Raw genomic sequence first — 144,179 nt, 5'->3', positions numbered from 1 at the left:
GTAGTTTCACGTACTTGTGTCTATTTTGTAAATCATTTATAAAACCTGCATGTATTCTCATCCCAAAAATATTAGATTTTAAAAGTGGGACTATAACTCACTTTCACAGATTTTTACTTCGTCGGAAAGTAAGACTTGGCCACTGGTCGATTCACGAACCTATAACAAATATGTACATATATATCAAAGTATATTCAAAATATATTTACAACACTTTTAATACATTTTGATGTTTTAAGTTTATTAAGTCAGCTGTCCTCGTTAGTAACCTACAACTAGTTGTCCAACGTTAGATGTACAGAAAAAAATTGATATATATTATCTTGAATCAATCCACGACCCAGTGTATACACGTCTCAAGCTAGATCACAACTCAAAGTATATATATTTTTTGAAATCAACCTCAACCCTGTATAACTAACTCCCACATTACTGCATATAGAGTATCTATGATTGTTCCAAATAATATATACACATGGGTCGATATGATATGTCAAAACATTTACATACGTGTCTATGGTATCCCAAGATTACATAATATATTAGAATACATGTATAATACAATATAAGTTAGCTAGGATATGATTAATATAGATTTGTTACCAATTTTCACGTTGCTACAACAAGAAAAATTATCCAATCTTGTTTTACCCATAACTTCTTCATTTTAAATCCGTTTTGAGTGAATCAAATTGCTATGGTTTCATATTGAACTCTATTTTATGAATCTAAACAGAAAAAGTATAGGTTTATAGTCAGAAATATAAGTTACAAGTCGTTTTTGTAAAGGTAGTCATTTCAATCGAAAGAACGACGTCTAGATGACCATTTTAGAAAACATACTTCCACTTTGAGTTTAACCATGATTTTTGGATATAGTTTCATGTTCATAAGAAAAATCATTTTCCCATAAGAAAAACTTTTAAATCAAAGTTTATCATAGTTTTTAATTAACTAACCCAAAACAGCCCGCGGTGTTACTACGACGGCGTATGTCCGGTTTTACAGTGTTCTTCGTGTTTCCAGGTTTTAAATCATTAAGTTAGCATATAATATAGATATAGAACATGTGTTTAGTTGATTTTAAAAGTCAAGTTAGAAGGATTAACTTTTGTTTGCGAACAAGTTTAGAATTAACTAAACTATGTTCTAGTGATTACAAGTTTAAACCTTCGAATAAGATAGCTTTATATGTATGAATCGAATGATGTTATGAACATCATTACTACCTAAAGTTTTCTGGATAAAGCTACTGGAAATGAGAAAAATGGATCTAGCTTCAAAGGATCCTTGGATGGCTTGAAAGTTCTTGAAGCAGAATCATGACACGAAAACAAGTTCAAGTAAGATTTCCACTCGAAATAAGATTGTTATAGTTATAGAAATTGAATCAAAGTTTGAATATGAGTATTACCTTGCATTAGAAAGATATCTTACTGTAAATAATAAAGATTTCTTGAGGTTGGATGATCACTCTACAAGATTGGAAGTAAGCTAGCAAACTTGGAAGTATTCTTGATTTTATGAAACTAGAACTTGTAGAATTTATGAAGAACACTTAGAACTTGAAGATAGAACTTTAGAGAGATTAATTAGATGAATAAAATTGAAGAATGAAAGTGTTTGTAAGTGTTTTTGGTCGTTGGTATATGGATTAGATATAAAGGATGTGTAATTTTGTTTACATGTAAATAAGTCATGAATGATTACTCATATTTTTGTAATTTTATGAGATATTTCATGCTAGTTGTCAAATGATGGTTCCCACATGTGTTAGGTGACTCACATGGGCTACTAAGAGCTGATCATTGGAGTGTATATACCAATAGTACATACATCTAAAATCTGTGTATTGTACGACTACGAATACGGGTGCATACGAGTAGAATTGTTGATGAAACTGAACGAGGATGTAATTGTAAGCATTTTTGTTAAGTAGAAGTATTTTGATAAGTGTCTTGAAGTCTTTCAAAAGTGTATGAATACATATTAAATCACTACATGTATATACATTTTAACTGAGTCGTTAAGTCATCGTTAGTCGTTACATGTAAGTGTTGTTTTGAAACCTTTAGGTTAACGATCTTGTTAAATGTTGTTAACCCATTGTTTATTAAATCAAATGAGATGTTAAATTATTACATTATCATGATATCATGATGTATTAATATATCTTAATATGATATATATACATTAAATGTCGTTACAACGATAATCGTTACATATATGTCTCGTTTCAAAATCATTAAGTTAGTAGTCTTGTTTTTACATATGTAGTTCATTGTTAATATAATTAATGATATGTTTACTTATCATAATATCATGTTAACTATATATATATATATACATATATATGTCATCATATAGTTTTTACAAGTTTTAACGTTCGTGAATCGCCGGTCAACTTGGGTGGTCAATTGCCTATATGAAACCTATTTCAATTAATCAAGTCTTAACAAGTTTGATTGCTTAACATGTTAGAAACATTTAATTATGTAAATATCAATTTCATTTAATATATAAAAACATGGAAAAGTTCGGGTCACTACAGTACCTACCCGTTAAATAAATTTCGTCCCGAAATTTTAAGCTGTTGAAAGTGTTGACGAATCTTCTGGAAATAGATGCGGGTATTTCTTCTTCATCTGATCATCATGCTCCCAGGTGAACTCGGGTCCCCTACGAGCATTCCATCGAACCTTAACAATCGGTATCTTGTTTTGTTTAAGTCTCTTAACCTCACGATCCATTATTTCGACGGGTTCTTCAATGAATTGAAGTTTTTCATTGATTTGGATTTCATCCAACGGAATAGTGAGATCTTCTTTAGCAAAACATTTCTTCAAATTCGAGACGTGGAAAGTGTTATGTACATTCGCAAGTTGTTGAGGTAACTCAAGTCGGTAAGCTACTGGTCTGACACGATCAATAATCTTGAATGGTCCAATATACCTTGGATTTAATTTCCCTCGTTTACCAAATCGAACAACACCTTTCCGAGGTGCAACCTTAAGTATGACCATCTCTCCAATTTCAAATTCTATGTCTTTTCTTTTAATGTCGGCGTAGCTCTTTTGTCGACTTTGGGCGGTTTTCAACCGTTGTTGAATTTGGATGATCTTCTCGGTAGTTTCTTGTATTATCTCCGGACCCGTAATCTGTCTATCCCCCACTTCACTCCAACAAATCGGAGACCTGCACTTTCTACCATAAAGTGCTTCAAACGGTGCCATCTCAATGCTTGAATGATAGCTGTTGTTGTAGGAAAATTCTGCTAACGGTAGATGTCGATCCCAACTGTTTCCAAAATCAATAACACATGCTCGTAGCATGTCTTCAAGCGTTTGTATCATCCTTTCGCTCTGCCCATCAGTTTATGGATGATAGGCAGTACTCATGTCTAGACGAGTTCTTAAAGCTTGCTGTAATGTCTGCCAGAATCTTGAAATAAATCTGCCATCCCTATCAGAGATAATAGAGATTGGTATTCCATGTCTGGAGACAACCTCCTTCAAATACAATCGCGCCAACTTCTCCATTTTTTCATCTTCTCTCATTGGCAGGAAGTGTGCTGACTTGGTGAGACGATCAACTATTACCCAAATAGTATCATAATCACTTGCAGTCCTTGACAATTTAGTAATGAAATCCATGGTAATGTTTTCCCATTTCCATTCCGAGATTTCAGGTTGTTGTAGTAGACCTGATGGTTTCTGATGTTCAGCTTTGACCTTAGAACACGTCAAACATTCTCCTACATATTTAGCAATATCGGCTTTCATACCTGGCCACTAAAAATGTTTCTTAAGATCCTTGTACATCTTCCCCGTTCCAGGATGTATTGAGTATCTGGTTTTATGAGCTTCTCTAAGTACCATTTCTCTCATATCTCCAAATTTTGGTACCCAAATTCTTTCAGCCCTATACCGGGTTCCGTCTTCCCGAATATTAAGATGCTTCTCCGATCCTTTGGGTATTTCATCCTTTAAATTTCCCTCTTTTAAAACTCCTTGTTGCGCCTCTTTTATTTGAGTAGTAAGGTTAGTGTGAATCATTATATTCATAGATTTTACTAGAATGGGTTGAAATGTCCCGTTCTTATTGATTAAAAACGTTCCATATTAATTGATTTCGTTGCGAGGTTTTGACCTCTATATGAGACGTTTTTCAAAGACTGCATTCATTTTTAAACAAACCATAACCTTTATTTCATCAATAAAGGTTTAAAAAGCTTTACGTAGATTATCAAATAATGATAATCTAAAATATCCTGTTTACACACGACCATTACATAAGGGTTTACAATACAAATATGTTACAACAAAATAAGTTTCTTGAATGCAGTTTTTACACCATATCATACAAGCATGGACTCCAAATCTTGTCCTTATTTAAGTATGCGACAGCGGAAGCTCTTAATAATCACCTGAGAATAAACATGCTTAAAACGTCAACAAAAATGTTGGTGAGTTATAGGTTTAACCTATATATATCAAATCGTAACAATAGACCACAAGATTTCATATTTCAATACACATCCCATACATAGAGATAAAAATCATTCATATGGTGAACACCTGGTAACCGACAATAACAAGATGCATATATAAGAATATCCCCATCATTCCGGGACACCCTTCGGATATGATATAAATTTCGAAATACTAAAGCATCCGGTACTTTGGATGGGGTTTGTTAGGCCCAATAGATCTATCTTTAGGATTCGCGTCAATTAGGGTGTCTGTTCCCTAATTCTTAGATTACCAGACTTAATAAAAAGGGGCATATTCGATTTCGATAATTCAACCATAGAATGTAGTTTCACATACTTGTGTCTATTTTGTAAATCATTTATAAAACCTGCATGTATTCTCATCCCAAAAATATTAGATTTTAAAAGTGGGACTATAACTCACTTTCACAGATTTTTACTTCGTCGGGAAGTAAGACTTGGCCACTGGTTGATTCACGAACCTATAACAATATATACATATATATCAAAGTATGTTCAAAATATATTTACAACACTTTTAATATATTTTGATGTTTTAAGTTTATTAAGTCAGCTGTCATCGTTAGTAACCTACAACTAGTTGTCCACAGTTAGATGTACAGAAATAAATCGATAAATATTATCTTGAATCAATCCACGACCCAGTGTATACGTATCTCAGTATTGATCACAACTCAAACTATATATATTTTGGAATCAACCTCAACCCTGTATAGCTAACTCCAACATTCACATATAGAGTGTCTATGGTTGTTCCGAAATATATATATAGATGTGTCGACATGATAGGTCGAAACATTGTATACGTGTCTATGGTATCTCAAGATTACATAATATATAATACAAGTTGATTAAGTTATGGTTGGAATAGATTTGTTACCAATTTTCACGTAGCTAAAATGAGAAAAATTATCCAATCTTGTTTTACCCATAACTTCTTCATTTTAAATCCGTTTTTAGTGAATCAAATTGCTATGGTTTCATATTAAACTCTATTTTATGAATCTAAACAAAAAAAGTATAGGTTTCTAGTCGGAAAAATAAGTTACAAGTCGTTTTTGTAAAGGTAGTCATTTCAGTCGAAAGAACGACGTCTAGATGACCATTTTAGAAAACATACTTCCACTTTGAGTTTAACCATAATTTTTGGATATAGTTTCATGTTCATAATAAAAATCATTTTCTCATAATAACAACTTTTAAATCAAAGTTTATCATAGTTTTTAATTAACTAACCCAAAACAGCCCGCGGTGTTACTACGACGGCGTAAATCCGGTTTTACGGTGTTTTTCGTGTTTCCAGGTTTTAAATCATTAAGTTAGCATATCATATAGATATAGAACATGTGTTTAGTTGATTTTAAAAGTTAAGTTAGAAGGATTAACTTTTGTTTGCGAACAAGTTTAGAATTAACTAAACTATGTTCTAGTGATTACAAGTTTAAACCTTCGAATAAGATAGCTTTATATGTATGAATCGAATGATGTTATGAACATCATTACTACCTTAAGTTCCTTGGATGAACCTACTGGAAAAGAGAAAAATGGATCTAGCTTCAATGGATCCTTGGATGGCTCAAAGTTCTTGAAGCAAAATCATGACACGAAAACAAGTTCAAGTAAGATCATCACTTGAAATAAGATTGTTATAGTTATAGAAATTGAACCAAAGTTTGAATATGATTATTACCTTGTATTAGAATGATAACCTACTGTAAGAAACAAAGATTTCTTGAGGTTGGATGATCACCTTACAAGATTGGAAGTGAGCTAGCAAACTTGAAAGTATTCTTGATTTTATGAAACTAGAACTTTTGGAATTTATGAAGAACACTTAGAACTTGAAGATAGAACTTGAGAGAATTCAATTAGATGAAGAAAATTGAAGAATGAAAGTGTTTGTAGGTGTTTTTGGTCGTTGGTGTATGGATTAGATATAAAGGATATGTAATTTTGTTTTCATGTAAATAAGTCATGAATGATTACTCATATTTTTGTAATCTTATGAGATATTTCATGCTAGTTGCCAAATGATGGTTCCCACATGTATTAGGTGACTCACATGGGCTGCTAAGAGCTGATCATTGGAGTGTATATACCAATAGTACATACATCTAAAAGCTGTGTATTGTACGAGTACGAATACGGGTGCATACGAGTAGAATTGTTGATGAAACTGAACGAGAATGTAATTGTAAGCATTTTTGTTAAGTAGAAGTATTTTGATAAGTGTATTGAAGTCTTTCAAAAGTGTATAAATACATATTAAAACACTACATGTATATACATTTTAACTGAGTCGTTAAGTCATCGTTAGTCGTTACATGTAAGTGTTGTTTTGAAACCTTTAGGTTAACGATCTTGTTAAATGTTGTTAACCCAATGTTTATAATAACAAAAGAGATTTTAAATTATTATATTATCATGATATTATGATGTACGAATATCTCTTAATATGATATATATACATTAAATGTCGTTACAACGATAAACGTTACATATATGTCTCGTTTCAAAATCATTAAGTTAGTAGTCTTGTTTTTACATATGTAGTTCATTGTTAATATAATTAATGATATGTTTACTTATCATAATATCATGTTAACTATATATATAACCATATATATGTCATCATATAGTTTTTTTACAAGTTTTAACGTTCGTGAATCACCGGTCAACTTGGGTGGTCAATTGTCTATATGAAACCTATTTCAATTAATCAAGTCTTAACAAGTTTGATTGCTTAACATGTTGGAAACATTTAATCATGTAAACATCAATCTCAATTAATATATATAAACATGGAAAAGTTCGGGTCACTACAGTACCTACCCGTTAAATAAATTTCGTCCCGAAATTTTAAGCTGTTGAAGGTGTTGACGAATCTTCTGGAAATAGATGCGGGTATTTCTTCTTCATCTGATCTTCACGCTCCCAGGTGAACTCGGGTCCTCTACGAGCATTCCATCGAACCTTAACAATTGGTATCTTGTTTTGCTTAAGTCTTTTAACCTCACGATCCATTATTTCGACGGGTTCTTCGATGAATTGGAGTTTTTCGTTGATTTGGATTTCATCTAACGGAATAGTGAGATCTTCTTTAGCAAAACATTTCTTCAACTTCGAGACGTGGAAAGTATTATGTACAGCCGCGAGTTGTTGAGGTAACTCAAGTCGGTAAGCTACTGGTCCGACACGATCAATAATCTTGAATGGTCCAATATACCTTGGATTTAATTTCCCTCGTTTACCAAATCGAACAACGCCTTTCTAAGGTGAAACTTTAAGCATGACCATCTCTCCAATTTCAAATTCTATATCTTTTCTTTTAATGTCAGCGTAGCTCTTTTGTCGACTTTGGGCGGTTTTCAACCGTTGTTGAATTTGGATGATCTTCTCGGTAGTTTCTTGTATAATCTCCGGACCCGTAATCTGTCTATCCCCCACTTCACTCCAACAAATCGGAGACCTGCACTTTCTACCATAAAGTGCTTCAAACGGCGCCATCTCAATGCTTGAATGGTAGCTGTTGTTGTAGGAAAATTCTGCTAACGGTAGATGTCGATCCCAACTGTTTCCGAAATCAATAACACATGCTCGTAGCATGTCTTCAAGCATTTGTATCGTCCTTTCGCTCTGCCCATCAGTTTGTGGATGATAGGCAGTACTCATGTCTAGACGAGTTCCTAATGCTTGCTGTAATGTCTGCCAGAATCTTGAAATAAATCTGCCATCCCTATCAGAGATAATAGAGATTGGTATTCCATGACTGGAGATGACTTCCTTCAAATACAGTCATGCTAACTTCTCCATCTTGTCATCTTCTCTTATTGGCAAGAAGTGTGCTGATTTGGTGAGACGGTCAACTATTGCCCAAATAGTATCAAAACCACTTGCAGTCCTTGGCAATTTAGTGATGAAATCCATGGTAATGTTTTCCCATTTCCATTCCGGGATTTCGGGTTGTTGAAGTAGACCTGATGGTTTCTGATGCTCAGCTTTGACCTTAGAACACGTCAAACATTCTCCTACGTATTTAGCAACATCGGCTTTCATACCCGGCCACCAAAAATGTTTCTTGAGATCCTTGTACATCTTCCCCGTTCCAGGATGTATTGAGTATCTGGTTTTATGAGCTTCTCTAAGTACCATTTCTCTCATATCTCCAAATTTTGGTACCCAAATCCTTTCAGCCCTATACCGGGTTCCGTCTTCCCGAATATTAAGATGCTTCTCCGATCCTTTGGGTATTTCATCCTTTAAATTTCCCTCTTTTAAAACTCCTTGTTGCGCCTCCTTTATTTGAGTAGTAATGTTATTATGAATCATTATATTCATAGATTTTACTCGAATGGGTTCTCTATCCTTCCTACTCAAGGCATCGGCTACCACATTTGCCTTCCCCGGGTGGTAACGAATCTCAAAATCGTAATCATTCAATAATTCAATCCACCTACGCTGCCTCATATTCAGTTGTTTCTGATTAAATATGTGTTGAAGACTTTTGTGGTCGGTATATATAATACTTTTGACCCCATATAAGTAGTGCCTCCAAGTCTTTAATGCAAAAACAACCGCGCCTAATTCCAAATCATGCGTCGTATAATTTTGTTCGTGAATCTTCAATTGTCTAGACGCATAAGCAATCACCTTCGTTCGTTGCATTAATACACAACCGAGACCTTGCTTTGATGCGTCACAATAAATCACAAAATCATCATTCCCTTCAGGCAATGACAATATAGGTGCCGTAGTTAGCTTTTTCTTCAATAACTGAAATGCTTTCTCTTGTTCATCATTCCATTCAAATTTCTTCCCTTTATGCGTTAATGCAGTCAAGGGTTTTGCTATTCTGGAAAAGTCTTGGATGAACCTTCTGTAGTAACCAGCTAGTCCTAAAAACTGGCGTATGTGTTTCGGAGTTTTCGGGGTTTCCCACTTTTCAACAGTTTCTATCTTTGCCGGATCCACCTTAATACCTTCTTTGTTCACTATGTGACCGAGGAATTGAACTTCTTCCAACCAAAATGCACACTTTGAAAACTTAGCGTACAATTCTTCCTTCCTCAATACTTCTAACACCTTTCTCAAATGTTCACCGTGTTCTTGGTCATTCTTTGAGTAAATAAGTATGTCATCAATGAAAACAATGACAAACTTGTCAAGGTATGGTCCACACACTCAGTTCATAAGGTCCATGAACACAGCTGGTGCATTAGTTAAACCAAACGGCATGACCATAAACTCGTAATGACCGTAACGTGTTCTGAAAGCAGTCTTTGGAATATCATCTTCTTTCACCCGCATTTGATGATACCCGGAACGTAAGTCAATCTTTGAATAAACAGACGAGCCTTGTAGTTGATCAAATAAGTCGTCGATTCTCGGTAGTGGGTAGCGGTTCTTGATGGTAAGTTTGTTCAACTCTCGGTAGTCGATACACAACCTGAATGTACCATCTTTCTTCTTGACAAACAAAACAGGAGCTCCCCACGGTGATGTACTTGGTCGAATGAAACCACGCTCTAAAAGTTCTTGTAATTGGCTTTGCAGTTCTTTCATCTCGCTGGGTGCGAGTCTGTAAGGAGCACGAGCTATTGGTGCAGCTCCTGGTACAAGATCTATTTGAAATTCAACGGATCGATGTGGAGGTAATCCCGGTAATTCTTTCGGAAATACATCGGGAAATTCTTTTGCAATGGGAACATCATTGATGCTCTTTTCTTCAGTTTGTACTTTCTCGACGTGTGCTAGAACAGCATAGCAACCTTTTCTTATTAGTTTTTGTGCCTTCAAATTACTAATAAGATGTAGCTTCGTGTTGCCCTTTTCTCCGTACACCATTAAGGGTTTTCCTTTTTCTCGTATAATGCGAATTGCATTTTTGTAACAAACGATCTCCGCTTTCACTTCTTTCAACCAGTCCATACCGATTATCACATCAAAACTCCCTAACTCTACTGGTATCAAATCAATCTTAAATGTTTCGCTAACCAGTTTAATTTCTCGATTCCGACATATATTATCTGCTGAAATTAATTTACCATTTGCTAATTCGAGTAAAAATTTACTATCCAAAGGCGTCAATGGACAACTTAATTTAGCACAAAAATCTCTACTCATATAGCTTCTATCCGCACCCGAATCAAATAAAACGTAAGCAGATTTATTGTCAATAAGAAACGTACCCGTAACAAGCTCCGGGTCTTCCTGTGCCTCTACCGCATTAATATTGAAAACTCTTCCACGGCCTTGTCCATTCGTGTTCTCCTGGTTCGGGCAATTTCTAATAATGTGGCCTGGTTTTCCACATTTATAACAAACTACATTGGCATAACTTGCTCCGACACTACTTGCTCCACCATTACTCGTTCCGACACCATTTGTTCCTTTCGTTCTATTAACCCCTGGTCCGTAGACCTCACACTTCGCCGCGCTATGACCATTTCTTTTACACTTGTTGCAAAATTTGGTGCAGAACCCCGAGTGATTCTTTTCACACCTTTGGCATAGCTGCTTCTGATTGTTGTTGTTGTTGCGGTTATTATTGTTGTTGGGATGATTGTTGTAGTTGCTGTTGTTGTTGTTGTTGTTGTTGTTGTTGGGCCGTTTGTTGTAGTTGCGATTGATGTTGCGATTGTTGGGATAATTGTTGCGATTATTGTTGTAATTGCTGTTGTTGTTGTATTGGTGATTCTTATCACCGTTTTCCTCCCACTTTCTTTTGACTTGCTTCACATTGGCCTCTTCAGCAGTCTGTTCTTTAATTCTTTCTTCAATCTGGTTCACTAGTTTGTGAGCCATTCTACATGCCTGTTGTATGGAGGCGGGCTCGTGTGAACTTATATCTTCTTGGATTCTTTCCGGTAATCCTTTCACAAACGCGTCGATCTTCTCTTCCTCATCTTCGAATGCTCCCGGACACAATAGGCACAATTCTGTGAATCGTCTTTCGTACGTGGTAATATCAAATCCTTGGGTTCGTAACCCTCTAAGTTCTGTCTTGAGCTTATTGACCTCGGTTCTGGGACGGTACTTCTCGTTCATCAAGTGCTTGAATGCTGACCACGGTAGTGCGTACGCATCATCTTGTCCTACTTGCTCTAGATAGGTATTCCACCATGTTAACGCAGAACCTGTGAAGGTATGCGTAGCGTACTTCATTTTGTCCTCTTCAGTACACTTACTTATGGCAAACACCGATTCAACCTTCTCGGTCCACCGTTTCAATCCGATCGGTCCTTCGGTTCCATCAAATTCCAAAGGTTTGCAGGCAGTGAATTCTTTGTAGGTGCATCCTACACGATTTCCTGTACTGCTAGATCCAAGGTTATTGTTGGTATGTAGCGCAGCCTGTACTGCGGCTATGTTTGAAGCTAGAAAAGTACGGAATTCCTCTTCATTCATATTCACGGTGTGTCGAGTAGTCGGTGCCATTTCCTTCAAAATAGTTAAATGGAACAAGTTAATCATACAGAATATTAAGAGTAGTTAATAGTATTTCGTAGCATAATATGAACTCATTTATAAAAGCTTTTTCTTCATATTAGCGTTTTATAAGTTTAAATTCGGGTAGTACCTACCCGTTAAGTTCATACTTAGTAGCTAATATACAATTCAACTACTACAATTCTATATGAAAAACTGATTATAATAATATTTCGCGTTCAAACTTTTATACAATATTTTACAAACTTACAATACCGCTTATTTTACATAAAGCATGAAATATAGCACACAATAACTTTGATACAAGATAGTTGTGAAGACAATTCTAGCTAGTACACAAGTCGTTCAGCAAAGGCAATAAAGACACGTAATTCATACGTCCAGAAACAAGTCATGCATTCTGGTTTTACTAGGACTACTTCCCATCCTTGGTCTTGTGCAACATAACCGTTATGGCCGTTGATAAGACAGCGTGTTGTAACGTCATCAAAGGGACGAGGGTTACGTAATGTCCAACAGTCCCGTAATAATCTAAAAACCTCATTTCTTACCCCAATTACCGACTCCGTCACTTGTGGAAACGTTTTGTTTAATAGTTGTAGCCCGATGTTCTTGTTCTCACTTTGGTGAGAAGCGAACATTACTAATCCGTAAGCATAACATGCTTCTTTATGTTGCATGTTAGCCGCTTTTTCTAAATCACGAAGTCCAATATTCGGATATATTGAGTCAAAATAATTTCTTAACCCGTTGCGTAAAATAGCATTTGGGTTCCCCGCAATATATGCGTCAAAGTAAACACATCGTAACTTATGGGTTTCCCAATGTGATATCCCCCATCTTTCAAACGAAAGTCTCTTATAAACCAAGACATTCTTGGAACGTTCTTCGAATGTCTTACAAACTGATCTCGCCTTAAATAGTTGTGCCGAAGAATTCTGGCCGACTCTAGACAAGATTTCATCAATCATGTCTCCGGGTAGGTCTCTTAAAATATTGGGTTGTCTATCCATTTTGTGTTTTTAAACTGTAAAATAGACAAGAGTTAGATTCATAAAAAAAAATACTTATTAATACAAGCAATTTTTACATATATCATAAAGCATAAGAACACTATATTCCATATATTACACCACACGAATACAACTATCTTATTCCGACTCGCTCGTTTCTTCTTCTTCGGTTTTGGTTCGTTTTGCCAAGTTTCTAGGGATATATGATGTTCCCCTAATACGAGCCGTCGTTGTCCACATTGGTTTAGAAAAACCTGGTGGTTTAGAGGTTCCCGGGTCATTGTTACAACTTAAGGACTTCGGGGGTTGACGATACATATAAAGTTCATCGGGGTTGGAATTAGATTTCTCTATTTTTATGCCCTTTCCCTTATTATTTTCTTTTGCCTTTTTAAATTCAGTTGGGGTAATTTCTATAACATCATCGGAATTCTCGTCGGAATCCGATTCATCGGAGAATTGGTAATCCTCCCAATATTTTGCTTCCTTGGCGGAAACACCATTGACCATAATTAACTTTGGTCGGTTGGTTGAGGATTTTCTTTTACTTAACCGTTTTATTATTTCCCCCACCGGTTCTATTTCTTCATCCGGTTCCGATTCTTCTTCCGGTTCCGATTCTTCTTCCGGTTCCTCTTCGGGAACTTGTGAATCAGTCCACAAATCATTCCAATTTACATTTGACTCTTCATTATTATTAGGTGAGTCAATGGGACTTGTTCTAGAGGTAGACATCTATCACATAATATCAAACACGTTAAGAGATTAATATATCACATAATATTCATATGTTAAAAATATATAGTTTCCAACAAAAATGTTAAGCAATCATTTTTAAAGAAAACACGGTCGAAGTCCAGACTCACTAATGCATCCTAACAAACTCGATAAGACACACTAATGCAAATTTTCTGGTTCTCTAAGACCAACGCTCTGATACCAACTGAAATGTCCCGTTCTTATTGATTAAAAACGTTCCATATTAATTGATTTCGTTGCGAGGTTTTGACCTCTATATGAGACGTTTTTCAAAGACTGCATTCATTTTTAAACAAACCATAACCTTTATTTCATCAATAAAGGTTTAAAAAGCTTTACGTAGATTATCAAATAATGATAATCTAAAATATCCTGTTTACACACGACCATTACATAAGGGTTTACAATACAAATATGTTACAACAAAATAAGTTTCTTGAATGCAGTTTTTACACCATATCATACAAGCATGGACTCCAAATCTTGTCCTTATTTAAGTATGCGACAGCGGAAGCTCTTAATAATCACCTGAGAATAAACATGCTTAAAACGTCAACAAAAATGTTGGTGAGTTATAGGTTTAACCTATATATATCAAATCGTAACAATAGACCACAAGATTTCATATTTCAATACACATCCCATACATAGAGATAAAAATCATTCATATGGTGAACACCTGGTAACCGACAATAACAAGATGCATATATAAGAATATCCCCATCATTCCGGGACACCCTTCGGATATGATATAAATTTCGAAATACTAAAGCATCCGGTACTTTGGATGGGGTTTGTTAGGCCCAATAGATCTATCTTTAGGATTCGCGTCAATTAGGGTGTCTGTTCCCTAATTCTTAGATTACCAGACTTAATAAAAAGGGGCATATTCGATTTCGATAATTCAACCATAGAATGTAGTTTCACATACTTGTGTCTATTTTGTAAATCATTTATAAAACCTGCATGTATTCTCATCCCAAAAATATTAGATTTTAAAAGTGGGACTATAACTCACTTTCACAGATTTTTACTTCGTCGGGAAGTAAGACTTGGCCACTGGTTGATTCACGAACCTATAACAATATATACATATATATCAAAGTATGTTCAAAATATATTTACAACACTTTTAATATATTTTGATGTTTTAAGTTTATTAAGTCAGCTGTCATCGTTAGTAACCTACAACTAGTTGTCCACAGTTAGATGTACAGAAATAAATCGATAAATATTATCTTGAATCAATCCACGACCCAGTGTATACGTATCTCAGTATTGATCACAACTCAAACTATATATATTTTGGAATCAACCTCAACCCTGTATAGCTAACTCCAACATTCACATATAGAGTGTCTATGGTTGTTCCGAAATATATATATAGATGTGTCGACATGATAGGTCGAAACATTGTATACGTGTCTATGGTATCTCAAGATTACATAATATATAATACAAGTTGATTAAGTTATGGTTGGAATAGATTTGTTACCAATTTTCACGTAGCTAAAATGAGAAAAATTATCCAATCTTGTTTTACCCATAACTTCTTCATTTTAAATCCGTTTTTAGTGAATCAAATTGCTATGGTTTCATATTGAACTCTATTTTATGAATCTAAACAAAAAAAGTATAGGTTTCTAGTCGGAAAAATAAGTTACAAGTCGTTTTTGTAAAGGTAGTCATTTCAGTCGAAAGAACGACGTCTAGATGACCATTTTAGAAAACATACTTCCACTTTGAGTTTAACCATAATTTTTGGATATAGTTTCATGTTCATAATAAAAATCATTTTCTCAGAATAACAACTTTTAAATCAAAGTTTATCATAGTTTTTAATTAACTAACCCAAAACAGCCCGCGGTGTTACTACGACGGCGTAAATCCGGTTTTACGGTGTTTTTCGTGTTTCCAGGTTTTAAATCATTAAGTTAGCATATCATATAGATATAGAACATGTGTTTAGTTGATTTTAAAAGTTAAGTTAGAAGGATTAACTTTTGTTTGCGAACAAGTTTAGAATTAACTAAACTATGTTCTAGTGATTACAAGTTTAAACCTTCGAATAAGATAGCTTTATATGTATGAATCGAATGATGTTATGAACATCATTACTACCTTAAGTTCCTTGGATGAACCTACTGGAAAAGAGAAAAATGGATCTAGCTTCAATGGATCCTTGGATGGCTCAAAGTTCTTGAAGCAAAATCATGACACGAAAACAAGTTCAAGTAAGATCATCACTTGAAATAAGATTGTTATAGTTATAGAAATTGAACCAAAGTTTGAATATGATTATTACCTTGTATTAGAATGATAACCTACTGTAAGAAACAAAGATTTCTTGAGGTTGGATGATCACCTTACAAGATTGGAAGTGAGCTAGCAAACTTGAAAGTATTCTTGATTTTATGAAACTAGAACTTTTGGAATTTATGAAGAACACTTAGAACTTGAAGATAGAACTTGAGAGAATTCAATTAGATGAAGAAAATTGAAGAATGAAAGTGTTTGTAGGTGTTTTTGGTCGTTGGTGTATGGATTAGATATAAAGGATATGTAATTTTGTTTTCATGTAAATAAGTCATGAATGATTACTCATATTTTTGTAATCTTATGAGATATTTCATGCTAGTTGCCAAATGATGGTTCCCACATGTGTTAGGTGACTCACATGGGCTGCTAAGAGCTGATCATTGGAGTGTATATACCAATAGTACATACATCTAAAAGCTGTGTATTGTACGAGTACGAATACGGGTGCATACGAGTAGAATTGTTGATGAAACTGAACGAGAATGTAATTGTAAGCATTTTTGTTAAGTAGAAGTATTTTGATAAGTGTATTGAAGTCTTTCAAAAGTGTATAAATACATATTAAAACACTACATGTATATACATTTTAACTGAGTCGTTAAGTCATCGTTAGTCGTTACATGTAAGTGTTGTTTTGAAACCTTTAGGTTAACGATCTTGTTAAATGTTGTTAACCCAATGTTTATAATAACAAAAGAGATTTTAAATTATTATATTATCATGATATTATGATGTACGAATATCTCTTAATATGATATATATACATTAAATGTCGTTACAACGATAAACGTTACATATATGTCTCGTTTCAAAATCATTAAGTTAGTAGTCTTGTTTTTACATATGTAGTTCATTGTTAATATAATTAATGATATGTTTACTTATCATAATATCATGTTAACTATATATATAACCATATATATGTCATCATATAGTTTTTTTACAAGTTTTAACGTTCGTGAATCACCGGTCAACTTGGGTGGTCAATTGTCTATATGAAACCTATTTCAATTAATCAAGTCTTAACAAGTTTGATTGCTTAACATGTTGGAAACATTTAATCATGTAAACATCAATCTCAATTAATATATATAAACATGGAAAAGTTCGGGTCACTACATGGGTTCTCTGTCCTTTCTGCTCAAGGCATCGGCTACCACATTTGCCTTCCCCGGGTGGTAACGAATCTCAAAGTCGTAATCATTCAACAATTTAATCCACCTACGCTGCCTCATATTCAGTTGTTTCTGATTAAATATGTGTTGAAGACTTTTGTGGTCGGTATATATAATACTTTTGACCCCATATAAGTAGTGTCTCCAAGTCTTTAATGCAAAAACAACCGCGCCTAATTCCAAATCATGCGTCGTATAATTTTGCTCGTGAATCTTCAATTGTCTAGACGCATAAGCAATCACCTTCGTCCGTTGCATTAATACACAACCGAGACCTTGCTTTGATGATTCACAATAAATCACAAAATCATCATTCCCTTCAGGCAATGACAATATAGGTGCCGTAGTTAGCTTTTTCTTCAATAATTGAAACGCCTTCTCTTGTTCATCCTTCCATTCAAATTTCTTCCCTTTATGTGTTAATGCAGTCAAGGGTTTTGCTATTTTGGAGAAATCTTGGATGAATCTTCTGTAGTAACCAGCCAATCCTAAAAATTGACGTATATGCTTCGAAGTTTTTGGGGTTTCCCACTTTTCAACAGTTTCGATTTTTGTCGGGTCCACCTGGATACCTTCTTTGTTCACTATGTGACCGAGGAATTGAACTTCTTCCAACCAAAATGCACACTTTGAAAACTTAGCGTACAATTTTTCTTTCCTCAATACTTCTAGCACTTTTCTCAAATGTTCTTCGTGCTCTTGATCATTCTTTGAGTAAATAAGTATGTCATCGATGAAAACAATGACAAACTTGTCAAGATATGGCCCACACACTCAGTTCAAAAGGTCCATGAACACAGCTGGTGCATTAGTCAATCCAAACGGCATAACCATAAACTCGTAATGACCATAACGCATCCTAAAAGCAGTTTTTGGAATATCATCCTCCTTTACTCGCATTTGATGATATCCAGAACGTAAATCGATCTTCGAATAAACCGACGAGCCTTGTAGTTGATCAAATAAGTCGTCAATTCTCGGCAGTGGATAACGGTTTTTGATGGTAAGTTTGTTAAACTCTCTGTAGTCATTACACAACCTAAATGTACCATCCTTCTTCTTGACAAACAAAACAGGAGCTCCCCATGGTGATGTGCTTGGTCGAATGAAACCACGTTCTAATAGTTCTTGCAGTTGGCTTTGCAGGTCTTTCATCTCGCTGGGTGTGAGTCTATAAGGAGCACGAGCTATTGGTGCAGCTCCTGGTACAAGATCTATTTGAAATTCAACAGATCGATGTGGAGGTAGTCCCGGTAATTCTTTCGGAAATACATCGGGAAATTCTTTTGCGACGGGAACATCATTGATGCTCTTTTCTTCAGCTTGAACTTTCTCTACGTGTGTTAGAACAGCATAGCAACCTTTTCTTATTAGTTTTTGTGCCTTCAAATTATGTAACATCCCAACCCGTTAACCAACCAAAAACGCGGAATAAAAAAAAAATTTAAAACTGACTGGGCTGACCAGATGGGGTGCGCGGCGCGCACACACACCTGTGCGAGGCGCGCACAGGGCCTGGCAGCCCGCTGTCTGGATTTTCCAACTCACGCGAAAAGATCTTCGACTTCCCGACACATTTAGACCAAATGCTTTTCACAACATAATACAATAGTTAAAATTAACACGTTCCATTAATAAAAAGGGTTTTACGACACCGAGCCCACATATGTCCAAATTACCCTTTAAGTACATAATACTAGTTTCGACCACACGACTTTTAATACAAAATAAAGCTGAGCATGGCGATTGGGGATACGCTACCCAATCCTAAACAATCCAAAAGCAAGCCTTCTAAAGCAACTACGCGAGTCCACTAGTCTCACGCTTACCCGAGCCACCACGTCCATGCAATATATAAAAATGTAAACAACGAGAGGGTAAGCTAACGCTTAGTGAGTGAAAATATACTACATACATATATATGCATAAAATGGACACGCCACAAAATATCAAATACCGCATACCGGAGCATCCAAGCATAAAGACAAGCTAATCTAAGCATACCGTACGATCACTAAGCAACAAGCTAAATATGCATCAACAAACATAAGTTCACCAACGACGATGCGAACAACGCCAAGAAGCTACACCCGGAGGGTTAGCTACATCACGACAATACAACAATATATATATATATATAACAATATATAAACGAATAAGGTTAACCCCTTAACCCATTACCGAATACCAAACACCACAATGAAGATTGGCCGAACTACACGAGCCTTAGTAATCCGAAACCACACGAGACTACTATCTTTAACAAGACAACATCGAGGTTGGCCGAACTACACGAGCCTTAGTAATCCGAACTACACGAGATCACTACCTAAATAAGATGACCAAACTACACATGTCATCGTGAACCCGAAACCACACGCGATTCACTTTCAACATCAAAACCCTTCGCCATTGGGGTTATATCATCCACATCACAACCACGTGTGATAGTGTACACACAAAACGTGTACCTCGCCAAAGGTGGTCAAACAAAACGCACAACCGTGCCAATTGGATCTAAACGCAAGTCCATCAAATCCACCTATATGTGAAGTGAGCTCTATAACCGAGAACCACTTCACCCGACCCGCACCCATCCTACACATACATATGCACATAGGATATTAACACTCACCTTGTCGCCTTGATGAATGCAACCGAGTAATTCCGCAACACGTCAATGGAAAGTACCTAATCCATTATCACAAATACAATAACACACTTAGAGTGGATTTACAAACCAACTCAATTCGACACTTAGTGCAAATTCGACCAATTGCACTTGCAAACACCAAACGCGTCCAAACTAACCACTAATCACTAATCACAAGTGAAAATGGTCCTAATAAGCCAAATGAACCCAAACTTAAGTGTTTAACACTTATCAATCTCAAAATCACCCAAAACCCCTAATTTTGACTCAATTCCAAAATTAGTCTTTCAAACACACCAAAAAGGGTTCCAATACTTCCATAATCACTAAACCTAGTGATTAAACCCAATTACAAGTCATAAACAAGACCAATTTGTTCACCAACCCAAAATCCACCAACAATAACAATAAACCCGATTACTAGCATCAACAAACTCACTTCAAGAGTTTTAAATGGGTTTCTTAACAATTTAAGTTCAAACCTTAACTTTGAATATCAAATCAAATAATGAAATTCGGAGTTAGAACTTACCACAACAACCAAAACGTAGCTAGGAACGAGGTGAACAACTTTAACACTTGATCTTTTGATCAAACCAAGCTTCTTCTTCACCAAAACCCCAATTCCCTCTCTAGAACTCTCTCTCTCTAGATATTTGAGAGTGATTGTGGATGTGAAATATGATCCAAAAGTGAATCCAAACCAGCTGATATGGCCTGAGATCCGGCCTCATGTGAAAAGACCAAAATGCCCTTCATTAAACTCAAAATAGAAAAAGACAGGATTCTGTCGCTGGGCTAGTGCGCGGCGCGCTCACCCAAGGGTGCGCGGCGCGCACATTGGTCTGGGCAGAATCTGAGCCTTTTGATTTATACCACGCTTCACCCATTATACGCACATCATTTATACTCTAAGTATACTAAATATTAGGGTCTTACAACTCTCCCCCACTTAGAATCGCTCACGTCCTCGTGATCCTTGTCACTTAACCAAACGGACCACACTCCCCGGTCCTCAGGCATAAGTCCCAATCCGACTTTCCTAAGCAATTCTTCCCAATGAATCACCTTTAACAACTACACCGTCACCCGTGATTTATCAAATCCACAATCCGAGCACTAAAACCATGCTCATTCCCTAACATCGGGAAAACTCAACCAATCTCGTACCGAGATATCAATCCCTTAGCGTACCCTTACCGAGTACAACGCTAAAAGCAACCAAGTCTCAATCTATGGTCAACAACCCGAAGCGATGAAGACTGATCCAAACGAATCCTTACGGATAACACCAATCACTAATCATCCCTTGTAGTGCGCAATACGACCAATACGCAACCACCGTAACATCATAAACAAACGGCTAAAACCGATAGCGCCCAAAACGACTATGGCAACGCTAATCCAAAGGTGTACAAAATTGACTATCGTCACACCCGTAACAACATGTGAGCGAAACACGGCTATCGCATCACTAATCCCACAACATGGTCCTCACGACCCCACCATCGTTGTATAAAACAACCGATAGATCAAACAACACGGTCCTTACGACCCCACCATTGGTGTATAAACAACCAATAGATCAAACAACATGAAGGCTGGCCGAAAACACACGCGCCTTAGTGAATCCGAACTACACGCGACTCACTACCTTCACCACAACAACAATCGGGATTGGCCGAACTACACGCGCCTTAGTGAATCCGAACTACACGAGAGTCACTATCCCAAAGGAATGATCGAACTACACGAGTCATTTGTGAATCCGAACTACATGAGACTCACTCCTCAATACAATGACCGAAACCACACGAGTCATTTGTGAATCCGAACTACACGTGATCCACCTCCAAAACTCAACACAGGAATGGTACTCGCATTTCCCACCGGTACTCGCATTTCCCGATAATATTATACCATGCCGATATAACACTACTCCCATCACACACGCTCTTTGGCCTCCATCACGACGAGTAGTGTAACATCGCGCACTGCTACACCATAGTGCATCCTAACGGAATACACTAACCATCAACACACGCTCTTTTGGCCTCGATCAACGAGTAGTGCAACATCGCGCACTGCTACACTATAGTGAATCCTAACGGATACCACTAACCATCACCATACGTACGCGTACACAACACCAACACAAACGAGCAAGAACCGCCCATATCGCACATAGGCACAAAACAACAATTCCCCAAGAGAGAACCCGACACGCACATCCTTTAACCGAGGGATTTCACCTTGCTCGTCAAACATGTCCATCATCCCTCAACGAGATTTACTACATTACCACCTCGGTGATATTTCAAATCCAAAATCATAAGTACAACTTAACCGAAATTGTACTCTGCCACAAGTCGACCAAAACTAGGTCCCGACACAAATTCCGGACCTACTAAAAGTGTCATCAGAAATCTCACACTAAAACCTCCTCGTGCGGGATTGTAACTCCCCCACTTGGAACTACGTTCCATAACCGCATCCTGTACAACCGTACCATGCTACCAAAGGTAGACTTTACCAATAATTGGGTTCACACGACCCATCACCATATCTTGCTCCAACCTTGAGCACACGAAGAATTTCAACCAATCCTTCAACACTTCGAACGAAAAGTGTACCCCAATTACACGAGCTCTACTCTCGCAATCATCCCATTCCTATGGCTTGTCAAATTTCACCCGGTCACTCATGTACCTAAGGGTTTCACTTCGGTACCCTAAGTACCAAGTAACCGCAACACAATCGGAGTCGAACACCACGCTAGTAGGTATAAAAATAAATATAAAAAAAGGCACCTAATGTCACGTCATGTAGACTCCATTACCAACATACATCGAGATCCAAAACACTCGATCTCAAGGGTTTCAATCCACCCGACGAACCTCATGGTTCATCAACTTCAACACGAGAGCGAACATGCTCTAACATCCGAACACCAAAGCCCATTTCCATGGTTTGGTAGAAACATTTCCCGAATACTAAGGAATGCATGGTTGCACCAAGTCTTACGCCCTTCGCCCGACAATCAAATGTCACCATAGGGTACTTCCATTAGGAACGTCACCCATAACAACAATATGCACAACACAAGTCATTTAACAACTCAAACTCATCGGCACAAAATAAATAATCAAAGGACGTATCTATTAAAACGAAACGTACCTTAACGTCTCCTTGTTGCACCCGTCCCTGCCAACTTGGGACATTCCGACTTACGATGTCCTTCTTCTTGGCAATTGAAGCACACCATGCCATCACCCTTTGGTACCGAACATTCCCAAGACTTGTGACCCCTCACGCCACAATTGTAACACCTAGATGCACTAGCATCCGATATACCCGTCTGTGCACCACCCGTGTTCACGCTCGGACCCTTAGTCCTCTTACTCGGAGCACCATACGAAACAACCCTTCTTTCACTTGAAGGTTCACTCTTCTTGGATCGTGAATACGACTCAAAACCTCTAGCCAAGGCGAATAATTCCGCAAACGATTTCGCTTAACCCAAGCTAATTTTACTCTTCAAGTCATCATTCAAGGTCTGATAGAAATCTTGCATCAACAAATGATCATTCCCCAAATACTCCGGGCAAAAACGAGCCTTCGCCATAAAGGTCGTCTTGAGAGTATTCGAATCCATAGAACCCTGATGCAAATTTCGCAACTCATTACGCATTTCTGACAAATCGGCTGAAGTTCGGAACTCCTCGAAGAATTCCTTCTTAAACTCGTCCCATGATAACGCCATAAACAGTTCACCACCGACAAGATCAATCTTACCATCCAACCAATCCTTTGCCCTACCCCACAACAAACTCGTAGCGAGTCTCGTCTTTTTCTCGGGAGGGCAATCAATAGTACGAAAACACCCTTCGACATCCGAGATCCAAGTTGTGCTTATCAAAGGATCCGGTTCCCCGTCATACATTGGGGGTTTAGTCCTCATGAAGCTCTTAAGACAACGCTCCATTTCACTACTACCCCGAAATTCGGAATACTTTCTATCCATTTCTTCTCGAAACGCACTCATTTGCTCCACAACGGCGGCCGCAACTCTAGCGTTAAACTCCACGTCGTTCGTCTCAATCCTGTTTCCCGTCGCCATTCTAAGGAATGCAAAAGCGATTAGATCACGAACGTATAAAGTTATACACACAACACCGCCCCATCTTGCTAAACACTCGTCGTACATCGCTTGTTAGACACGATTTGCACCCGTAATAAGGTTTGCAAGTCCTTATTACGCACATACGCCGCATCAACTCGTTAGTACAACGACCGCCTCGCTCGATGATAGAAACAACACAAACAAAATTCTACGCGATATAAACACACGCGAGAATTACACCATAACACAAATAATATATTAATAATATCCGCATTACTAATATAAACGTTAGTCCACCTACAAGCAAGGCACTAACCATAACCCATTCCGACCCGTAATCCTACAAGTCCCGCAACAAATTAAGCACACACAAAAGTCTAAGTCTAGGCACCTATCTCAAGTCACCTAAATCCCTTAGACCATGCTCTGATACCACTTGTAACATCCCAACCCGTTAACCAACCAAAAACGCGGAATAAAAAAAATTTAAAACTAACTGGGCTGACCAGATGGGGTGCGCGGCGCACACACACACCTGTGCGCGGCTCGCACAGGTCCTGGCAGCCCGCTGTCCGGATTTTCCAACTCACGCGAAAAGATCTTCGACTTCCCGACACATTTAGACCAAATGCTTTTCACAACATAATACAATAGTTAAAATTAACACGTTCCATTAATAAAAAGGGTTTTACGACACCGGGCCCACATATGCCCAAATTATCCTTTAAGTACATAATACTAGTTTCGACCACACGACTTTTAATACAAAATAAAGCTGAGCATGGCGATTGGGGATACGCTACTCAATCCTAAACAATCCAAAAGCAAGCCTTCTAAAGCAACTACGCGAGTCCACTAGTCTCACGCTTACCCGAGCCACCACGTCCATGCAATCTATAAAAATGTAAACAACGAGAGGGTAAGCTAACGCTTAGTGAGTGAAAATATACTACATACATATATATGCATAAAATGGACACGCCACAAAATATCAAATACCGCATACCGGAGCATCCAAGCATAAAGGCAAGCTAATCTAAGCATACCATACGATCACTAAGCAACAAGCTAAATATGCATCAACAAACATAAGTTCACCAACGACGATGCGAACAACGCCAAGAAGCTACACCCGGAGGGTTAGCTACATCACGACAATACAACAATATATATATAACAATATATAAACGAATAAGGTTAACCCCTTAACCCATTACCGAATACCAAACACCACAATGAAGATTGGCCGAACTACACGAGCCTTAGTAATCTGAAACCACACGAGACTACTATTTTTAACAAGACAACATCGAGGTTGGCCGAACTACACGAGCCTTAGTAATCCGAACTACACGAGATCACTACCTCAATAAGATGACCGAACTACACATGTCATCGTGAACCCGAAACCACACGCGATTCACTTTCAACATCAAAACCCTTCGCCATTGGGGTTATATCATCCACATTACAACCACGTGTGATAGTGTACACACAAAACGTGTACCTCGCCAAAGGTGGTCAACCAAAACGCACAACCGTGCCAATTGGATCTAAACGCAAGTCCATCAAATCCACCTATATGTGAAGTGAGCTCTATAACCGAGAACCACTTCACTCGACCCGCACCCATCCTACACATACATATGCACATAGGATATTAACACTCACCTTGTCGCCTTGATGAATGCAAACGAGTAATTTCGCAACATGTCAATGGAAAGTACCTAATCCATTATCACAAATACAATAACACACTTAGAGTGGATTTACAAACCAACTCAATTCGACACTTAGTGCAAATTCGACCAATTGCACTTACAAACACCAAACGCGTCCAAACTAACCACTAATCACTAATAACAAGTGAAAATGGTCCTAATAAGCCAAATGAACCCAAACTTAAGTGTTTAACACTTATCAATCTCAAAATCACCCAAAAACCCTAATTTTGACTCAATTCCAAAATTAGTCTTTCAAACACACCAAAAAGGGTTCCAATACTTCCATAATCACTAAACCTAGTGATTAAACCCAATTACAAGTCATAAACAAGACCAATTTGTTCACCAACCCAAAATCCACCAACAATAACAATAAACCCGATTACTAGCATCAACAAACTCACTTCAAGAGTTTTAAATAGGTTTCTTAACAATTTAAGTTCAAACCCTAACTTTGAATATCAAATCAAATAATGAAATTTGGAGTTAGAACTTACCACAACAACCAAAACGTAGCTAGGAACGAGGTGAACAACTTTAACACTTGAGCTTTTAATCAAACCAAGCTTCTTCTTCACCAAAACCCCAATTCCCTCTCTAGAACTCTCTCTCTCTAGATATTTGAGAGTGTTTGTGGATGTGAAATATGATCCAAAAGTGAATCCAAACCAGCTGATATGGCCTGAGATCCGGCCTCATGTGAAAAGACCAAAATGCCCTTCATTAAACTCAAAATAAAAAAAGACAGGATTCTGTCGCTAGGCTAGTACGCGGCGCGCTCACCCAAGGGTGCGCGGCGCGCACACTGGTCTGGGCAAAATCTGAGCCTTTTGATTTATACCACGCTTCACCCATTATACGCACATCATTTATACTCTAAGTATACTAAATATTAGGGTCTTACAAATTACTAATAAGATGTAGCTTCGTGTTGCCCTTTTCTCCGTACACCATTAAGGGTTCTCTTTCTTCTCGTACAATGCGAATTGCATTTTTATAACATACGATCTCTGCTTTCACCTTCTTCAGCCAGTCCATGCCAACTATTACATCAAAACTCCCTAACTCTACTGGTATCAAATCAATCTTAAATATTTCGCTACCCAGTTTAATTTCTCGATTCCGGCATATATAATCTGCTGAAATTAATTTACCGTTTACTAATTTGAGTCAAAATTTACTATCCAACGGCGTCAATGGACAACTTAATTTAGCACAAAAATCTCTACTCATATAGCTTCTATCCGCACCCGAATCAAATAAAACGTAAGCAGATTTATTGTCATTTAGAAACGTACCCGTAACAAGCTCCGGGTCTTCCTGTGCCTCTGCCGCATTAATATTGAAAACTCTTCCACGGCCTTGTCCATTCGTGTTCTCCTAGTTCGGGCAATTTCTAATAATGTGGCCCGGTTTTCCACATTTATAACAAACTCATTGGCATAACTTGCTCCGACACTACTTGCTCCGCCATTACTGGTTCCGACACCATTTGTTCCTTTCGTTCTGTTAACCCCTGGTCCGTAGACCTCACACTTCGCCGCGCTATGACCATTTCTTTTACACTTGTTGCAAAATTTGGTGCAGAACCCCGAGTGATACTTTTCACACCTTTGGCATAGCTGCTTCTAATTGTTGTTGTTGTTACGGTTGTTATTGTTGTTGGGATGATTGTTGTAGTTGCTGTTGTTGTTGTTATTGTTGTTGTTGTTGTTGGACCGTTTGTTGTAGTTGCGATTGATGTTGCGATTGTTGGGATAGTTGTTGTGATTATTGTTGTAATTATTGTTGTTGTTGTTGTATTGGTGATTCTTATCACCGTTTTCCTCCCACTTTCTTTTGACTTGTTTCACATTGGCCTCTTCAGCCGCCTGTTCTTTAATTCTTTCCTCAATCTGGTTCACTAGTTTGTGAGCCATTCTACATGCCTGTTGTATGGAGGCGGGCTCGTGTGAACTTATATCTTCTTGGATTCTTTCCGGTAATCCTTTCACAAACGCGTCGATCTTCTCTTCCTCATCTTCGAACGCTCTCGGACACAATAGGCACAATTCTGTGAATCGTCTTTCGTACGTGGTAATATCAAATCCTTGGGTTCGTAACCCTCTAAGTTCTATCTTGAGCTTATTGACCTCGGTTCTGGGACGGTACTTCTCGTTCATCAAGTGCTTGATTGCTGACCACGGTAGTGCGTAAGCATCATCTTGTCCCACTTGCTCTAGATAGGTATTCCACCATGTTAATGCAGTACCTATGAAGGTATGCGTAGCGTACTTCACTTTGTCCTCTTCAGTACACTTACTTATGGCAAACACCGATTCAACCTTCTCGGTCCACCGTTTAAATCCGATCGGTCCTTCGGTTCCATCAAATTCCAAAGGTTTGCAGGCAGTGAATTCTTTGTAGGTGCATCCTACACGATTTCTTGCGCCGTTAGCTGCATTGCTAGATTCGGAGTTATTGTTGGTATGTAGCGCAGCCTGTACTGCGGCTATGTTTGAAGCAAGAAAGGCACGAAATTTCTCTTCGCTCATATTCAAGGTGTGTCGAGTAGTCGGTGCCATTTCCTTCAAAATAGTCAAATGAAACGAGTTAATCATATAGAATATCAAGAGTAGTCAATAGTATTTCGTAGCGTAATATGAACTTATTTATAAAAGCTCTTTCTTCATATTAGCATTTTATACTCTTTAATTCGGGTAGTACCTACCCGTTAAGTTCATACTTAGTAGCTAACATGCCATTTCAACTACTACAATTCTATATGAAAAACTAATCACAAAAAAAAAAATCATATTCAAACCTTTATACAATAACTTGCAAACTTACAATACCGCTTTTTTTTACATATAGCATGAAATATAGCACATAAAACTTTGATACAAAGCAGTTGCGAAGATAATTCTAGTTAATAAATAAGGCGTTCAGCAAAGGCAATAAAGACACGTAATTCATACGTCCAGAAACAAGTCATGCATTCTGGTTTTACTAATACCACTTCCCATCCTTGGTTTTGTGGAACATAACCGTTGTGACCGATAGTAAGACAATGTGTTGTAACGTCGTCAAAAGGATGAAGGTTACGTAATGACCAACAGTCTCGTAATAACCTAAAAACCTCATTTCTTACCCCAGTTACCGACTCCGTCACTTGTGGGAAAGTTTTGTTTAATAGTTGTAGCCCGATGTTCTTGTTCTCACTTTGGTGAGAAGCGAACATTACTAACCCGTAAGCATAACATGCTTCTTTATGTTGCATGTTAGCCGCTTTTTTCTAAATCACGAAGTCCTATATTCAGATATATTGAGTCAAAATAATTTCTTAACCCGTTGCGTAAAATAGCATTTGGGTTCCCCGCAATATATGCATCAAAGTAAACATATCGTAACTTATGGATTTCCCAATGTGATATCCCCCATCTTTTGAACGAAAGCCTTTTATAAATCAAGGCATTCTTGGAACGTTCTTCGAATGTCTTACAAACTGATCTCGCCTTAAATAGTTGTGCCGAGGAATTCTGACCGACTCTAGACAAGATTTCATCAATCATGTCTCTGGGTAGGTCTCTTAAAATATTGGGTTGTCTATCCATTTTGTGTTTTTATACTGTAAAATAGACAAGAGTTAGATTTATAAAAAAATACTTATTAATACAAGCAATTTTTACATATATCATAAAGCATAAGCACACTATATTACATATATTACACCACACGAATACAACTATCTTATTCTGACTCGCTCGTTTCTTCTTCTTCGGTTTTGGTTCGTTTTGCCAAGTTTCTAGGGATATATGATGTTCCCCTAATACGAGCCGTCGTTTTCCACATTGGTTTAGAAAAACCTGGTGGTTTAGAGGTTCCCGGGTTATTGTCACAACTTAAGAAATACGGGTGTTGACGATACATATAGAGTTCATCGGGTTTGGAATCAAATTTCTCTATTTTTATGCCCTTTCCCTTATTGTTCTCTTTTGCCTTATTAAATTGTGTTGGGGTAATTTCTATAACATCATCGGAATCCTTGTCGGGATCTGATTCATCGGAGAATTGGTAATCCTCCCAATACTTTGCTTCCTTGGCGGAAACACCATTGACCATAATTAACTTTGGTCGGTTGGTTGAGGATTTTCTTCTACTTAACCGTTTTATTATTTCCCCCACTGGTTCTATTTCTTCTTCCGGTTCCGATTCTTTTTCCGGTTCCGATTCTTTTTCCGGTTCCGATTCTTCTTCCGGTTCCGACTCTTCTTCCGGTTCCTCTTCGGGAACTTGTGAATCAGTCCACAAATCATTCCAATTTACATTTGACTCTTCATTATTATTAGGTGAGTCAATGGGACTTGTTCTATAGGTAGACATCTATCATATAATATCAAACACGTTAAGAGATTAATATATCACATAATATTCACATGTTAAAAATATATAGTTTCCAACAAAAATGTTAAGTAATCATTTTTAAAGAAAACACGGTCGAAGTCCAGACTCACTAATGCATCCTAACAAACTCGATAAGACACACTAATGCAAATTTTCTAATTCTCTAAGACCAACGCTCTGATACCAACTGAAATGTCCCGTTCATATTGATTATAAACGTTCCATATTAATTGATTTCATTGCGAGGTTTTGACCTCTATATGAGACATTTTTCAAAGACTGCATTCATTTTTAAAACAACCATAACCTTTATTTTATCAATAAAGGTTTCAAAAGCATTACGTAGATTATCAAATAATGATAATCTAAAATATACTGTTTACACACGATCATTACATAATGGTTTACAATAGAAATATATTACATCGACATATGTTTCTTGAATGCAGTTTTTACACAATATCATACAAACATGGACTCCAAATCTTGTCCTTATTTTAGTATACAATAGCGGAAGCTCTTAGTATTCACCTGAGAATAAACATGCTTTAAACGTCAACAAAAATGTTGGTGAGTTATAGGTTTAACGTATATATATCAAATCGTAACAATGGACCACAAGATTTCATATTTCAATATACATCCCATACATAGAGATAAAAATCATTCATATGGTGAACACCTGGTAACCGACATTAACAAGATGCATATATAAGAATATCCCCATCATTTCGGGATCCTCCTTCGGACTTGATATAAATTTCGAAGTACTAAAGCATCCGGTACTTTGGATGGGGTTTGTTAGGCCCAATAGATCTATCTTTAGGATTCGCATCAATTAGGGTGTCTGTTCCCTAATTCTTAGATTACCAGACTTAATAAAAAGGGGCATATTCGATTTCGATAATTCAACCATAGAATGTAGTTTCACGTACTTGTGTCTATTTTGTAAATTATTTATAAAACCTACATGTATTCTCATCTCAAAAATATTAGATTTTAAAAGTGGGACTATAACTCACTTTCACAGATTTTTACTTCGTCGGGAAGTAAGACTTGGCCACTGGTCGATTCACGAACCTATAACAAATATGTACATATATATTAAAGTATATTCAAAATATATTTACAACACTTTTAATACATTTTGATGTTTTAAGTTTATTAAGTCAGCTGTCCTCGTTAGTAACCTACAACTAGTTGTCCAACGTTAGATGTACAGAAAAAAACTGATATATATATTATCATGAATCAATCCACGACCCAGTGTATACACGTCTCAGGCTAAATCACAACTCAAAGTATATATATTTTTTGGAATCAACCTCAACCCTGTATAGTTAACTCCCACATTACTGCATATAGAGTGTCTATGGTTGTTCCAAATAATATATACACATGGGTCGATATGATATGTCAAAACATTTGCATACGTGTCTATGGTATCCCAAGATTACATAATATATTAGAATACATGTATAATACAATATAAGTTAGCTAGGATATGATTAATATAGATTTGTTACCAATTTTCACGTTGCTACAACAAGAAAAGTTATACAATCTTGTTTTACCCATAACTTCTTCATTTTAAATCCGTTTTGAGTGAATCAAATTGCTATGGTTTCATATTGAACTCTATTTTATGAATCTAAACAGAAAAAGTCTAGGTTTATAGTTGAAAATATAAGTTACAAGTCATTTTTGTAAAGGTAGTCATTTCAGTCGAAAGAACGACGTCTAGATGACCATTTTAGAAAACATACTTCCACTTTGAGTTTAACCATGATTTTTGGATATAATTTCATGTTCATAAGAAAAATCATTTTCCCAGAAGAACAACTTTTAAATCAAAGTTTATCATAGTTTTTAATTAACTAACCCAAAACAGCCCGCGGTGTTACTACGACGGCGTATGTCCGGTTTTACATTGTTCTTCGTGTTTCCAGGTTTTAAATCATTAAGTTAGCATATCATATAGATATAGAACATGTGTTTAGTTGATTTAAAAGTCAAGTTAGAAGGATTAACTTTTATTTGCGAACAAGTTTAGAATTAACTAAACTATGTTCTAGTGATTACAAGTTTAAACCTTCGAATAAGATAGCTTTATATGTATGAATTGAATGATGTTATGAACATCATTACTACCTCAAGTTTTCTGGATAAAGCTACTGGAAATGAGAAAAATAGATCTAGCTTCAAAGAATCCTTGGATGGCTTGAAAGTTCTTGAAGCAGAATCATGACTCGAAAACAAGTTCAAGTAAGATTTCCACTCGAAATAAGATTGTTATAGTTATAGAAATTGAATCAAAGTTTGAATATGAGTATTACCTTGTATTAGAAAGATATCTTACTGTAAATAATAAAGATTTCTTGAGGTTGGATGATCACTCTACAAGATTGGAAGTAAGCTAGCAAACTTGGAAGTATTCTTGATTTTATGAAACTAGAACTTGTAGAATTTATGAAGAACACTTAGAACTTGAAGATAGAACTTGAGAGAGATTAATTAGATGAAGAAAATTGAAGAATGAAAGTATTTATAGGTGTTTTTGGTCGTTGGTATATGGATTAGATATAAAGGATGTGTAATTTTATTTACATGTAAATAAGTCATGAATGATTACTCATATTTTTGTAATTTTATGAGATATTTCATGCTAGTTGCCAAATGATGGTTCCCACATGTGTTAGGTGACTCACATGGGCTGCTAAGAGCTGATCATTGGAGTGTATATACCAATAGTACATACATCTAAAAGCTGTGTATTGTACGAGTACGAATACGGGTGCATACGAGTAGAATTGTTGATGAAACTGAACGAGGATGTAATTGTAAGCATTTTCGTTAAGTAGAAGTATTTTTATAAGTGTCTTGAAGTCTTTCAAAAGTGTATGAATACATATTAAAACACTACATGTATATACATTTTAACTGAGTCGTTAAGTCATCGTTAGTCGTTACATGTAAGTGTTGTTTTGAAACCTTTAGGTTAACGATCTTGTTAAATGTTGTTAACCCATTGTTTATTAAATCAAATGAGATGTTAAATTATTACATTATCATGATATCATGATGTATTAATATATCTTAATATGATATATATACATTAAATGTCGTTACAACGATAATCGTTACATATATGTCTCATTTCAAAATCATTAAGTTAGTAGTCTTGTTTTTACATATGTAGTTCATTGTTAATATACTTAATGATATGTTTACTTATCATAATATCATGTTAACTATATATATATCCATATATATGTCATCATATAGTTTTTACAAGTTTTAACGTTCGTGAATCGCCGGTCAACTTGGGTGGTCAATTGTCTATATGAAACCTATTTCAATTAATCAAGTCTTAACAAGTTTGATTGCTTAACATGTTGGAAACATTTAATCATGTAAATATCAATTTCATTTAATATATAAAAACATGGAAAAGTTCGGGTCACTACACGATGCCATAGCGGATTTGCAATATTGGTGTTGTTGCACTCTTTTGTAATCGCTTAGCACTGTCTTGACGAAACGGAACCTATGTCCTCCCCGCGTTGTGCGTTAATACATGTTCGGTACTTGAAAGCGTTACATCAAAGCTAACTTAAGACCCAGAGGTACCTCCATGACGGATGGCACCACTATCAACAAACTTGTCACGTCCTGGAGGGTTCCCCAAACATACCATTTTCTTCACTTAGATGTTGGTTCTGTTGACACTCAATATGTTAGGAGAATTTCACAAGTGTATTTATAGCAAGTCATGCTTTCATCTTAGGAGTTCAAGAGTGCCCAGACTTTTCCTCAAAGGAAATGATTAGAAATTTAGAATTAATGAATTATTACAACTCAATAAAATTGAAGAGCACACCACAACTTGTGTTCCACATTGGAATTTCCTGAAGCACTAGGAAAAATGCTTAGATCATCCCTGAATAAAATTGATTAGCCGTTAAAGAATACATGCAAGTGGTCACCAAGTAATTTGGACAATTATTTTGGTGACAACCATTAAAAGTAAACGGTTACCTGAGTTAACTCACATATGTCGGTTACGAAACTAACAGTTAAAACCAACAATTGTGAAACTAACGGTTACGATAAATTAAATGTAACCGACAAGAAATATTACAGTTGCCCATCACTTAATCAAGTGACTGGCAATTGCCTGATCAATCAATAACAAGAACTTAATAATTAATACTAAGGATTATGAATAATGAGGCAAACCATACGTATCATATGATCCGTCATGCTTGAATAATATGAACAACTCATGTATTTCCGAGAGAAGACACCATGTAATTAAGCCTTTCAAGATGCCTCATATCTCATCCACTTCCCTTTTCAGAATTTCAGTTGATGGTGAGAACTGATCAATCCACCTACTATTACTCAAGCTACTATGCTCAATTAGAAAAGGTTGATATGGTAGTAATTAAGTCACATAAACACTTATCATATATCATGGAACAGTTCAATGAATATATTTGTAACAAAAACAGTTATCGATGAGTATTTTGACGGTTACATAACAAAACCGACGGTTACATGAGAAAATTGACGGTTATAAAATCAACTAGTATGCTACCTTCGGTCACTGTACCAAATTGAAACCTATCATAATTGCATTTAGTTAAAATCACTTGGAAGATATGTACATCTTTATCGAACATACTGTCGTAAACTCCGATTTTAACAATTTATTGGAAATTAATGCCCAAGTGCATGAGTGGATGTATTAATTAACCCAATTAGGTATATTCAAGCAATAACACTGAACATGGATGAAAACGTGATTTCACCACATGTTTGGTGTAAAATCAGCCAATTCAGTAAAATAAATGAGAACTTACAGACACGAGTCGGTCCAGACTCGTTATCTAATTCCCGGTAAGAACGTGAGACTTGTTGTTGCGTTTCCACGGATGGCGCCAAATGATCAAGCCAAAACTGACATGAGTGCATTGTGAAGACCCGTCCTAATCCATCCGGATGAAGTCAATATCGATTATAAACGATTCCCAACAGTTGATTACATCGCAAGGTACTTGACCTCTATATGATACATTTTACAAACATTGCATTCGTTTTTAAAAGACAAACTTTCATTTACATCGACAGTTGACAGACATGCATACCATTTCCTAATATATCCAAATATAATTGTCTTAATAATAATCTTGATGAATTCAACGACTCGAATGCAACATCTTTTGAAATATATCATTAATGACTCCAAGTAATATCTCTAATATGAGCAAATTCACAGCGGAAGATTTCTTTCGTACCTGAGAATAAACATGCTTTAAAGTGTCAACCAAAAGGTTGGTGAGTTCATTAGTTTAACATAAATAATCATTTCATAATTTTAATAGACCACAAGATTTCATATTTCCATTTCTCATAAACATACGTCCCATGCATAGAGACAAAAATATCATTCATATGGATTGAACACCTGGTAACCGACCTTAACAAGATGCATATAGAATATCCCCATCATTCCGGGATCCTCCTTCGGACATGATATAAATTTTGAAGTACTAAAGCATCCGATACTTTGGATGGGGCTTGTTGGGCCCGATTGATCTATCTTTAGGATTCGCATCAATTAGGGTGTCTGTTCCCTAATTCTTAGATTACCAGACTTAATAAAAAGGGGCATATTCGACTTCGATAATTCAACCATAGAATGTAGTTTCGATTACTTGTGTCTATATCGTAAAACATTTATAAAAGCAGCGCATGTATTCTCAGTCCCAAAAATATATATAAAAAGGGAGTAATGAAACTCACCTAATGTATTTTGTAGTAAAAATACATATGACGACATTAAACAACTGAACAATGTAGGGTTGGCCTCGGATTCACGAACCTATATCATTTGTATATATATTAATACATATAATAGAAATCGAATAAACATTTTCATTATATTTTAATTTATATATTGTATAGTTAATTTGTGTATATATAGTTATATGAAGTTTTATTATAATTATAGTATATGTAAAAAGTATATTTATGCATAAAATATTTATCTACTTGAAAAGATAGTTTTTGATAAAAATAATGATTTACTAATAATAATAATAATAACAATCTTTTTATTATTAATGTTAGTATTTAAAATGATACTACATAATGATATTACTAGTAAGGATAATAATGTTAGTAATAAAAATATTAAATAATAAAAATCCTAATTGTAGTTGTAACTATAATACTTATATTAATAATTACAATAATAATAACTCTTAATGTGATTAATAATAATAATACTTCTAACATTTTAGGAATAACAACAATTATCATAATAACAATAACAGCAACAACTAATAATAATAATAATAATAATAATAATAATAATAATAATAATAATAATAATAATAATAATAATAATTAACAAAAATGAGGAAACTACCTATTCTTGAGTTAAGAAAAAAAAAACAAACTGCTGCCCCTGCTGGGTTTCGAACCAGGAACCTCTCGTTTTTCGCCCAACACCCTTAACCGTTCTTCTATATCTTTATTTCTGTTTAAATATCGCAGACTCTTATATATACACGATCCATATCTATCTGTTTCTTTAATATAGCCCATCTCATCTTCGGCCCAATAAACAATTGAATTTCAGCCCACGGAAAGGAGAAAGAATCCACGGCTCATGTACAGCACCCTTAGCCCAACAAACATAATAATATCTAGTACTTTAAGAGAAGTATATGCGTGTGTGTCCTCTGGCTCCACCGAAACATTTAAGAATAACATTAATTCACCACATTGCAAGTGGTTATCACCTTTTTTTTATATACACTTGTCGGTTAAAGGAAGATAAAAGGAAAGAAAGAAAAGAAAAAAAATGCAACACCTTTGTCTTTATTATCCTATTCCATCATCATCATCTTACGTTCTTGGCAGTTAAAATGATGGTTCGAAAAGAAGCTGAAAACCGTAGGTGTACGTGGGGATGTTGCTGCAAAACGGAAATAGAATATAGCTACAGCAGTAGCAGTGACTTTGTGATGGTGATGGTCGATGGTTTACAAGGAAGAAGAAGAAGAACATGGAAAGAGAGAGAGAGAGGAGAGAGATAGGATTATGATGGTTTGGCGATGCTGCAAAACAGAATTAAAAAGAGGCGGTGGTGGTTTGAATATGGCAGTGGTGGTGGTGATTCACGATTGAAAACAGAAAAAAAAATATATAGGTTCGATTTTGTGGTGGTTGTTTGTTTTGTTGGTTTGGGTTCGAAATTGACCGGAAAACAGCAACTATATTATCATACTTCTTATCGTTGTAGTAACAAAGAACGAGTAGCAAGTTTTTATGGTGGCCGGGTCTGGCTAAACCGAAAGGTAACAGGAAACAGTAATCCAGCATGGCATCGTGGGGTGTTTGTTAAGGTGTTTGTGGGTTTCATCGAACAAAATAGGAAAGAAACAAACGGTTGCAGGTTGTTTGTTTTGGGTTTTTAAATGGAACAAGATCGTGACCGTGGTGTGTGTTTGTAACAACGAAGGTGAAGATTAGTAGGATGGTAGTGAGTTTAGATGATTGGGAGGCCGTAGGTGGTGACAGCAGTGGTGTACTACGGTGGTCTTGGTGGGTTGAGTAATCAATAAGAAGTGAAGGAGAAGAGAAAAGTTATATGTTATATCTATATCATATATCTCCTATTGCATATATTTTAGTTGGATGGAGAGATTGAAAAAGGATACACAGTCTTCAATAATTAATCACGGGTGTACATATATGTAGCTAGAGAGATAGATGGCTAAAATTTTTTAATTGACAAGGACGATGGATAGTTAAATGATTTACTCATTAAACTGAATAATTCGATTGCTTTATTTAAATTGGAAGTTGACGAGAAAATTCACTCAGATAAGAAATAAAGAAGAAAATAGGATTTGGACTCTTAACAGATTTTGTTTGGTAATGATAAAAAGGAATCGACAAATTGATCTAGTAGACAAGAAACAAAGGAAAATGGTAAAGTTTGATGTGGAAAGGAACTGAATTCGTTCCTTGCATTATTATTTATCCTATATTATTAATTGATAAATATAAATATAAATATATAATAAAAATAAAAATACTAATAATAATATATAAAGGTATTAAAAATAATGATATCAAAATTTTTAAATAAAAAGATAGTTTTTAGTTATTCATAATAATAATAATAATCATGATAATAATTAAAATTATGATTTTATTACTAATTATGATATTAATATTGATAACAATAGTATTAGTAATTATATATATCAAATTTCATATTTACTCTAACGATTAGGTTGTATTTTATTACATCAAATTAATATATATATATATATATATATATATATATATATATATATATATATATATATATATATATATATATACATATTTAATAATAATAGTTGTTCGTGAATCGTCGAGAATAGTCGAAGGGTAATTGATTATATGAATATAGATTTCAAAACTTTCGAGACTCAACATTACAGATTTTGCTTATCGTGTCGAAACCATATAAAAATAAAGTTTAACTTTGGTCAGAAATTCCCGGGTTATCACATGCATCTTGTGGGGGAATCGCCTCTTTACACTCCGGGTGGCCGTGTTAACCCGTCGAGATAGTTCTCATCGAGGGTGATAAAGAGGGCGGTTTGGTGGTGGTAGACTTTTGCCGAGCCTCCATGAATATTGATGAGAGGAGAAGAGTGTAGTGACCCGAACTTTTCCATGTTTATATATATTAATTGAGATTGATATTTACATGATTAAATGTTTCCAACATGTTAAGCAATAAAACTTGTTAAGACTTGATTAATTGAAATATGTTTCATATAGACAATTGACCACCCAAGTTGACCGGTGATTCACGAACGTTAAAACTTGTAAAAACTATATGATGACATATATATGAATATATATATAGTTAACATGATATTATGATAAGTAAACATATCATTAAGTATATTAACAATGAACTACATATGTAAAAACAAGACTACTAACTTAATGATTTTTAAACGAGACATATATGTAACGATTATCGTTGTAAAGACATTTAATGTATATATATCATATTAAGAGATATTCATACATGATAATATCATGATAATATAATAATTTAAAATCTCATTTGATATTATAAACATTGGGTTAACAACATTTAACAAGATCGTTAACCTAAAGGTTTCAAAACAACACTTACATGTAACGACTAACGATGACTTAACGACTCAGTTAAAATGTATATACATGTAGTGTTTTAATATGTATTTATACACTTTTGAAAGACTTCAATACACTTATCAAAATACTTCTACTTAACAAAAATTCTTACAATTACATCCTCGTTCAGTTTCATCAACAATTCTACTCGTATGCACCCGTATTCGTACTCGTACAATACACAGCTTTTAGATGTATGTACTATTGGTATATACACTCCAATGATCAGCTCTTAGCAGCCCATGTGAGTCACCTAACACATGTGGGAACCATCATTTGGCAACTAGCATGAAATATCTCATAAAATTACAAAAATATGAGTAATCATTCATGACTTATTTACATGAAAACAAAATTACATATCCTTTATATCTAATCCATACACCAACGACCAAAAACACCTACAAACACTTTCATTCTTCAATTTTCTTCATCTAATTGATCTCTCTCAAGTTCTATCTTCAAGTTCTAAGTGTTCTTCATAAATTCTACAAGTTCTAGTTACATAAAATCAAGAATACTTTCAAGTTTGCTAGCTCACTTCCAATCTTGTAAGGTGATCATCCAACCTCAAGAAATCTTTGTTTCTTACAGTAGGTTATCATTCTAATACAAGGTAATAATCATATTCAAACTTTGGTTCAATTTCTATAAGTATAACAATCTTATTTCAAGTGATGATCTTACTTGAACTTGTTTTCGTGTCATGATTCTGCTTCAAGAACTTCGAGCCATCCATGAATCCGTTGAAGCTAGATCCATTTTTCTCTTTTCCAGTAGGTTTATCCAAGGAACTTAAGGTAGTAATGATGTTCATAACATCATTCGATTCATACATATAAAGCTATCTTATTCGAAGGTTTAAACTTGTAATCACTAGAACATAGTTTAGTTAATTCTAAACTTGTTCGCAAACAAAAGTTAATCCTTCTAACTTGACTTTTAAAATCAACTAAACACATGTTCTATATCTATATGATATGCTAACTTAATGATTTAAAACCTGGAAACACGAAAAACACTGTAAAACCGAATTTACGCCGTCATAGTAACCCCGCGGGCTGTTTTGGGTTAGTTAATTAAAAACTATGATAAACTTTGATTTAAAAGTTGTTCTTCTGGGAAAATTATTTTTCTTATGAACATGAAACTATATCCAAAAATCATGGTTAAACTCAAAGTGTAAGTATGTTTTCTAAAATGGTCATCTAGACGTCGTTCTTTCGACTAAAATGACTACCTTTACAAAAACGACTTGTAACTTATATTTCCGATTATAAACTTATACTTTTTCTGTTTAGATTCATAAAATAGAGTTCAATATGAAACCATAGAAATTTGATTCACTCAAAACGGATTTAAAATGAAGAAGTTATGGGTAAAACAAGATTGGATAATTTTTCTCATTTTAGCTACGTGAAAATTGGTAACAAATCTATTCCAACCATAACTTAATCAACTTGTATTGTATATTATGTAATCTTGAGATACCATAGACACGTATACAATGTTTCGACCTATCATGTCGACACATTTATATATATTTCGGAACAACTATAGACACTCTATATGTGAATGTTGGAGTTAGCTATACAGGGTTGAGGTTGATTCCAAAATATATATAGTTTGAGTTGTGATCAATACTGAGATATGTATACACTGGGTCGTGGATTGATTCAAGATAATATATATCGATTTATTTCTGTACATCTGACTGTGGACAACTAGTTGTAGGTTACTAACGAGGACAACTGACTTAATAAACTTAAAACATCAAAATGTATTAAAAGTGTTGTAAATATATTTTGAACATACTTTGATATATATGTACATATTTGTTATAGGTTTGTGAATCGACCAGTGGCCAAGTCTTACTTCCCGACGAAGTAAAAATCTGTGAAAGTGAGTTATAGTCCCACTTTTAAAATCTAATATTTTTGGGATGAGAATACATGCAGGTTTTATAAATGATTTACAAAATAGACACAAGTACGTGAAACTACATTCTATGGTTGAATTATCGAAATCGAATATGCCCCTTTTTATTAAGTCTGGTAATCTAAGAATTAGGGAACAGACACCCTAATTGACGCGAATCCTAAAGATAGATCTATTGGGCCTAACAAACCCCATCCAAAGTACCGGATGCTTTAGTACTTCGAAATTTATATCATATCCGAAGGGTGTCCCGGAATGATGGGGATATTCTTATATATGCATCTTGTTAATGTCGATTACCAGGTGTTCACCATATGAATAATTTTTATCTCTATGTATGGAATGTATATTGAAATATGAAATCTTGTGGTCTATTGTTACGATTTGATATATATAGGTTAAACCTATAACTCACCAACATTTTTGTTGACGTTTTAAGCATGTTTATTCTCAGGTGATTATTAAGAGCTTCCGCTGTCGCATACTTAAATAAGGACGAGATTTGGAGTCCATGCTTGTATGATATTGTGTAAAAACTGCATTCAAGAAACTTATTTTGTTGTAACATATTTGTATTGTAAACCATTATGTAATGGTCGTGTGTAAACAGGATATTTTAGATTATCATTATTTGATAATCTACGTAAAGCTTTTTAAACCTTTATTGATGAAATAAAGGTTATGGTTTGTTTTAAAATGAATGCAGTCTTTGAAAAACGTCTCATATAGAGGTCAAAACTTCGCAACGAAATCAATTAATATGGAACGTTTTTAATCAATAAGAACGGGACATTTCAAAGAGGTTCTCAATCTCATGTTGTATCTTGTGTATTTGTGTAGAATGAGTAGAATGCCTCCTGGAAAACCTCATAGTCTTTATTATATAGCAAGGAGTGGGCCAAGCCCACTAAAGATGGTCAACTAAAAGGAGCCCACTAATAAGTAGTCAAGTAATAAATAGTAGGCCAAGGATAGTCCTAGACTAAATAATATGGAAGCCCATCAAGGGTGACCCATTAACATAGCGAGTTAAATTGGCCCGTGAGTATTTATGATACACACGTCATTACAATACAAATATGTTAAAAGTTAAATAATAATCATTAATATAGAATATGTTTTAATTTATATGAAAAAAATAATTTTACTTAATTTTATACGACTTAAGCGCATAATTATATAATCAATTCTATTATTTCACTCACCATCAAAAAATATACCATGAACAAATTTGAACTTGCTCCTCTTGTTTGAATATTGAATACCATTTCAACAACAGATAAAATTAAATTTGTTATTTCCCTATCCATATTTGTACTTTGTGAAATTGATAAAAATACATTTATTTGGAAATTCAAAAATCTTTATAACAAAATTTACTTATTTTAAATACGTTTTTACACCACGTGTTTGCACGAACTCACCAAAAAATGTGTGTACTCGTTGTAACCCATGTTTTTGTAACCCATGTTTTTGAGTGTGTGCCCAATATTTTTCTTTCGTAACCGGGAATTGAGTTCACACGAGTTCGCACATCAATTGTGCAACTCGAGTTAATGCGAACACATGAGTTAAGTGATGGCTGATTCTATCGGTGCGTACCCGTACATTGAGTTTGCACGAGTGCTCACAAGATTTGCGCGAGTTTATGAAGCGCGTGACATATATAAATATTGGCAACAATAATTTTAAAAAGTGTATTTTGCTATAAATTCTTTTGAAAAAATTATATCAACATCAACTTTTCTTGTAATTAGCGAATATTGGGTTCTTAGTGGAATGTTAAAATAAACAGGTAGCCCACTCTATAAAGAATGATGTTATTCTCATTTAAAGGCCCAATACTTCATTTTAAATTAAATTAAATTTATTTTATTACGGAACTAAACTGAAATACATTTTTACAAAAATTGCGAAAATAAGCCGCCCACTTTAGATCTCAATTTAGGGTTTTACTCTACTGACGCTTCCTTTCTTCTTCTAGGTAAACTCAATCTCTAAACTATTTCGTTATTTGTTGATATCTGTAGTTTAATTTTGTTTACTTGTGATTATTTCGGTTTTTATCAATGATTTTTTTAATGCTAAAAGCTCCTCTTTTCTAATATATAGATGAACAGATACGGTTTAATATTTATATTTTGTTAAAATGTGAATCTTGCAATGGGACGGTGTTATTCTACTTGTAAGAAGTGAATTCAATAGTTACCAGATTTCTTTCTTAAACAAAAATATTGTCTGTATTAATCCTGTTTTATATATAATTTGATATTACTATCGAATTTTTTTGCACATATTACCGATAAAAATTTATTGCTCCATGTTCTTGGTTGGTAGTACTTCGTAATCACAGTTTATACCTCTTAAGACATCCTGATTTGAATGCATATTGAGTTATTTTTTTTATTGGTTAACAACAATGCTATTTCAAAAATAACAAGCCCTAACTCTGACCATGTGAATTTAATTCTTGTTATTTAAACAATCAAACAAATAATTTATAGTTTTGAAAGTTACGTTATGTTGTAGTTCTAATCTTCTATATTCACAGCTGACTAAATTTATTCGAGTGAAGATGAGGTATATTAAGATTCATAGAGCAAACCTTCAATGGCGTCTTATTCAACATCATCCAACCACAATTGCTATAGATATGACGTGTTTGTGAGCTTTAAAAACAGGTAAATAAGATAATTTCTCATGTTGTTTAGTTTATTGTTAAACATAACGTTTTCATGATGATTAGTTTTGTCAAATATTACATTTACATGATAACGAAGTGGAAGTTTCATTTTAGTTTAGATGAAGAGCTACATACATATTCTAATTGTGTGTATAACTTGTTTAGTGACCATTGGATGTTGTTCATATTACCTTTGGAACTGTAATTGATTGATTTAGTTTTAACAGTATAAAGTTAGTTAAATTTCAAATTTTAACATGTTGATATTGCATATTTTGTTTATAGGATACTTGATGATATTCCTTGGATTTCAATTGAGGTAAATTGTATAACTTTATATACGTAAATTATCTAACCTTGCTTGTTCATCTTTCACTTATGTTGCATATGCTTTACTATTGTCTATATGTACCTACATACTATAGGTGTAGATGTGTAGTTTTGGGTCAAGATGTTTAGTTATTAGGTTAACTTATAAAGTTCAACTAGATCATTAAATACTGCATACTTATAAAGTGCAAAAAATATGGCATAAGAAGTTGAAACATATTCAACTAAACGAGGATTTTAAGTGGACATCCCAAACCAAATACATCGCATCTAAAATTACTAGAACCATTGCTATACTATTAGAATCAAATACATTATACATTATAAAACTAATAATGCATCTAAAATTTCGTTCTATTCTTGGCAGTTGACTTTTAGAAGTCAACTTTTCTTCTTGTATGTCCATTTACAGCAACTTGATTCCACCATTACATCTTTAAAGCTCACATTCCTTACTTCCAATCTGATTGATATTCAGTCTTCAAAACCATTGACTTTATTCATATCTCATTGTTCTCTCTTGCAACATGTTTGACTTTCCAATGTGGTCTTCATATTATACATCAAGTTCTTCCTTCCAGCCCAATACATAACATACAAAGACAAATTCACCAAAACTACAATTCCAAAATTGATAGCATGTTTTGTAGATTCTTGACCCACAATTTTATTATGTAACCTATATCGAACAAACACAGAATGACTAAAAACTAATATCATGTTGACAACAATTCCAGCTAGCAAACCACCAATACGTTAGCTAAAACGATAACTTGGCCCGCCGATCAGAACCACAAAAAAGCAGGTAGTGGTAAATATGACCCAATTTCGATGTAACAAACCAATACAACATGAACCACCACCTACTGTTGTTAACGTAAGAAAATGAATGAAAGTTGTGATTCTGACCCAAAGCACCAACTTGATTTGTCCAATATCAGCCCACTTAATAGCATTAATAGCTTTTACAATAGTTTTTCACCATTAATTTTTACCATCACAATAATAGCATTTACAATAATCTCTATGACCCATGATCACACTAATAGCATTTACAATAGTTTTTCACCATTAATTTTTACCATCACAATACCATTAAACCATTGCAACCTATTACAATCTAAACCAAGAAACCGAAGAATTCCACAGGACAATAAACGAGTAAGCTCTACTAATTATGATGATCCGTCTTTTTAACATGTTAAGTTACTCTCGATGCTTATGGTTTCAATATATTCAATTATTATGCTACAATGTTTGCTTATGTGCACTTGTATCTACACGATTATTATGCTATAATATTTGCAGAATCACTATGAATGAAAGTTTAAACTGCGGCTAATAAGTTTATTTGTTAATACCTTCATTACCTACTTTTATATCTTGTTGATTGTTCTGATCACTATCGGGTTGGGTAAATTGATTATATATATATATATATATATATATATATATATATATATATATATATATATATATATATATATATATATATATATATATATATATAGGGGAAGGATCCAGCACTAAGTAGCTTTTTTAGGATAAGGGGATAAGTGATTTTGTGATTTTTATATCTTTACTTCTACAGCTCCGATTTAAAAAAAAAAATTGTTGGTATCTATTTTCATCGTGTAGATTCAGAAAAAAAAATAATTTTTTTAACTAGATCGTTAAGATGCATCTCATGCATGTTAACTCCTTTTCATGCATCAGATGTATGTTAACGAAAAAAGCAGAAAAATGACTTTTGATTAATGAAAAACAGTGTTTAGGGTTTAGTAATTTGGGTTTAGAAATTAGGGTTTAGAACGAGTTTTTAATACGAACGGTTTAGGTTTTAGTGTTTAGGGTTTTGTGTAAATTCTAAAAAAAACTCAAAAAAACCTCAAAACACGTTAACATACATCACATGCATTTTAAGCTCCTGTTGAAAAAAAAAAAAGAATTTTTTTTATGAATCTACACAATGTCAGTTAATCAAGGAAAATTTTTATGGATTTCCAGACGATTTATCTCTAGATGGTCTATTGTGGATCATCCAATACCTGAGTGAACTAAATAGCACATGCAAAGAGTCCCGAACGTATCTTTGTGCAATTGCTCTGATTTCAGAGTCTGTTCGCAATGAATGGTTTGAAAGCTCATTTCGGATGGTCTTTAAACAAGGTCACCGTTTCTTCTTTCGGCCTCAATAATGGATGGGCGATATTTATGGTTTATGGAATGACATCACACCCTTGAGCAATGATTATAATGCAAGACCTTATAAGGGGAGAAAAAAGAATGCAAACGACTTCATTTGTAAGTATATTAAAACCAAAGAGGTAAAAGATTCAAGCGTTTTTAAACCCGGTTCTGATGAATGCTACAAAGAATTCCGCTCTTTTTATTCTTTAAACGTACCTTGTAATTAATGAGAACTTGAAAAAGAAGACCAAAATGGATCAGTGATTATAATGGAATGATATCACAACCTGGAGCAATGATTATAATGCAAGACCTTATAAGAAGAGAAAAAGGAATGCAAACGACTTCATTTGTAAGTACATTACTAGAGAGGAAAAAGATTCAAGTGTTTTTAAACCCGGTTCTGATGAATGCTACAAAGAATTCTGCTCTTTTTATTCTTTAAACGTACATTGTAATGAGAACTTGAAAAAGAAGCTCAAAATGGATCAGAGGTTGATTAAGAAATTTGGACATTGTTAGTGTAGGCATATCCAAATATGTTTAGTTTAAGTTTACTATATTAAATTGTTATGATAGCTTATGGATATTAATTAGTATTTCTCTACTGCTTATATTCTGACTTTTTTTTATCATTTAAACAATCTTCAAGAGAAACCGATATCCACTCAACCACCTCATAGCCCACAATGCACAAAATTACAAGGTTAGTACGCTCATCACACACTACTATCTGTCAATACTACACTTGCATAAATATAATGTAATCTTAAAAACTTAAACCTAGAATGAACATTATTTACAACGGATGCAGACTTCACATGCCCAGACACAATAACTAAGTGAAAACAAAAAGAAACTGGCATTATTCAGTGTGCAGCCAATGTAACAAGAAAGTACCATCAGTTGGAGACAAAATGGAATGCACCACCTATTTAACTTTAACTGGATTCGGACAAAAAAACCGGATTTTTTTGTCTGGATTTTCCCGAACCGGATCCGGTTCCGGTTCTTGGCGTCGGATTTTTTTCGGAACCGGTTCTTTTTAGGATCTCGATCGGGTTTTTTCGTATTTTTTTGGACTAGGATACGATTTTGCCAATTATATTTTTACCGGTTCGATTTTTTTTAACGTTTGAACAACAATAATATAATCGATATAAAGAAAAGTTATAATGCTTAACACAATAGATAATATAAATAACAATATTCGAACAATACAATTATAAAAATAACACTTTTATTCGAACAATACAATAATAAAAATAACTACACTTTTATTCGAACAATACAATTATAATTAATACATTTCGAGCTTCGGCATGACCATCACCTAATAATGTATTAAGACTAAAGTATATCGAGCTTCGGCATTGCCATCACCCGTTATACTTTAGTCGTCAAATGACCCAAATGTGTTATCTTGTTGAGCACGTTGAGGACCGTGCCTTCGATCATAGTCTTCAAAATCGGGGTCATCAACTAGAGAAAGGTAAGCTTGTTGGTAACGTGATACATTTATTTCGGTTTGGTCTATATCAAACGGTTCATAGTCACCTTCATCCACTTCGTTTAGTTCATTGTCGGAATTCTCTTCGGTTGATGTAGGTGATAATCCTGCTACATTTTCTTCATACTCTATACATTCTTTAATGTCATTATATAACGGACCTTCTAATGAAGTTTGATCTTGTATCCTATCTACCCCATCCAAATAATCTTTCAAACATACACATACTTTCACGGCTTGGGGGGTAAGTATTGACATTCTTTCCGATATAATTCGACCACTCAAAGAAAAGGCCGATTCGGAAGCTACGGTTGAAGCTTGAACGGTAAATAAGTCACGAGCCATAATGCTTAATATTGAATATGTGTCTTGTTTTGTTCCCCACCATTATAAAATGTCAAGGTTGTTAAATTGTTCTTCACTCATGTTTAGTGCAAAGTTTCCCATCTTATAATTTCCCAACTCGCTTGTGGGTGCCGATGTTCGTGCACGTTTGGAAGCGTCTTCATGTACTAAGTTAAAAAGACTTATTTTGAGGTCTCGGCCCCTTCGAGAAGATGATCCGGGTTGGTAAACAATTGGGTTTGATTGTCGGCCATATTTTGTTGCATAAATACCAAACATATTCTCAAAAACTTCATTAAATTCGTGTACTTAGTTATTTAGATAGTTCGGTTGGTCATCTAAAATACCATACGCACAATCAAAGTTGGTATATATTGTTGTCATCAATCGTTCGACCCCATTAAAATTTAATCGTGGGTCAAGTGCGGCCGCACATAAAAATACCTTCGATATCTCTCCAAAATATTTTTTTGGTTTTTTTTTATATGAAAAATCGCTTGTCTAAAAATAACATTATTTGAGTTCGCAAATTCGCATATTTTTTCCGTCATTATATAAAATTGTTCTAAAACTAGTACGCTAGTTGGGTAATAAACACCCGATAACATTGTCGATGCCTCTTTAAAAACTTGTAAAAAACTTGTTAATGATTCCAAGCCATCCCATTCGTCGTCACTATATGGTTCGGAAAATCCATTTCTAAGTAATCTTCTATTATAAACGATTAACGTTTTTTTTTTACGTAAAATATTTTCGAACATTAAACAAGTAGAATTCCATCTTGTATTATTATCAAAATAAGGACCTAACCAAGTGTCATGACAATCTTTAAGAAAAGCCTTATAGTTATGATGTTGTGCGTTGCTCGTACGATAAATCGTTACTAATAATCTTCTAAATTTATCTTTTAATGTAGCACAAAAAGCTAAACAATCTTGAACTCCCAAGTTTATAATATGAGCAACACAACGTGTATGAATAAATGCACCATTTAAAATCGGTTTAAGTGCAATTTTTAACTCACCCATGGCCGCATCGTTATTAGACGCATTATCTAACGAAATTGTAAAAACTTTATCGATTAAATTATATTTTTCTAAAGTGTCTTGTAAAACTGTTTTTATATTATTACCGTTATGTGGATAACCAAATATTTTAAAATCGATAACACGTTTCATTAAAAGTCACAAATCGGGATGAAACCAATGAGCAGTAACGGCTAAATAAGAATTTTCCGTTCCATGTGGTGCGCTCCAAATATCACAAGTTATAGAAACTCTATGTTTATATGTTTGAAAACCTTCAATTTTTTCAGTTTTAGCTTTTTTCATAATTTAAAGGCGTCACGTCTTAAGGTAGAACGACTTACATTGCTATATCGCGGTTGTAGTCGATTCCGAATTAGCTCCGTAAGCCTTGGATTGTCGAAGTGGTTGAAAGAAGCGCTTGTTGAATGACAAACCTTGACAAATCTTGCCGAAGAGCTTCGGCATCGTATTCAAAAATCGAACCATCGGCTCGAAGTGTTTGTTGTCTCGGGTCTTGCCTTGCATTACAACTTTTGTCAAGATGTTTTCTTAACGTTGTATTACCCGAAACACCCATGAACTTCATACATTGTGTACAACGAGCTTTTTCTACACCATCCTTCATTACACACAACTCGAATTTGGACCAAATGTCACCTTTTCGCTTTGTTTCTTTTTTGTAATTAATATCGGCCGTAGTGTAAGTAGAGATTAAAGAGTAATTTGAGAGTAAGTAGAGATTAAAGAGTAATTATAGTGTGATTAGATGGTATTTAAAGATGTAGAAAGAAATTTGAGAGTGTATGTTGGTGCATTTTCAACCAAAACATTATCATGTATTTAGAATTGATTTTGTGGGGTTAAAATGGTAAAAAAAAAAAAACTCAAAAAACCGAAGAAAACCTCTAGAAACTGCAAAAAAAGGTCAAATTTTTTGAAAAATCGGATCGGATCCGGATCCGGATCGGATCGGATCAAATCCGGTATTTATCCGGAAAAAATCCGATTTTCTTGAAATCCTGGATCCGGTTGGAACCGGATCGGATCTCGGATCCGGATCCGGATTTGATTGTGTCCTGTTCTATTCGTTTCCAGTTCTGGAACGGTTCATCGGATCAGATCTGGATTCGGTTTTTTTGCCCATCTCTAGTCACAGCTTGTGATATTGTTGGGTGGTTGTTCATTTTGGTTTTGTTTGTGATTAGACTTTGTATTGATAACGACTTACATATAAATTGTTGAACAGCTCCGTTTGAACTTTGCCAAGAAAAGTCACGCCACTTCATTGAGAGTTGCAAAAGAAAGAACTACTTCACGTATAAGTGGTTAGGATTAATATCCTTGTTTGTAGTTTATGTTTCATTTTTCTTGACTTGTAATATTGTTTTTTTTAATGTGATTAGAAATTAGGATAATATACATCGAATTAGATTCTAGGTTCTGGTTGGTTGCATCAGATGTGTCCCGCATTTTATATGAAGAATATCATAATGGTACCTTGCAAATTCCTTTTCTAGTCGCTTCTCTATTTGATCTTAGATGTAGAAGTTGTATTGTAAGGATCAATCCTACACATGATGATGTGGACTATGCGCGTACGATTCTGTCTGCTAGAGTACAAACTCCGGGTCTACCACCCGGCTCTCGTTTTTTTTTTTGCAGAACCTCGCCACTAGTAGATTTGCTGATGATGTCGAAGAAGAACGTCTAGGTCGGTAAATGAAATTCTTCTAGAAAAACACCATCGTTGGTGACGAACAAAAGTGAATCTAAAACAACACAGGCGTTGGTACCGAACCAGAGTGCATCTAAAATAAACATGGAATCAACAAAAAAAGAGAAAAAGAAGTCGTGGATGATCCGGTGTCGATGTCTCTGCCCAAATGGGGCGCAAGTTCAATGGTCAAAAATTGGGTTCTCTCGTTTCATCCAATTATCAAAAAGTTGTTCCACATCCAAATTATATACGTTCCCGTCTAGTCCCTCATTTGATTCAGACGCATTTGATGTAGTGACCCGAACTTTTCCATGTTTATATATATTAATTGAGATTGATATTTACATGATTAAATGTTTCCAACATGTTAAGCAATCAAACTTGTTAAGACTTGATTAATTGAAATATGTTTCATATAGACAATTGACCACCCAAGTTGACCGGTGATTCACGAACGTTAAAACTTGTAAAAACTATACGACGCCATATATATGGTTATATATATAGTTAACATGTTTCTATTATAAGTATGTATCTCATTAGGTATTTTAACAATGAGTTATATACATAAAAATGAGACTATTAATTTAAGAAACTCGAAAATGATATATATAACGATTATCGTTATAACAACTTCTTACTAGGTACATATGAATCATATTAAGATATTGATACACTTGGTTAATTATGTTAAATGATAAGTAAATATATTATTAAGTGTATTAACAATGAAATACATATGTAAAAATAAGACTACTAACTTAATGATTTCGAAACGAGACATATATGTAACGATTATCGTTGTAACGACATTTAACTGTATATACATTATACTAAGATATATTATATATCATAATATCATGATAATATAATAATTTAACATCTCATTTGTTATAATAAACAATGGGTTAACAACATTCAACAAGATCGTTAACCTAAAGGTTTCAAAACAACATTTACATGTAACGACTAACGATGACTTAACGACTCAGTTAAAATGTATATACATGTAGTGTTTTAATATGTATTCATACACTTTTGAAAGACTTCAAGACACTTATCAAAATACTTCTACTTAACAAAAATGCTTACAATTACATCCTCGTTCAGTTTCATCAACAATTCTACTCGTATGCACCCGTATTCGTACTCGTACAATACACAGCTTTTAGATGTATGTACTATTGATATATACACTCCAATGATCAGCTCTTAGCAGCCCATGTGAGTCACCTAACACATGTGGGAACCATCATTTGGCAACTAGCATGAAATATCTCATAAAATTACAAAAATATGAGTAATCATTCATGACTTATTTACATGAAAACAAAATTACATATCCTTTATATCTAATCCATACACCAACGACCAAAAACACCTACAAACACTTTCATTCTTCAATTTTCTTCATCTAATTGATCTCTCTCAAGTTCTATCTTCAAGTTCTAAGTGTTCTTCATAAATTCCAAAAGTTCTAGTTTCATAAAATCAAGAATACTTTCAAGTTTGCTAGCTCACTTCCAATCTTGTAAGGTGATCATCCAACCTCAAGAAATCTTTGTTTCTTACAGTAGGTTATCATTCTAATACAAGGTAATAATCATATTCAAACTTTGGTTCAATTTCTATAACTATAACAATCTTATTTCAAGTGATGATCTTACTTGAACTTGTTTTCGTGTCATGATTCTGCTTCAAGAACTTCGAGCCATCCAAGGATCCATTGAAGCTAGATCCATTTTTCTCTTTTCCAGTAGGTTTATTCAAGGAACTTAAGGTAGTAATGATGTTCATAACATCATTCGATTCATACATATAAAGCTATCTTATTCGAAGGTTTAAACTCGTAATCACTAGAACATAGTTTAGTTAATTCTAAACTTGTTCGCAAACAAAAGTTAATCCTTCTAAATTGACTTTTAAAATCAACTAAACACATGTTCTATATCTATATGATATGCTAACTTAATGATTTAAAACTTGGAAACACGAAAAACACCGTAAAACCGGATTTACGCCGTCGTAGTAACACCGCGGGCTGTTTTGGGTTAGTTAATTAAAAACTATGATAAACTTTGATTTAAAAGTTGTTATTCTGAGAAAATGATTTTTATTATGAACATGAAACTATATCCAAAAATTATGGTTAAACTCAAAGTGGAAGTATGTTTTTTAAAATGGTCATCTAGACGTCGTTCTTTCGACTGAAATGACTACCTTTACAAAAAACGACTTGTAACTTATTTTTCCGACTATAAACCTATACTTTTTCTGTTTAGATTCATAAAATAGAGTTCAATATGAAACCATAGCAATTTGATTCACTCAAAACAGATTTAAAATGAAGAAGTTATGGGTAAAACAAGATTGGATAATTTTTCTCATTTTAGCTACGTGAAAATTGGTAACAAATCTATTCCAACCATAACTTAATCAACTTGTATTGTATATTATGTAATCTTGAGATACCATAGACACGTATACAATGTTTCGACCTATCATGTCGACACATCTATATATATTTCAGAACAACCATAGACACTCTATATGTGAATGTTGGAGTTAGCTATACAGGGTTGAGGTTGATTCCAAAATATATATAGTTTGAGTTGTGATCAATACTGAGATACGTATACACTGGGTCGTGGATTGATTCAAGATAATATTTATCGATTTATTTCTGTACATCTAACTGTGGACAACTAGTTGTAGGTTACTAACTAGGACAGCTGACTTAATAAACTTAAAACATCAAAATATATTAAAAGTGTTGTAAATATATTTTAAACATACTTTGATATATATGTATATATTGTTATAGGTTCGTGAATCAACCAGTGGCCAAGTCTTACTTCCCGACGAAGTAAAAATCTGTGAAAGTGAGTTATAGTCCCACTTTTAAAATCTAATATTTTTGGGATGAGAATACATGCAGGTTTATAAATGATTTACAAAATAGACACAAGTACGTGAAACTACATTCTATGGTTGAATTATCGAAATCGAATATGCCCCTTTTTATTAAGTCTGGTAATCTAAGAATTAGGGAACAGACACCCTAATTGACGCGAATCCTAAAGATAGATCTATTGGGCCTAACAAACCCCATCCAAAGTACCGGATGCTTTAGTACTTCGAAATTTATATCATATCCGAAGGGTGTCCCGGAATGATGGGGATATTCCTATATATGCATCTTGTTAATGTCGGTTACCAGGTGTTCACCATATGAATGATTTTTATCTCTATGTATGGGATGTGTATTGAAATATGAAATCTTGTGGTCTATTGTTACGATTTGATATATATAGGTTAAACCTATAACTCACCAACATTTTTGTTGACGTTTTAAGCATGTTTATTCTCAGGTGATTATTAAGAGCTTCCGCTGTCGCATACTTAAATAAGGACGAGATTTGGAGTCCATGCTTGTATGATATTGTGTAAAAACTGCATTCAAGAAAATTAATTTGTTGTAACATATTTGTATTGTAAACCATTATGTAATGGTCGTGTGTAAACAGGATATTTTAGATTATCATTATTTGATCATCTACGTAAAGCTTTTTAAACCTTTATTGATGAAATAAAGGTTATGGTTTCTTTAAAAATGAATGCAGTCTTTGAAAAACGTCTCATATAGAGGTCAAAACCTCGCAACGAAATCAATTAATATGGAACGTTTTTAATCAATAAGAACGGGACATTTCAGTTGGTATCAGAGCGTTGGTCTTAGAGAACCAGAATTTTGCATTAGTGTGTCTTATCGAGTTTGTTAGGATGCATTAGTGAGTCTGGACTTCGACCGTGTTTACTTGAAAAATGATTGCTTAACAAATTTTGTTGGAAACTATATATTTTTAACATGTGAATATTATGTGATATATTAATCTCTTAACGTGTTTGATATTATGTGATAGATGTCTACCTCTAGAACAAGTCCCATTGACTCACCTAATAATAATGAAGAGTCAAATGTAAATTGGAATGATTCGTGGACTGATTCACAAGTTCCCGAAGAGGAACCGGAAGAAGAGTCGGAACCGGAAGAAGAATCGAAACCGGAAGAAGAATCGGAACCGGAATAAGAAATAGAACCGGTGGGGGAAATAATAAAACGGTTAAGTAAAAGAGAATCCTCAACTAACCGACCAAGGTTAATTATGGTCAATGGTGTTTCCGCCAAGGAAGCAAAATATTGGGAGGATTACCAATTCTCCGATGAATCGGATTCCGACGAGAATTCCGATGATGTTATAGAAATTACCCCAACTGAATTTAAAAAGGCAAAAGAAAATAATAAGGGAAAGGGCATAAAAATAGAGAAATCTAATTCCAACCCCGATGAACTTTATATGTATCGTCAACCCCCGAAGTCCTTAAGTTGTAACAATGACCCGGGAACCTCTAAACCACCAGGTTTTTCTAAACCAATGTGGACAACGACGGCTCGTATTAGGGGAACATCATATATCCCTAGAAACTTGGCAAAATGAACCAAAACCGAACAAGAAGAAATGAGCGAGTCGGAATAAGATAGTTGTATTCGTGTGGTGTAATATATGTAATATAGTGTGCTTATGCTTTATGATATATGTAAAAAAAATTGCTTGTATTAATAAGTATTTTTTTTATGAATCTAACTCTTGTCTATTTTACAGTATAAAAACACAAAATGGATAGACAACCCAATATTTTAAGAGACCTACCCGGAGACATGATTGATGAAATCTTGTCTAGAGTCGGTCAGAATTCCTCGGCACAACTATTTAAGGCGAGATCAGTTTGTAAGACATTCGAAGAACGTTCCAAGAATGCCTTGGTTTATAAAAGGCTTTCGTTCGAAAGATGGGGGATATCACATTGGGAAATCCATAAGTTACGATGTGTTTACTTTGACGCATATATTGCGGGGAACCCAAATGCTATTTTACGCAACGGGTTAAGAAATTATTTTGACTCAGTATATCCGAATATAGGACTTCGTGATTTAGAAAAAGTGGCTAACATGCAACATAAAGAAGCATGTTATGCTTACGGGTTAGTAATGTTCGCTTCTCACCAAAGTGAGAACAAGAACATCGGGCTACAACTATTAAACAAAATGTTCCCACAAGTGACGGAGTCGGTAATTGGGGTAAGAAATGAGGTTTTTAGATTGTTACGGGACTGTTGGACATTACGTAACCCTCGTCCCTTTGACGACGTTACAACACGCTGTCTTATCAACGGCCATAACGGTTATGTTCCACAAGACCAAGGATGGGAAGTAGTTCTAGTAAAACCAGAATGCATGACTTGTTTCTGGACGTATGAATTACGTGTCTTTATTGCCTTTGCTGAACGACTTGTGTACTAACTAGAATTATCTTCACAACTATCTTGTATCAAAGTTATTGTGTGCTATATTTCATGCTTTATGTAAAATAAGCGGTATTGTAAGTTTGTAAAATATTGTATAAAAGTTTGAACGCGAAATATTATTACAATCAGTTTTTCATATAGAATTGTAGTAGTTGAATTGTATATTAGCTACTAAGTATGAACTTAACGGGTAGGTACTACCCGAATTTAAACTTATAAAACGCTAATATGAAGAAAAAGCTTTTATAAATGAGTTCATATTATGCTACGAAATACTATTAACTACTCTTAATATTCTGTATGATTAACTTGTTCCATTTGACTATTTTGAAGGAAATGGCACCAACTACTCGACACACCGTGAATATGAATGAAGAGGAATTCCGTACTTTTCTAGCTTCAAACATAGCCGCAGTACAGGCTGCGCTACATACCAACAATAACCTTGGATCTGGCAGTACAGGAAATCGTGTAGGATGCACCTACAAAGAATTCACTGCCTGCAAACCTTTGGAATTTGATGGAACTGAAGGACCGATCGGATTGAAACGGTGGACCGAGAAGGTCGAATCGGTGTTTGCCATAAGTAAGTGTACTGAAGAGGACAAAGTGAAGTACGCTACGCATACCTTCACAGGTTCTGCGTTAACATGGTGGAATACCTATCTAGAGCAAGTGGGACAAGATGATGCGTACGCACTACCGTGGTCAGCATTCAAGCACTTGATGAACGAGAAGTACCGTCCCAGAACCGAGGTCAATAAGCTCAAGACAGAACTTAGAGGGTTACGAACCCAAGGATTTGATATTACCACGTACGAAAGACGATTCACAGAATTGTGCCTATTGTGTCCGGGAGCATTCGAAGATGAGGAAGAGAAGATCGACGCGTTTGTGAAAGGATTACCGGAAAGAATCCAAGAAGATATAAGTTCACACGAGCCCGCCTCCATACAACAGGCATGTAGAATGGCTCACAAACTAGTGAACCAGATTGAAGAAAGAATTAAAGAACAGACTGCTGAAGAGGCCAATGTAGTTTGTTATAAATGTGGAAAACCGGGCCACATTATTAGAAATTGCCCGAACCAGGAGAACACGAATGGACAAGGCCGCGGAAGAGTTTTCAATATTAATGCGGCAGAGGCACAGGAAGACCCGGAGCTTGTTACGGGTACGTTTCTTATTGACAATAAATCTGCTTACGTTTTATTTGATTCTGGTGCGGATAGAAGCTATATGAGTAGAGATTTTTGTGCTAAATTAAGTTGTCCATTGACGCCTTTGGATAGTAAATTTTTACTCGAATTAGCAAATGGTAAATTAATTTCAGCAGATAATATATGTCGGAATCGAGAAATTAAACTGGTTAGCGAAACATTTAAGATTGATTTGATACCAGTAGAGTTAGGGAGTTTTGATGTGATAATCGGTATGGACTGGTTGAAAGAAGTGAAAGCAGAGATCGTTTGTTACAAAAATGCAATTCGCATTATACGAGAAAAAGGAAAACCCTTAATGGTGTACGGAGAAAAGGGCAACACGAAGCTACATCTTATTAGTAATTTGAAGGCACAAAAACTAATAAGAAAAGGTTGCTATGTTGTTCTAGCACACGTCGAGAAAGTACAAACTGAAGAAAAGAGCATCAATGATGTTCCCATTGCAAAAGAATTTCCCGATGTATTTCCGAAAGAATTACCAGGATTACCCCCACAGCGATCCGTTGAATTTCAAATAGATCTTGTACCAGGAGCTGCACCAATAGCTCGTGCTCCTTACAGACTCGCACCCAGCGAGATGAAAGAACTGCAAAGCCAATTACAAGAACTTTTAGAGCATGGTTTCATTCGACCAAGCACATCACCGTGGGGAGCTCCTGTTTTGTTTGTCAAGAAGAAAGATGGTACATTCAGGTTGTGTATCGACTACTGAGAGTTGAACAAACTTACCATCAAGAACCGCTACCCACTACCGAGAATCGACGACTTATTTGATCAACTACAAGGCTCGTCTATTTATTCAAAGATTGACTTACGTTCTGGGTATCATCAAATGCGGGTGAAAGAAGATGATATTCCAAAGACTGCTTTCAGAACACGTTACGGTCATTACGAGTTTATGGTCATGCCGTTTGGTTTAACTAATGCACCAGCTGTGTTCATGGACCTTATGAACCGAGTGTGTGGACCATACCTTGACAAGTTTGTCATTGTTTTCATTGATGACATACTTATTTACTCAAAGAATGACCAAGAACACGGTGAACATTTGAGAAAGGTGTTATAGGTATTGAGGAAGGAAGAATTGTACGCTAAGTTTTCAAAGTGTGCATTTTGGTTGGAAGAAGTTCAATTCCTCGATCACATAGTGAACAAAGAAGGTATTAAGGTGGATCCGGCAAAGATAGAAACTGTTGAAAAGTGGGAAACCCCGAAAACTCCGAAACACATACGCCAGTTTTTAGGACTAGCTGGTTACTACAGAAGGTTCATCCAAGACTTTTCCAAAATAGCAAAACCCTTGACTGCATTAACGCATAAAGGGAAGAAATTTGAATGGAATGATGAACAAGAGAAAGCGTTTCAGTTATTGAAGAAAAAGCTAACTACGGCACCTATATTGTCATTGCCTGAAGGGAATGATGATTTTGTGATTTATTGTGACGCATCAAAGCAAGGTCTCGGTTGTGTATTAATGCAACGAACGAAGGTGATTACTTATGCGTCTAGACAATTGAAGATTCACGAACAAAATTATACGACGCATGATTTGGAATTAGGCGCGGTTGTTTTTGCATTAAAGACTTGGTGGCACTACTTATATGGGGTCAAAAGTATTATATATACCGACCACAAAAGTCTTCAACACATATTTAATCAGAAACAACTGAATATGAGGCAGCGTAGGTGGATTGAATTATTGAATGATTACGACTTTGAGATTCGTTACCACCCGGGGAAGGCAAATGTGGTAGCTGATGCCTTGAGCAGGAAGGACAGAGAACCCATTCGAGTAAAATCTATGAATATAATGATTCATAATAACCTTACTACTCAAATAAAGGAGGCGCAACAAGGAGTTTTAAAAGAGGGAAATTTAAGGGATTAAATACCCAAAGGATCGGAGCAGCATCTTAATATTCGGGAAGACGGAACCCGGTATAGGGCTGAAAGGATTTGGGTACCAAAATTTGGAGATATGAGAGAAATGGTACTTAGAGAATCTCATAAAACCAGATACTCAATACATCCTGGAACGGGGAAGATGTACAAGGATCTCAAGAAACATTTTTGGTGGCCGGGTATGAAAGCCGATGTTGCTAAATACGTAGGAGAATGTTTGACGTGTTCTAAGGTCAAAGATGAGCATCAGAAACCATCAGGTCTACTTCAACAACCTGAAATCTCGGAATGGAAATGGGAAAACATTACCATGGATTTCATCACTAAATTGCCAAGGACTGCAAGTGGTTTTGATACTATTTGGGTAATAGTTGATCGTCTCACCAAATCAGCACACTTCCTGCCAATAAGAGAAGATGACAAGATGGAGAAGTTAGCACGACTGTATTTGAAGGAAGTCGTCTCCAGACATGGAATACCAATCTCTATTAGCTCTGATAGGGATGGCAGATTTATTTCAAGATTCTGGTAGACATTACAGCAAGCATTAGGAACTCGTCTAGACATGAGTACTGCCTATCATCCACAAACTGATGGGCAGAGCGAAAGGACGATACAAACGCTTGAAGACATGCTACGAGCATGTGTTATTGATTTCAGAAACAGTTGGGATCGACATCTACCGTTAGCAGAATTTTCCTACAACAACAGCTACCATTCAAGCATTGAGATGGCGCCGTTTGAAGCACTTTATGGTAGAAAGTGCAGGACTCCGATTTGTTGGAGTGAAGTGGGGGATAGACAGATTACGGGTCCAGAGATTATACAAGAAACTACCGAGAAGATCATCCAAATTCAACAACGGTTGAAAACCGCCCAAAGTCGACAAAAGAGCTACGCTGACATTAAAAGAAAAGATATAGAATTTGAAATTGGAGAGATGGTCATGCTTAAAGTTGCACCTTGGAAAGGCGTTGTTCGATTTGGTAAACGAGGGAAATTAAATCCAAGGTATATTGGACCATTCAAGATTATTGATCGTGTCGGACCAGTAGCTTACCGACTTGAGTTACCTCAACAACTCGCGGCTGTACATAACACTTTCCACGTCTCGAATTTAAAGAAATGTTTTGCTAAAGAAGATCTCACTATTCCGTTAGATGAAATCCAAATCAACGAAAAACTTCAATTCATCGAAGAACCCGTCGAAATAATGGATCGTGAGGTTAAAAGACTTAAGCAAAACAAGATACCAATTGTTAAGGTTCGATGGAATGCTCGTAGAGGACCCGAGTTCACCTGGGAGCGTGAAGATCAGATGAAGAAGAAATACCCACATCTATTTCCAGAAGATTCGTCAACACCTTCAACAGCTTAAAATTTCGGGACGAAATTTATTTAACGGGTAGGTACTGTAGTGACCCGAACTTTTCCATGTTTATATATATTAATTGAGATTGATATTTACATGATTAAATGTTTCCAACATGTTAAGCAAGCAAACTTGTTAAGACTTGATTAATTGAAATATGTTTCATATAGACAATTGACCACCCAAGTTGACCGGTGATTCACGAACGTTAAAACTTGTAAAAACTATACGATAACATATATATGGTTATATATATAGTTAACATGTTTCTATTATAAGTATGTATCTCATTAGGTATTTTAACAATGAGTTATATACATAAAAATGAGACTATTAATTTAAGAAACTCGAAAACGATATATATAACGATTATCGTTATAACAACGTCTTACTAGGTACATATGAATCATATTAAGATATTGATACACTTGGTTAATTATGTTAAATGATAAGTAAATATATTATTAAGTGTATTAACAATGAAATACATATGTAAAAATAAGACTACTAACTTAATGATTTCGAAACGAGACATATATGTAACGATTATCGTTGTAACGACATTTAACTGTATATACATCATACTAAGATATATTATATATCATAATATCATGATAATATAATAATTTAACATCTCATTTGTTATAATAAACAATGGGTTAACAACATTCAACAAGATCGTTAACCTAAAGGTTTCAAAACAACATTTACATGTAACGACTAACGATGACTTAACGACTCAGTTAAAATGTATATACATGTAGTGTTTTAATATGTATTCATACACTTTTGAAAGACTTCAAGACACTTATCAAAATACTTCTACTTAACAAAAATGCTTACAATTACATCCTCGTTCAGTTTCATCAACAATTCTACTCGTATGCACCCGTATTCGTACTCGTACAATACACAGCTTTTAGATGTATGTACTATTGATATATACACTCCAATGATCAGCTCTTAGCAGCCCATGTGAGTCACCTAACACATGTGGGAACCATCATTTGGCAACTAGCATGAAATATCTCATAAAATTACAAAAATATGAGTAATCATTCATGACTTATTTACATGAAAACAAAATTACATATCCTTTATATCTAATCCATACACCAACGACCAAAAACACCTACAAACACTTTCATTCTTCAATTTTCTTCATCTAATTGATCTCTCTCAAGTTCTATCTTCAAGTTCTAAGTGTTCTTCATAAATTCCAAAAGTTCTAGTTTCATAAAATCAAGAATACATTCAAGTTTGCTAGCTCACTTCCAATCTTGTAAGGTGATCATCCAACCTCAAGAAATCTTTGTTTCTTACAGTAGGTTATCATTCTAATACAAGGTAATAATCATATTCAAACTTTGGTTCAATTTCTATAACTATAACAATCTTATTTCAAGTGATGATCTTACTTGAACTTGTTTTCGTGTCATGATTCTGCTTCAAGAACTTCGAGCCATCCAAGGATCCATTGAAGCTGGATCCATTTTTTTATTTTCCAGTAGGTTTATTCAAGGAACTTAAGGTAGTAATGATGTTCATAACATCATTCGATTCATACATATAAAGCTATCTTATTCGAAGGTTTAAACTCGTAATCACTAGAACATAGTTTAGTTAATTCTAAACTTGTTCGCAAACAAAAGTTAATCCTTCTAACTTGACTTTTAAAATCAACTAAACACATGTTCTATATCTATATGATATGCTAACTTAATGATTTAAAACCTGGAAACACGAAAAACACCGTAAAACCGGATTTACGCCGTCGTAGTAACACCGCGGGCTGTTTTGGGTTAGTTAATTAAAAACTATGATAAACTTTGATTTAAAAGTTGTTATTCTGAGAAAATGATTTTTATTATGAACATGAAACTATATCCAAAAATTATGGTTAAACTCAAAGTGGAAGTATGTTTTCTAAAATGGTCATCTAGACGTCATTCTTTCGACTGAAATGACTACCTTTACAAAAAAAGACTTGTAACTTATTTTTCCGACTATAAACCTATACTTTTTCTGTTTAGATTCATAAAATAGAGTTCAATATGAAACCATAGCAATTTGATTCACTCAAAACGGATTTAAAATGAAGAAGTTATGGGTAACACAAGATTGGATAATTTTTCTCATTTTAGCTACGTGAAAATTGGTAACAAATCTATTCCAACCATAACTTAATCAACTTGTATTGTATATTATGTAATCTTGAGATACCATAGACACGTATACAATGTTTCGACCTATCATGTCGACACATCTATATATATTTCGGAACAACCATAGACACTCTATATGTGAATGTTGGAGTTAGCTATACAGGGTTGAGGTTGATTCCAAAATATATATAGTTTGAGTTGTGATCAATACTGAGATACGTATACACTGGGTCGTGGATTGATTCAAGATAATATTTATCGATTTATTTCTGTACATCTAACTGTGGACAACTATTTGTAGGTTACTAACTAGGACAGCTGACTTAATAAACTTAAAACATCAAAATATATTAAAAGTGTTGTAAATATATTTTAAACATACTTTGATATATATGTATATATTGTTATAGGTTCGTGAATCAACCAGTGGCCAAGTCTTACTTCCCGACGAAGTAAAAATCTGTGAAAGTGAGTTATAGTCCCACTTTTAAAATCTAATATTTTTGGGATGAGAATACATGCAGGTTTATAAATGATTTACAAAATAGACACAAGTACGTGAAACTACATTCTATGGTTGAATTATCGAAATCGAATATGCCCCTTTTTATTAAGTCTGGTAATCTAAGAATTAGGGAACAGACACCCTAATTGACGCGAATCCTAAAGATAGATCTATTGGGCCTAACAAACCCCATCCAAAGTACCGGATGCTTTAGTACTTCGAAATTTATATCATATCCGAAGGGTGTCCCGGAATGATGGGGATATTCCTATATATGCATCTTGTTAATGTCGGTTACCAGGTGTTCACCATATGAATGATTTTTATCTCTATGTATGGGATGTGTATTGAAATATGAAATCTTGTGGTCTATTGTTACGATTTGATATATATAGGTTAAACCTATAACTCACCAACATTTTTGTTGACGTTTTAAGCATGTTTATTCTCAGGTGATTATTAAGAGCTTCTGCTGTCGCATACTTAAATAAGGACGAGATTTGGAGTCCATGCTTGTATGATATTGTGTAAAAACTGCATTCAAGAAAATTAATTTGTTGTAACATATTTGTATTGTAAACCATTATGTAATGGTCGTGTGTAAACAGGATATTTTAGATTATCATTATTTGATAATCTACGTAAAGCTTTTTAAACCTTTATTGATGAAATAAAGGTTATGGTTTCTTTAAAAATGAATGCAGTCTTTGAAAAACGTCTCATATAGAGGTCAAAACCTCGCAACGAAATCAATTAATATGGAACGTTTTTAATCAATAAGAACGGGACATTTCAGTTGGTATCAGAGCGTTGGTCTTAGAGAACCAGAATTTTGCATTAGTGTGTCTTATCGAGTTTGTTAGGATGCATTAGTGAGTCTGGACTTCGACCGTGTTTACTTGAAAAATGATTGCTTAACAAATTTTGTTGGAAACTATATATTTTTAACATGTGAATATTATGTGATATATTAATCTCTTAACGTGTTTGATATTATGTGATAGATGTCTACCTCTAGAACAAGTCCCATTGACTCACCTAATAATAATGAAGAGTCAAATGTAAATTGGAATGATTCGTGGACTGATTCACAAGTTCCCGAAGAGGAACCGGAAGAAGAGTCGGAACCGGAAGAAGAATCGGAACCGGAAGAAGAATCGGAACCGGAAGAAGAAATAGAACCGGTGGGGGAAATAATAAAACGGTTAAGTAAAAGAGAATCCTCAACCAATCGACCAAGGTTAATTATGGTCAATGGTGTTTCCGCCAAGGAAGCAAAATATTGGGAGGATTACCAATTCTCCGATGAATCGAATTCTGACGAGAATTCCGATGATGTTATAGAAATTACCCCAACTGAATTTAAAAAGGCAAAAGAAAATAATAAGGGAAAGGGCATAAAAATAGAGAAATCTAATTCCAACCCCGATGAACTTTATATGTATCGTCAACCCCCGAAGTCCTTAAGTTGTAACAATGACCCGGCAACCTCTAAACCACCAGGTTTTTCTAAACCAATGTGGACAACGACGGCTCGTATTAGGGGAACATCATATATCCCTAGAAACTTGGCAAAACGAACCAAAACCGAACAAGAAGAAATGAGCGAGTCGGAATAAGATAGTTGTATTCGTGTGGTGTAATATATGTAATATAGTGTGCTTATGCTTTATGATAAAGGTGTCAGACCACGTTGAACATCGCGACGCGACGAAGGAGGCTGTGGCGCGGTAATTAACTGGAATCCGGATCAGAAGTCCGATTAAAAATGATCCCAGACCTAGGCAAATGTCGCGGCGCGACACTTAAGGCCGCGGCGCGGTGATACGGGCAAACTGGTACCAGATTCTTGTAATTTTAAATAAGGTTCAGGGCAATTTGGTCATTTCGCGTTTGAGCCAGATTTGAGGTTTTAACCTCATCCACTCATTTCATTTTCCTAATTTTCTTTTCCTTTTCTTTTCATTTTTCTCTCAAAACTCAAACACCCAATTGAATTCAAAGGGATTTTTGGAAAGGAAGAAGCGGGATTTGATCTTTGGCGTAGTTGACAAGTTTGTTCTCCTCGTTCTTAGCTACACGGTGATACTAGTGGTAAGCTCTAACTCTGAATTTCGTTTTTGTGTTCATCATTCAAATTTGGGGCTTTTGATTGTATGATTCATAGATGGAACCCATTTAGTTGTTAATTGAAGATTAACACCAAGATTCGTTTTTATATGTGTTAAGGGCGGGTTTTGGGTTGGTTAATGATTTAACCATGTTTAAGACTTGAGAAAGGTGTAGATGTTTTGGAGACTTCTAGGGTTCTTGTGGTTAACTAATTTTGAATAGAGTCAAAATTAGGGTTTGTTGATGGTTATGACCCGAATGTCGATTCGTTGAGGTTTATAAACTTAAAATGGATTAAGTTGAGGTATGAAATCGAGTTAAATATGTTTTGGTGTTAAAACTTGTAAATGGTGAGATTTTGACTTAGTGGGTCAAAATTAGGGTTATGGGCGATTTTGAGAACAATAAGTGTTTAACACTTGTGTTCGGGTTTAATTGGCATATTAGGACCATTTGCACTCGTGATAGTGATTATTGGTTAGTTTGGGCGCGTTCGGTGTTTGGAAGTGCATTTGGGTCGAAATTGCACTAAGAGTAAATTGGGTTGGTTTGTAAGTCAACCCTAATTGTGTATTGTTGTATTTGTGATAATGGAATAGGTACTTTCCATTGACGAGTCGCGGATTACTTGGAAGCTTTCATCAAGGCGACAAGGTGAGTGTTAATATCCTATGTGCATATGTATGTGTAGGATGGGTGCGGGTCGGGTGAAGTGGTTCTCAGATATAGAGCTCACTTCACATATAGGTGGATTTGATGGACTTGTGTATAGGTCCAAATTGGCACGGTTGTGCATTTTGGTTGACCACCTTGACGAGGTGCACATTTTGTGTGTACGTTATCACATGGGCGTGTGATGTGGATTATATAACCCCAATGACGAAGGGTTAATATTGTGAGTGGAATGGTTATTGCATTGTAAGCGTAAGCAATTATGTTATTCGAGTTATATGTATATATATATATATTTTGTTTACGTATAACGTTGTTTTGTCGTGATATAGCTAACCTTCCGGGTGTAGTTTATTGGCATTGTTCACATCGTTGTTGGTGAACTTATATTGTGTTGATGTATCTTTAGCTCGTTGCTTAGTGATCTTACGGTATGCTTAGACTAGCTTGCCTTTATGCTTGGATGCTCCGGTATGCGGTATTTGGATATTTGTGTGGCGTGTCCATTTTATGCATATATATGTATGTAGTATATTCTCACTCACTAAGCGTTAGCTTACCCTCTCGTTGTTGATATTTTTATAGGTTCGTATGCTTGGCGGCTCGGGTAAGCTTGGGGATTAGAGATCTTGGCTAGGTTGCTTAGAAGATCTTGCTTTTGTACTCGATTAGGATTTGGGTAGCGTAGTCCCAAATCACCATGCTCGGTTTTGTGTAAACGTAACTAGTCGGGTCATAATGATTATAACCGGTTTATGATTTAACTACGTATTATTGTATTGAGAAGTTTAAATTATTAATGTATGCTTTAAGCTCGTTGAACTTACTTTGGTAACAAATATGTTTTCGTAAATGGGTAATGGGACCTAAAGTATTATTTAACGTATATTAAAAGAAAAAATTTTATAGGCCGGTTTAATACGGGTTGGGTTGTTTCAAGTGGTATCAGAGCATGGTCTAAGAGATTTAGGTGACTTGAGATATGTGCCTAGACTTAGACTTTTGTGTATGCTTATTTGCTGCGGGATTTGTAGGATTACGGGTCGGAATAGGTTATAGCTAGTGCTTTCTTTGTAGGTGGACTAACATTATATTAGTAATGCGGATATTATTAATATATTATGTGTGTTGTCATAATAATTCTCTCGTGTGTTTATATCGCGTAGAATTTTGTTTGTGTTTGTTTATATCATCGAGCGAGGCGGTCGTTGTACTAACAAGTTGATACGGCGTGTGTGCGTAATAAGGACTTGCAAACCTTATTACGGGTGCAAATCGTGTCTAACAAGTGATGTACGATAAGTGTTTAGCAAGATGGGGCGGTGTTGTGCGTGTGGTTTATACGTTCGTAATCTAATCGTTTGCATTCCTTAGAATGAAAACGGAAGATGGATGCGGAACGAGTGAGCCTATTCATGAAGAGAAGGATGAGTTAACGTTAAAGATTGAGGCCGTGTTTGAACAATATGTCTCAGTTTTCACCGGCAAAGTTAGGGAAGTAACCAAGGAGTTGGTCGAGGGACAAATGACGGAAATGGTCCGAGACCAAGTGACTAAAGTTGTAAAGGAAGAGTTTGAAAAGAGGTTTCCCAAACCTCGAGGTAGTGATGATGAAGATGTACTTGCAAGGTTAGGATTACATGGTGCTCATGGTAAGAGGGCACGAAGTACGCCTGAAGGCGTCGGGAATGTGAAGAAGAAGAGTAAGAAGGGTTACAAGCTTACGTACTTTAAGTGTGGGGAACGGGGTCATTTGACACAAGATTGAACGGTGGTGCCTTTAGGCTCAATCAGGTGTTTCATTTGCCGGTTGGAGGGACACCGGAAGTCAGAGTGTTCCGAATCGCATGACGATCGGGTTAGGAGGTTAGAGCGCGAATACATGATGGGAAGTGGAGCACGGAAGCCCAATAGCGCTACATCAGGTACTTTTAGTACGAAATTATATGTTGTTCGTTTGTAATAACATGCGGTATGTGCGTAAGTCTTAGCTAAACTTTATTCTCCGTTGGAGATAATTCGTAGCGAGCGGGCGGTTTATGTTTATGGTTCCGGTTTGCTCTCAGTAGAGTGTATAAGTGGTGTGTGGTGCCTTGACCCTATGGTGCGAATCCTTGCGTGCTTAGGCATTTTGGTTGGTACCGGGTCGTTAAGCTCGTTCGAGTGAGACCCTTAAGGTCTCAATTGTGTTGTGCATGTTATTGATATGGGTGACGTTCCTAATGGAAGTACCCTATAGTGACGTTGGATTGTCGGGCGAAGGGCGTAAGACTTGGTGCAACCGAGCATCCCTTAGTATTTGGGAAATGTTTCTACCAAACCATGGAAATGGGTTTTGGTGTTCGGTCGTTAAGCGCGTGTTCGCTTTCGCGTTGAAGTTGATGAACCATGAGGTTCGTCGAGTGGATTGAAATTCTTGAAATCGAGTGTTGATCTCGATGTATGTTGGTAAAGGAGTCTACGTGACGCGACATTAGGTGCCTTTTTATACCTACTAGCGTGGTGTTCGACTCCGATTGTGTTGTGGTTACATTGTACTTAGGGTACCGAAGTGAAACCCTTAGGTACATGAGCGATCGGGTGAAATTCGATAAGCTAAAGCAATTGGATGATTGCGAGTGTGTAGTTCGTGTAATTTGTGGTACACTTTTTGTTCGAAGTGTTTAAGGATAGGTTAAGATCCTTGGTATGCTCAAAGTTGAAGCAAGACGTGGTGATGGGCCGTGTGAACCCAATTATTGGTAAAGTCTACCTTCGGTAGCATTGTGCGGGTGTACGAGATGCGGTTATGGAACGTAGTTCCAAGTGGGGGCGTTACACTCTAGCACGAGGAGGTTTTAGTGTGAGATTTCGGACAATGCTTTTGGTAGATCCGAAATTTATGTCAGGACCTAGATTTGGTCGATTTGTGGTAGGGTACAATTTCGGTTAAATTGTACTTATGATTTTGGACTTGAAATATCACCAAGGTAGTAATGTGGTAAATCTCGTTTAGAAATAATGGACGGGTATGGTGAGCAAGGTGAAATCCCTCGGTTAAGGGATGTGCGTATCGGATCCTCTTTTAGAGAATTATTGTTTTGTGCCTATGTTTGATATAGGCGGTTCTTGCTCAATTGTGTGAATGGTTAGTGGTATCCGTTAGGATTCACTATGGCGTAGCAGAGCGCGATGTTACGCTACTCGTTGTTCGAGGCCAAAAGGGATCGTTGACTGGTGGAGCATGACCTTCGGGGTCCTCTGACTTCATCATGAGATCATTGATTGGTGAAGCATGACCTTCGGGGTCCGCTGACTTCATCATGGGATCGTGGATTGGTGGAGCATGACCTTCGGGGTCCTCTGACTTCATCATGAGATCATTGATTGGTGAAGCATGACCTTCGGGGTCCGCTGAGTTCATCATGGGATCGTGGATTGGTGGAGCATGACCTTCGGGGTCCTCTGACTTCATCATGAGATCATTGATTGGTGAAGCATGACCTTCGGGGTCCGCTGACTTCATTATGGGATGGTAGATTGGTGGAGCATGACCTTCGGGGTCCTCTGACTTCATCATGAGATCATTGATTGGTGAAGCATGACCTTCGGGGTCCGCTAACTTCATCATGGGATCGTGGATTGGTGGAGCATGACCTTCGGGGTCCTCTGACTTCATCATGAGATCATTGATTGGTGAAGCATGACCTTCGGGGTCCGCTGACTTCATCATGGGATCGTGGATTTGTGGAGCATGACCTTCGGGGTTCTCTGACTTCATCATGAGATCATTGATTAGTGAAGCATGACCTTCGGGGTCCGCTGACTTCATCATGGGATCGTTGATTGGTGGAGCATGACCTTCGGGGTCCGCTGACTTCATCATGAGATCGTTGATTGGTGAAGCATGACCTTCGGGGTCCGCTGACTTCATCATGGATGTAGTGTTATATCGGTGAAGCATGACCGTTGACGGGGTCCGCTGACTTCATCCGGTGTTGAGATTTGGGAAGTGGGTCGCGTGTAGTTTTCTGCCAGCCTTCATGTTGTTGGATGTGTGATCTATTGGTTGTTTTATACGCCAATGGTAGGGTCGTAAGGACCACGTTGTGTGAACTAACGGTGGTTTTATACGCCGATGGAGGGGTCGTGGGGACCATGTCGTGGGATTAGTGAGGCGATAGCCGTGTTTCGCTCGCATGTTGTTACGGGTGTAACAATAGTCGATTTTTGTGCACCTTGGGTTTAGCGTTGCGATAGTCATTTTGGAAGCTATCGGTCTTAGCCGTTGCTTATGATGTTATGATAGTGGCGTATTGGTTGTATTGCGCACTACAAGGGATGTTTGGTGGTAAGTGTTTTCCGTAAGGGTTCACTTTCATTCGGTCTTCATCGGTTTGATGGTTGACTTCATCTTGGTTTACGGTTGTTACTAGCAATGTACTTGTTCTGGTACGCTAGAAGTTGATATCTCGGTACGAGATTGTTTGGGTTTTTCCCGATATGAGGGATTGAGCGAGTTTAGTGCTCGGATTTGTGGTTTTGATAAATCGCGGGTGATGATTTAGTTGTCAAAAGCGATTCATTGGGAAGAATTGCTTAGGAAAGTCGGTTTGAAACGCATGTTCGAAGACCATTGAGTGTGGGTCCGTTTGGGTTCGTGACTAGGACCACGAGGACGTGATTGAATCTAAGTGGGGGAGAGTTGTAACACCCCGTTTTTCCCCGTATATGATTTATAGGTGTATTGTGTATGTACGATAGGCGTATGAAGGGTTCGGGACATGTTTGGGCGTTGAGGTCTTGTATGCAAGGAAAGGTGTCAGACCACGTTGAACGTCGCGGCGCGACGAAGGAGGCCGCGGCGCGGCAATTAACTGGAATCCAGATCAGAAGTCCGATTAAAAATGATCCCAGACCTAGGCAAATGTCGCGGCGCGACACTTAAGGCCGCGGCGCGGCGATACGGGCAAACTGGTACCAGATTCTTGTAATTTTAAATAAGGTTCAAGGGCAATTTGGTCATTTCGCGTTTGAGCCAGATTTGAGGTTTTAACCTCATCCACTCATTTCATTTTCCTAATTTCCTTTTCCTTTTCTTTTCATTTTTCTCTCAAAACTCAAACACCCAATTGAATTCAAAGGGATTTTTGGAAAGGAAGAAGCGGGATTTGATCTTTGACGTAGTTGACAAGTTTGTTCTCCTCGTTCTTAGCTACACGGTGATACTAGTGGTAAGCTCTAACTCTGAATTTCGTTTTTGTGTTCATCATTCAAATTTGGGGCTTTTGATTGTATGATTCATAGATGGAACCCATTTAGTTGTTAATTGAAGATTAACATCAAGATTCGGGTTTATATATGTTAAGGGCGGGTTTTGGGTTGGTTAATGATTTAACCATGTTTAAGACTTGAGAATGGTGTATAATCACTAGTATTAGTGATTATTGATGTTTTGGAGACTTCTAGGGTTCTTGTGGTTGACTAATTTTGACTAGAGCCAAAATTAAGGTTTGTTGATGGTTATGACCCGAATGTCGATTCGTTGAGGTTTATAAACTTAAAATGGATTAAGTTGAGGTATGAAACCGAGTTAAATATGTTTTGGTGTTAAAACTTGTAAATGGTGAGATTTTGACTTAGTGGGTCAAAATTAGGGTTATGGGCGATTTTGAGAACAATAAGTGTTTAACACTTGTGTTCGGGTTTAATTGGCATATTAGGACCATTTGCACTCGTGTTAGTGATTATTGGTTAGTTTGGGCACGTTCGGTGTTTGGAAGTGCATTTGGGTCGAAATTGTACTAAGGGTAAATTGGGTTGGTTTGTAAGTCAACTCTAATTGTGTATTGTTGTATTTGTGATAATGGAATAGGTACTTTCCATTGACGAGTCGCGGATTACTTGGAAGCTTTCATCAAGGCGACAAGGTGAGTGTTAATATCCTATGTGCATATGTATGTGTAGGATGGGTGCGGGTCGGGTGAAGTGGTTCTCAGTTATAGAGCTCACTTCACATATAGGTGGATTTGATGGACTTGTGTATAGGTCCAAATTGGCACGGTTGTGCATTTTGGTTGACCACCTTGGCGAGGTGCACATTTTGTGTGTACGTTATCACATGGGCGTGTGATGTGGATTATATAACCCCAATGGCGAAGGGTTAATATTGTGAGTGGAATGGTTATTGCATTGTAAGCGTAAGCAATTATGTTATTCGAGTTATATGTATATATATATTTTGTATACGTATAACGTTGTTTTGTCGTGATATAGCTAACCCTCCGGGTGTAGTTTATTGGCATTGTTCACATCGTTGTTGGTGAACTTATATTTTGTTGATGTATCTTTAGCTCGTTGCTTAGTGATCTTACGGTATGCTTAGACTAGCTTGCCTTTATGCTTGGATGCTCCGGTATGCGGTATTTGGATATTTGTGTGGCGTGTCCATTTTATGCATATATATGTATGTAGTATATTCTCACTCACTAAGCGTTAGCTTACCCTCTCGTTGTTGATATTTTTATAGGTTCGCATGCTTGGCGGCTCGGGTAAGCTTGGGAATTTGAGATCTTGGCTAGGTTGCTTAGAAGATCTTGCTTTTGTACTCGATTAGGATTTGGGTAGCGTAGTCCCAAATCACCATGCTCGGTTTTGTGTAAACGTAACTAGTCGGGTCATAATGATTATAACCGGTTGATGATTTAACTACGTATTATTGTATTGAGAAGTTTAAATTATTAATGTATGCTTTAAGCTCGTTGAACTTACTTTGGTAACAAATATGTTTTGGTAAATGGGTAATGGGACCTAAAGTATTATTTAACGTATATTAAAAGGAAAAATTTTTATGAGCCGGTTTAATACGGGTTGGGTTGTTTCAAGAGTCCATAGAGTTACCTATTGATAAGTAAGTTTTTAACAAATATTTGTTGTTATTTAGGGCTGTTGGACGTCTTACGTGGGTTCAACCTATAAACCTTTACCTTTATCGCACATATATTAAAATGCTAGTTTTTCTTTTATGTAAGAGTGTTCATTATGTTGATCATGAGTTTATGTGCTTTTAACAGCCTTGCTATTCACTTCCACTAGTTACTATTAAAAATCGATTATAGTAGAAAATGGTTCTTTTTAAAGTGGCCTGCTGTTTTTTTGGGTGGGGACCAACCCCTTTGTTACAATTAAAGAGAAGTTTGATGAGCTTGGGTTGAGAAAACAGTTACAGCTGTTAGCAACAACCCCCTTTGTAATTACAATGTCGTTTAGCTTTAAACGTTATACTCCGTACGATTGATGAGCTTTGATTGGCTTACAAAGCCGAGCATATATGGGGTTTAACAGCCTGCTGGTTTCTTACTCTGCTGTTGTATGTTGTGTTCCATGTATGTAGTTTAGCTGTGTGTGCCAAATCTAGTGTGATCCTTCAAACCTTCATATAAAACGTTCAGATGTATTTATTCACTATTGATTGTTTATGTTTAATTATTGATTACTTTTAATCAAAATGTAGTGTCAACAACAAAAGGGAGAATGCGAGTGCGAATACTATATTATGAAATGGATGCATCAGTTTATTTTATTTGATCAGCGCAAGTTAGAGAGAGAGAGAGAGAGAGAGAGAGAGAGAGAATTATGGTTTAGAAGTAACTAGTTGTGGAGCCCTCGCTTCGCGCCGGGGGCTCCGTTTTGAATGCGAGTTAAAAAAAAGTCTTGATCTATTTTGTAAAAAAGAATTTTTTTCGACATAACATTGAAGGGTTGTTCCTTTTGTGAAAGTTGCTTCTTTTAGCGTTCGAGTTTTATTTTAAAAAAAAAAAGTTAGTAAAGTGGGGGTTCGATTTGTATTTTAATAAAAGTTAATGGGTTAAGTTTGTGAAATTTGAAAAAACTTTACGTATAAAGTGGGGGTTCGATTTGTATGTTAATAAAAGTTAGGGGGTTAAGTTTGTGAAAATTGAATATTAGTAAAAAAAAAGTTAGTAAAGTGGGGGGTTCGATTTGTATTTTAATAAAAGTTAGGGGTTTAAGCGTGTGAAATTTGGGGGAAAATATACGTATAAAGTAGGGGTTCGATTTGTATTTTAATGAAAGTTAAGGGGTTAAGTTTGCGAAAAGTGAGAGTATGAATAGTACTATTAATTTCCACTTTACCTTTTAGATATATGTATATAATTAGTATTGCTTGCAGGTTATTGTGGTTTAGATCATAATTATAGAGTTTTTTTTTTTTTTTTTTTTTTTTTTACGAGGAACCCCACTATGGGCCAGAGCACATTGGCCCCCCCACCGCAGGTAAACCCCGGGTAAACGGCAAGCCAGCCCTCCACCGCTACCAGGTAAGGCATTCTCCAGTTTGGTCATTAAATGCGGGCACCCCTTAGGATTGAACCCGAGACCTCCCCTTCACTGAAAGTGCCGGTGGCCACCCAGGCTAGGCCTGGATGGTTCATAATTATAGAGTTATGTACTATATTTTGAAGAATTTTGTATGTTTATGACGGAAGCTAGAAGTTTACTTTTTTGTTGTTGCTAAATAACGAATACTATTAAAAAGGATACCTTCATTGAAAACAAAGGACCTTAACCGAAATAGACAAAATAAACCGGACAGACTCGAAACAAGTAAATGTCACAAAAAGACGTTAACTTGAACCTCTGTTTTTCATCAAATTGTTGATATAGTTCTTATGGTATTTTCGACTAAGATAGTCCTCGTGGTTTCCAAAAGTTGCTGAGATAGTCCTTATGACTGACAGTCATTAAGTATTTCCGTTAAATCAAGTCACGTGTTAGGCACATGAGGGCATAAATCTTTTACCAAGTGAATTTTAAAATCCTTCTTGTTGTTTCAGAATAGTGATTAACAAAGAACGGAACTTTCTATGGTGGGTGACCAAAAATGGGTGATATGGACTTGTTTCTTCAAAGTAGCAATGTGCAAAACGACCACACTACACCAACACAAGCGGATTGTTTCGATTTGGCCTTTAAAAATTGGCCGAAACAATCAACCTGTGTTGTCTGGCCAAGACCGATATCCAACCATTGTGCTCCACACATCTTTCCAAAAGTAGGGTATTAGATATGACATAGATCGCTTAAAAAGACTCTTCGTTTAGTTTTGGTCCAATATAACAACTGAGTAACAACCTAAGTCTTTGTATATGGATAAAAAAGATTGTACATCTTTGAATTAGTTCTATTTTACTTGACCCAACTGAGATAAAACATAACTCAAAGTGGTTAATCTATATTCTATTAACAAACAGGTTATAATCGCCACTTATGTATACTTAAAGTTTTTGCACTTTTGTTATTCACCAAAAGTTTGAACTTTGACCGAGTGAACTCTAACAAAGATTATTTTGTTCGTGGTGTAAATTATATGTATGCGTTTTAACATTAGACCCAAATAAACACAATTTCATTATATGTTTTGGGCAAAGATTTACCCCGGTAAATATTATTAAAAAATACGAAGTAATAAAGAATCAATACAATGAGCGTTCGGTGTTACTACTGAGTCTAGCAACCAACAAACAACCAAACTAGACTAAATACATGAGCCTAGCCCCCAAATTAAAGAAAAACCAAACAAAGAAACTCATGGAACCTTCTATCTTTTAGAACCCACCACATGATGAGAATCTTTGAACTTAAGCGATAAGATCTTCATTCTAACCGTAGAGTAGATGATTTCACACACAACTTATCAACCGTTCGAGAGCCTCTACCAAATAACCTGCAATTCCTCTCCCGCCAAATGTAGTGAATCATGGCTGCAAAAGCAATCTTCGCAATAGTATGCTAGCCACATTCCTTGACGCTAGGGGAATTAACACGTGACGAATATGTTTCCAATCTAAATTCCAACTCGGCATATTAGCTAGCTGTGCAAAATGTCCGCAAATTGCAACATAATATGGACACTCAAAAAATAGATGCGCATGATTGTCCTCTTGAGTCTTGCAAAGGGGACACTCGACAGTTGCGTTCATATTCAGATTCCTCTCCCAAGACTTAAGCTTATCTTGAGTATTTAGTCTTTCCCCCATAAGTAACCATGTCATAAATGCATGTCTCGAATTTGTAATAATTTACGCTAACTCCAACTGGAATTTGGAGGAACCGCAAACTACCAAAAAATACGATCCATAATGCTATACACATGGACCCATTTGACCCACAATGATTATTTGTCGGATAAAAACGCCATATATAAGATGTCATTAAGGCCACATTCCAACCTTTGAGTCTTACCAAGACCACTCTTATCTTTCGGACGGCACTCGTCATCCCACTTAACTTTGGCTTTCCCCCTCATCATGTCCCCTTGACACCATAGGAAACCTCTCATCATCTTTTCTACCTCTTTAGTAATATTTTCGGGAATAATGAAAACGGAATACCAGTATATTTGCAAAGATACAAGCACACACGAAATTAATTGCACCCTCCCGACAAAAGATAAGGCCTTATTTTTCCAATCTTGGATCCGATTCTTCACCATCTCTATAAGAGGCTTGCAATCACGACTTAACAGGTGAGTAGAGACTAACGGGACCCCTACGTAGCGGACGGGCAGGGTTCTGCTTCAAATGGCATCATATCCAAAATTGGGTTCTTCACCATCATTATATGCTTTGCAATTATAAAACCCACCTATCAATTAGTTTACATGTGAAGGTTTATAAGGTCCTTAATATTGATTAATTTTTTAAATATAGTGTTTATGTTTATATTACTAACATGATTTGCACTATGATATATGTTAAGTCTATAATTTAGTAAAATAATATTTTTCTTAAATATTTAAATTCATATTTATTCGTATTATTTACACAAGCGAAAATTGAGGAAATTTCATACTTACTAAATACATATTATTTTGTGTCATATGGTAGACTTTAAACCCAAATACAATATGATCAAGCCAAAACTGACATGAGTGCATCTTGTGGGGGAACCGCCTCTTTACACTCCGGGTGGCCGTGTTAACCCGTCGAGATATGAAAGGACCCGTCCAAATCCATCTGAACGAAGTCTTCAACAGTTGGTCCCATTGCGAGGTTCTGACCTCTATATGCCATGAACGACTCCATGTAATATGAGCAAATGCACAACGAAAGATTTCTTTCGTACCTGAGAATAAACATGCTTTAAAGTGTCAACCAAAAGGTTGGTGAGTTCATAAGTTTATCATAAAACAATAAAATTCATCATTTTGATAGACCACAAGATTTAAATACTGCATGGTACAAATGGGCCCGAATCCTAAACCCACATGTAATGTACATGCGATATCTTTTAAATACAGTACACCTTTCTCGTGTACGAAATCCATTTTTCAAAAATCTTACTAGCCGTACACATATCTCGTGCACAATAATAACATACACATAACATGTGTATAAAATCATTCTCTTGATATATAACATTCACATCAATTAGTGGCAATTATCATGTCCACATAATTCAATGGTGGCAATTATCATGTCCACATAATTCAAAGGTGGCAATTATCATGTCCACATAATTCAACGGTGGCAATTATCATGTCCACATAATTCAATAATAATCCGCAGAACTTCTGTCTGCATAATAATTCATTCGAGAAATGTTTTGCTTGTGTCTATCTCGTCAAACATTTATAAAAGCATTTCATGTATTCGCAGTTCAAAATATATTTCAAAAGCATTTAATAAAGCAGTTGTAAAAAACAGGGCATGTATTCTCAGTCCCAAAAATGTAAAGAGTAAAAGGGAATTAAATGAACTCACGCATATAAATATTGTAAAACAGTTAATAAAGCATTTGCATGTATTCTCAGCCCAAAAATGTAATGAGTAAAAAGGGAGCAAATGAACTCACAATACTGTATTTTGTAGTAAAAATACATATGACGTCATTTACCGAGTGCAGGGTTGATCACAGATTCACGAACCTAATTCAATGTATATATATTAATATACATAGTTGTAATCGAACAAATATAAATTTATTAATTATATCGTTTTTATATTGATAATATATATATATGTTTCTTATATTCATTTTGTATATAAAAATATATTAAATTTTTGTTATGTTATGCGTATTTAATATATCATTGGTATATCAATAATTAATAATAGTACTTATAATAAGATCAAAATAATATTAATAGTGGTAAAATAATTATATTACTTAATTTTATTAATAAGATAGTAATGTTAATGATTCTATTAATGATAATAATAATAATGTTATTAATAATAATAAATGTAAAAAATATTACTTTTATTGTTAATGATAGTTTTAATAATAATGATTTACTAATAATAATAATAATAATAATAATAATAATAATAATAATAATAATAATAATAATAATAATTTTTTTTTTTTTAAAAATATGATAATATTAATAATAATAATAATCCTTAATGATAACAATAATAACACTTATACTAATACTAATATAAATCTTATTAATAATGATAATATTAATAATTATACTATTTAAGATTAATACTAATGATAATAATATTAGTAATGATAATAATAATCTTGAAGATACTACCTTAAAAGGCTTCCAAAAATAAATTGCCCAAACCCAGTTTCGAACCCTTGACCTCTAGCTTAACTCGCCACACACTTAACCATCTGTCTGTCTGCTTATGATCTTTCTGAATTAATTGATACCCTATTTCTTATAACTCTTAATTCTCTGCCTATTTCCTCTTCATGATAATAGGAAAAAAAAAATATGTCAAAGCCTTGAATTGAACCCAAGACCTCCTGTTAACTCGGTATTCCTTCTAACCACCACTCTGCTTATACATTACGGAAATGATTCTTGATTTAAATCTATATAACCATGCTACCTGTCGTTTCTTCCTTTTCTTAAACTAATACCCCAAATCATCATCATCGACATTTACCCTCCCATAAATCTTATCAGTCTAACACTTCCAAAATTCGGCCCACAACAAAATAAAGGCCCTCGGCCCAACAATATTTGTAGTCCAACAAAAGAAATGGAACACAGTCCACTTAAAAAGAAAAAAAAAATCATAACAGCATTCATTAGAAGAAGCCCAAGAGAGATTTATCTAGTCCGTATATTGGTGTGTTTCCTTGTCGGCTGAATAAAAAAAAACGAAAAGATGGAATAAAGAAAGGAGTACGTGTAAACCACTTTCTCACTGTTTTCATCTTTTATTAATCATCATCATTGTATCATCTTATCATACCATATCCATCATCCCTGTTGTAGGTTTTAAAATTGGTGTTTAATTGAAACAAAACCCAAACGTGCAGCATAACAGAGAGTTGATTACAACAGCGTGCAGTTTGAATGGGTTTGATCACACAAAACATAAAAAGAAGCCATAGTAGCGATATATTGACGAGAAGGAAAATAAAATGATTGTGGTGATTTACGATAACAGGAAACAGAAGCAATAAAAAAAATATAGCGTAGCAGTAGTTGATTGAGGTGTCGGTGTTTATGGCTGAAACAGAACAGACAAACAGAAACTGGAACAGCTAGGTTCGATAGTGGTTATCTCAAGGTGGTGTTGAGTGGTGAAGTGGTTGATCGAATGGGTGTGATGGTGTAGCTAGTGAGGGTGATAATCAAAGTAGGGTTGTGTTTGTGGTTTGCAATTGATTTCTAGCAAGTAAAATAGTAGTAACAATTTTTGGTTATGGTTTGGTGGGTTTGTGGTGATTGGACGAACAAACAGGAGCAACAGAAGCAGCAGTTTGATGATGATGGTTTGGTGATGGATTCGGATAGTGTCAACAATGAAAACTCAAGTGGTGGTGATATTTAATTGTTGGTGGTGTTACTTGTGGTTGTCGCAAACTGAAACAGATAAACGAGTGGTGGTGTGGTTGCCATAGGGTGGTTACCATAGGGTGGTTGCCGATGGTGTTTTGCATCAAGAGGATGGTGGTTCGGTTTTATACAAAATAGAATGAAGGAGATAGATAAATATGCATGATATATCTCATTTGTATAAGAGATAGATAGGAAAAATCATAAGTCCATTTAGTACCAATTATACACTATATGATAGATAGTGGGTTGCTTTACATGGTTGGTTACCCTACACATATGTGCCCATCAAATATAGAATATGATAGGATATTGATAAGAAGATGGTAAACATAATAGACAAATTGATAGATCACAAGTATGGAATAATGTCAATCAGGAGATAAATGAGTTGGGTCTCACACATAGAGGAAAGAAGATTTAGATGTTGGTGATTAATAAAGTAATAGCATAAAACAAGAAAGGGACTGTGCATGCATAATATCATATATGTATATGTTTATTCACGTGAAGAAGGTAAATAAAAAATATATCAATGGAGCCCCGGTCTTGACTAACAATAACAATTGCATGAGTACTATATATAAAGTTAAATACAAGTGGTTGTCTGGTTGTTTTCAATCTAATCTCTATATGTAGTATATTATACAATAGGCAAGTTGATAGCAAAATATCATCAAGTAAATAAACGTGCAACTACTTAAATTAATAAGATATGATTAGCAGCCTAATTTTTGTCTTGTTTTAATCGACATCCAATTTACGGGGTAATATCTCGTGCTCTATTGCTAATCAGTTGAGGATAAAATCTTCGGATAAATCCCAAAATTTTAAATTAAATATCTTTATTTATTTTAGTCATTAGGAGATAAAATTGGTCTTTAATTGATTAAATAGGAATTATCTCAACCGTTCGCGTTTGATCCTGGGTAAAATAATAAAAGTGTTAAAATTTATCAAGTAGCTTCTAAATACTTCTTTAATAAGCCTATAATTTATATCACTCATTTTCGGATCACTGTTTATATATAAGTTTGAATTTAACTTACTTAATATCAATCGGAACATCAAACGAGTATTACCATCAGTTAATATTTATTTTTAATATACTTTAGTTATATATAAATATGTTGTAAATGATAATTATTGTAATATCATATTTTTATTTTATTTTACATAATTAATTCTAACAACTAAATCATTTAGTATTTCAAAATATATATATATATATATATATATATATATATATATACATATATATATATACATATATATATATATATATATATATATATATACATATATAGTTACAAATAGTGGTTCGTGAATCGTCGAGAACAGTCGAAGGTCAATTGAATATATGAAATAGTTCAAAATTTTTGAGACGCAACATAACGGACTTTGCTTACCATGTCAAAATTATTAAATCGTATCGAGAGTTTGGTTTAAAATTAGTCGAAATTTTCCGGGTCACTACAAGATAGTTCTCATCGAGGGTGGTAAAGAGGGCGGTTTGGTGGTGGTAGACTTTTGCCGAGCCTCCATGAATATTGATGAGAGGAGAAGAGGTTCTCAATCTCATGTTGTATCTTGTGTGTTTGTGTAGAATGAGCAGAATGCCTCCTGGAAAACCTCATAGTCTTTATTATATAGCAAGGAGTGGGCCAAGCCCACTAAAGATGGTCCACTAAAAGGAGCCCACCAATAAGTAGTCAAGTAATAAATAGTAGGTCAAGGATAGTCCTAGACTAAATAATATGGAAGCCCATCAAGGGTGACCCATTAACATAGAGAGTTAAATTGGCCCGTGAGTATATATGATACACACGTCATTAAGTCCCCCAAGTTCGATATGACAGGCTCATACATGTCATGTCGAACTTTATCAATCATATCGTTGGTGCAGACGACCACAAAGAACTAACGAGCTAAGTACCTCCAAAAAATGTCATCACTGATGACGAGCTCTCAACGAGCCAAATAACGAAATGAGTATGAAACCTATATCTCAACAAACTTCATGCGCAATTGACGTCGTCAAGTCCCCCAAGTTCAATATGATGGACTAACACGCGTCATGTTGAACTTTTTCACAAATCATTCTAAATAACCCCAAAATATATCATCTCAGTCGATGATGAATCTGTAAAGAGTTCAAATAACGAAAGTACGACAAATAGCGTTTGAAACCTCCATCAATACAAAAGAAACAACAATCGCGAGCTTGTAGTTTCTCAAAAGGCTAATGACGAGTTCAATCGTCTAAGTGCAACTATCTCGGTTGTCTTCTCTAGGGGCCTTGTTGCTAACAATTGTAACTGTTTTGAGAATTTTGTTTTTATTGTTGATGGATGTAATCAAACAATATTATGAATGAAAATATGTAATTATATCTACTGTATTACAATTACTTTCATTGATGTGTATCATTTCTATAATATTCGACACGCTGTCGTCGTCACGGTAGCGTGGTATTTCAAGGTTATACTTGATAAGTTTGTCATGACTTGCATCATACTGGGATGGACACGACGGGTACGAAACCCGAAGGCATCCCGTTACGGTGTCACTTCGACGTAGGTTCAACGCGAAGCGCCGTTCATGCCGTTCGAAAGCTAGAATATTCTTTGTTCAAGGCATGTGTAACATATGAATGGACTTACATTATTACATTCTTACGAAACACCGAAGTGCTGCCATAGACAGTTACATAACATGTTCGTTAAAATTGGGAAACGAAATGTTTAAATTAATAAGCAACCAAGAAGAAAAGTCTGATGCGCAACGCGTACACAAAGTTTGGTGATCAGCCAAACAAAATAAGAACTTATCAGTTCGTCAAAGGTAAGAACTTATGGTTTAGAAGTAATTAGTATTGCTTGCAAGTTATTGTGGTTTAGATCATAATTATAGAGTTATGTACTATATTTTGAAGAATTTTTTATGTTCATGACGGAAGCTAGAATGCTACTTTTTTGTTGTTGCTAAATAACGAATACTATTAAAAAGGGATACCTTCATTGAAAACAAAGGACCTTAACCGAAACAGACAAAATAAACCGGACAGGCTCGAAACAAGTAAATGTCACAAACCGACGTTAACTTGAACCGAAACTTACTGCTACCGAAATCGCATGAACAAAGTAAACAAAAGCAAGAGCTAAACTACAAATTAGAAGACTACTTTAAGCAAGAGCTAAACTACAAATTAGAAGACTACTTTGTTAGTGGTTTGTATAAAATATTGAATAGCAGGTTTTAAAAGATATATATATATATATATATATATATATATATATATATATATATATATATATATATATATATATATATATATATATTATGTTTTTAGAATATTGAATACGGTAAAAGTAGCTGAATTTTTTTTAAATATATATACTTTAAATACCGGTTTTTTGGTATAAAGAGGTTTCAATTATAAAGAATCGGAACCAGTTATATATTTAAAATGGGTTTCTTTAGTTACGAAAGAAATTCGTTAAACTTAAAAAGATGTTTATTAGGTTCAGAAAAGACACTGGGTTTTTATTAACAAGGGGTCTTTGCTCCAACAAAGGAAGCCGTAGATAAACCCGTTCTACACTTTTAGAACCCCAACCTAAACGAACCTACTGTAAAACCGGTTCAAAAGGTCAAAATAAGAGGTTCCTTTGCTTATTTTTTGTAGTAGTGAGACCCCATCCCCTTGTTATTGTTACTGGCACTTCTAGTTCAACATGGTAGTTATCAAGTACCCTGATGTAGTGATGTTACTTGATCATCTTATGTTGGCGTGAATATAAGTTTTGTATAATATTTGTTGACATTGGTGGAAAAGGCCACAAGTGCGACAATAGGACTTCTTGACCTTGTAGCGTCATATAGAAAGATTTCAAAGTAGTTATGGTTGAAAAATACACTTTTAAGAATATTTGATATATGTATTTCCTTTTAAGCAATTTATTTTTCTTAGTTTTTAACGGATAAAAATAGAACATAGCCTAATCGATCAAGTTACACTCACTTGATCAAACCGTGCACTTATTTTGGTCAAAATTAGCACCTGTTACTTGATCAAACAACTATTTGTCTACACTTGGAGGGTAGGAGTTGTATAATTAAACTGATTTTGATGTTTTTGAAACTTAAGTACACATCTTCATCAATGACATGTAAATATTTGCCTTCCATAGTTGCATATAAATCTTCAACTTAATCGATCTTTATTAAGAGTAATAATACATATATTTGTCGAATTAAATAACACCAAAAGCTTAAACAATGGTTAGACCAGATCAGTTGGAGCTAACACGTGTTAAATGACTTTATTTATGTAACACTATTTGAACCCATTTGGCATTTGGCCCCTAACTTCATTCGTTTATCATCACAGGTCGTTCCAAGATGGCACAAATTTTGGATTTCAATTTTCAAACAAAGTAGTATATGATTGGAATATAATCATGCTTCAGCCCTTAAGGTCAAGAGAAAAAGTCCCTTACTCACAATCAATGACGGTTCAACCGAGTTCAACAAACAGAATGCAAAACCTTCACACTGCACCAACACAAGTTGATTGTTACGCATTGGAATTTAAACATGGTGGCTGAAACATTTAACCTGAGTTGTTTAGCTAAGACCAGTATCCAACCATGGTGTTCCAGACAGGGACGGATCTTTCTGTATGTCGGATGGGTTGCTCGCCCCATCTGGCTTAACAAATTACACAAAAAAAAAAAAATAAAAAAAAAAATAAGGTTGGAAAGGGAATTAGGTTCATTTGGCTTTCATCTAAAGGCTAAGGCTTGTATGGTTTATCTAATTGGAATGTTAACACTCAAATCGAGTGCTAACGACCTAGGGAGTCAAAAACTAGTTACCTTAAAAACATAGATGATATAATTATAAAAGCAACAATCTTCATATGCAATTATACAAACAAAGCCAAGTATATAATACCATAACCCCCCACCCCCCACCCCCACTTATTTCATGCTATGTCCTCACTAGCATGTTATGCTACAATGATAAAGGTGGAGCAAATATAGATTATAAACAATAAAAGTAAAGGGAACTGAAACTTTCCGGGAATTTAGCTGAATAATCGTTGGACCGTGAATTAATAATATAGCTGCAACTCAAAAAGTCAGCTCCAAGCTCCTCCCCTCTTCCACGATTACTTTACTCACAAAGGACAAACGAAAACAAATCACAAAAGCACACAAAAGAAAATGATTTTTGTATTTTTTTAATTTGTACAGTTCTGACATACAGGCGCCGCTTCCATAACGAAGGCGGTGCTTTAAAACTCACCCAGATCACATGCGGCACTTTGAACCCCTAAGTGACGCTTAGTTGACAATGTAAAACTTTCTGTAAGGTTTTGACGAGACGCTTTGGGGTGAAGCGGCGCCTGTTTACCAATTAAAGCAGCAAGCGGCGTTTCATTGCGAGAAGGCGACGCCTTGGGTGTTGTACGCAAAATTTCTCGAAAAATAAAAACTAAAAATTAATAACGACACACAAGCACACATAGAAATGTAGATATTTAAAAAAAAAACTTACAAACTCTACAAAAATCGTGCGTGGTTTTTGTTCTTCAAGTCTCGCACGCGAATCTCTTCCTCTTTCTCTATCCTTCACTGGAATCGGAGAACGACACCTCCTTCTTTCTCTTACTCTTCTCTACCTTACTGTTATGAAGAAACAACTCCAACCAAAATTTTGTTACCTTCGCTTCACTCACTATTTCTTTTAACACCTCCCTTTCTCGCGTAGAGATGTTCATCAACAACCTATTATACAACTTATCATCACCTCGCCTTCAATTCTAGCCTTATGGATTCTTTCAAATAACTTTCTCATAGCTCTTCCTATTAACATCCCATCATCACTATCACTATCAATCTCATTCCCGGTTTTCAAAGAACTAACCAATTTACCTTTCTCTTTCTTACTAACATCATTCAAACATTTAGTCAATGATGTTTCACTCATTCGGTCTCCACTAATACTGTAACATCCCGCGTTTTTCCGTTAAATTCATTTTAACGCCCGTCTTTTTTATTTTTTTTATTTTAGATAATATCTTCCGTTATCTAAATTCGTACCTTTCGTTGACTAACGTACTAATATTTCCGTTATTTAATTATAACATCACTCGTTTGCTCTAGCGTTTTTAAAATATTTGTTTGGTTAATTCCCGCACCCGCTTTCAAACTTGAGGGACTAAACTTGCCAAAGTGTCAAAGATTTGACTAGGTCAAAGGAGTCAAACACCACCTCCTCCATTCATTATTTTCATTTTCATTTTCATTTTCTTCTCATACTTTCACATTTTCTCTCAATTCTCCAAATAAAGAATTCATCATCCATTCATGATCTAGCAAGTGTTTCACAAAACAAATTACATATTTGGAATCCTTGCAACTTCCTCTTCGATTCCGTACCGATCTCATTACATTTGGGTAACTTTCTAAAATCACTAGATTTTGTGTTCTTGATGTTTTTGAATTATAAAAGTGTTAGTTAGTGTCTATGGCTCGTGTATAACATGAATATATGTTTTGTTTGTTCGATTTGTTGTTTTGAGTAACTAGTTTGAACACTTGAAAATGGGTTTGCTTAATCTTTGATTTTGGAAGATTAAATGTTGTTAAATTATTAAAGTTCATGTTTTAATTGTGTTACTAGTATCACTAGCTTCATTTTGATGTGTAGGTTGATTTGTAAAACTTCAAAAACATGATTAATGATTTTTGATTCTTGATTAGGGTTTGATAGACTTAAAACGAACTTTTTGATGCTTGAATGCCATGAAATGTAAATTGTAAGTGTATAGTTGTAATGTATGTTTCATTACCTTCAAAACGGCATATCATATGTATGAATTGGATTCCCGAAACTTAAAATGATTTTGATGAACTTGAAACTTTAAAAATAAACCTTTATTGATCACTTGACGAATTTTCGGTTATTGTGATTGATGTTTTTGCTTGTTGAAAGGTAGTTAGTTGTATTCCTTGTCAAAAGAGCTTTCCAACGATATAAGATACGCATTCTAAGTGGTTACGGTTTGTATTTTGTGCTAAAATGAATTTGGATCAAGACTTGAACTTTTGAAACTGACCAGGTACCAGCACCCGTTAAATGCCGCGGCGCGGCAATCCTACATGGTCAAAATTCGAAAAATGTTTGCTATGCTACGCACCTCCGATTCACATGTAACTTGTTCTAACATACTTTGACTTTGACCCAACCAAAGTTTGACTTTTTGTCAAACTTAACCAAACGATTTTGCAACCTTCCTAACATGATTCTATACTTGTATCTTGCATGAAACTTGACAATTTGATTCACATGCTATATAATCGAGTCGTAACGAGCCATAGAACTAATTGAACATCTTTGACCGTTTGTGTTTACCGTTATTGATACGACCTATATGTTTAGGTCGAGACTAGCTTTATCTTTACACGCGTTTACTTGTTAAAGTACTTTATTACTCTTGCACTCAAGGTGAGATCATAGTCCTACCTTTTCAACAACTTTTATACTTTTAAATCGTGGGCTGAGAAACATATATTTTGTTACACCTTGTACTACATACTTTTATGCTTTGAACACAAGTACGAAAACAAATATTCCACGTGCGAGTTAGAACAAAAATGCCTCAATTCGATTATCATTAGTTACACTTGCAGGGTGTAAGCGAGAACTTATATTGTGTGGCCATACGGGTTTGACAAACCCTTATTCGGACGGTTCGCTACCGTTATGCGGATGAAATGTATTTTTGTGTTTTTAGTGTGGGTTCTAACACTGTGTGATGGGGTAACGTTGGTTAAGTCTTGATAATTGAGTGCTCGCGTATAACAACACTTTTGGAATGCAAATGATTTGGATAATCTACGTTATGGAAATACAAAATCTTGTGGTTCAAAAACAACGTTTAATACTTACTAAACCTATGATTTCACCAACGTTTTCGTTGACAGATTCTTCTATGTTTTCTCATGTTTTGAATGCTTAGTGATACATGCTTCCGCACTCTTTTGATACTTGCTTGGATGTTGAGTATACATGCATATTTGGAGCATCTTTTGACTTTATTTAAAACTGTGTCGCATAGGTTTCATTTGTACTTATAACGTTGTAACTTAACTTGTGGTTGAACTATCTTTGTAAACTTTGAAACAATCTTTACACTTGAAATGAATGCGACATATTTTGGGTCAAACATCTGTTTTAAAGACTTATGACCACGTAACGGGACCTAAGTAACTGACGCCGTCAATGACGATTTTGTTCGGGTCGCTACAAGTGGTATCAGAGCGTTGGTTGTAGGGATTTAGAGTTCATTGGTGTCGACCCCGAGTCATAGGGTGCATTAGTGAATCTAGACTACAGCTGGCATATAGACTGAAGTAGGAATTACTTGACTATTTGTGCATTATACTCGAACTCTTCTATCATATCTAACTCGTATTCGATCTTGATCTTACGTTGATAAATTTTGTTGACGCGCCACCTTGACTTTATGAAGTAATGTTAAATGCACATGTGAATCAGGGTAATATAATTTCTGGGATTATATTACGGTGATTCACATGGACGTTCCGACATTATGACATAAAGAATTTAAGGCGAGTCAAGGAAAATTTCCTTTTCGTCATTATTCCATATCACGATTAGTATCATTGAGAATACTAATCAACGATATTCTTGTGTCTTGAAGGAACAATGCCTCCCCGCCGCGGGCTGAAATGTCCCGTTCTTATTGATTAAAAACGTTCCATATTAATTGATTTCGTTGCGAGGTTTTGACCTCTATATGAGACGTTTTTCAAAGACTGCATTCATTTTTAAAACAAACCATAACCTTTATTTCATAGATAAAGGTTTTAAAAAACTTTACGTAGATTATCAAATAATGATAATCTAAAATATCCTGTTTACACACGACCATTACATAATGGTTTACAATACAAATATGTTACAACAAAATAAGTTTCTTGAATGCAGTTTTTACACAATATCATACAAGCATGGACTCCAAATCTCGTCCTTATTTAAGTATGCGACAGCGGAAGCTCTTAATAATCACCTGAGAATAAACATGCTTAAAACGTCAACAAAAATGTTGGTGAGTTATAGGTTTAACCTATATATATATCAAATCGTAACAATAGACCACAAGATTTCATATTTCAATACACATCCTATACATAGAGATAAAAATCATTCATATGGTGAACAGCCGGTAACCGACAATAACAAGATGCATATATAAGAATATCCCCATCATTCCGGGACACCCTTCGGATATGATATAAATTTCGAAATACTAAAGCATCCGGTACTTTGGATGGGGTTTGTTAGGCCCAATAGATCTATCTTTAGGATTCGCGTCAATTAGGGTGTCTGTTCCCTAATTCTTAGATTACCAGACTTAATAAAAAGGGGCATATTCGATTTCAATAATTCAACCATAGAATGTAGTTTCACGTACTTGTGTCTATTTTGTAAATCATTTATAAAATCTGCATGTATTCTCATCCCAAAAATATTAGATTTTAAAAGTGGGACTATAACTCACTTTCACAGATTTTTACTTCGTCGGGAAGTAAGACTTGGCCACTGGTTGATTCACGAACCTATAACAATATATACATATATATCAAAGTATGTTCAAAATATATTTACAACACTTTTAATATATTTTGATGTTTTAAGTTTATTAAATCAGCTGTCCTCATTAGTAACCTACAACTAGTTGTCCACAGTTAGATGTACAGAAATAAATCGATAAATATTATCTTGAATCAATCCACGACCCAGTGTATACGTATCTCAGTATTGATCACAACTCAAACTATATATATTTTGGAATCAACCTCAACCCTGTATAGCTAACTCCAACATTCACATATAGAGTGTCTATGGTTGTTCCGAAATATATATAGATGTGTCGACATGATAGGTCGAAACATTGTATACGTGTCTATGGTATCTCAAGATTACATAATATACAATACAAGTTGATTAAGTTATGGTTGGAATAGATTTGTTACCAATTTTCACGTAGCTAAAATGAGAAAAATTATCCAATCTTGTTTTACCCATAACTTCTTCATTTTAAATCCGTTTTGAGTGAATCAAATTGCTATGGTTTCATATTGAACTCTATTTTATGAATATAAACAGAAAAGTATAGGTTTATAGTCGGAAAAATAAGTTACAAGTCATTTTTGTAAAGGTAGTCATTTCAGTCGAAAGAACGACGTCTAGATGACCATTTTAGAAAACATACTTCCACTTTGAGTTTAACCATAATTTTTGGATTTAGTTTCATGTTCATAATAAAAATCATTTTCTCTGAATAACAACTTTTAAATCAAAGTTTATCATAGTTTTTAATTAACTAACCCAAAACAGCCCGCGGTGTTACTACGACGGCGTAAATCCGGTTTTACGGTGTTTTTCGTGTTTCCAGGTTTTAAATCATTAAGTTAGCATATCATATAGATATAGAACATGTGTTTAGTTGATTTTAAAAGTCAAGTTATAAGGATTAACTTTTGTTTGCGAACAAGTTTAGAATTAACTAAACTATGTTCTAGTGATTACAAGTTTAAACCTTCGAATAAGATAGCTTTATATGTATGAATCGAATGATGTTATGAACATCATTACTACCTTAAGTTCCTTGGATAAACCTATTGGAAAAGAGAAAAATGGATCTAGCTTCAACGGATCCTTGGATGGCTCGAAGTTCTTGAAGCAGAATCATGACACGAAAACAAGTTCAAGTAAGATCATCACTTGAAATAAGATTGTTATAGTTATAGAAATTGAACCAAAGTTTGAATATGATTATTACCTTGTATTAGAATGATAACCTACTGTAAGAAACAAAGATTTCTTGAGGTTGGATGATCACCTTACAAGATTGGAAGTGAGCTAGCAAACTTGAAAGTATTCTTGATTTTATGTAACTAGAACTTGTAGAATTTATGAAGAACACTTAGAACTTGAAGAAAGAACTTGAGAGAGATCAATTAGATGAAGAAAATTGAAGAATGAAAGTGTTTGTAGGTGTTTTTGGTCGTTGGTGTATTGATTAGATATAAAGGATATGTAATTTTGTTTTCATGTAAATAAGTCATGAATGATTACTCATATTTTTGTAATTTTATGAGATATTTCATGCTAGTTGCCAAATGATGGTTCCCACATGTGTTAGGTGACTCACATGGGCTGCTAAGAGCTGATCATTGGAGTGTATATACCAATAGTACATACATCTAAAAGCTGTGTATTGTACGAGTACGAATACGGGTGCATACGAGTAGAATTGTTGATGAAACTGAACGAGGATGTAATTGTAAGCATTTTTGTTAAGTAGAAGTATTTTGATAAGTGTATTGAAGTCTTTCAAAAGTGTATAAATACATATTAAAACACTACATGCATATACATTTTAACTGAGTCGTTAAGTCATCGTTAATCGTTACATGTAAGTGTTGTTTTGAAACCTTTAGGTTAACGATCTTGTTAAATGTTGTTAACCCAATGTTTATAATATCAAATGAGATTTTAAATTATTATATTATCATGATATTATCATGTATGAATATCTCTTAATATGATATATATACATTAAATGTCTTTACAACGATAATCGTTACATATATGTCTCGTTTAAAAATCATTAAGTTAGTAGTCTTGTTTTTACATATGTAGTTCATTGTTAATATACTTAATGATATGTTTACTTATCATAGTATCATGTTAACTATATATATATCCATATATATGTCATCATATAGTTTTTACAAGTTTTAACGTTCGTGAATCACCGGTCAACTTGGGTGGTCAATTGTCTATATGAAACATATTTCAATTAATCAAGTCATAACAAGTTTGATTGCTTAACATGTTGGAAACATTTAATCATGTAAATATCAATCTCAATTAATATATATAAACATGGAAAAGTTCGGGTCACTACAGTACCTACCCGTTAAATAAATTTCGTCCCGAAATTTTAAGCTGTTGAAGGTGTTGACGAATCTTCTGGAAATAGATGCGGGTATTTCTTCTTCATCTGATCTTCACGCTCCCAGGTGAACTCGGGTCCTCTACGAGCATTCCATCGAACCTTAACAATTGGTATCTTGTTTTGCTTAAGTCTTTTAACCTCACGATCCATTATTTCGACGGGTTCTTCGATGAATTGAAGTTTTTCGTTGATTTGGATTTCATCTAACGGAATAGTGAGATCTTCTTTAGCAAAACATTTCTTCAAATTCGAGACGTGGAAAGTGTTATGTACAGCCGCGAGTTGTTGAGGTAACTCAAGTCGGTAAGCTACTGGTCCGACACGATCAATAATCTTGAATGGTCCAATATACCTTGGATTTAATTTCCCTCGTTTACCAAATCGAACAACGCCTTTCCAAGGTGCAACTTTAAGCATGACCATCTCTCCAATTTCAAATTCTATATCTTTTCTTTTAATGTCAGCGTAGCTCTTTTATCGACTTTGGGCGGTTTTCAACCGTTGTTGAATTTGGATGATCTTCTCGGTAGTTTCTTGTATAATCTCCGGACCCGTAATCTGTCTATCCCCCACTTCACTCCAACAAATCGGAGACCTGCACTTTCTACCATAAAGTGCTTCAAACGGCGCCATCTCAATGCTTGAATGGTAGCTGTTGTTGTAGGAAAATTCTGCTAATGGTAGATGTCGATCCCAACTGTTTCCGAAATCAATAACACATGCTCGTAGCATGTCTTCAAGCGTTTGTATCGTCCTTTCACTCTGCCCATCAGTTTGTGGATGATAGGCAGTACTCATGTCTAGACGAGTTCCTAATGCTTGCTGTAATGTCTGCCAGAATCTTGAAATAAATCTGCCATCCCTATCAGAGATAATAGAGATTGGTATTCCATGTCTGGAGACGACTTCCTTCAAATACAGTCGTGCTAACTTCTCCATCTTGTCATCTTCTCTTATTGGCAGGAAGTGTGCTGATTTGGTGAGACGATCAACTATTACCCAAATAGTATCAAAACCACTTGCAGTCCTTGGCAATTTAGTGATGAAATCCATGGTAATGTTTTCCCATTTCCATTTCGGGATTTCGGGTTGTTGAAGTAGACCTGATGGTTTCTGATGCTCAGCTTTGACCTTAGAACACGTCAAACATTCTCCCACATATTTAGCAACATCGGCTTTCATACCCGGCCACCAAAAATGTTTCTTGAGATCCTTGTACATCTTCCCCGTTCCAGGATGTATTGAGTATCTGGTTTTATGAGCTTCTCTAAGTACCATTTCTCTCATATCTCCAAATTTTGGTACCCAAATCCTTTCAGCCCTATACCGGGTTCCGTCTTCCCGAATATTAAGATGCTTCTCCGATCCTTTGGGTATTTCATCCTTTAAATTTCCCTCTTTTAAAACTCCTTGTTGCGCCTCCTTTATTTGAGTAGTAAGGTTATTATGAATCATTATATTCATAGATTTTACTCGAATGGGTTCTTTGTCCTTCCTGCTCAAGGCATCGGCTACCACATTTGCCTTCCCCGGGTGGTAACGAATCTCAAAGTCGTAATCATTCAATAATTCAATCCACCTTCGCTGCCTCATATTCAGTTGTTTCTGATTAAATATGTGTTGAAGACTTTTGTGGTCGGTATATATAATACTTTTGACCCCATATAAGTAGTGCCTCCAAGTCTTTAATGCAAAAACAACCGCGCCTAATTCCAAATCATGCGTCGTATAATTTTGTTCGTGAATCTTCAATTGTCTAGATGCATAAGCAATCACCTTCGTTCGTTGCATTAATACACAACCGAGACCTTGCTTTGATGCGTCACAATAAATCACAAAATCATCATTCCCTTCAGGCAATGACAATATAGGTGCCGTAGTTAGCTTTTTCTTCAATAACTGAAACGCTTTCTCTTGTTCATCATTCCATTCAAATTTCTTCCCTTTATGCGTTAATGCAGTCAAGGGTTTTGCTATTCTGGAAAAGTCTTGGATGAACCTTCTGTAGTAACCAGCTAGTCCTAAAAACTGGCGTATGTGTTTCGGAGTTTTCGGGGTTTCCCACTTTTCAACAGTTTCTATCTTTGCCGGATCCACCTTAATACCTTCTTTGTTCACTATGTGACCGAGGAATTGAACTTCTTCCAACCAAAATGCACACTTTGAAAACTTAGCGTACAATTCTTCCTTCCTCAATACTTCTAACACCTTTCTCAAATGTTCACCGTGTTCTTGGTCATTCTTTGAGTAAATAAGTATGTCATCAATGAAAACAATGACAAACTTGTCAAGGTATGGTCCACACACTCGGTTCATAAGGTCCATGAACACAGCTGGTGCATTAGTTAAACCAAACAGCATGACCATAAACTCGTAATGACCGTAACGTGTTCTGAAAGCAGTCTTTGGAATATCATCTTCTTTCACCCGCATTTGATGATACCCGGAACGTAAGTCAATCTTTGAATAAACAGACGAGCCTTGTAGTTGATCAAATAAGTCGTCGATTCTCGGTAGTGGGTAGCGGTTCTTGATGGTAAGTTTGTTCAACTCTCGGTAGTCGATACACAACCTGAATGTACCATCTTTCTTCTTGACAAACAAAACAGGAGCTCCCCACGGTGATGTGCTTGGTCGAATGAAACCACGCTCTAAAAGTTCTTGTAATTAGCTTTGCAGTTCTTTCATCTCGCTGGGTGCAAGTCTGTAAGGAGCACGAGCTATTGGTGCAGCTCCTGGTACAAGATCTATTTGAAATTCAACGGATAGATGTGGGGGTAATCCCGGTAATTCTTTCGGAAATACATCGGGAAATTCTTTTGCAATGGAAACATCATTGATGCTCTTTTCTTCAGTTTGTACTTTCTCGACGTGTGCTAGAACAGCATAGCAACCTTTTCTTATTAGTTTTTGTGCCTTCAAATTACTAATAAGATGTAGCTTCGTGTTGCCCTTTTCTCCGTACACCATTAAGGGTTTTCCTTTTTCTCGTATAATGCGAATTGCATTTTTGTAACAAACGATCTCTGCTTTCACCTCTTTCAACCAGTCCATACCGATTATCACATCAAAACTCCCTAACTCTACTGGTATCAAATCAATCTTAAATGTTTCGCTAACCAGTTTAATTTCTCGATTCCGACATATATTATCTACTGAAATTAATTTACCATTTGCTAATTCGAGTAAAAATTTACTATCCAAAGGCGTCAATGGACAACTTAATTTAGCACAAAAATCTCTACTCATATAGCTTCTATCCGCACCCGAATCAAATAAAACGTAAGCAGATTTATTGTCAATAAGAAACGTACCCGTAACAAGCTCCGGGTCTTCCTGTGCCTCTGCCGCATTAATATTGAAAACTCTTTCGCGGCCTTGTCCATTCGTGTTCTCCTGGTTCGGGCAATTTCTAATAATGTGGCCCGGTTTTCCACATTTATAACAAACTACATTGGCATAACTTGCTCCGACACTACTTGCTCCGCCATTACTCGTTCCGACACCATTTGTTCCTTTCATTCTATTAACCCCTGGTCCGTAGACCTCACACTTTGCCGCGCTATGACCATTTCTTTTACACTTGTTGCAAAATTTGGTGCAGAACCCCGAGTGATACTTTTCACACCTTTGGCATAGCTACTTCTGATTGTTGTTGTTGTTGCGGTTATTATTGTTGTTGGGATGATTGTTGTAGTTGCTGTTGTTGTTGTTGTTGTTGTTGTTGTTGTTATTGTTGGGCCGTTTGTTGTAGTTGCGATTGATGTTGCGATTGTTGGGATAATTGTTGCGATTATTGTTGTAATTGCTGTTGTTGTTGTATTGGTGATTCTTATCACCGTTTTCCTCCCACTGTCTTTTGACTTGCTTCACATTGGCCTCTTCAGCAGTCTGTTCTTTAATTCTTTCTTCAATCTGGTTCACTAGTTTGTGAGCCATTCTACATGCCTGTTGTATGGAGGCGGGCTCGTGTGAACTTATATCTTCTTGGATTCTTTCCGGTAATCCTTTCACAAACGCGTCGATCTTCTCTTCCTCATCTTCAAATGCTCCCGGACACAATAGGCACAATTCTGTGAATCGTCTTTCGTACGTGGTAATATCAAATCCTTGGGTTCGTAACCCTCTAAGTTCTGTCTTGAGCTTATTGACCTCGGTTCTGGGACGGTACTTCTCGTTCATCAAGTGCTTGAATGCTGACCACGGTAGTGCGTAAGCATCATCTTGTCCCACTTGCTCTAGATAGGTATTCCACCATGTTAACGCAGAACCTGTGAAGGTATGCGTAGCGTACTTCACTTTGTCCTCTTCAGTACACTTACTTATGGCAAACACCGATTCGACCTTCTCGGTCCACCGTTTCAATCCGATCGGTCCTTCGGTTCCATCAAATTCCAAAGGTTTGCAGGCAGTGAATTCTTTGTAGGTGCATCCTACACGATTTCTTGTACTGCCAGATCCAAGGTTATTGTTGGTATGTAGCGCAGCCTGTACCGCGGCTATGTTTGAAGCTAGAAAAGTACGGAATTCCTCTTCATTCATATTCACGGTGTGTCGAGTAGTCGGTGCCATTTCCTTCAAAATAGTCAAATGGAACAAGTTAATCATACAGAATATTAAGAGTAGTTAATAGTATTTCGTAGCATAATATGAACTCATTTATAAAAGCTTTTTCTTCATATTAGCATTTTATAAGTTTAAATTCGGGTAGTACCTACCCGTTAAGTTCATACTTAGTAGCTAATATACAATTTAACTACTACAATTCTATATGAAAAACTGATTGTAATAATATTTCACGTTCAAACTTTTATACAATATTTTACAAACTTACAATACCACTTATTTTACATAAAGCATGAAATATAGCACACAATAACTTTGATACAAGATAGTTGTGAAGATAATTCTAGCTAGTACACAAGTCGTTCAGCAAAGGCAATAAAGACACGTAATTCATACGTCTAGAAACAAGTCATGCATTCTGGTTTTACTAGGACTACTTCCCATCCTTGGTCTTGTGGAACATAACCGTTATGGCCGTTGATAAGACAGCGTGTTGTAACGTCGTCAAAGGGACGAGGGTTACGTAATGACCAACAGTCTCGTAATAACCTAAAAACCTCATTTCTTATCCCAATTACCGACTCCGTTACTTGTGGGAACGTTTTGTTTAATAGTTGTAGCCCGATGTTCTTGTTCTCACTTTGGTGAGAAGCGAACATTACTAACCCGTAAGTATAACATGCTTCTTTATGTTGCATGTTAGCCGCTTTTTCTAAATCACGAAGTCCTATATTCGGATATACTGAGTCAAAATAATTTCTTAACCCGTTGCGTAAAATAGCATTTGGGTTCCCCGCAATATATGCGTCAAAGTAAACACATCGTAACTTATGGATTTCCCAATGTGATATCCCCCATCTTCCGAACGAAAGCCTTTTATAAACCAAGGCATTCTTGGAACGTTCTTCGAATGTCTTACAAACTGATCTCGCCTTAAATAGTTGTGCCGAGGAATTCTGACCGACTCTAGACAAGATTTCATCAATCATGTCTCCGGGTAGGTCTCTTAAAATATTGGGTTGTCTATCCATTTTGTGTTTTTATACTGTAAAATAGACAAGAGTTAGATTCATAAAAAAAATACTTATTAATACAAGCAATTTTTTTTACATATATCATAAAGCATAAGCACACTATATTACATATATTACACCACACGAATATAACTATCTTATTCCAACTCGCTCGTTTCTTCTTGTTCGGTTTTGGTTCGTTTTGCCAAGTTTCTAGGGATATATGATGTTCCCCTAATACGAGCCGTCGTTGTCCACATTGGTTTAGAAAAACCTGGTGGTTTAGAGGTTCCCGGGTCATTGTTACAACTTAAGGACTTCGGGGGTTGACGATACATATAAAGTTCATCGGGGTTGGAATTAGATTTCTCTATTTTTATGCCCTTTCCCTTATTATTTTCTTTTGCCTTTTTAAATTCAGTTGGGGTAATTTCTATAACATTATCGGAATTCTCGTCGGAATCCGATTCATCGGAGAATTGGTAATCCTCCCAATATTTTGCTTCCTTGGTGGAAACACCATTGACCATAATTAACCTTGGTCGGTTGGTTAAGGATTCTATTTTACTTAACCGTTTTATTATTTCCCCCACTGGTTCTATTTCTTCTTCCGGTTCCGATTCTTCTTCCGGTTCTGATTCTTCTTCCGGTTCCGACTCTTCTTCCGGTTCCTCTTCGGGAACTTGTGAATCAGTCCACGAATCATTCCAATTTACATTTGACTCTTCATTATTATTAGGTGAGTCAATGGGACTTGTTCTAGAGGTAGACATCTATCACATAATATCAAACACGTTAAGAGATTAATATATCACATAATATTCATATGTTAAAAATATATAGTTTCCAACAAAAATGTTAAGCAATCATTTTTAAAGAAAACACGGTCGAAGTCCAGACTCACTAATGCATCCTAACAAACTCGATAAGACACACTAATGCAAATTTTCTGGTTCTCTAAGACCAACGCTCGGATACCAACTGAAATGTCACGTTCTTATTGATTAAAAACGTTCCATATTAATTGATTTCGTTGCGAGGTTTTGACCTCTATATGAGACGTTTTTCAAAGACTGCATTCATTTTTAAAACAAACCATAACCTTTATTTCATAGATAAAGGTTTTAAAAAACTTTACGTAGATTATCAAATAATGATAATCTAAAATATCCTGTTTACACACGACCATTACATAATGGTTTACAATACAAATATGTTACAACAAAATAAGTTTCTTGAATGCAGTTTTTACACAATATCATACAAGCATGGACTCCAAATCTCGTCCTTATTTAAGTATGCGACAGCGGAAGCTCTTAATAATCACCTGAGAATAAACATGCTTAAAACGTCAACAAAAATGTTGGTGAGTTATAGGTTTAACCTATATATATATCAAATCGTAACAATAGACCACAAGATTTCATATTTCAATACACATCCCATACATAGAGATAAAAATCATTCATATGGTGAACACCTGGTAACCGACAATAACAAGATGCATATATAAGAATATCCCCATCATTCCGGGACACCCTTCGGATATGATATAAATTTTGAAATACTAAAGCATCCGGTACTTTGGATGGGGTTTGTTAGGCCCAATAGATCTATCTTTAGGATTCGCGTCAATTAGGGTGTCTGTTCCATAATTCTTAGATTACCAGACTTAATAAAAAGGGGCATATTCGATTTCGATAATTCAACCATAGAATGTAGTTTCACGTACTTGTGTCTATTTTGTAAATCATTTATAAAACCTGCATGTATTCTCATCCCAAAAATATTAGATTTTAAAAGTGGGACTATAACTCACTTTCACAGATTTTTACTTCGTCGGGAAGTAAGACTTGGCCACTGGTTGATTCACGAACCTATAACAATATATACATATATATCAAAGTATGTTCAAAATATATTTACAACACTTTTAATATATTTTGATGTTTTAAGTTTATTAAGTCAGCTGTCCTCGTTAGTAACCTACAACTAGTTGTCCACAGTTAGATGTACAGAAATAAATCGATAAATATTATCTTGAATCAATCCACGACCCAGTGTATACGTATCTCAGTATTGATCACAACTCAAACTATATATATTTTGGAATCAACCTCAACCCTGTATAGCTAACTCCAACATTCACATATAGAGTGTCTATGGTTGTTCCGAAATATATATAGATGTGTCAACATGATAGGTCGAAACATTGTATACGTGTCTATGGTATCTCAAGATTACATAATATACAATACAAGTTGATTAAGTTATGGTTGGAATAGATTTGTTACCAATTTTCACGTAGCTAAAATGAGAAAAATTATCCAATCTTGTTTTACCCATAACTTCTTCATTTTAAATCCGTTTTGAGTGAATCAAATTGCTATGGTTTCATATTGAACTCTATTTTATGAATCTAAACAGAAAAGTATAGGTTTATAGTCGGAAAAATAAGTTACAAGTCATTTTTGTAAAGGTAGTCATTTCAGTCGAAAGAACGACGTCTAGATGACCATTTTAGAAAACATACTTCCACTTTGAGTTTAACCATAATTTTTGGATTTAGTTTCATGTTCATAATAAAAATCATTTTCTCTGAATAACAACTTTTAAATCAAAGTTTATCATAGTTTTTAATTAACTAACCCAAAACAGCCCTCGGTGTTACTACGACGGCGTAAATCCGGTTTTACGGTGTTTTTCGTGTTTCCAGGTTTTAAATCATTAAGTTAGCATATCATATAGATATAGAACATGTGTTTAGTTGATTTTAAAAGTCAAGTTAGAAGGATTAACTTTTGTTTGCGAACAAGTTTAGAATTAACTAAACTATGTTCTAGTGATTACAAGTTTAAACCTTCGAATAAGATAGCTTTATATGTATGAATCGAATGATGTTATGAACATCATTACTACCTTAAGTTCCTTGGATAAACCTATTGGAAAAGAGAAAAATGGATCTAGCTTCAACGGATCCTTGGATGGCTCGAAGTTCTTGAAGCAGAATCATGACACGAAAACAAGTTCAAGTAAGATCATCACTTGAAATAAGATTGTTATAGTTATAGAAATTGAACCAAAGTTTGAATATGATTATTACCTTGTATTAGAATGATAACCTACTGTAAGAAACAAAGATTTCTTGAGGTTGGATGATCACCTTACAAGATTGGAAGTGAGCTAGCAAACTTGAAAGTATTCTTGATTTTATGTAACTAGAACTTGTAGAATTTATGAAGAACACTTAGAACTTGAAGATAGAACTTGAGAGAGATCAATTAGATGAAGAAAATTGAAGAATGAAAGTGTTTGTAGGTGTTTTTGGTCGTTGGTATATGGATTAGATATAAAGGATATGTAATTTTGTTTTCATGTAAATAAGTCATGAATGATTACTCATATTTTTGTAATTTTATGAGATATTTCATGCTAGTTGCCAAATGATGGTTCCCACATGTGTTAGGTGACTCACATGGGCTGCTAAGAGCTGATCATTGGAGTGTATATACCAATAGTACATACATCTAAAAGCTGTGTATTGTACGAGTACGAATACGGGTGCATACGAGTAGAATTGTTGATGAAACTGAACGAGGATGTAATTGTAAGCATTTTTGTTAAGTAGAAGTATTTTGATAAGTGTATTGAAGTCTTTCAAAAGTGTATAAATAAATATTAAAACACTACATGTATATACATGTTAACTGAGTCGTTAAGTCATCGTTAGTCGTTACATGTAAGTGTTGTTTTGAAACCTTTAGGTTAACGATCTTGTTAAATGTTGTTAACCCAATGTTTATAATATCAAATGAGATTTTAAATTATTATATTATCATGATATTATCATGTATGAATATCTCTTAATATGATATATATACATTAAATGTCTTTACAACGATAATCGTTACATATATGTCTCGTTTAAAAATCATTAGGTTAGTAGTCTTGTTTTTACATATGTAGTTCATTGTTAATATACTTAATGATATGTTTACTTATCATAGTATCATGTTAACTATATATATATCCATATATATGTCATCATATAGTTTTTACAAGTTTTAACGTTCGTGAATCACCGGTCAACTTGGGTGGTCAATTGTCTATATGAAACATATTTCAATTAATCAAGTCTTAACAAGTTTGATTGCTTAACATGTTGGAAACATTTAATCATGTAAATATCAATCTCAATTAATATATATAAACATGGAAAAGTTCGGGTCACTACACGGGCCACGTAATGAGACTTCCGAACAAGCTCTTCAACGCATGATAGCCACCGCCATAGGTGCGGCTATTTCTAGTATCTCCTCCGACATCAATAACAACAACCACAACCACAACAATCATGGAGCCAGTAATTTATACGAGGGATGCTCCTACAAAGCTTTCATGGGGTGCAAACCTCACACTTTCGATGGAACCGGGGGGACCGGTTGTGCTCACCCGATGGTTTGAGCAAACAGAAGCCGTTTTTAGCATAAGCGGTTGTCGGGACCAAGACAAAGTCAAATATTCCACCTACACTTTTGCCGGTATTGCCCTCACATGGTGGAATACGTATGTACTATCGGTGGGTATCGATGAAGCCCACACTCTCTCATGGGCCGACTTAAAGAAAAAGATGATCACCGAATACTTTCCGCGCGAAGAGACCCGCAAGCTTGAACACGAACTAAGAACTTTAAAAGCGGTCGGGAATGACCTAAATGCATATAATCAACGATTTTCTGAGCTAGCCTTGATGTGCCCAAACCTCGTGACCACCGAGTCTCTAAGGGTTGAACTTTATGATAATGCTAAAAAAGAACATATATTTCATAACATTATTCCTCAAGAAAGACAAGCTTTTAGTTGCAACTGTTCTATTTACAAGTGATATTCGTTTAAATAATAAAAGGTGAAGACAAAAGACAGATTCGACGAATTAAAGACGCAAACGACCAAAAAGCTCAAAAGTACAAAATACAATCAATGAGGTTCCAATTATTGATAAGAAACGTCTCAAAATTACAAGAGTACAACATTCAAAACGCAAAGTACAAGATATTATATTGTACGCAAGGACGTTCAAAAATCCGGAACCGGGACCAGAGTCAACTCTCAACAATCGACGCAACGGACTAAAAATTACAAGTCAACTATGCACATAAATATAATATAATATATAATTAATTCTTAAAATTAATATATATATTATATTATATTATAAAACCGTCGGCAGAAGAAAACAACCAAATGTGAGCCTCCCCAGCTGGCCATGCGATCGCATGGCCTTGAAGAGCAAAGCTCATGCGATCGCATGAGCTCATTTTTCAGTTCACAGGCCTATAAATTCGCAGTTTGGTGAACGTAAAATCCATCCATCAATCTCTCTATCTATATGTAAATGTATATATTTATATTTTAATTTTAATTTTAATTTTAATTTTAAATCCTAATAATAAGGGTATGTTAGCGAATGTTGTAAGGGTGTAAGTCAAAATTCTGTCCGTGTAACGCTACGCTATTTTTAATCATTGTAAGTTATGTTCAACCTTTTTAATTTAATGTCTCGTAGCTAAGTTATTATTATGCTTATTTAATCCGAAGTAATCATGATGTTGGGCTAAAAATATTAAAATTGGGTAATTGGGCTTTGTACCATAATTGGGGTTTGGACAAAAGAACGACACTTGTGGAAATTAGACTATGGGCTATTAATGGGTTTTATATTTGTTTAACTAAATGATAGTTTTTAATTTTAATATAAAGATTTACAATTGGACGTACCTATAAATAACCATATACACTCGATCAGACACGATGGGCGGGGTATTTATATGTACGAATAATCGTTCATTTAACCGGACACGGGAATGGATTAATAGCCACTAGAATTATTAAAACAGGGGTGAAATTATGTACAAGGACACTTGGCATAATTGATAACAAAGTATTAAAACCTTGGGTTACACTCAGTCGACATCCTGGTGTAATTATTAAACAAAGTATTAAAATCTTGTTACAGTTTAAGTCCCCAATTAGTTGGAATATTTAAACTTCGGGTATAAGGATAATTTGACGAGGACACTCGCACTTTATATTTATGACTGATGGACTGTTATGGACAAAAACCAGACGGACATATTAAATAATCCAGGATAAAGGACAATTAACCAATGGGCATAAAACTAAAATCAACACGTCAAACATCATGATTACGGAAGTTTAAATAAGCATAATTCTTTTATTTCATATTTAATTTCCTTTATTTTATATTTAATTGCACTTCTAATTATCGCATTTTTATTTATTGTTATTGTATTTAATTGCACTTTTAATTATCGTACTTTTTAATTATCGAAAGTTTATTTTATCGCACTTTTATTATTCGCAATTTCATTATCGTTAATTACTTTACGCTTTAAATTAAGTCTTTTATTTATTTAATATTTTACATTTTGTTTTAACTGTAACTAAAGTTTTTAAAATCGACAAACCGGTCATTAAACGGTAAAAACCCCCTTTATAATAATAATATTATATATATTTGTATTTTTATAAATTTAAACTAATATAGCGTTAAGATTTGTGAAAAAGATTCCCTGTGGAACGAACCGGACTTACTAAAAACTACACTACTGTACGATTAGGTACACTGCCTATAAGTGTTGTAGCAAGGTTTAAGTATATCCATTCAATAAATAAATAAATATCTTGTGTAAAATTGTATCGTATTTAATAGTATTTCCTTGTAAAATTTAATAGTATTTTATACCCCTTAGCTTTAACATCAAGTATTTTTGGTGCCGCTGCCGGGGAACTTAAAAATTTAGCTTAAAAGCCGGAAGCGCAACGCTATATATATAAAAAAAAAGATTGTTATTTTTAGTTTACTTTTATAAAAATACGTTTTTGTAAAAATACGTTTTAAAAATTCAAAAATATAAAAAGAAAAACAAAAATTTATATATTTTTAAGAGTTTGTTAAATATATAAGTTTTATAAAGTTTCTTTATTTTTATTTTTAGTATTTAAAAATATAAATTTTATTTAAATATTGTGTTTTTTTTATAAAACAGAAAAAAAAATATAAAAGTTTACGGGCTACACTGTAGCAGCCCAACTCATCTGGCCCGATTTTCTACTTCATGCGATCGCATGAATATATAGCATACACTCCATGCGATCGCATGGAGTGATTTGACTCGTCTGAAACATAAGCTGTACGAAATTAGGGTTTATAATAATAATTATTATTAATTAATAACCCTAATTAGGTTATAATTATTTTTATTTAGTTTAGTTTATTTATAATTTGTATTTTAAGTCTAAATTAGTTTTAATAATTTATAAAATTAATAGTTTTATAAAATAAATAATATAAAAATAATATTTTTATAAAAATTGTAATTTTTACAACTTTTTATATTTTGTCCATTTTTAATAGTTTTAGCGTAATTTTTGTATTTTTTGCTCGTATTTATTTTTAATTCATAGTTTTTGCCATAGTTATTTTTATTTCTAGATTTTTAGGCCTTGCCGTAAAATCCCTTAAGTCATTTTTCTTTAGACTAAGATTTAGGTGCTTTAGAATTTTGCGACGCCTTTTTAAGTTTTAGTACCTTTTTAAGTTATTTTCATTTGGGATATAGTTTTACTTGTAAGTTTTAAGATGCAACTTTTAGTTTTAAATTTTTAGTTCCTTTTTAAGTTTAGACGCGCTATTTTCTTATTTCTCGACGCCTTTTACCTATGTATCAATTATCATTCCAATTAGTAATCTCAATTTAAGATTATAATTTTAAGTTAGTGATAGTAATAAGGTTGGGTTAGTCGAGTGTTTTTAAGTTCTATAAGTCACTCTTTTTCTTTCTTATTTTTATTTTTCAATTTTTTCCGACGCACTCTTTTTCTTTCTTATTTCTCGCTATTCTAGTTTTTAGGCCATAGATTTTTATTCTACTTCTTATCTAAATTTCTTAAAATTACGAAAATTTATTTTAAGTGGTTAAATTGATAGACATCAAAATTTTCTGGTTCGTAGTAATAGTTGGATTTGTACGTGGACCGGGTTATTGGAGCCAAACAGTCCTCAATTATATTGAGACCAAATGAATCCTGCCCCTCTGCTGCATCTTTTGGCTATTCGAAACGTGGGCAAAATCAGAAAAGTCTATTGATTGGATAACTTATATAATTTTTCTTTCCTTTTTAAAAACTAATAGGATATTCAGTGAATGCACCGAGCAAGACGTTCACCACCTTTTGTACGTTCACCACCTGTAACTAGATCAAGACATTTAGCAAATATTACCGCCGTTGATTTTTCTTTAGAATCTTCATCCAGTCGACCAAGTACTCCAATTCAAATTTCCAATAATCCATTTTTTGAACCCGACCTCACAATTGAGAATCCGGAGAATATTCAGGGACGATTCATAGATCCTGAACCATTAAATTTTCCTCCGGAACCACCAATCATTCAAACAGAGATTGTTGAGGAACGAACCATTAAATCAGAATCCTCTAGTGATTCCGATTCAACAAATTCAATTATGGAGAATCTGGAACCTTTAAGTATGGAAGACCGAATGAGAGCTAAACGCACTGGCCAAGGTCACTCAATTACTCATCCAGACATTAATGCGCCATATTATGAAATCAAAGGACAAATTCTACACATGGTGACTAATCAATGCCAATTTAGTGGTGCGCCAAAGGAAGATCCAAATGAACATCTTCGTACCTTTAATAGGATCTGCACACTATTTAAAATCCGAGAAGTGGAGGATGAACATATATATCTCATGTTATTTCCCTGGACTTTAAAGGGAGAAGCCAAAGATTGGTTGGAATCGTTACCTGAAGGGGCGATTGATACATGGGACGTTTTAGTTGAAAAATTTCTTAAACAATTCTTTCCTGCATCTAAAGCCGTAAGACTTCAAGGAGAAATTGTTACGTTTACACAGAAACCGAATGAAACTCTATATGAGGCGTGGACAAGATTTGGAAAGTTATTAAGAGGATGTCCGCAACATGGTTTAGATACCTGTCAAATAGTACAAATATTCTACCAAGGATGCGACATCACTACAAGGAAAGACATAGATATAGCAGCTGGTGGTTCCATTATGAAGAAAACCAAAACTGATGCTTATAAAATTACTGATAACACTGCTTCCCACTCACATGAGTGGCACCAAGAAAAAGATATCGTTAGATCATCTAAAGCAGCTAGAGCCGATTCTAGCCATGACTTAGATTCCATTTCCGCAAAGATAGATGCTGTCGAGAGACGAATGGAAAAGATGACTAAGGATATTCACTCAATACGAATTAGTTGGCAGCAGTGTGGAGGACCACATTTGACAAAAGATTGTCTCAGTATTGAACTAACAATGGAACAAAGAGAGAATGTTTCATATCTAAACCAAAGACCTGGAAATAATTATCAGAATAATTATCAACCGTCAAGACCTATTTATAATCAAAATCAGAACTATAACCGAAATATTCCATACAACAGCCAACAAGGTCCTAGCAATCAACAAGTATTCAATAATACTTACAACCAGCAAAGACCTAATTTTCAAAACAAACCACCACAACAAACCGATGATAAAAAGCTGAATTTAGAAGATAAGATGACGAAGCTAGTTGAAACTCAAACGCAGTTTTTCACATCTCAAAAACAAACCAATGAACAAAATGCTCAAGCATTTAGAAATCAACAAGCTTCTATTCAAAATCTGGAACAAGAAGTAAGTAACCTAGCAAGATTAATAGGTGAAAGAAAACCGGGAAGTCTACCTAGTGATACAAATGCTAACCCCCGGAATGAAACAGCTAAAGCCATTACCACAAGAAGTGGTACAACACTTAAACCACCTGAAATACCTGTAACTTCTGATGAAGCTATTCCTACTCCACAAGAACCACAACCTGATCAAGATAAGGAAAAAGAACCGGTAGTTGAAAAGGTTAATGAAGATAACAAAGTTAAGGCTAAACCTTATGTTAAACCATACCAACCACCACTTCCTTACCCGAGTAAAATGAAGAAAGAGAAACTTGAAGCCGAGCAATCCAAATTCTTGGATATGTTTAAACAAATAAATGTAAATCTTCCTTTCATTGATGTGATTTCAGGAATGCCTAGATATGCTAAATTCTTGAAAGATCTGATCACGAATAGAAAGAAAATGGAAGAACTCTCGGCTGTTACTATGAACGCTAATTGTGCAGCAGTGCTGTTGAATAAGATACCAGAAAAACTATCTGATCCAGGAAGTTTCACAATTCCATGTTTTCTGGGTAGTCTTAGTTCAATAGAAGCATTGGCAGACTTAGGTGCTAGTATAAATTTAATGCCGTTTTCACTATACACTAAACTAGACCTTGGAGAATTGAAACCAACAAGAATAAGCATACAACTAGCCGATCGATCAATAAAATATCCTAGAGGGATAATGGAGAACATGCTAGTTAAAGTTGGTACTTTAGTATTTCCAGTAGATATTGTTGTTCTAGACATGGAAGAAGATTCTCAAGTTCCTCTCATATTAGGAAGACCATTCTTAAACACGGCTAAAGCAATGATAGACGTGTTCGGTAAGAAATTGACCCTAAGTATAGAGGACGAGAGTGTTACCTTTTCAGTTGATAAAGCAATGCAACAACCTCAATCTGCAGATGATACATGTTATTATATTCAAACTATAGATTCACATGCAGAATTATTAGAAGAATTTCCAGAATTACAAGGAACAGGAGAATGTTCTTTAGGAGAAGGTAATGAACCAATTAATGAAGCTGAAATATTAGCTACACTTATAGCTAATGGATATGAACCAACAACAGAAGAAATTCAAATGCTAAAAGAAGAAGACAGATATTGATACAAATCATCGATAGAAGAACCTCCGAAATTAGAGTTAAAGCCACTTCCAAACCATTTGGAATACCCTTATTTACATGGTGAATCTGAATTACCTGTAATAATATTGTCTTCTCTTACTGAAAATGAGAAATCACAACTCATTTCTGTGTTGAAAGCTCATAAACCAGCCATTGCATGGAAGATTCATGATATTAAAGGAATAAGTCCTTCATATTGCACACATAAAATCCTTATGGAAGAAGGTCATAAAACGTATGTGCAACGCCAACGAAGACTAAATCCTAATATGCAAGATGTAGTTAAGAAAGAGATTATTAAACTGCTAGACGCAGGTCTAATTTATTCAATTTCTGATAGTCCATGGGTAAGCCCAGTTCAATGCGTACCTAAGAAGGGTGGCATGACTGTCATTACAAATGAAAAAAATGAGCTTATTCCTACTAGGACTGTAACAGGATGGCGTGTATGTATTGATTATAGAAAATTAAATGATGCCACCAGAAAAGATCACTTTTTCTTACCTTTCATTGATCAAATGTTGGAAAGGCTAGCCGGAAATAGTTACTATTGTTTTCTAGATGGATTTTCCGGATATTTTCAAATTCCAATAGCACCCGAAGATCAAGAGAAAACCACATTCACGTGCCCTTATGGTACTTTTGCTTACAAACGCATGCCATTTGGACTTTGCAACGCCCCTGCAACCTTTCAAAGGTGCATGATGACGATTTTTCACGACATGATAGAAGAATGCATGGAAGTTTTCATGGATGACTTTTCAGTCTTCGGTGATACATTTGAATCATGTCTAGTTAATCTGGAATGAATGCTTATTAGATGCGAACAATCAAATCTAGTACTTAATTGGGAGAAATGCCATTTCATGGTTAAAGAAGGCATCGTTCTTGGTCATAAAATTTCGAAGGAAGGAATTGAAGTGGATAGAGCTAAAGTAGATGTAATTGCTAAACTTCCACATCCCACCAATGTTAGAGGAGTTAGGAGTTTTCTAGGGCATGCCGGTTTTTACCGACGTTTCATAAAAGATTTTTCTAAAATTGCCACTCCTATGAATAAACTCCTAGAAAAGGATGCTCCATTCATCTTTTCAGATGAATGTATCAAATCTTTTAATATTCTTAAAGAGAAACTCACTAATGCGTCGATCATGATAACACCAAATTGGAATCTACCATTTGAACTAATGTGCGATGTAAGTGATTTTACAATGGGAGCCGTTTTAGGACAAAGGATTGAAAAACAATTTCAACCTATATATTATGCTAGTAAGACGTTACAAGGAGCACAAACAAATTACACAACTACTGAAAAAGAACTCCTTGCTATTGTCTTTGCTTTTGACAAATTTCGTTCATATCTCGTTCTAGCAAAAACGGTGGTCTATACCGACCATTCTGCTCTTAGATACCTATTTTCGAAACAAGATGCTAAACCAAGATTAATCCGTTGGATCTTACTCTTACAAGAGTTTGATATTGAAATCTGAGATAAAAAAGGAGCAGAAAATCTCGCCGCTGATCATCTTTCTCGTCTTGAAAATCCCGAATTAGAAGTTCTAAATGAATCGGCCATACAAGACAACTTTCCTGATGAATATCTATTGAAGATAGATTATAATGAAATTCCATGGTTTGCAGACTATGCAAATTATTTAGTATGTGGATTCCTTGAAAAAGGATTATCGTACCAAAAACGAAAGAAATTCTTCAGTGATATAAAACACTATTTTTGGGAAGATCCACATCTGTTTAAAAGTTGTCCAGATGGAATAATACGCCGATGTGTATTTGGAGATGAAGCTAGTAAGATTTTAAACCATTGTCACACAGGACCAACAGGAGGGCATTATGGGCCTCAACTAACAGCAAGAAAAGTTTATGAAGCTGGATTCTATTGGCCCACAATTTACAAAGACGCACACCTTCTTTGCAAATCCTGTGATGCATGTCAAAGGGCCGGAAAAATAAGTCAACGTGATGAAATGCCACAAAATGTCATACAAGTATGTGAAGTATTTGACATTTGGGGTATTGACTTTATGGGACCATTTCCAAAATCTCATAATAATCTCTATATTCTCGTTGCCATTGATTATTAATCTAAAAGGGCGGAAGCACAAGCTCTCCCAACTAACGATGCACGAGTTGTAGTCAACTTTTTAAAACGTCTTTTTGCAAGGTTTGGAACACCGAAAGCTTTAATAAGTGATCGGGGTACTCATTTATGTAATAATCAACTTGAGAAAGTTCTTAAAAGATATGGAGTAACTCATAAAATCTCCACCGCATATCATCCACAAACAACTGGACAAGTTGAAAATACCAACCGAGCTTTAAAACGTATTCTAGAGAAAAACGTAGGATCAAATCGGAAGGAATGGTCCATTAAATTGGAGGATGCACTCTGAGCTTTTAGAACAGCCTACAAAACTCCAATTGGAACCACACCTTTTAGACTTGTTTATGGAAAAGCATGTCATCTTCCAGTAGAAATTGAACACAAAGCATTTTGGGCTTTGAAGACATGTAATCTTGATATACATGAAGCTGGACGTCTACGATTAAGTCAACTAAACGAATTAGAAGAGTTAAGACATGAAGCATACGAAAATTCATTAATCTATAAAGAAAGAACGAAGAAATGTCATGATAAAAGAATCAGAAGTTTAAAAGAATTTAAAGAAGGAGACAGAGTTCTTCTTTTCAATTCACGATTTAAGCTATTTCCTGGAAAATTGAAATCAAGATGGTCTGGACCATTCATAGTCAAAAGAGTTTTCCCATACGGAATGATAGAATTAATAAATTCAAATGGGATTGAATTTAAAGTTAATGGTCACAGAGTTAAACACTACATAGATAGTCCGATGGAATTCGACAATGAAGTTAATCACAATTTCGATACCACAGCTAACTAAGTGTGGGGAGAATCAAGTCTTTAAAGGATAATATATATTTCTGTTAGAGTTAGATTGTCTGTTTTCGTGTAGTTCTCGAAAATGGAACCCGAACGGTCTTTCCCTAGCAGACCCTAAAGAACTAGTCTTCTCCCCCCATTCTGAATTTTTATTTTTTTTTTAGGTTTTTACGAAATGAAGACTGCCTGTGAACTAAACCATGGTCTAATGCTACACGCTTTGATCACTAAACGTAATAATGACACACTTCCGAGTGAAATAGTATCAGTAATCAGAGAAAGATTGGACGGAGTAAGAAAAGAATCCAGATGCGAAGATAATAAGTTACAATTTGGTAAAGGAAAATCAAAATCCACAGTGAAAAGAAGAGCACGACACCTAGAAAGATGTCACAAATGCGGAAAATGGTCACATGGAGGTAAATGTTCAAATAATCAAACCTATTCAAATACCGAATTTGTTAATTTATGCAGAGACGGACCGTTCATATGTTTAGAAGAAAAAACACTGAATGCTTGAGGTTACGCCTATGTAGCCATGGAAAACCAATTAAACCGACTATCTTATGAATGGGATAGATCATATAACTAAGAATACTATCTCACAGGTAAGTCTGTAAAGTTTTTATTTTTTTTATTTTATTTTTTATTTTTAACCTTTTGATAATAAACGCTAATTTGTTCGCTATAAAGTATTAAATTGGTATTAAATAAAATTAGGTTTGGCGACCGAAATTATTGATATCATTCAAAAATTTATTACATCACTGCGAAATTTAACGTTTATTCTTAAGGTATAAATATCTTTAATCAATCAACACAAAATATTTCAAAAATTCGTCATGAGTTAAATTAGGTCATGGAACCGAAATTACTTTACCGAAAAGAGGGGCGTATATTTTTGATAATACTTGATTGATTAAAGTGGGATAAAAAGCCAAAAAGATTTTTAATTTTATTTTTATCATGTTTTTAAAATTAATATATAAATCTTAAATTAATATTGTAAACTTTGTAAAAACAATATATTTAAAATTGTAAATATTTGAAAAATATAATATAAGTTTGGTGTGATTTTATAATATGAATTTTTAAATTAAGTTTGGTGTGAATTTTTAATTTTTAAAATAAGAATTTTTAATTTTATGCATTTCAAATTTTAAGATTGGTGTGAATTTAAAAACAAAAAAAATTTACTTTATCTCATTAAGTTAAAAATATGATTTTTAAAATTCGTCGTAAGTTGAAGACTAGGTCATTGAACCGAAATTGCTTTACCCGAGGGAGGGACGAGAACTTTTATTATCATTATTTTTAATCTTATTGAATTAAAGTATGCCAAAAACATTAAAAAAAACCCTAAAAATCTTAGCTTTTAAAACAATCGCTAGAAAAAGACAAATTTTAAAATTTTGTCAAAGGACGGACTAGGACATCGATCCGAAACGTCCTCGTCCTAAATAACAAGGGAAACAAAATTTTAAAATTAATTACTTAATTGTTTTAATTAGTATAAGATAAAAAAAAAAGCTGAAATCACTGTAGCGGGGCACCCATGCGATCGCATGGGATTCTCCCTATACCTCCATGCGATTGCATGGAGGCAAAAATCTGGCCAGACTCAAAACAGCCAGCGAGCTGTGTTCTTTACCACTTCACACACACATACACGAAAAATACCTCAAATCTTCACCAAATTTCATCATTTTTTCACCGTAATTCGTCATTTTTCTTGCTCTAATCATGCCTAGATTCTCATTCTTCAGCAAAATGGTAAAAATTACACCCCTAAACTCTATAAATTCCTAGTTTTTGTGATAATTACCAATTTTTTTCCTAATGCAATTTTGTTAATTTCTAGTGTAATTAGTGTTAAATTGTTAGTATTTTATGCATGTATAACCTAGATTGATGCTATTTAACATGATTTGAAGCCAAAAACTTCAAAATTTTTAGAAATTTAGGGTTTGTGTTCTTGAGCAATTTGGGGCTTTTTGATATAAACAGGTTATGGCCGATTTTTGTCATGAATTATTGCTAAATTGAGTAGTGTAACATGTTTAGATAGTTAAATGATCCAAACATTGATCCTAAACATGATTTTTGGAGATTAAAGTGGACTTTTTAAGTCCAAAATTCATGAACTTGATTAATTTGATGTAATTGCCATTTGAGACTTGTTTAATTATTAGTAATGACTATTTTGACATGTTATTTGAGTTAAATGCTTATGAACTTTGTATACATTTTCATATGTGCTTATTTGAAAAGTGTAGAATTGTGAAAAATTGTGAAAATGTGTATAAGTTTAATTTTGATTTAACATGTTATAGTGATTGTTTTAAGTTGTTATTTTGCTAACACTAATGCATATTTGGATGCACAAATTTTGTGTTTAATGTGTTTTGCAGAAAGCCGATACTGGAGGTTCAGGAGCATCATCATCTAGACGACCGGCACCAGCACTAGAACCAGAACCAGAAATGCAACACGAACAAGAACCACAACAACAGCCTGATCAGCACATACCTTATTATGATCCGGTACAGTTTGTTGATGAATTCATAGTATTCCCAATGAGGCCGCCAGTAGAATTCCCAATGATTCCTGAGCACACTCTGCATCCTAATCTGAGATTTGATAGGAGATGGAGAGATTACGAGACATATCAAAGGAACAAATTCAAATTGGTAACAAAAAATGTAGAGGTGCCAAGGGTAATCGATTGGGCCCCTTTGGAAACGGTCCATCTAGCTGACCGTGTTAGACAGCTTTTAGTTCAAAGGTATGGCAGTTCTTCTTTTACAGATTGGGAACGTCTTTTCACCATTCGTAGACCTGTATATAAGGAATGGTGTGTTGAGTTGATGAGTACTGTATCACTTGATACAAATATAGTTAGAATAGATGATAGAAGATTTCTTAGGTTTATCCTTGGCGGTAGGATGTACAGAATGTCCATGCTGGACATGGCCAGGGCCTTACAGATATATACTCCTGGTGAGTTGCTAGTACCCGATTGTACAAATTTGATTCATTATGGTGAAAGGGTAGATAGTAACTTTGACGCTGACGCCATTTGGAGTCGTATGTCACATTTTGATGTTTTTACACGAGCAGGAGGACACTCCTATACACATATTGACAGAGCCGAGCTTCGTATTATTCATAGATTTTTGGCTAACTCGATTACACAGAGAGGTCATAATAAAGAAAAAATGACCTTACATGATTTATTCTACCTAAAGTGTATTCGGGATCCTAGAAGCTTTGTCAATATCCCTTACTGTGTTGCTTTTTATTTATCTAAAATGGTAGAGGGAATGCAGGACGGGAGTATAATAGGAGGAGGTATTTTTGTTACTCTCATTGGAGAGTATTTAGGTGTTGATAGGAACCAAGAGGGTCCATTACAGCTTTGTAGAGAACAGGTTGAGCCCTTAGGATTGAAAGTTTATGTGGGTGCTAAGGTATTGAAAAGTAGACGTAACCAGGCAGTACCTTATGAGGGATCTCATCCTCAGGTAGAGAGAGGCTCAGAAGAGGAAATGGAGGAGGCGGAAGACATTAGGGATGTCTTTCGAGATGCTATTCTTGACGTCCACGTTCGTATAGATGAGGAAGCAATGATGAACGCGGCCAGACATAGTATGTATGAGCAGTGGAACTCCGAGCGAGTATACGAGGATTATAGGCGATGCCAACACGATAGGTGGTTAGTTCATCAGCACCAAATCATGAGCCAGCTATCATATCAGGTACTAAATAATTACATACCTACTCGACCTGCTCATTTTCTGCCACATAGCCCCGATATCCGACCACCCTTTAACCGGTATGACTATAACCAAGCCTATCAAAACACCTATAACCAACAATGGAACCCACCTGACGAGATGAACTGGAACCCATATCCAGACTGATTTAGTTCCATTTGGTTATTTATATGATTTTTATGTTTTTATCTTTTTACTTATTCATGTTTAAACTTATGTTATTGAATATACTTATGTAATCTTTATCATTTTTATTATTATTGTGTACTAATATTTCACATTTAGAATTTGAAAGTGGGATATTAAGTCCCATTTCAAATTGCCATGCATGTTTATATTTGTATGTATGTATATTGTAAATTGTACAAAACAGGGTAAAACAGCGCATTTTCAAAGACTGGCATTAAGTTCAGCAAAAGCTACTAATTTTGACGACAAGATGACAAATAAATGTGATGTAACAACAGACGAAATGAACAAATGATATGCACCATTTATCATTCAGCAACCAAACGCCAATATGTTTGGAAACTTTGGTAAAATTTAATCATTTTTACGCTAATCACACTCAATAATTTAAATGGTTACTGATTTCTTGCAAATGAGGGCATTGCAAGATCTTAAGTGTGGGAAGGGGTTAAATTCTTTCGAATTTTTAAAATTTTTATCTTAAACACTTGGTTACCATTAAAAATACTAGTAACGTAGTAGTTGTATTAGAATCTAGTGCTCTCTGATGATAAAGAACAGCCCTAGTCTTATATACTGACTACCCAATTCTAGTAAAATTTTTCAAAATTTTCAATTAAATGAACTCAAAATCATGTTTATACATATTTATGAACGATAAAACTAGGTGTTAACACCGAAATTATTGTTACCTCAGAAAGGACATAAATTGAGAAACAAACCAAAATGTTAAAATTCATTTAAAATGGAATAGAGGACAATAAAAAGGAAAATAAAAGCCAAGTGTGGGAAAAATTACCAAGTTATCTTAAACATATGTCACATATTTCTGTAACAAATAACTGAAAATACTTTTGCTTTGGACTAAACTAAACTATTTTACCCGATGAAAGAAAAGAAGAGATGGATCTACACGATGAATCAATTCCATCATTAAAAGGAAGTAAAGTCTTCCGAAAAAGAAACGCGCTTCTTGATTTAGGTCATGAAGTTGTCGTCCAGACCAGCTGTAGGTTGACGAAAAACCTAGAAAAGTCATCACTAAAATCAGCAGGAAATCCACGGACCTCAGCATTAAATAGGGTTGCCAAGTGGTCAGATTTATCCTAACCATGAGAAGGATTTATCTCGTAAAATGGGGGGCACCGTGCAAATTAGCTGGATAAGACTAATGAATCAGATCCCCAGAAAGGATAATCTCCTTAAAGATTAAAAATCAGCTTTTAAGCCTGATATTACTCAATCCTAGAGATTGACCTTAAAGATTGAGAATTCAAACTCATGGAATTCAATGATATCTAAACTCGAGCTTGAACGAGAAAATATTTTGATCAAATTATAAACCGATTTGTTTTCTGAAAACCCATTTTCAATGCGTTCATTACCATTGAACGTAAAATCCTAGGAATTCACCTAGAATTCATTAGGTCATCTGAACCAAATCGGGTGTCAACCGTAAGAACGATGGTTACATAGCATGGTTAAAGACAGGACCTTGTGCCAGACCGACAAATTATAAGGGTGAGCTTTACTATTGCTCCTACAAAGGATAGTAATTGCGTCCGACACGTTATAGACCATAATTAAAAGCATGTCAGGGGACATTGCCTTAACAGTTGCTTGTTCAACGCTTTCCTTTACAACTGGACGGTAGTTTACCGAAAGGTAATATACGGGACAAGTAAACTGGACGTGTTGCTTTCCTAATACAAGGTTAGCAAGTGGGTGACACAAAACCGCAAGTTTTGAGCTAAAATTTTCAAATCTGAAACCCACCAAGCCCACAAAAATATTTTGCAAACACCGGTGAAGGGTTATTCCGGAAAACTTATCTAGGGTAAAAACTAGATTTAATTTTTAAAAGATCAAATGTTTTCATAAAGATCCAATTTCCTTAATGGATCTAAATTTTATAGTCATGTGGGACTGTAAACCACATCGTTACTACCATTGTTTATACCGCCGTAAAGAAATCACTGATGTACAAAGTATGAAGAATAAAGAAGTGATTCTTGTATTTCAAGACTATATTGCTTGAGGACAAGCAACGCTCAAGTGTGGGAATATTTGATAATGCTAAAAAAGAACATATATTTCATAACATTATTCCTCAAGAAAGACAAGATTTTAGTTGCAACTGTTCTATTTACAAGTGATATTCGTTTAAATAATAAAAGGTGAAGACAAAAGACAAATTCGACGAATTAAAGATGCAAACGACCAAAAAGCTCAAAAGTACAAAATACAATCAATGAGGTTCCAATTATTGATAAGAAACGTCTCAAAATTACAAGAGTACAAGATTCAAAACGCAAAGTACAAGATATTAAATTGTACGCAAGGACGTTCGAAAATCCGGAACCGGGACCAGAGTCAACTCTCAACGCTCGACGCAACGGACTAAAAATTACAAGTCAACTATGCACATAAATATAATATAATATATAATTAATTCTTAAAATTAATATATATATTATATTATATTATAAAACCGTCGGCAGAAGAAAACAACCAAATGTGAGCCTCCCCAGCTGGCCATGCGATCGCATGGCCTTGAAGCGCAAAGCTCATGCAATCGCATGAGCTCCTTTTTCAGTTCACAGGCCTATAAATTCGCAGTTTGGTGAACGTAAAATCCATCCATCAATCTCTCTATCTATATGTAAACGTATATATTTATATTTATATTTTAATTTTAATTTTAATTTTAAATCCTAATAATAAGGGTATGTTAGCGAATGTTGTAAGGGTGTAAGTCGAAATTCTGTCCGTGTAACGCTACGCTATTTTTAATCATTGTAAGTTATGTTCAACCTTTTTAATTTAATGTCTCGTAGCTAAGTTATTATTATGCTTATTTAATCCGAAGTAATCATGATGTTGGGCTAAAAATATTAAAATTAGGTAATTGGGCTTTGTACCATAATTGGGGTTTGGACAAAAGAACGACACTTGTGGAAATTAGAATATGGGCTATTAATGGGCTTTATATTTGTTTAACTAAATGATAGTTTTTTAATTTTAATATAAAGATTACAATTGGCGTACCTATAAATAACCATATACACTCGATCGGACACGATGGGCGGGGTATTTATATGTACGAATAATCGTTCATTTAACCGGACACGGGAATGGATTAATAGCCACTAGAATTATTAAAACAGGGGTGAAATTATGTACAAGGACACTTGGCATAATTGATAACAAAGTATTAAAACCTTGGGTTACACTCAGTCGACATCCTGGTGTAATTATTAAACAAAGTATTAAAATATTGTTACAGTTTAAGTCCCCAATTAGTTGGAATATTTAAACTTCGGGTATAAGGATAATTTGACGAGGACACTCGTACTTTATATTTATGACTGATGGACTGTTATGGACAAAAACCAGACGGACATATTAAATAATCCAGGACAAAGGACAATTAACCCATGGGCATAAAACTAAAATCAACACGTCAAACATCATGATTACGGAAGTTTAAATAAGCATAATTCTTTTATTTCATATTTAATTTCCTTTATTTTATATTTAATTGCACTTCTAATTATCGCATTTTTATTTATTGTTATTGTATTTAATTGCACTTTTAATTATCGTATTTTTTAATTATCGCAAGTTTATTTTATCGCACTTTTATTATTCGCAATTTCATTATCGTTATTTACTTTACGCTTTAAATTAAGTCTTTTATTTATTTAATATTTTACATTTTGTTTTAACTGCAACTAAAGTTTTTAAAATCGACAAACCGATCATTAAACGGTAAAAACCCCCTTTATAATAATAATATTATATATATTTGTATTTTTATAAATTTAAACTAATATAGCGTTAAGCTTTGTGAAAAGATTCCCTGTGGAACGAACCGGACTTACTAAAAACTACACTACTGTACGATTAGGTACACTGCCTATAAGTGTTGTAGCAAGGTTTAAGTATATCCATTCAATAAATAAATAAATATCTTGTGTAAAATTGTATCGTATTTAATAGTATTTCCTTGTAAAATTTAATAGTATTTTATACCCCTTAGCTTTAACATCACTTTACATGGATGGTCTCCCCAAGAGCATCAAACAAGGAGTAATGTCATCCAAACCCGCTAATCACCAAGAGGCCTTGAATATGGCCCGCCAATTGATCGAAACGGTAGACGAAATTGAAGTGCCGGCACCTAAAGCCGAGGATGAGTTGGGTGACAACAAAAGAAAATGGAAAGCCCCCCAATCGAGCAACTACAACAATGACAACTTTTCCAAGGAACCTTTCACCTCCGTCTGCAAGAAAAGTTATGCCGGGACTCGACCTTTTTGCAACAAATGCCACAAGCAGCACTTTGGTGAATGTGGCAAGCTAATTTGCCATCGGTGCCAAGGAAGTGGTCATGTTGCCAAGTATTGTGGAAGTACCGCCCCCGTCACTCCAAAGGGACCCAACACACAAAAGCCAGGCGTTTGCTACAAATGTGGCCGATCGGGTCATTTTAGGAATGAATGCCCAAAGAATAAAGCAAAAACCAACGCACGTGGTTGAATTTTAAACATTTGTACCAAGGATGCCCGAGGTGACAATGAACTAGTCACGGGTACGTTCCTTCTCAATAACTCATGTTTCTTACTTATCCGATTCGAGTGTGGATAAACGTTTTGTATCCAAGGCTAGAAGCCTACTCTTTGCACTCCACCACTCCCCTTAGGTGTTACCTACGCCATTCAAGTAACCAACGGAATAATATTGTGTACCTATAAATTTTATCGGAGGATGTACGTTAAACTTATTGGGTGGATAATTTGAAATTTTGACTTGACACCAATAGAACTAAGGAGCTCAAAACCTATTCGTTAGGGAGAAATGTTTCCCTGCAATTATGTATAGATTATTGTGAACTAAGTAATTTCCAGTTAAGAACCGATATTCTTTTTCTATGTATCAATGACCTCTTGATCAAGTACGAGGATCTCGTGTGTATACCAAATCGATCTCCATCCTTGTTATCATCAATTGCGGGTTGAGGGAGACGATGTCTCCTAAACCGCTTTCCGAACTCGCTACGATAGATATAAATTTCTTTTAATGCCGTTTAGTTTATCTAAGGCTCCGTCTGTATTCATAGACCCCCGGAACCGCGTGTGCAAACTTATCTAGAAAATCGTTACCGTACTTATAATTGATGTTCTAAACCTATTCAACGAAGAAGAAAACGAACAACGTCTCCAACTTACGCTCGAACACTTGAGAAAAGAGCAACTCTATACCGAATTCTCCAAGTGAGAATTTTGATTAAACGAAGTTCAATTTCTAGGCCATGTTGTTGGTAGTCAAGGTATTGCAATAAGTCTCACAATCGGAACCACACATAATCGGAAAACCCTCACGACTATGACTTGTACTAGTAAAAATCTTAGATCTCGCCGGTTATTGCCGAAGATTTATTTCCGACTTTTTCTCGTGTTGCACGACCTTTAACCTCGTTAACTCCCTAAAGGGGAAAAATTTAAACTTCTCCGTGTCCGAACCTTGAACGTGATTTTTCACACCAACCTTACTAGCTAAATTCATGTAGCACATAATGGAACTCAGTATGGAAATATTTCTACTTGAACGCCTAAAAGGCATACTCTCTTGACTCAAAAATCAAGGAAAACTGGAATTCGTTATTTTGCACGAAGAATTTGAATACTTTATTGCGGATCCGATCAATCTCCTCATCACCACATACCACGTTACATAACTCTGTTGTATCACTTTTACCATCTGATATTACTGGGACCCAAGATAACACACAATTCAAGGATACATCTTTCTTCTTTGACTTATCTTCCTTGTGCTTCTGATAAATAGCCATCTACTACTCAACCCCGGACTATACAACTATGTGTACTACCTCATTTCCCACCAAGTCTCAACATTTGACCACTAGATGCGCTGTATGGCTACCTCAGGATATGAGCTCATCCTATTCTAAGTTCTCTTTCCACTCATGTCTTCTCGCTTGTACTTTGGTATAAGGAAACCTTTTATATACATTCTCAATGGAGAAAGAGACACTTCATGTATTACTAGTATTCGCCACGAGGGTGAATAGCCCTGACGAACGTTTTCAGTAGATGATAAGAAACTTGTCCCAACGAACGCTTTCGAGCCCTCACTAACTTGTTCAAACATATCTTAAGAGATTCTATTCCAACACGGTGTACCATTTTCAACTATTCCGGATTGAATTACTCGTTTCACTTCTAGTGTTACAAGAAGCCTTAGGAACACGTTTAAACATGAGTACCACGTATCATCCACAAACTGATGGAACAAGCAAACACACGATTCAAATCTTGGAAAGAAAGGTTACCAATTCGTATTGTCGCTTTTAGTTGATCCCTCTTACTATGATAGCTACCATTCGTGTACTAACGCCGCACTTCCGAAACCCTATATGACCGCGAATGTCATACCCCTGTTCATTGGACCAAAGCATGTGGCAAGCAAATCACCGAATCCGAACTCATTCAAGAAACAACAATTAAGATCGTTCAAGTCCGAGAAGGGCTCGAGACGACCCGTGGTCGCCAAAAGAGTTATACCAATATTAGATGAAAACCTCACGAATTCTAAGTGTGTAACCGCGTAATATTGAGAAACCGCACCTTGGAAAGGTGTAATCCGTTTCGAAAACCGAGGAAGGTTAAATCCGCGATATTGTGATCCTTTTAAAATCTTGGGGCGTTTTGGACCCGCTGCTAGCCGTTTAGATTTTCTGACTCGCTTGAGCTCCGTTCATCCTACATTCTAGGTATCCACCTTAAAGGCGTGTGTTGTGAAACAAGAACTTGTTATCCTTTTTGATGAGCTTACTATCAATGACAAATTTTCCTTCCTAGGAGAACCGGTTGAAATATTGACTCGTGAAATCAAACTCTAAAACGACGTGAAATCCCGATTGTCAAGTTCGTTGAAATGCCTAAGGAAGTACCTTCACTTAACCGTAGAATTTACAACATAAGATCTCGAGGAATAAACAACAACTACTATCTCCAACTAAATTTCGGGACGAAATTTCTTTTAAGGTGTAGGTAATGTAACATCCCGCGTTTTTCCGTTAAATTCATTTTAACGCCCGTCTTTTTTTATTTTTTATTTTAGATAATATCTTCCGTTATCTAAATTCGTACCTTTCGTTGACTAACGTACTAATATTTCCGTTATTTAATTATAACATCACTCGTTTGCTCTAGCGTTTTTAAAATATTCGTTTGGTTAATTCCCGCACCCGCTTTCAAACTTGAGGGACTAAACTTGCCAAAGTGTCAAAGATTTGACTAGGTCAAAGGAGTCAAACACCACCTCCTCCATTCATTATTTTCATTTTCATTTTCATTTTCTTCTCATACTTTCACATTTTTCTCTCAATTCTCCAAATAAAGAATTCATCATCCATTCATGATCTAGCAAGTGTTTCACAAAACAAATTACATATTTGGAATCCTTGCAACTTCCTCTTCGATTCCGTACCGATCTCATTACATTTGGGTAACTTTATAAAATCACTAGATTTTATGTTCTTGATGTTTTTGAATTATAAAAGTGTTAGTTAGTGTCTATGGCTCGTGTATAACATGAATATATGTTTTGTTTGTTCGATTTGTTGTTTTGAGTAACTAATTTGAACACTTGAAAATGGGTTTGCTTAATCTTTGATTTTGGAAGATTAAATGTTGTTAAATTGTTAAAGTTCATGTTTTAATTGTGTTACTAGTATCACTAGCTTCATTTTGATGTGTAGGTTGATTTGTAAAACTTCAAAAACATGATTAATGATTTTTGATTCTTGATTAGGGTTTGATAGACTTAAAACGAACTTTTTGATGCTTGAATGCCATGAAATGTAAATTGTAAGTGTATAGTTGTAATGTATGTTTCATTACCTTCAAAACGGCATATCATATGTATGAATTGGATTCCCGAAACTTAAAATGCTTTTGATGAACTTGAAACTTTGAAAATAAACCTTTATTGATCACTTGACGATTTTCGGTTATTGTGATTGATGTTTTTGCTTGTTGAAAGGTAGTTAGTTGTATTCCTTGTCAAAAGAGCTTTCCAACGATATAAGATACGCATTCTAAGTGGTTACGGTTTGTATTTTTTGCTAAAATGAATTTGGATCAAGACTTGAACTTTTGAAACTGACCAGGTACCAGCACCCGTTAAATGCCGCGGCGCGGCAATCCTTGGTCGCGGCGCGGCGTATGCCGTGTTTGGGTTCTGACCTACATGGTCAAAATTTGAAAAATGTTTGCTATGCTACGCACCTCCGATTCACATGTAACTTGTTCTAACATGCTTATATATGATTAAAAACCTCAGAAAAATAGTTCGGTACCCGACCCGAACGTGTTGACTTTTTTGTTGACTTTAACCCGACCAAAGTTTGACTTTTTGTCAAACTTAACCAAACGATTATGCAACCTTCCTAACATGATTCTATACTTGTATCGTGTACGAAACTTGACAATTTGATTCACATGCTATATAATCGAGTCGTAACGAGCCATAGGACTAATTGAACATCTTTGACCGTTTTTTTTTACCGTTATTGATACGACCTATATGTTTAGGTCGAGACTAGCTTTGTCTTTGCACGCGTTTACTTGTTGAAGTACTTTATTAATCTTGCACTCAAGGTGAGATCATAGTCCCACCTTTTCAACAACTTTTATACTTTTAAATCGTGGGCTGAGAAACATATATTTTGTTACACCTTGTACTACATACTTTTATGCTTTGAACACAAGTACGAAAACAAACATTCCACGTGCGAGTTAGAACAAAAATGCCTCAATTCGATTATCATTAGTTACACTTGCAGGGTGTAAGCGAGAACTTATATTGTGTGGCCATACGGGTTTGACAAACCCTCATTCGGACGGTTCGCTACCGTTATGCGGATGAAATGTATTTTTGTGTTTTTAGTGTGGGTTCTAACACTGTGTGATGGGGTAACGTTGGTTAAGTCTTGATAATTGAGTGCTCGCGTATAACAACACTTTTGGAATGCAAATGATTTGGATAATCTACGTTATGGAAATACAAAATCTTGTGGTTCAAAAACAACGTTTAATACTTACTAAACCTATGATTTCACCAACGTTTTCGTTGACAGATTTTTCTATGTTTTCTCAGGTTTTGAATGCTTAGTGATACATGCTTCCGCACTCTTTTGATACTTGCTTGGATGTTGAGTAAATATGCATATTTGGAGCATCTTTTGACTTTATTTAAAACTGTGTCGCATAGGTTTCATTTCTACTTATAACGTTGTAACTTAACTTGTGGTTGAACTATCTTTGTAAACTTTGAAACAATCTTTACACTTGAAATCAATGTGACATATTTTGGGTCAAACGTCTGTTTTAAAGACTTATGACCACATAACGGGACCTAAGTAGCCGACGCCGTCAATGACGATTTTGGTCGGGTCGCTACAAATACCATCCTCAACTTTTAATGAACTAGTTGGCTCTCTCTTTTGCAACTTATTATTACTCCAACTTTCACAATCACTATCATCATTCCTAACTTTCTTTTTCAATTTATCACCCTTTTTACTATCACTCTCCTTCTCTTCTAACTCACGTTTTGCATCCTTACTATATTTGGCTTCGTAGTCCCCTTCTTTTCAAACATTTGTATATTACTTACTTGAGCGATTTCCTCCATAACTGCACTATCTTTCTTCATACTCCGTTGCTTCATATTCATAAACATCTGCACAAATCATCAAAAAAATGAAGATTTATAATAGTATTAACTCTAAGTACCTGCCCATTAACTCTCCTCAAAGCCGGTGGTCGGTATGGTGTAGGAATCTTCACCATCTCTTCTTCATCATCACTCCATTCAGACACAACACCATCTTTAATCCAAAAAGTTGAAGCAGCCTTCACATTCTCATTAATCGGTATGTTACGCGTGTTGTTAGATGACGGCCCATTCTTTGGGGTAAGCAATTGAACGAAATTCTTTATTTCATTCTTCAGATTTTGAATGGAAGCTTGTTGATGACGAAGCATTTGAGCATTTTGTTCATTAATTTTCGATTGAGCTTCAACAAACTTAGATATGTCTCCCGAACTTTCACCCTTTTCTTCCGATTTGGTATAAAAACCCGGCCTTTGTTGAGTAAAGTCATTACCACTACCTTGCTGACTCCATCCATTATTATTATTACTATTACGATTATAGAAATTTTGACCTCCCCCGAAACCTTGGCTCATATAAGCTACCGTTTCGAGTTGCTCCATAGTCAAATCACAATCTTTTTCCAAGTGTGGCCCTCCACACTTATCATGACCTACTTTGATTGCATGAATGTCTTTGTTGATCTTTTCCATCATTCTAGCAAACCCATCAAGTTTAACATTTAACGCAACAATCTCATCACTCGACTCAACACTAGCATCCCTTGACATTCTCGGCATATCATAATCATGTGAGTGTGTTGAAAGATCATCAATAATATCAAAAGCCTCTTCCGGTGTTTTCTTCATCACTGAACCACCTGCAGCAATATCTATGTCTTTTCTAGTAATCAAATTGCAACTTTTATAGAAAATAGACACCTTTTAGTAAACGTCTAACCCATGTTTTCAAACTGATTGATGAGAAGCTCAAAGGTCAATATACTATACTTATCGAGATATTCCTATAATGATAGCATGCAATGTTGTAGAAATCGGCCAACTCGAGGAGTTCTCGGTTTCAATTGGCTATCGAGTTCTCGGTTTTCAAACTGACCGATGAGAAGCTCAAAGGTCAATATACTATACTTATCGAGATATTCCTATTTGGGCCTAGCTTTCGCTCCCTCCGCTCTATGGTCGGCTATTTTTTACCAGGCCCGAAAGACCCAAATAGCTGAAACAGGCCCATAAGGCCCAAATAGCATAATCGGGCCCGAAAGGCCCAGTAAGCATAACCGGGCCCGACAGGCCCAATTAGCATAACCGGGCCCAAAAGGCCCAATTATCTGAACCGGGCCCGAAAGGCCCAATTACCATAACCGGGCCCAAAACCCGAAATGGACCCGAATATTCGAACCGGATATTCGAAACTCCTATGACTTGTTAGGACGTTTTTTGTGGTACTAAATTAGCATCTACTTATATTAGGACCCTTTTTTGTGGTACTAAATTAACATCTACTTATATTAGGACCTTTATTTCTGGTACTAAATTAACATCTAGTTATATTGAGACACTTTTTTGTGGTCGTAAGTAGTACATCGGTATTTTACGACCCTTTTATTGGTACTAAGGTAAGTTATCTTTATATTAGGACTCTTTTTTCTTGGTACTAACCTACTATATTTTATTAATACGACCCTTTTTAGGTACTTAAATAGTTTATAATTATTTTAAGACCTTTTTATTGGTACTAACATAATTTTATCTTTATATTAGAACACTTTTTGGGGGTCCTAATATGGTCTAACAATACAAATTTAGTGTCATGTAGTGTTTTAAAGACCCCTTTGTGCGTCTTAAAATATTATAAAGTGTCATAATATGTCACTCAATAAGGACCCTTTCGACGTTGTTTATAAGACTCAAACAAAGGTCTTATAAACATATATGACTTTTACGACCATTTTCGTTAATAGGACGACCTTAGATAAGGCCACCCTTGAGAGGGTCCTTTCAGGTCGAAAGTCCCAAGAAAGCACATTTGAGGTCAAAGGTCCCAAGTGAATTCTTAAATCATTATTGTGGTTGGTGACCAAAAGTGGGTAATATGGACTTGTTTCTTCAATGTAGCAATGGCACAGGTAACACTTGTTAAATGGCTTTATATAACTTGAACACTATTTATTTACATGGTAAACATCACAGGTCGTTCCAAGATGACACAAACATTGGATTTAAGGTCAAGAAAAAGTCATTTTCACACTGCACCAATGCTGAAAAGACTCATCTCTTAATATTTGTCAAATACATGAAGTGAATAACAATCTAAGTCTTTGTAGATGGTTTAAAAAAGACACTGTACAACTCTGAATTAGTGTGACATGTTTGATGTTGTCTCCTCTTAGATAGTCTTATTTTACTTGACCCAACTGAGACAAAACAGAATTCAAGTGGCTAATCTTAATTTAAACAGGTCATGATTGCCACTAATATGGTCAGCTATTTTCGACAAGCTCTTCTTTTTTCCTTGCAAACACTGTAAAATGGTTACTTGTTACATATGCTACATACAGGGCAGGTCCTATGCAATATAAAGCCCTGGGCGAGTCGTGAAAAATGTGCCCTCTCGTAAAAAAAACAGTAACACAATATGTTTTTAGGGTTTGGAACTTAGTCATGGTAGATGGCTCATCCATACGCTGATTTTTATTCAATAAAAATTTTAGAATCATGAGCTATGCATCTCTTTAAACGATGTCCTTTTGAATTTCTTGAAGCAGAATCATCAAGTATTTTGTCATAGTCAAGATCCGCTAAAAACTTGTTTTCGATACTCAAACTGTTAATCCGTTCAGCCTCTCCTGACTCATTATACTTCGTAAATAAGACTTCAACAATTTTAGCTTAAAAATTACGTTTTGCAGATGCTACCAAAATTGGTATGGTTAACAAAATCTTGTATGCAAGTGTTACACTAGGAAACATAGAACCTGATCACGTGAACGAATGAATGAATAGACAAAAGATGAATTATCAAATTCAAAATTTTTCAATTTTATGATAACTGATGCTTCAAGTACGGATCTGATCGTTTGTTGCACAATGTATAGTGTGGTAAAAGCCATATATGGCTTTTTAATTGATCGTTTGCTAGCACTGCTATTTTTTTAATATGATTTTTCTATTGACAACTCTTTGGATTGTCATTAGAACTTAAATTAATGCAAAAACCTGGTGGTACATGAGGTGATTATTTAAAAAGAAAATTGTTGATTCTTATTAATGTACAAGTCATTATATATTCTAATCCATTAATGACAACCTTTGTCGAAATTTTCAAAAACCTTAACAATTTATAAATTTGACCCATATAAAAGCATTGCCAATGTGACCCATATAAAAGCTCGGCCCTATCTATAGAGATAGTATGTGTAGGATCGATTTAGGTCTACCACCATGTCCTGCATATAAGCTCAAGAGTCCCTCTTTTCTCTAAAACCAATTGGTGATAGAGGGAGATTTCCCTAAGCTTATATACAAAGCATTTATTTCTTTCTACTTCCGATGTGGGACACACAAACCGATTAGCTCCAACAGTATGGAGATTGGTCAAAATGCCCCAAATTCTAAAATGTTTAACGTTATGCCCTAAAAATAGAAAAATTGCAATAAAAAAAAATTATAATTGAATCTTTTTTTTTTTTTTTAATCGACCGTCGTTGTAGCAGATTGTTACCTGAATCATATTCACATTTTTTAAATATGGCACTTCATCGCTGGCAAATTTGATTCTGGCAGTTCATGCTTCATCTTTGTTGTAAAAATTACTGCTTTTAGGTATCTTCATGGGTGTTAAATCAATTATCAAATTTGAATTTGTAGTTGACAGAATGGAGCCGATGAAAAAAAGTAATCACTTACGATTTATGTGAGCCCTAAAACTGATTCGTTTGAGAAGACACACGTAATTTTATGAGTTTAATTATTATTAATCCTAATAAATCAGTAATTAACACGTCAGCGCGAATTCCGAGAATCACTCATCCAAGACCCCTCATGTTTTATAAGATGTAGAGATTATTACAGTAGCTTGTTACCAAAATATATTTTGTTTGTATATATTTCATCTGTTTGTGAATGATTATGATCACCCACAACAAAAAGATGAGTTTTTCCTTAATGTTCAACATAGCTATAATCCGTATCTTTTCAGAGCCCTTATTTTTTCAAGTTGACCCGTATGTGTAGAATGCCTTCTGTGTTATTGACTTCAGTGTATAAGTTTGATAACAAAACATAATACCAAATATTGGTTGGTTCAAGCTCAATCACTCGGTCAAACGCAATCTCAGCTTGGTCAACATTCTTATGAATCTTCCAAACACCCTAAAAGAGATCCCCATACTGCACCATCCGGTGACATTTTAATCGGGTTTCAAATATTAAATGTTTTAAATGACAATTTTAGGAAGAAATTGATGGGATTCAAAAGATTACCAAGTTTCATATCCATATATGTTTATGTCAAAAGGGTCGATTTTATTAACATAGAGCGGAAGCATTTTAAAACCAATCTTTACAAAGTTTAACCATTTATACATGAATCCCATATGAATATCAAGTCTAGATAATATATGCTTACAAAGTAAAAGAGCTAGTAAGAGGGTTATACCTACTCCAAATTAGGAGGTAAAAGTGGATGAAAATGAGGATGATGAAGATGATGAACTAGCAAGTTTTTAACTTGAAACCTCAAGCTTGTATACCCACAAACCTATGTATATCAACACCACTTTATCTTAGTTAGGATTTTGGACACAAGTTAACTAGCAAAATCAACCAAGAACTCCTTTTGCTTGCCCAATATTTCGGCCAAAAGAGAAAGGGAGAGGAGAGGATTTTTGCTAATTCAAAATTGCAAGTATTGTGTGTGTGGAAAGATGCAAAGGTGAAGTAATTAGGTGGAGTGTAATTACAAGTTAAAAGCAAGCATGGGAGGTTGTCTTGGAACCCCAAAAAACCGTCCCCCTTTCACCCCCCCTTTTTTTTTTTTGCTAAACTTTTATAAAACTTGTAATACTTCCATGATACATGCATCTTTTATAATTTTATAAACCTTTTATAAAATTATATTTTATAAACCATTTATAAAATGTAACACACATATAAGTTTAATCAAATAATTAAACTTGCATTTATAATTATCCAAATAATTATTTCTTGCATTTAACCTTTAGAAAACCAATTTCTAAAGTCTAAGTGTCAAGTATTTATTTTAAAGATCCAATCATTAAAATAAATACTAAAAGGTGTTGACGGTTTGTTATTGGGTATGACCCGACTTGGATCATAACATGTTAGCCACATTTGTTTAATATGTCTCTCGGGCATATGAAATACCTTCAATCTCCCACTTGCACGAGAAACATAAAAAATTAATGCAAGTGATGGATACCACCTAACGACCGTCCATCACCCCTAATATGTTATGACTTAGTGCCATTCAATAACATCATCCCTTTCGAGTTCCCATCTCGAATATGATTAGGTGAATCTTTCAATATATCCTTTTGTCCTAGATGTCATGTTAAATCCAAGAGGTATAGAGTGATCACCCTCTTAAAGATTTAACTTTATCAGGCCTTAGACATCTGACTCTCAACGAATAAGAGGGACAAATTCCATCTTGACTACATACGTCCTAGACACTACACTTTATACCATACCTGAAGCCTCCCTTATAAGCTACCTTCACAGAATAGCGAAGGAAAGAATCAAGGCACGATATTCGGTGAATATCTGAACCCAATATGTATCTCAGGTCAGAGGATACAATGATATTCTCCTTTACTCAAGATTACATGTGATCAACCACAAAGGCTCCATACAGTAAATCTTGAGAGCGGGTCTTCCAATATTTGTGTCCCACAAATATCTATGAACCTTGGTTGCAACCTTGCCCCACATTCACCTTTTGAATGTTAACCAATCCAAGTTCATAATAGTCTAGACCTCACACTTGTTCCCACAAATGTGATCAACTACGGAATTTAGAATAATAGTTTATTCATGGATAAAATATGCAAAATTGGAACATGACTCATAATTAAATTAATACCATAATTATATTAATGAGTTTGAACTAATTCGTTCCGTTACAATACATAAAATAGATCATTTCCAATCACTAGAATATCGAAGCCCTAATGCACAAACATGTCCCTCATGTTTTGGCCCATGTAAAAGCTTCGTGAGTGGATCCGCAACATTTTGATCTGTGTGAACTTTGTGAATACATATCTTTCCCTTTTCAACCTCATCCCTGATGTAGTTGAATCTCCGCTCAATGTGACGAGTCTTTTGATGAGCACGAGGTTCCTTGATTTGAGCAATCGCACCCTCGTTGTCACAAAAGATCTCAAGAGGGTCCTGAATGGAAGGGACCACTCCTAAGTCGTCGATGAATTTCTTCATCCATGCAGCTTCCTGAGCTGCAGTGAGGCTGCAATGTACTCCGACTCTATAGTGGATAACGCAACAACATCCTGTTTCGAACTCTTCCAAGAGACCGCACCACCATTTAACATGAAGACATAACCGGATTGTGATCGAGAATCATCTCGGTCAGTTTGGAAGCTCGCGTCCACGTAACCTTTTACAGTGAGTTCCTCCTCACCAGATCCATATATTAGAAACATATCCTTAGTCCTCCTAAGGTATTTCAATATACTTTTAACAGCAATCCAATGACTGTTTCCTGGGTTATTCTGGTATCTGCTTGTTAAGCTTAGAGCGCATGACACATCCGGTCTAGTACATATCATTGCATACATGATAGACCCAATAGCAGATGTGTATGGGAATTTCTTCATTCTCTCTTGTTCATCTTTCGTGGTAGGACACTGAGATGAACTGAGAACGGTTTCTCTTTGAATAGGTACCAAACCTTTCTTAGAGTTTTCCATCTTGAACCTTTTCAAGATTTTATCAATGTATGTACTTTGACTTAAACCTATCAATCTCTTGGATCTATTCCTATAGATCCCAATCCCCAATATGTATTGTGCTTCTCCAAGATCCTTAATGGAGAAGCACCTCTTTAGCCAAGTTTTAACTTCTTGCATTGTGGTAATATCATTCCCAAACAATAATATGTCATCCACATATAGCACAAGGAACATTATAGAGCTCCCACTAGCCTTCTTGTATACACAAGCTTCATCACCATTTTTAATGAAGCCAAATTTCTTTGCCTCTTCATTAAAATGATGATTCCACATTCTAGATGCTTGTTTCAATCCGTAGATTGATTTCTTTAACTTGCATACCTTTTTAGGATTTTTCGGATCAACAAAACCTTCGGGCTGTACCATATAGACATCTTCCTCAAGATATCCATTCAGGAAAGCGGTTTTGACATCCATTTGCCATATTTCATAGTCATAGTGAGCAGCAATGGCAAATAATATCCTAATAGACTTTAGCATTGCCACAGGCGAGAAAGTTTCATCATAATCAACCCCTTGAGTTTGAGTGAAACCTTTTGCTACAAGTCTAGCTTTGTATGTATCCAAGTTTCCATGTATGTCGGTTTTCTTCTTGAAAAGCCATTTGCAATCAACTAGCTTGAAGCTAGGAGGTTGCACAACAAGTTCCCAAACTTGATTTTCGTACATGGATTGCATCTCGGCGTTCATGGCTTCCTGCCATTTATCTTTATCAATCCTTGATAAAGCTTCTTCGTAGTTTGTCGGTTCATCCAAATCAACCGTATAGCAACCATCCACGAGAAACCCATATCTCTCGGGAGGATTACTAATCCTACTAGATCTTCGAACGTCTTGTGTACCTTGATCATCCACTTGATCATTTTCAACATCCTCATGTTGAGTACTAGTGCCAACCAATTGTGTATCATCGGCTTGATCTCGTACCTCTACAAGATCTATCTTCCTTTCACCATCACCTTCCATAAGGAATTTGGTTTCAAGGAATTCCGCTTTTCGAGCAACTAATACCGTTTGCTCGGATGGATCATAGAAGTAATATCCCATGTCATCTTTGGGATATCCTATGAAGATACACTTTGTGGATCGAGCATGTAGCTTATTAGCTACATATCGCTTAGGATAAGCTTCACATCCCCATACTTTTAAGTATGAAAGAGAAGGTGGTTTTCCAAACCACATCTCATGAGGAGTTCGTTCCACTTTCTTGGTTGGGGCCATATTTAAAATACGAGCCGCGGAGCTTAGACAATAACCCCAAAATGATAGAGGTAATGAGCTTCTTGCCATCATAGATCGAACCATATCCATTAGGGTTCAGTTCCTCCTTTCGGAAACTCCATTAAGTTGGGGTGTTCCGGGTGGAGTAAGTTGTGAGATAATCCCACAACTCCTAAGATGTTCTTGGAAGGCATCGCTTAGGTATTCACCTCCTCTATCGGTACGAAGTACCTTAATTGTCCTATTGAGTTGATTTTGTACTTCGTTTTGATATTCTTTAAATGCTTCAAACGTTTCGTCCTTGTGTCTTAATAAGTAGACATATCCGAAACGACTAAAGTCATCAATGAAAGTAACGAAGTATCTTTCACCATTCCTAGTCATGGGTTTAAAGGGTCCACATACATCCGAATGTATTAATCCCAATAAATCTTTAGCCCTTTCATAAGTCCCTTTGAAAGATGCTTTAGTCATCTTGCCTTGTAAACAAGATTCACATACATCAAACGAATCCATTTCATTTGATTTCAAAAGTCCATTCTTTTGAAGTGTATGCATTCGGTTCTTGTTTATGTGACCAAGGCGACAATGCCATAAATAGGAATCACTCAAATCCCTTTTGAGTTTCTTGGTGCTAGTATGGTATATAGAGCTCGATGATGCGTCATCATGAACCAATTCATAAATTCCATTTGAAGGCGAAGCCTTGAAATAGAATACGTTATCTTTAGAAACATGAATATCATCATCAATAAAATTAACAACGTAACCACATTGTTTTAAGCGAGAAATAGAAATAATGTTTCTACACAAATCCGGAGCATACAAAACATTTTCTAAAATAAGTTCCAATCCGCTTGGAAGCTTCAAAATAAAATCTCCTTGAGCTTTAACATGCACCTTTGCACCATTGCCCATATAGAGACTTGATGTTCCCGCCTTATGATCACTTCTTGAACCCCTGCAAAGAATTGCAAATATGAGTTCCACATCCAGTGTCTAATACCCATGTATTAGAAGAAGTAATACTAAGCTCTATATATACCATATATATATTACCTGAGGTTTTCCCTGCATCCCTCTTGTCCTTCAACTCCTTAAGGTAGACCGGACAGTTTCGTTTCCAATGACCCATCTCACCGCAACCGAAACATGGGTCTTCCTTGGAGTTTGCCTTCTCGGCTACCTTTTGCTTCTTAGCCTTGTTGATGGTTGGGGTAACCATCTTCCCCTTCCCTTTGCCTTGATGGGCGGGTCCTTTTCTCTTAGCCACCTTAGGCTTAGAGGTGTTACCTTTGGATCCACCTTGATCGATTGCTAACACGGGTAAAGCCCTTTTACCCATGCTAGTTTCCGCCGTTCTAAGCATACCGTGAAGCTCACCTATGCTCTTATCCATCCCATTCATATTGTAATTAATTACAAATTGATCAAACCTTTTTGATAGGGAGTTAAGGATAAGATCGGTGGCTAACTCATTAGATATGTTTAGGTTAAGACGGTTAGCACGATCGATAAGGCTTTTCATCTTAAGTACATAAGATGAAACCGATTGGGTATCGTCCATACGACAAGCATGTAGCGCCCGAACCGTTTCGAAGCGCTCGACATGCGCTTGTTGAAGGAACATCTCCTTCAATTGCGTTATCATGTCGTATGCACTATGGTGCTCGAAATCCTTTTGGAGTTCGGGTATCATAGTCCCAAGCATTAAGCATGAGACTTGAAGGGAGTCGTGGCAATACTTATCGTAAGAGGCCATTGCCTCCACATCATTCTCATCCGGTTGATCGGGAATGGGGTCCTCAAGTACATACGCTTTATCCTCTTGTTTGAGGACAATCCGAAGATTGCGGAACCAATCCATAAAGTTGGTATGGTTGAGTTTGTCTTTCTCGAGGAGAGACCGTAACGATAGGTTGTTCATGTTAAGTGGTGCGTTTTGCATGTTGTTGTTGTTATTAGCGGCCATCTACAAAATTCAACAAGGTTCATTTTAAGTATCGATTTTTTTTTGATTTAATAAACAATACCCTTTTAATTTGTTTTATTAAATATTAGAATCCAACGGTAAATCAAATTCCGGTTAGGTGACCTTTATCCCGTCATTTGATTTAGCTAGGTAGTCATAATGACAATTGCAATCCTTTTGCAACTTCTAAGTTATGGGATCATGCAATCCTTTTGCATGGCATATTAATCCCATCAACGCCTATTTGTTCCTCATGCTTCGGTGACCCTAAGTTCATGATTCCCAAATCAAGTCGTCCTACTTGTGTAAACATGTAGACTTAACCTACAAGTGGTTAGGTGACCTTTATCCCACATGTATGCGAAGTGTACCTTATTCATATTAGTTCACTCATGACGGTTAGGTGACCTTTATCCCATCAAGAGATTCCTAATATGTCTAAGTGTTTCCATAAAAGGATGGCGTTTAACTTGTTTACCTTGTTTTAGTTAAAGGGATTTTATGTTTTCTACATTCTAGTTTAGAAAACAAAATGCTATACACCAACATGCATTTGGTGTGTAGTGTTTTATGAAAAACCTATTTTCATGTCCTTTTAGTAAACCCATTACCAATTCATTACCTTTTAAATAAACCATTTTATTTACAATTTCATCTAGTACCTAATAACCATTTATTAGTGTCATGTTGTTATAATTATAACCAATTATAATGTCATTTTTGCAAGTCGTTTCATGAGATTTTGTATCAACCAAACATATACACAACAATCATTCAAGCATGCAAAAGAAAAGTCCACAATCAAGCCATGGTGGTGAACACTTGTTTAGCCAAAACAAGTGTTACCTAAAGGGTTAAAATTACAAAAGTAAGAGATTAACAAATCTCCCACTAGCTCTTGCATCCTTATGCTCCATCTTGTAATCTTCTTGAATCTTCACTTCTTTTACAAAAAAAATATATAACCTAATACATTTTTTCTAGAAAAGGAAATTACAACCTAATCTATTTTACATACCAAATAAAATAAATTACATCACCAAAAATTATAAGATTATTACAACCAAATGAATGAATATTACAACCAACAAAACACAACCAAATCATGCACAAATCCAACCACAAGGTCAAGGCTTGATTGTGAACCATAACAACAACAAAACTTGGCCAAACTTGAATCTCCAAACCCCATTTGGAACCCCTTAAATTCGGCCAAAATTATACCCCCATCCAAAACCCAAAATTTTTACTTTCTAGTTTCATGCATGTTACTAGATTGTAAAGAAAATGGGTTTTCAAGCCAAATACAAGAAGCATATATCTATGACTTTGGCTCTAGATACCATTGATGGGATTCAAAAGATTACCAAGTTTCATATCCATATATGTTTATGTCAAAAGGGTCGATTTTATTAACATAGAGCGGAAGCATTTTAAAACCAATCTTTACAAAGTTTAACCATTTATACATGAATCCCATATGAATATCAAGTCTAGATAATATATGCTTACAAAGTAAAAGAGCTAGTAAGAGGGTTATACCTACTCCAAATTAGGAGGTAAAAGTGGATGAAAATGAGGATGATGAAGATGATGAACTAGCAAGTTTCTAACTTGAAACCTCAAGCTTGTATACCCACAAACCTATGTATATCAACACCACTTTATCTTAGGATTTTGGACACAAGTTAACTAGCAAAATCAACCAAGAACTCCTTTTGCTTGCCCAATATTTCGGCCAAAAGAGAAAGGGAGAGGAGAGGATTTTTGCTAATTCAAAATGAACTTTTCTAATGACAACCCTAAGGGCTGTCATTAAGAATTCAAGACATGTAAATTTGATTTGTACATTTGAAATAACTACCTACATCCTAGAAATAACTACCTAAAATAAATAAAATGTACCATCATTTTTTGCACAATTTTTTTCTTAAAGACAACCCTAAGGGTTGTCATTAGATTTTTTCATTCAAAATTGCAAGTATTGTGTGTGTGGAAAGATGCAAAAGTGAAGTAATTAGGTGGAGTGTAATTACAAGTTAAAAGCAAGCATGGGAGGTTGTCTTGAAACCCCAAAAAACCGTCCCCCTTTCACCCCCTTTTTTTTTTTTTTTTGCTAAACTTTTATAAAACTTGTAATACTTCCATGATACATGCATCTTTTATAATTTTATAAACCTTTTATAAAATTATATTTTATAAACCATTTATAAAATGTAACACACATATAAGTTTAATCAAATAATTAAACTTGCATTTATAATTATCCAAATAATTATTTCTTGCATTTAACCTTTAGAAAACCAATTTCTAAAGTCTAAGTGTCAAGTATTTATTTTAAAGATCCAATCATTAAAATAAATACTAAAAGGTGTTGACGGTTTGTTATTGGGTATGACCCGACTTGGATCATAACATGTTAGCCACATTAGTTTAATATGTCTCTCGGGCATATGAAATACCTTCAGAAATGTCAAATGCATAATGAAGTTGTGAATATGCTAATGATATTGCAATAAGGGAACATTTTTAAAAATTGCAATACTTTATAGATGGTGTGTAGTGGATATGGAATTGGTTAAAAAGTTATTAATAACCCAATTGGAATGTACATGTTGGTCAAACGGTTGAGATGTCAAATGACATTTTTTAGTGGGCTTTTAAAAAACGGCATACCCACTCTATAAAGGATTGTGCGATTTTAATTCTAAGGCCCAATATTCTTTAGTAAATTAACACATAAATAAAAAAGGAAAATAAAACAATCTGTTAAATATTTATTTTGCCCTATCACAATTTAGGGTTTTACACTTTACCAACGCTTCCTTTCATCTTCTAGGTAAACTCAATCTGTAAACCATTTTTCGTTATCATAATGTTACATAGCTAAATTCGTTTGAATAAATTTAATCTAGTATCTGGTTGAGTTATTTTTTTTACGATTGATGATTTTATTTTATTTGATGTTTGACATAAAAACTGTTTAAGGATTAATGTGTAAAGGGTTTAATTTAAATCTTGTATAAATGTATGATGATAAATACGGAGTAGTATTGTTGAGCTTCATCATTCGTTGTGTGGCTCAAATTGTTACACTTTGAAATTTGAATATAGCAATGGACATTTTCTATTGTAAAATTGTATTTAAAAGTTACTTGATTTCTTTATAAACAAGATGATTGTTTGTGAATAATCATTTTTTTATACTCCGTATTAATTTTTGCACTGATTTCCTCCATTAGTTTCTTGTTAGTTTTCTTGGTACTCCATAATTAGTAATTACAACATATACCTTCCAAGTTGGATTTCTTAAGTACGTTCACACACCTTGATTTGAATGCGTAATCACCTATTTATTTTTCGCTTAACAATTTATTTTTTATTTATAATTTTTATCAAAACAGGACACAAGCCCCATGTTTGTTCATGAAAATCTATTAATTTAATGTAGTTATAAAAACAAATAATATAGCCTTTAAAAAAACAAATAATGTAATTTACGAAAGTTACATTATGTTATATATCTAAATCCTTTTTATTCACAGATATATTTGAGTAAAGATGAGGTATGTTAAGATTCATAAAGCAAATCTTCAATGGCGTCTTATTCAACGTCATCCAATCACAAGGGATATCAATATGACGTGTTTGTGAACTTTAAAAACATGCAAATATAATAATTTTCAATTTGTATATGCAAGTTTGGAGAACTCGGAACTCGGGGAGATCTTGGTCGGTGGTTTTTAGGGAGTTCTCAGCAACTGGGGGAAGAACTCGGTTGTTGTTAAATGTTTACAAGTTTCGGGGGAATTGGTAGTGTTTGGGTAAATGTGTGTAAATGAAGGTGCAAGGGAAATTGTAATTGTGAAAGACTTGAATGGCTAGTAATGTGTCTAAATTCCCTATATATATATATATATATATATATATATATATATATATATATATATATATATATATATATATATATATATATATATATATATATATATATATATATATATATATATATATATCAAGGGATTAAAATATTAAACGCTAACATGGCATCCTACATGTTCAATTTTAATTGATTAATAATATTAACGGCTGGGGACATGGAATCCAAGTGTCCGAAATTTGAAATCCATTTACCAACAAGGGTTTCATTCAGATTCAGATTGATAGGATTATACAATTAGGAAGCTTCAAACAAACATAAACAACACTTCGTCAATAATTCTCAACAATGATCCAACTTTGAAATTCATCAATCCATCACACTGATGATGCAAAATTCAAACCTTCAAAATCAATAATCCTTCAAATTTTTTCAGGGAATTAGGTTTGCCGGCAAATCGTACACGGATAGTCGCTCAAATCGTACATCATTTCACAAAATTGGATCAAGTTGTCTTTTTTGTTGTTATCAAATTACTTTATTGCAGGTTTGATTTTTTAATACCACACTGTCTATATCACTCTATTCAAACTTTTCTGATTGCAGTTTTCTGCTTTACTCGAATCTGTGTTGTTTATATGTTCATCCTAAAGCAAATCATTTAAATGCCACAAAAATTTGACTCCATTTGTTTAGTATGTATGATTAGTTTACATGTTTCGGTGCCTTAAGTATCGAATCGTACTCATAATTTATAGAACAATTTTTGTGGTTTTCGAAATCATTATTCTTATTTTATTCGATTTCATGTTTTATAAATCTTCATCGAATGTAACTTGCTATAAGCAATGTGATGTATTCAGTTCTAATAATATGCAATGTTCAATCAAAGATCTGTCTTCATTAACCGTTTAAGTTCAAGCGAATCATCTAATGATTTTGTGACTTAAATATTGAATTGTCCTGCGTAATTAAGTTTTAGATTATTACATATTAGTTATAGTTTACATGAAATAGTAAACATATTTTAAAAACCAAAAACCTATTCGTGTCTTTTGGTTAATTTAATTTGTTTTCAATCAAATATTGATATGTTGCAATATTTTCAGCATTTAATTTAACAAATTTGAATTCGAAATACTCTTCGACAGTTGTGAGTACGTGTTATACATATATCAAAATCCCCAAAAAAACTGGATTTTGTCAAACAGTTTCCCTTTTAATTAGCAATCATGGGATATTCTCCTAAATTAACTCTCGACAGTTTTGCTATTGTGCCTATATATATATGACAAAACCACAACTTTATACTTCAACCTTACTGAAGAATCATTACTCTTTCTTTCTTTTACTCCTCACATCTAACCAATTTCGACTACCATGACTACTAACTTGCAACTGATAAAGGGACTTGGCCCAAAGAAGCCCTATGTAAACATCAGGGTTAAGCTCTTAGCAATGGAGATACTTACCATTAAGAATTTCGATCAAGGAAAACTGTTCCCGGAACTAATTGTAGCCGACGATGAGGCAATCACCATTTTTTTCTTATTTTGCTCTCTCATAAATATATATATTTCCAAATTTTATTTTCACCTAATTTTTATATATTATTTTGCTTTTCAAATTATCCATCCACTACACTCAAGATACTAAATGTTTCACATGTACAAATCAGGGAGACCTGATCGAGACCGGATTGCAGTAACTATCAAGAATATTTTAAAGGAAAAATATGAAAACCTTTTGAAGGAACAAAATCATTACCTACTTAGAAGTGCATTTGTTCTCAACAATCCTTTTAGAGGAAGGACCACCCATTGGTCTCATGACTCGAAGATGATAGTCAATGACAAAACAGTAGTTATGCCACTAGAAACTAATGACTCGAATGGTCATGATGTTTTGAACTTCATTTCTTTTGCTGTTCTGGTCCCCAATAATATGCCAAAATGAAAAACTGCAGGTGTTATTGGAATGGTGACAAAGTACAGTGAAGAGAAACAATATGGTGATAGTGATGAGTTGCAGTCGAAATATATAGTCATCGATTTGAAAGATCTTGAGTAACAAATTTAATTTCCTTATTTTTATTTTCTTACTCATTTATTAATAACTTTCAGTATGTCAAGCTCATACTAAAAAAACATTTACAATATATTTTTTTACTGCACTTCAGTGGTTTAATGATGTCCTGCACCTCGTGGAGGAAATATATGCGGTTTTTTTCAAATTATTTGCAAGCAGCCCAAGAAAAAGAGTGTATTATTTTGATAATACAGTTCGGCAAAACTAAAAAACATGGTGGTTAGTATGAAATCTGTATTTTATTTCTATCTTTTCTTTATGATAGCCGATTTGTTAACATATCAATATATTATAGGGATGACACTTATTCAACATCATTTTTTTTTCTAATTTTATCAAATGTAGAACAACTGACCGTTAGATTTGATTGGAACTACACAAGGGTCATGATAAACGCCGATATCAAGTTGTCAAGGAATTCCGAACACGGTATACATTTAAACTCTTATTTTTTCAGGTTGTTACACTGTTTTATCTAATACAAAAAATTTGAGGTACTACCATATGCTAAGTTAAAACAAGTTGTTCGATTTAATTGATTGTTGTTATCAACTAATACAAAGTAATCATATCAAAATTCTTATTTTAAACTTAAAAATTTGTTCTCTTAACCGTCTCTCAGTATTATGGAAATGCATCCTACCGAGGACTCGGTTTCATCATTGGCTCCATCGTTGACCCCCCCCCCCCCCCCCCCCCCCCCCGGACAGACAAACTCGAAGAGTGGTTTTACAATGTTACATGTGTCGGATGTGATGAATTAGCAATATACAGTGCACGTTTTCATCTATCACTTGTTTCTTGGATTACATCATCAATATTAATAACTTACATAGGTTACAATGCAAGCAATATTTACACGAATTTATATGACTTCCAAACTTTATATTCCATAGATTGGGCTTTATGCTGTGCAAGCTGAAATCATTGCGGTCCTCCAATCCTCCCAGATGATGATTGGTCATACTTCGCCTGCAAAAAATGTTACAAGAAGGCAAACATTGTTGAACCAATAGTGGAGTTGACCAGTGGTATTGATGCACTCCTTTCTGTACATCGTAAGTGCGCTGGAAAGTGTGGTGACAATCCAAAAGTAAGCCTAAGGTAACCATTCCACATAACTTTTTACTTTTTCATACTTATTAGTTAGTAATTTGGCGCATTACTATTTCTGTAGCGTTTACAACAACTCTATTTTATATAGGTTTAAGGTAAGTGTTCGTGTTGCGGACAAAACAGATTAGGACAATGGTACCGCCTCATTTGCGGATAGACTGGGTCTGCCACATTTGTTCTGTTTGTCACACAACTTTCAAAAATGTTAAAGAGTGTTTGTTGGCTGGCAACTAAGATGCAAAACGTATCTCTTGTGTGTGTATCTCTTGTGTGTGTGTGTGAGAGAGAGAGAGATAGAGAGAGAGAGAGAGAGAAAGAGAGAGAGACCAAGAGGGAAGTAACCAAGCGGGGGGAAGCAAAACTCTTTTTTTTCGTTTTTTGAAAAAACTTTGTTCACGAACATTATAGATTGGATAAAAATATGAACATTTAATAAAGACACTTTGTGATAAATGTTTTTATTTTGGCGGAAAAACGCTCGAAGAAGTAATATATAACAATTATCGTGTTTTTCGAGCGTATGTTGAGGTTTTAGATATTAGGGTTTAGATATTAGGGTTTATAGGGTTTAGATATTAGGGTTTAGAAATTTAGGGTTTAGGGTTTAGATTTAGAATTTAGATTGAGTTTTTAACACGAACGGTTTAGAGTTTATGGTTTAGGGTTTAGGGTTTAGGGTTTGGGGTTTTGGGTTTATGGAATAAACCCAAAACACCAAACACTAAACCCTAAACCCTAAACTCTAAATCGGGCTAAATTTTACTTCATAAAACATGAAGAAAAAAAACGTTAACATTCTTCACGATCAATATTATCTTGAATGTTATTTTTGTCGATCGTTTTCCCGCCTAAATAATAACATTTATCACGAAGTGTCTTTTCTAAATGTTCATATTTTCATGTGATCTTGATGCCTGAAAAAAAAAATTCCAAAAAAAAGGAAAAAAAAAAGAAAAAATTTTGCTTCCTCCCGCTTCCCCCCGATTGGTTACTTCCCCATTGATCCTGCCCCTATATATATATATATATATATATATATATATATATATATATATATATATATATATATATATATATATATAGTGGTAGGATCAAGAGGGAAGTAACCATTTGGGGGGAAGCAAAAACTTTTTTTTTTTTTCGTTTTTTGAAAAAACTTTGTTCACGAATATTATAGATGAGATGAAAATATGAACATTTAGTAGAGACACTTTGTGATAAATGTTTTTATTTTGGCGGGAAAACGCTCGAAGAAGTAATATATAACAATTATCATGTTTTTCGAGCTTATTTTGAGGTTTTAGCTATTGGGGTTTAGATATTAGGGTTTATAGGGTTTAGATATTAGGGTTTAGAAATTTAGGGTTTAGGGTTTAGATTTAGGATTTAGATTGAGTTTTTAACACGAACGGTTTAGAGTTTAGGGTTTAGGGTTTAGGGTTTGGTGTTTTGGGTTTATGGAATAAACCCAAAACACCAAACCCTAAACCCTAAACCCTAAACTCTAAATCGGGCTAAATTTTACTTCACAAAACATGGAAAAAAAGCGT

General features: G+C 35.0%; 1 long non-coding RNA gene across 1 annotated transcript; it reads left to right on the top strand.

Annotated features, from left to right (window-relative positions):
* The first annotated feature begins 43,185 nt into the window (after positions 1–43,185).
* LOC139877672 (uncharacterized) lies at positions 43,186–141,776 on the top strand. Its single transcript, XR_011768718.1, has 5 exons — positions 43,186–43,273; positions 43,841–43,970; positions 139,862–139,972; positions 140,833–140,955; positions 141,104–141,776. It is a non-coding gene; the product is annotated as an uncharacterized lncRNA (long non-coding RNA).
* The last annotated feature ends 2,403 nt before the right edge of the window (positions 141,777–144,179 follow it).

The sequence above is a fragment of the Rutidosis leptorrhynchoides genome, chromosome 11 (genome assembly GCF_046630445.1).
Source record: "Rutidosis leptorrhynchoides isolate AG116_Rl617_1_P2 chromosome 11, CSIRO_AGI_Rlap_v1, whole genome shotgun sequence".
Taxonomy (NCBI): Eukaryota; Viridiplantae; Streptophyta; class Magnoliopsida; order Asterales; family Asteraceae; genus Rutidosis; species Rutidosis leptorrhynchoides.
The sequence above is the reverse complement of the archived record's forward strand: the minus strand, read 5'-3'. Positions and strand labels throughout refer to the sequence as shown.